Source organism: Tasmannia lanceolata, unplaced genomic scaffold (genome assembly GCF_043159265.1).
Source record: "Tasmannia lanceolata isolate RefF3 unplaced genomic scaffold, GAP_Taslan_0.1 ptg000012l, whole genome shotgun sequence".
In the NCBI taxonomy this organism is placed as follows: Eukaryota; Viridiplantae; Streptophyta; class Magnoliopsida; order Canellales; family Winteraceae; genus Tasmannia; species Tasmannia lanceolata.
Window position 1 is genome coordinate 37,282,680 of NW_027518689.1, and position 123,618 is coordinate 37,406,297.

At 38.7% G+C, this 123,618-nt stretch overlaps 8 protein-coding genes, 2 long non-coding RNA genes and 2 pseudogenes across 16 annotated transcripts; 8 read left to right on the forward strand and 4 right to left on the reverse strand.

Moving 5' to 3' along the window:
• Positions 1-4,278: 4,278 nt before the first annotated feature.
• On the forward strand, positions 4,279-5,182 carry LOC143888771 (uncharacterized). The gene is made up of 2 exons (XM_077393181.1): positions 4,279-4,371; positions 4,461-5,182. Exons 1-2 carry the CDS (start codon positions 4,279-4,281, stop codon positions 4,923-4,925), a joined length of 558 nt encoding a protein of 185 aa, XP_077249296.1. The 3' UTR covers positions 4,926-5,182.
• Positions 5,183-12,183: 7,001 nt separating this feature from the next.
• Positions 12,184-13,114, forward strand: LOC143887292 (NADP-specific glutamate dehydrogenase). The gene has a single exon (XM_077391403.1). The coding sequence runs from the start codon at positions 12,288-12,290 to the stop codon at positions 13,020-13,022; it is 735 nt and encodes a 244-aa protein (XP_077247518.1). The 5' UTR covers positions 12,184-12,287; the 3' UTR covers positions 13,023-13,114.
• Positions 13,115-18,087: 4,973 nt separating this feature from the next.
• Positions 18,088-52,854, forward strand: LOC143888071 (serine/threonine-protein kinase BLUS1-like). Of its 3 annotated transcripts, XM_077392362.1 has the most exons (24): positions 18,089-18,455; positions 21,159-21,302; positions 25,269-25,523; positions 25,638-25,762; positions 25,911-25,955; positions 27,031-27,112; positions 28,938-29,006; positions 29,188-29,358; positions 29,447-29,512; positions 30,494-30,562; positions 30,741-30,812; positions 30,938-30,999; positions 34,000-34,275; positions 37,139-37,272; positions 37,721-37,815; positions 37,886-37,924; positions 38,006-38,065; positions 41,246-41,347; positions 41,674-41,725; positions 41,822-41,877; positions 45,791-45,855; positions 46,052-46,103; positions 52,518-52,636; positions 52,725-52,854. In XM_077392362.1, exons 2-23 carry the CDS (start codon positions 21,261-21,263, stop codon positions 52,590-52,592), a joined length of 2,064 nt encoding a protein of 687 aa, XP_077248477.1. In that variant the 5' UTR covers positions 18,089-18,455; positions 21,159-21,260; the 3' UTR covers positions 52,593-52,636; positions 52,725-52,854. The 3 variants fall into 3 exon arrangements, 2 of the variants coding, with proteins under 2 accessions (XP_077248477.1, XP_077248476.1); XM_077392361.1 differs by lacking the exon at positions 21,159-21,302; XR_013254474.1 differs by lacking the exons at positions 21,159-21,302; positions 52,725-52,854 and having other exon boundaries at positions 18,088-18,455; positions 45,791-45,906; positions 52,518-52,602.
• Positions 39,740-41,237, forward strand: LOC143888072 (cytochrome c oxidase subunit 6b-1 pseudogene; annotated as a pseudogene).
• Positions 52,855-54,253: 1,399 nt separating the features above from the next.
• LOC143888075 (zinc finger matrin-type protein) lies at positions 54,254-60,118 on the forward strand. Its single transcript, XM_077392370.1, has 6 exons — positions 54,254-54,483; positions 54,562-54,786; positions 54,884-54,963; positions 59,401-59,476; positions 59,551-59,679; positions 59,776-60,118. Exons 1-6 carry the CDS (start codon positions 54,367-54,369, stop codon positions 59,920-59,922), a joined length of 774 nt encoding a protein of 257 aa, XP_077248485.1. The 5' UTR covers positions 54,254-54,366; the 3' UTR covers positions 59,923-60,118.
• A 2,036-nt stretch (positions 60,119-62,154) lies between these two features.
• LOC143888074 (P-loop containing nucleoside triphosphate hydrolases superfamily protein) lies at positions 62,155-72,094 on the forward strand. Its single transcript, XM_077392369.1, has 6 exons — positions 62,155-62,502; positions 64,011-64,311; positions 66,939-67,097; positions 70,765-71,060; positions 71,429-71,667; positions 71,786-72,094. The coding sequence occupies exons 1-5, from the start codon at positions 62,308-62,310 to the stop codon at positions 71,639-71,641; spliced, it is 1,164 nt and encodes a 387-aa protein (XP_077248484.1). The 5' UTR covers positions 62,155-62,307; the 3' UTR covers positions 71,642-71,667; positions 71,786-72,094.
• Positions 72,095-74,929: 2,835 nt separating this feature from the next.
• On the reverse strand, positions 74,930-83,338 carry CLPS3 (CLP-similar protein 3). Of its 5 annotated transcripts, XM_077392367.1 has the most exons (3): positions 82,531-83,338; positions 78,526-78,818; positions 74,930-76,444 (listed from the first exon to the last, which is right to left on the reverse strand). In XM_077392367.1, exon 3 carries the CDS (start codon positions 76,426-76,428, stop codon positions 75,139-75,141), a length of 1,290 nt encoding a protein of 429 aa, XP_077248482.1. In that variant the 5' UTR covers positions 76,429-76,444; positions 78,526-78,818; positions 82,531-83,338; the 3' UTR covers positions 74,930-75,138. The 5 variants fall into 5 exon arrangements, with proteins under 5 accessions (XP_077248482.1, XP_077248483.1, XP_077248480.1 ...); XM_077392368.1 differs by lacking the exon at positions 78,526-78,818 and having other exon boundaries at positions 83,102-83,338; XM_077392365.1 differs by lacking the exon at positions 78,526-78,818.
• Positions 83,339-86,259: 2,921 nt separating this feature from the next.
• Positions 86,260-89,351, forward strand: LOC143888076 (uncharacterized). The gene is made up of 2 exons (XM_077392371.1): positions 86,260-86,415; positions 87,180-89,351. The coding sequence occupies exon 2, from the start codon at positions 87,211-87,213 to the stop codon at positions 89,260-89,262; it is 2,052 nt and encodes a 683-aa protein (XP_077248486.1). The 5' UTR covers positions 86,260-86,415; positions 87,180-87,210; the 3' UTR covers positions 89,263-89,351.
• Positions 89,352-90,416: 1,065 nt separating this feature from the next.
• On the reverse strand, positions 90,417-94,996 carry LOC143888077 (homer protein). Its single transcript, XM_077392372.1, has 3 exons — positions 94,481-94,996; positions 90,895-91,267; positions 90,417-90,765 (listed from the first exon to the last, which is right to left on the reverse strand). Exons 1-3 carry the CDS (start codon positions 94,904-94,906, stop codon positions 90,563-90,565), a joined length of 1,002 nt encoding a protein of 333 aa, XP_077248487.1. The 5' UTR covers positions 94,907-94,996; the 3' UTR covers positions 90,417-90,562.
• Positions 94,997-98,049: 3,053 nt separating this feature from the next.
• Positions 98,050-99,624, forward strand: LOC143888079 (uncharacterized). Its single transcript, XR_013254476.1, has 2 exons — positions 98,050-98,342; positions 99,059-99,624. It is a non-coding gene; the product is annotated as an uncharacterized LOC143888079 (long non-coding RNA).
• Positions 99,625-100,386: 762 nt separating this feature from the next.
• Positions 100,387-101,719, reverse strand: LOC143888078 (uncharacterized). Its single transcript, XR_013254475.1, has 2 exons — positions 100,914-101,719; positions 100,387-100,727 (listed from the first exon to the last, which is right to left on the reverse strand). It is a non-coding gene; the product is annotated as an uncharacterized LOC143888078 (long non-coding RNA).
• A 13,792-nt stretch (positions 101,720-115,511) lies between these two features.
• LOC143888080 (AAA-ATPase At2g46620 pseudogene) lies at positions 115,512-117,783 on the reverse strand (annotated as a pseudogene).
• Between the last annotated feature and the right edge of the window lie 5,835 nt (positions 117,784-123,618).

Sequence of the window (123,618 nt, forward strand, 5' to 3'; positions counted from 1 at the left end):
AGGTACTAGGCTAAGGGTGGAATGCTTCTCTAGCACAGAGGCACCAGGTGATGAAATCCCAGTCAACCATGCTAGATAACACTCCGGGTTTCTAAAATAGGACGTGTGTGCATGTGAGATGCAGGGGTTTAGATGAAAGTGATGTAAGTGTGTGCAATAAGTTCGCGCAATCTATGATGCCTTCAGGTTTTGTTAGATTAAGTTTGAGTAAATGTGATGAGAAAATAAAGCATACAAACTAATCTAACAAGCATAAAAGAGATAGAGTTTTCATGAGCCAGTTGAAATAGATTCAAATGAGTAATCCTTTGGAATTGTAATGAAGTTAGGTTATCCCCAGCAGAGTCGCCAGTCTGTGGGACCCGATCCCGCGAGAGGGGTGGTGGGGCGAGCCGCCACGCACTATCTCTTGGTCTCTCGTACCCACGCGATTGGCGTGTGCCTTTCATTATTGATTTTAATTCGTCTTTTATGTGAACTTGGGATCACTAAGGCAATCCGAATTCCACACAAAAGAGACTGACAGAGTCGCCACCTAGATGTGGGATCTAGGACCCATAATTAACCAGAAATCTAGACTCGCTACCTGGTTACAAGAATGGAAGGTATGGGGATTTATCCACCACATGCACCATTCCTGCCCGATAATCGGTCTTCAATTCCAAAAGTTAACTCTTTTAAATTCATTTTAAATGGCTCATTCAACTCTCTGTTAATGTGCGAACTATGTGACATGCATCCTATGATCTAATTTCAATGTGAATCCTAAATGTGTATCTTGATTTCTTAATTGGTTTGGATTCAATCTAAGTGAAAGTTCTCCTAAAATTCTAATTTCATGGAAAATCCTAAGTGATTTGATCGTTTCAACAGTTTTAAAAGTGATTAGCCCGAGTCCTCAGATGGTCTGGTATTCATCCAAAGAAGCCTACGTATCCCCGCCTCCACGAGAATCAAGGCAACGTAGTTCTTCGCGCCTATTCTAAGCTAGGATGCCTAAGACACCTAGACTTCTATCCTAGACTCGATCTAAAAGACCGAACCGGTTATTAAAGTTTCTTGTACGATTATTTAAATTTCAGTGAATTGTGGATTTTATGACACCCTATATGCCCTAACTAAATGCAGATTAGCCCTAAGCTAATGCAGGTGGTTCTTACAACCTATGTGTGACTAGGCTGTATTTCCTACGGAAAACCAAGGGTGGACTAGCGTATCCTACTCTAGTCATCACTCGGCGATATGGATCGCCGACTGACCGGACGGAGGCGCTCCTATAACTCTAGGACAGACCTCTAACTCTAAAACAAGCACACAGCAAACAATCAATCAAACAACCTATCAAAAGAAAAACCCTAACTCTAAAATTCTCTATCGAGGAGAAACTCCTAACTCTAGAGGAAGGTCTTTTGAAAACTATATTTTAAAGGTTTTTGAAGAAGGTTTAAAACGTTTATTTACAAAAAAGGTTTGGCTGGACTTGGGATGTAAATCCCAAGCTGCACTACGTACCTCGGAAGAGGATCAAGCCAACGTAGTTCGAAACGAACTCTCAAACTACGCTTCTAAAAGAAACACTCACACTTCAGATTTTTTAAGGTTTTTAAAGTTTTCAAATGTTTTTGAGTTTTAAATTTCTAATGTTTTTGGATTTTAAAGCTTTTCCAATGCTCAGGACCTTTAGATGAATTCACTCTTACAGAGAACAAACAAGCATAACCATAAACTAGGGCAAAGCCCTAAAGCAAAAAAGGGAAAACCCCAAACAAGCAACTAACGCCTCAAAGAGACGAACCACAACAAGAAAGATAGCGTCCCAAGAAGAGAGAAAACGATCCAAGATCCCAAGCAAGCAAAGCTTTAATAAGACTGAGTTAGCCTCTAATCAAAGCGAAGTAATCAACAACTCTAAAGGAGAAACTCCGAACTAACAACACTAAAGAGAGGAACAAATGAGTCAGAGACTCTCTAATACTACAACTTAGAGGAGGAATGAGTCAAAGACTCCCAAATAACGCCAACAGAAGAACCAATGAGTCAAAGACTTCCTAGTAATACAATAAAAGAACGAATGAGTCAAAGACTCTCTAAAAGAAATGGAAACATGAGTCAAAGACTCCAATAACACCAACTAAAGGATAGATGAGTCAAAGACTCTCTAAGAGAAAAGGAAACACGAATTTGCACATTTGGCAGAGGTAAAACACCCAGCCGGGCCGGACAGCTACCTAGCCCTAGGGTGCAACAAATGTGCAACCCAATACCCATAAGGGTAGGGGTATGGAGCCAAGCCGAGTAGGGCGTTCTTCCAAAACCAAACGGCGCACAAAGAGTACTAACGAGAGAATGAGACCGGGCGGGTCTCCCAAACACACACAAAGATGAAGGTGCTTTAGAGATTTTAAGATGATTTTCAATTAATTCCAATTTTTTAATGGATTTTACCAATTTTTAACCATATGAGTGATTTTACAAGTGAAGCTGTTGCAAACGAACTCGAAATGAGTTGAAACTTCTCCAGCAACAAGATATGATGAGATGTAACTTACTGGAAGATTTTTACAGATTTTTACATTAAACTCATATTTAATATGGATTTAAAAATTAATTGACCAGATTGCAAAAATAACACATAAACTACTAGAAATAGATATCTAAATTCCATGAAATTTCTACAGTAGTAAGAGATAAGTGAAAATAGCATACTGTGAGATTTTCATGAATTTAGAAAACTATTTACTATCAGTTTCGAATTTTTCAAATTTCAAACCAGATTATGAATTAACACTACAGCTCATATGAAACAAGATCCAAATCACTTGAAAATTTTACAGAAGCAAGAAGTATAGAATTTAAGACTACTGTAAAAATTTGGAGAATTTTATCTGTGATTTGACGTCAGTAACAATTCTCCCAAAATCTGCTGATTTTCAAAGAAAGCATAAAATTATATACCAAACAAAATCCAAAAATTCTCACAAATTCATGGTAGAATGTATCATTATCATATTATTTTCCCACGAAATTTCATTATTTTTGGAATCTGTTTAGTATATCGTTTAGTTTTCTTTGTTAAAAATCATGCAAAAATCCGAAAATATACCAAATAATTCTAAAAAAATTCCGAGAACGGTGTACCTACCTGTGATCGAAATCCTCGCCGAATCCGAGAGCCGAAAAACTCGAAAATCCCGCCTCCGCGCTATCGCTTCCGCTTTCTTTCTCTTTTTCGTTCTTTTTTTGTTTCTTTTTCTTCTTTTCTTGTTTCTTTTTCTTCTTTTTTTTTCTTTTCAACCCCACATAGCAACTTTGTTAGAACACATGATAGAAGAGAAATGAGTTCTTCTCTCCCTCTTACTCACCCTCATTGAACCATTTATAGCAAAGGAATGGGAGGGTGGTGGCCACCATTGTGGACTTATTCCATGGTAGGTGGCCACCATTGTGGACATATTCCATGGTAGGTGGCCACCATTGTGGACATTGAATTTTGACATGTGTGTGGCCCCATGCATGTTTTTTTAAAGTTCTTTTGAGTAGGTAAAAGATAACCCAAATGGGTCCCATATGTGACCAAATTCCCAATTGTGCATAAAATCATATGCCCCACTCCAAAGTATGATCGGAACCGTTCATTTGATGGGCGACAATGTGATTTAATTTGTGCTCCGCTAATCAATCCTATGGGCTGATCCAAGCCATCCAATAGATCAAAATGTGAATATGTTACCCCATTTTTAAATCACTCCCATTTGATGATCCGAACCGTCCATTTGATGGGCGACAATTGATGATCTTGACCGTTCAAATGGTGGGTCGCAATGTAAATTGGTTGTGCCCCCTTAAATCATTCCTCTATGACGATCCAGACCATCCAATTGATGGGTCCCCTACCTAAGTAGGTTGTGTCCTCCTAAATCATTTCAATGGGCTGATCCGAGTAACTCAACCTGATGATCGTAACAAAATTGGTTGTTAAAACGACTTCTCTGAGATCTTGACCGTTCTCTTGATGATCATCTTTAGGTGTTGGATCGAAGTAGGTTCAAAACTCATTTTTCACTAAAACAATGCGCGGGCCACCCTGTTTGATCCAAATCTAAACAAATGCTCAAGACGGGCCCATCAATCGGATCCAAATTCTCTCTTGCTCGAATTCTTGGGAATAATCTCTCTCAACACTTAACGGAAAAGTGCGAAACATGGCGGAAATGATTGGATGGGGTTTCGCCCAAGCATAGCGAACTTGGGTCCGATCAAAATGGGGTGTCTACACTTATGAGCAAGTGTTTGCTGCAGAAGGACAAGCAACAGGTCCTTTACGAGCCGCCAGCTACAGGAGAGGAGGCTGTGTTGTCCTCCGCTTACCAGGTAAGGAAGTAGTGCTTCGATTTGCTAACTTTCTGCCCATTTCTTCCTTTCACCATACTGATGCATGTTTCTTTCTGTTCTTTCTTCAGATCTTGCTATACTATAATGACCTCAAGGAGAAGAGTAAGAGCTTCTCCCAAGCCATTACTTCATCTGAAGAGGTGAACGGAAAGTTGGCCGCTGAGGTGCAGGAGCTTCAAACGAGCATCGGGCGAATAGAGGAGGAGAGGAAGTTGTTAAAAGAAGATCTGGCCGCAGAGAAGAGGAAACTGGCCAAGGCTGCTGAAGCCATGGAGGCTCAAAGAGGAAGGGCCACTGACAGGCAGGAGAAGGCAGTAAAAGAGGCCACAGAGGCAAAGGAGGCTGAACTTTTCAGCCTGTCGAGCGAGGCTTACAGTCTTGGATACTACGACTGCCTCCAGGAGCTCCAGGCCTGCAATCCAAATCTATTGATGCAGAACATGACTCTCCCTGCCAGGCCGAAGATTACTGATGAGGAGCCAGATACTCCTGCTGATACTCCTGCTGACCTCACCTCTCTTCCAGATGCTTAGATTTTTATTTTTTTTTTGTTTTGTCTTTGTTTTGACCTCTTTTTGTAATGGTCCTTGAGACCCTACAGCTTTTACCAGCATGTTTAAAGTGAATTTTGTAATGGCCCTCGAGGCCCCACATATTCTGATCAATGAAATTTGTCTGTCTCTGATACTTCTCAGCTGAGTGATTTGCTTGACTTTGTCTTTTTATTTTGATAACCTGTGAGTGAGGCCGTTGATGGTCGAATTGCGACGAACTGGTCTTTTAACAAGTACCCAAGTTTTGTGAACTGGGTTTCCATTGAGTACCCAAGTTTTGTGAACTGGGTTTCCAGTGAGTACCCAAGTTTTGTGAACTGGGTTTCCAGTGCGTACCCAAGTTTAAGAACTGGGTTTCCAATGAGTACCCAAGTTTTGTGAACTGGGTTTCCAGTGCGTACCCAAGTTTAAGAACTGGGTTTCCAGTGCGTACCCAAGTTTAAGAACTGGGTTTCCAGTGCGTACCCAAGTTTAAGAACTGGGTTTCCAGTGAGTACCCAAGTTTTGTGAACTGGGTTTCCAGTGCGTACCCAAGTTTAAGAACTGGGTTTCCAATGAGTACCCAAGTTTTGTGAACTGGGTTTCCAGTGCGTACCCAAGTTTAAGAACTGGGTTTCCAGTGCGTACCCAAGTTTAAGAACTGGGTTTCCAGTGCGTACCCAAGTTTAAGAACTGGGTTTCTAGTGCGTACCCAAGTTTAAGAACTGGGTTTCCAATGAGTACCCAAGTTTTGTGAACTGGGTTTCCAGTGCGTACCCAAGTTTAAGAACTGGGTTTCCAGTGCGTACCCAAGTTTAAGAACTGGGTTTCCAGTGCGTACCCAAGTTTAAGAACTGGGTTTCCAATGAGTACCCAAGTTTTGTGAACTGGGTTTCCAGTGCGTACCCAAGTTTAAGAACTGGGTTTCCAGTGAGTACCCAAGTTTTGTGAACTGGGTTTCCAGATATAAAAATGACACTGAATTTGCAAGAAGATTATTTATTCATAACAACAAATATACAAATTTACAAGATCACCTTTTCACGCCGGATAATTCGACTACTGATAATATTTCCTGAGGTTTTTGGAGTTCCATGCATGAGGTAATAGGTGCTCCTCCAGTGTCTCTAGCCTGTAGCTTCCTGGCCGGATAACTTCCTTCACTCGATAGGGTCCCTCCCAAGTTGGGGAAAGTTTCCCTACTTTCGTCGGCTGGGAGACGGCTGCCTTTCTCAGGACCAGATCCCCTGTCCTGAATTCTCTGGGGCGAACTCCGGACTCCGTGCTAAATTCTTCGATTCACCCCCGAACAACGTCTCCCCATCCAGAAAAACGAGTGATCACATTTTCCCAAGTCCTTCAATGACTTGGAAAACTGGGGGGCAACTGATGGGGTGTGAAAACACCAGCCTCTCACAGGCTGCCACCTGTCCCAGAGTAGGTGAGACTCAGCCTCTCACAGGCTGCCACCTGTTCAGAGTTGGTGAGATCCAGCCTCTCACAGGCTGCCACCTGTCCCAAAGTAGGTGAGACCCAGCCTCTCACAGGCTGCCACCTGTCCCAGAGTAGGTGAGACTCAGCCTCTCACAGGCTGCCACCTGTTCAGAGTAGGTGAGATCCAGCCTCTCACAGGCCGCCACCTGTCCTGGACACCTGTCCAGGACACCTCAACAGATCTTCCCTATAAATAGGGGACTAAAGCTCAGACTAATGGGTAATGTGAAAATCCCTTCTCTCCCTAAACTCTTAAGACATCTCCCCTTCACTCCTGCTCATACTGACTTGAGTGTCGAAGGGCCTGTCCGGAGTAAAACCCGGTCTGGTCTTCTGACCTCGCTTGCCTTGTGCAGGACTAAGCACTCACCGCAGGACTCATACTCAACCTCCCTCGTCGCTCGCTCTCAGCTCTTACGCCACTGCTGTACCTGTTACCGATTTTAGGTCTAACACCATGCAGCCAGGAATTATTTTTCCATGTTAAATCTGTGTCTCCATGTGGTGTGAGCATGGTTTAAAATTTTGGTTTCGGACCCTCCAAAAACCAAAATTTCGACTGAAAATTGGTAATAATTAAAAAAGAATATTTAATTCATTTTGAAATTTCGGCCGAAATTTTGTAACATATATATATATATATTATTATTTTTTTATTTTTAAAATTAAATTTTCTCGAAATTTCGGTTTCGGTCTACACCGAAATTTGAAATTTTAGATTTTTGCCCAAATTTAAAACCATGTGTGTGAGACGGTAGGGGAGATGGGAAAATGAGCGATTAGAGAGGGCAGGAATGAGTTGAGGGTGAGCAAGTGGCTAAAAAATAAGAAAAAAGTCGATCACATTTGGAGTGGAGTTTTTTTGTTTTCTGATTTAAAAATTTTTTTCCTTGCCTTCTCCTCATTGACTCGCTCTCGTATTCTGGAAAACAAATCTCTCTTCCAGCCTCCTTCACCAAGTGAAAAAGCTAATTTATCATGAAAATAACTTCATAGTGCCCTAATTGTTGTTTGTGGCTTTGAGTAGGGTTTTTTTTAATGTTATGAAAATACCCTTTTGAATGTCATAAACGAACAATATGAAGCATATTTTTGTACGTTGACCCTCCATTGGGATGGATTTCAACTTTAAAATGGGTCTAAATTTTGTTTAACACTCAAGATACACCAAAAGGAACAGGTCCATAATTTTTTCCCTAGATCCAAAAAATACTCTTCAAAGGCCATGTTTAGCATAAATGATTTTTTTTAGTGGGATATGATATTTTCACTCCCCCCTGCATTAGATGCACGCTCCCCTTATAACGTGATTTGACATGAAAAGTGGGCAACTTTAACGCTTTTTGACGTCAGATCAAGTTAAAAGGGCGGCGCATACGTAATGCTGGGGGTGAAAATATCATCACCCTTTTTTTTCATGGAATGTTAATTTACCAAGTGGTAACAGAGGGGTCGCGAGGGTAGGAGAAGAGATGGATGCGAATGAGAAGAGAGTGAGAAGTGGCTAAAAACAGGGAAAAATAATTTAGATTGGGATTTTTTTCCTTGCTTTTCATCCTTATCTTGCCCTTTCCTCCCTTAATAGAACCAACCAATTACTTGGAATGAAAGAGTTGGGGTTCCACACAAAAGCAAATAGTGAAATGGATGGGGATGGGTTATAAGGGATTGGGCACACTCTCTCTAACGGCTAGCTTTTAGGGGTGAGCTCTACCCGGTTAAATTCCCTACAGAAAGGATTAGGAAAAAAAAAAATAAGAGTCTTACGATGGCATAGCATTAACGTAAATGGCGAGGTTCAAATGAGAAAAGCGGATACCTCTCGCGATTCTCGCTCTTGGACCCTTCCTTACCATTGGGTAAGCTAATATTCTAGGAGGAATTCATGATTGAGTCAGTTTTTGCAGGGTTTTCCATAGGACAGATCCACCGTGATCCCTAAAGTGGGGCCCTTTAGATAATAGTTTTGGACCTTTTGGTCGTCAAAACCTATCCAGATAGTCGAGCTCTTGGATAAGTTAGGGCTTACATCTTTTCTCACCTTCTTGATTGATTTTGCGGTGACAAGAAATCGTGTGAACCTTTCTTCCATACAGTTTCACATTTGATATTTGACAGCATTTAAAAAAAACTGGAAGTAAAATGCACGCAACTGGTTTCGAAAATGCATTAATGGGCAACACTATAAAAAGGGCCCACCTATTTGATGATCCAACCCATTCATATCTAGACATGAGAAATGCTTCACGCCAAATAGACTTGATTGATCTGAACCGTTCAAGATCAAGCTCGCTTTGGATCTCATGTAGCCCCAAAATCACACCAATTATCTCATCCTAACATAGTATATTGTGCATATTTAATAGATGGAGCGGGAAGGTGACACATCAAATGGAATGTTAGGATTGCATGATTGGTCTGATTGTTGGGCCGTAAGAGGTCAGAAGCAAGACCTATCAGGTGGACGGTTCAGATCAATCGAATATGTGGTCATTATGCCAAGGTAGGCACCTTTCATCGTAAGACAATGAGGTGGCACCCTACTAAAGCATTCCTCTTCTACCCATCCTAGATGGCCCGTGCCACAAAATTCTCTCTTGTTTAGAGGGATTTTGAATTTGATCTAGAGAAAAAAATCTTGGAAAGTAAAGGTTGCTTTCCTAGATGCCAAACGGGTGGAACATAATCGCCTGGACTGATTCCACTCCACTTCAAGAACTCAGCAGTGGACGGAACTAGTTGGATTTGGTGAATGCCATTCTTTGTTTTCGAGAACTCAACAGAATTGCTACCGAGAATGATTAAAGAACACAGCCTAATATTCTAGAAATTAAATACTTTGTACATGCATGAAAATTCCTCTATAATTATTAATTACGTTAGAGTTATAAATTTCATTATAGATATTAAGTATCTTACAAATTTAATATGGTTCTAGGCTTGTCAATGGACCCAGACAGTGACCGATAATTTGGATCCGACTCTGTACATTTGGCCCGTGGGACATAGACTCAACCCATACTTAAATCATAAAAGCACTTATTTTTACTTATATGCGTGCCATTTTTCTTGTTTCAAATAAATGAAGAACTTCACTTCCTTGTGGAGGGGCATCCCCTGGCCATCGTATTGGACAAGAGATGGGATCGATCTATGTCACCTTGAAATGGCCTCACATGTGGAGAAAGACGTTATTTATCTTTTATACTTTAACATTCGCAAACACGTGGCACATGTGGTCCCACTTTGGGCCCACCATCGCATGTGGATTTTTGCTATCCAGGAGGTTTGAACTCGAGACCTTTGACTCTGATACCATGTTAAGTTACCAACTTCTCCAAAAGCTTAAGCTGGTGGAGAAAGGCGTTATTTATCTTTTATACTTTAACAGTTCTATCTGCAAAAGTGGGCCTGAAATGGCATTCCACGAAATTGCCTAGCAAATCCCTTTATAACAACATATTTTAAAATAAATTATATAAGTCAACTCAACAAAGCCTTTGTCCCAAACTAGTTCGGGTCGGCTATATGAATACTTTAGAAAAAATTTACGAAGAAGGTAAAAGGAATCTACTAGGCTCTAATCCTGGTTCTAGTTGGATTCTTCTACGTGAATTATTTTCTTCAATTCTATCATATCCAAGGCCATGTTCTTTGTTATGTTCCTAGCTATCAAGTCTTTCCTCAATATTTCTACCCAAGTTGTTTTCGGTATGCTCCTATCTCTTTTTACTCCATCAATCTGTCACGAGTCGCCTCTTCTTACAGAAGTATCCAAAGGCCTACGTTGGATATATCCAAATCATCTTAAGCGGTGCTCTCTTATCTTCTCCTCAATTGGAGCCAACCTCACCTTTTTACGAATGTCTTCATTTTTAATTCTATCTAGCCTTGTGTGGCTGCACATCTATCTAAGCATTCGCATCTCCGCTACACTCATCTTATGCACATGCTGCTTCTTGGTGGCTCAACATTATGAGCCGTACAGTATAATAAATTATATAAGTAATTATAATAATTTCTCTGAATTTGCTAGGCAATTTTGCGGAAAGCCATTTTGCTGCTAGCTTTTGCATGGCAGAAAAGACACCTTAGATGAACTAATTGAAAAACATATCTCTCCATGGCACCTGTGCTAACTACTCTATGGTTTGGTTTGGGTCTTTAGCAGGTCTATTCTATCAAAAGTCAACGTGTGTAGTTGTTCTTTAGCAGATCTATTATGTTAAAAGTCAACCTGTGTAGTTGTTCTCCATGCAAAAGCCTGCCGCGAAATGGCTTTCCACAAATTGCCTAGCAAATCCCTAACTTCTCATAATGAATATGTATATGCTCACTCAATGCACTAGATAATAATATACGTTGTATAATTTTTATAAGGGAAATGATATCAACACAACCTAGTTTTCATACATGCAGGTCGTACCTTTTCTTTTGCCTGTTTGGTTGCCACATACCATCGCATCTTCGAGGATGTACCAAGCAGAGAAATGCTCTTTTATTAACTTTTTATGGTGTTTGGCAGCCAAGTTAGCATCACAATCCCTAGAGACTCCTAGACAAGATTCAAAGCTAATTATTGTTTGTCTTGTTAAGTGGCACTCATGTTTTCTAGTTATACCTTCCATGCCATCCTCCTCAATAAATGAAGGTTAATTTGTTGAGTAGAATTTTCTCTCTTCCTCTCTCTTCCTCCTCTCTTTCTCTCTCTTCTCTTTCTATATATTGGTAATGACACTCCCTCCCATTACTTTTATGAGATTGGCAACCAAACTCTACTTATAACTATTCTACCCTATAAATCCTAGATAGATCAAACATTACAAATGTTTCTCCTCCCTATTAACTACTTATACCACTAATTTACAAGGTATCCCTATTAACTACTTATACCACTAATTTACAAGGTAACTATCTGCATCCAAATAGACCCAGCAGTTAATGAGCTGTAAAAAGTTTAGTAGGTTCCCAAAAAGCACTTATAAGCCGATTAAAAAAGAAAAGACAAGCTAGGACTGTAACTGTATTAAAACATGGTCGTGCAAACATCATTTCCTTTTTATAATGGTAGCAAAATCCATTGAGTGAGACCGGACCCATTAGACTTAGTTTCAAACATCGAGGATAAGATATATAAGAGTACTCTAATTAGCAGATAGAAGCATATTTGGAGGTGGACATTGGTGGATTTGGATCTGAATCTGGATAGTTAACACCCCTATAAATGAGTCGAACGAAAACTGGATTGTATATTTTCAGGAATGAAAAATCCAAGTTTTAACTTATAAAATCCAGGTATCCAAATGGCCCTTGACCATTGATCTTCTTAGACCTCACAAGGCAACGGTTTAGATGGATTAAGAGGCGATGATCATCCGATCAACTGGGGCCTACAAAATTCCACCTAGGATAAAGGCCTATAAATCTCCAGCTGTGGGTTTAAACTTTAAAGGCCAAAAACAGAGGCCCTCACTTCAGTTGAGTGCATTAAAAAAACAAACAGAACGTAAGCCATTGTCGCCAGACTCGCCACTGATATTAGAAAATCTACAAAACCAGGTGCTGAAGACTGTGGAATTGAGAAGGCAGAATCTGCAGTTGACAAAACAAATCAAAATGTGTCTTCCTATGATTCCCACGTGTCGGTCAGTTCTAGAAAAGACAAACAGAAACGTCAGCCATTGTCGATATTTTTGTTTGTTTATTTATGCGATTAGGAAATCTACAAAACCATGTGCTAAAGAACGTCGAATTGAGAAAGAAGCAGAGGCTCCTCCACTATCCTCTTCTCTCCGCGTCCTTTCTACTCTCTCTCTCTATAAAAATAAAACAAAACAAAGCAATCAAATACCCATTCACAAGATTAAAATGTGTCGTTCGATTGAGAACCATTACGGAAGGTATCAGAAAGAGAGAGAGAGATTAAAGATCCGAGCATTTTACGTTCGTCTCTCAATCGCCAATGCCTTAAACCCCCTACCAGAAACCCTAACCCTACTCTACCTTCCCCGCATAAACGGAAGTCTACTTGAAATCAACGGTGCCAAGATCCAATCAAACTCGGCCGCGTTTGTCGTGCTCCACCGAGTTCACTCTGCAGAGGGAGAGGAGGCAGTTTTTAGAAGCACTGATCGGGTTCGAGGGAGCGAAGGGGTTCGGTTTGAGGTTTATGTGAAGGAGGAGAAGGTGTTGAAGGGGATTTTTAGGAAAGATGAGGAGGAAGGGTGGAAGATGGAGTGCAGATGTGCGGTGGAGAGTGATTTGATGGTTGGATTTGGGGTTTTGGAGTCGGAGGTTTACGTGGCGGGGGAGGGGTGTGGGGTGATGAAAGAGAGGGTGGAGATGGTGGTGAGGAGGAAGAGGAGGAAGTTTTTGGAGTTGGAAGAGATACCTGAGGAGAGGGAGATTGTATTGGACGGTTGTGATTGTGGGGAGTGGGAGGTGGGATCGGACGGTGAGGATTCTGATGAGGAGGAGGTGGTGGAGATTGAAGGGATGAGATGGGCAGTGGATTTGGGGATTTGGGTGATGTGTTTAGGCGTGGGGATTTTGGTTTCAAGAGCTTCGTCGAGGAGTTTGATGAGAAAGAGGAGGCTGATTTGAGGATTTTTGTTTCTAACAAGTTTTTTTTCCTTCTACTTTGTACGTACGATTCTATAATCCTTTCGAAAATGATATTACCACTCCTTTTTGCACTATAGCGCTCTTCATATTTGGCCCAGTTTTTTTTTTTAAAAATCCCATATTTAGAGATTTATCAGTAACTAATTAATTTTTTTAAATTTTTGGAGGAAACGTCGGTGGATAGAACAGAGAAATTGGCTGATAGCTACTCATTGGTAGTTTTTATTGTCATTGATTGGTAGTTTCTGTTGCACCACCTATTTTACAGGTTTTAATTTGGCTACTGTTAACTGCATGAAACGACCATATTTTGATAATGGGAATAACTCTCTGAATTGTAAAAATAAGATTGTTCGTTCCATTATCAAAATATGATACCCTTGTCCTGCTATTTGGCTTGCGGCTCACACTTTTCCCAACGGGCTGACCGTTTCATTTCCCCAAGAAAGCTAAGGGTGCTGCTCGGGTCAGATTGAGGCCAACCCTAGCCCAACATGAGATAGCATTCGCTCAACCCTAAGCCAACCCGAGCCTTGGGTTGAGGATGGTCAACCCTATCCCAACCCGTCTCTAAAGCGAGCTTTAGTATGAGATCTCTCCCATTCCAACAGTTTGTCCGTAAGAGTCGAGATGAGCACTAAGACATATGCCATCTCCCTCGATAGTCGAGAGCGTCACTCCCTGTTTGATTCGATCGAATGAAATTACTCCAACCTCAGATGGCCTTACCACTAACATCCCTTACTGCTAACACACAAAGCCCATACCTCGGGTTCATCATGGGCCAAAACAGAAAACACAATAACACAAAGAAAATCAAGATAAAATTAGACACCAAAGTTCAAGTTCGGGCTGCGTTGCCAAGGTCTCAACCCTAACCCAGCTCGAAATTAAATCGGCTGGGTTGGGTTTTCCTAACCCATCCCGAGGAAATGCCAATCCAACCCGAGCCAAAATCGGGCTAAACCCGTCGGGTATGGGCTGAGCCCGACCCAATTGCACCCGGCCACATGGGATTCAAATATTAACCATTGGAATTGATCCCAACGTGAGTGTTCACTGTCATTAAGTTGTTATTACATTTTGGAGAAAACTAAATCATGGAAGACTATTCAGTTGGATTAACGATATAAAATCACTTGGGATTTACTTTTTTATGAAGAGCATTCTTGGAACGTGTTTATTATAAGTAAACTAAAGAGGGTTTTATCTTTGGGATTTACTTCTCTATGAAGAGCATTCTTGGAATGTGTTTATTATGAGTAAACTAAAGAGAGTTTTATCTCTAGTTGGGCATTTTATTTTAGGGGGAAAAAACGGGCGGCAACCATTTGAGGCACCTCCACTAAAAGACAAAGTGAGGGAGCACATATCCCCGTACAAGCAATAAATACATTTTGAAAATGGTCAAATCAATCAACGGTCATGTCACACCTAATTTTATTTCCTAAACAGGATCCCATTTTCAAAGTGTCACAAGAAAAGGGGTTTTCAAGGGCTTTGATACCATTTATTGGGAATTTAACAGGGTAGAACTCACCCCTAAAAGCTAGCTGTTAGAGGGAGGGTGCTCATTCCCTTATAACCCATACCCCATCCATTTCACTTATCCGATGTGGGACTATTTGCTTTTCCGGTGAACCCCAACATATTCTTTGCAGAAAAAAATCCAGCATATGATAAGGTTGAAAACTTGAAATCTTGCTACTAGCTGGGAATAATCTGAAAACCTCATTTTCAAGAGAAATTTTTTTTCCAAAACGAATTTCCCTGCATCCAGACAGCTCCTTGAATAGTCTTATAAAGGGATATTCGTCAGTCAACTTGGTTGGTAGATTACGCTATTTCGACCAACCTAGTTTGCTTCTCCGGTTTGGAGCGAATCGAAGGTCAGACGAGGGTGAAAATACAGCCAAAGGATGCCGGCAGAAAAGGCACAAACAAAATCTCAACGTAGCACAGTAATGATATGTTCGCCCCTTTTACTTCCTTGGGCTACCCGCCTGTAGTCTAAAAGGGACTACAGTTGGCTGGCCCAGATTAAAGGGGGTGAATATATCACTTCCCTTTGAATATTTCGTTCTTGCAAAATGCTCCAGCTTCACAATGAGAGCCGTAGAAGCAACCCCACATTGGCTTTGTCACGGACTAATTTATTATTTCTTGTTTGTTAATCATTAAGGATTGCCTCTAAAATGCGCAAGGGGAGATACAATTTGCATGGCTTCAATTCATGGGTCCTCAATCAAATCTCTCCTAGTGAAAAAGAAAGAAAGAATAAGAGATTTTACAAAAGAGCACCCATCCAGTTGGATTTCTTAAATAAACACCTCTCCTTACAAAAGACCATCCACTATTTCAACTTTTAGCTCAGAAGACTACGTAGGTACCGCCAAATGGCTAACAAACACCATGCGTGCAGTAGTCTTTGACCAAGAAAAGGTTAATTGATAGGTGTTGTATCTTCTTATTCTTCTATTTTCAGTGGTCCTTAGAAGATATTTTCTTCTTCTTCTTCTTTTTCCAATCAAAGTAAACTATCTATTACTGTAAAGTCTAAGCAAGTCATCAGCCTAAATCGTATATATCAAAGTAAAATATCTAGGGGACTGATAAATCGACTCCCTAATATCTTAAATCGACTCCCCATGTGTCTTTCTCTCTCCACTCTCTCTCTCTAACACAGAGGAGAGAGAAAGACACATGGGGAGTCGATTTATCACTGCCCAATATCTATTGCCCTAAATTTCCTTATAGAGCAAAATATCTACGGATATGTATAATCTAAATTACTCATTGACCTAAATTCTATTGGAGTAAATTATCTAGAAACGTAAATATGACTAACAAAGTAAACTATCTATCAGCTTAAAACCGAAGTTACTCTTCGGCTTAGATCATATTGGAATAAAATGCATATCAGAATAAATATTCCTATTTGAGTAATATATCCTCGTAAAATATGAATTTTTACATCATATCTCTATCGGAATAAAATATCTGCCGATTTAAAATATTAAGTTTTTATCCACATCGAAGTAAAATATCTTACATATTAGACCTTTTTGAAAAAAAGATTTTGTTACTAAGATGTTTTCTTTCATTGTAGGTTGTGTATTTGGGCTTGTGTCAAAACTTTCCAAGGCCCACTTGAAATACAAAGCTCTAAATTCAGGGGTCCCAGCTATAGCTAAACCTTTCAATCGTAAAATTCAGCGGTTCTATCAACGGTCCTGCTGTAATACAATTTCTATAAATTCAAAATTGTAGCTTTTATCCCTATTGACGTAAAATATGTAGTGCCATAAAATCTCTATTGATGCGGTCATGGTTATTCTCATCCGCCTAAATCTTATCGAAGTAAAAGAACTATTGGCTAAATATTGTTACGGAGTAAAATAATTATTGGTCAAAAGATTTAATCTTTTCTTGCAAAAATTCTCTGGAAAGTTTGGAAAGGAAAAATATTTCAAAAATTTCGTACTTTTTACGCATGGAAAAAGCTAGCTTCAATCACTCCTATTTAATTTTGGGATTTGTTGGGGACCATCGCAGAAGGCATTTTGCAGATCGGCTGTTGCATGAGCGAGCAGCCACCTCCAATGAATTAAATAAATAAGACAGAATCTGTTGAAAAGTGGCTGCTTTCTCACACAACAGCCGCTGCGCGAAATGCCTTCTGCGATGGTCCATGGCTAATCCATAAATTTTTACTTAGAAGGGCCTTCAATTTATGATATTGCCTCTGTAAATTAACCACAGTCATATCATTTCCCTCTGAATCATGGAAAGAAAATAAATTCCAAGAAAAAATTCTCTATCATAAATGTTTTTCTTGCAATCCAAACAGGAAACACTCGTAACTAATAGGCCCTATTTGTTTTGGATTTTGTGGTAATATTATAAATCTTCTATTAATTATGGATGAATTACAAAGAGTAGGTCGGTGCTTATATAAAGCATATACAAGATAAATATAGAATGAAATTAAGATTATTATGGAGAGAGATGAGAATCGAACATTCTAATCTAGCGTAATTTCTAATTCAATATAGCTGCTTAATCTAGCTAGGTTACCTCACTTACTCAACCTGCCTAATATACTGCCAAGTTGCTCCAATGGTGAATCTCAATCTAATCCAACAGCGAGGTAACATGCCCCCTCAAATGTTGTGAAACCACAATTACACCAAAAGCTTAAGCGATTAGAGTTGGCGTTATTTAATCATTTATACTCTTCCTCATTCTTATCCTTCTCCTATCTCTATGTCTGTCTTTGGGGTGTGTGTGGTGGTGGTGGCGGCGTGAGTGAGTGTTTGCGCGCGGGGGCGGGAGGGGGTTGTGTTGGGTCGAGGGGGGTTGGGTTGGCCTTACACCGGGACTTTTAAATTCAAGGAGTTGTGAGTTTTGAACCTATAACCTTTAGCTTTAATAGCATGTGAAACAGCCAAGGTCTCATGCTATCAGACCAAAGGTATTGGGTTCAAAGCTCTTTGGTATTAAAATCCACATGAAATGGCCAACCCAAAAGAGGGGTCGCATGTGCCACATGTAGGCCAACCCTAAAAAGAGGGGCTTACAAATGGTTCTCAAAATCCAAATAAACAGGCCCTAGTATCCACGGTCAACAACTTATGGTTTTTTCACATCGACATACAAGCACTGCGTAGTCTGGGTGTATATTTTTTATATCCTGAAATAAGAGGTGTTGATTTAAAAAGACACCATTGGAATCGCATTATTTTAGAAAAAACCCCCAAAATGGAAATGAGCGTGTGGGGTATGGAATAGGCGTTCCCATCCCGGCGCACGTTAGATTCTTACACCGTTACACGACTCTGATCTGTTAAAAGTTAAAACACCTTGACAACTTACCAGTCACAACAAAAGGAAACCAGCTAAGCCAGCGAGAAATTTCTGTTCTGTAATAAGATTCGCGATACGTGGGTCCAGGCCGTCCCTCACAGTACGGTGTCCACGTGTCCACCAATAATGTCACCCTCTTCCGCCACGTCATCAATCGGAATATACGCAAACCCTCCCTCCAAACCTCGACTTCGCTCCATATCTCTCACCGTTTCTCATGGCGGTCAACAGAAGGGTAAAACGTTGATAAGAAACGAATCAAACCACGAACTTCAATTTTATTCAAAAACCCCTCAAAACCCTAAAACTTCGTCTTCTCTCTCCTCCATCTTTTCGCGGTTTTTCCGGCGATTTAAAAGCTGGTTTCCGGCGATGGGAAGGATGGGAAGTGGCCGGAAAAACTACTCGGCGTCTCCGGCCGACTATAAGCTCTTGGAAGAGGTCGGATATGGAGTCAGTGCCACAGTCTATAGGGCGATCTATCTCCCTTTTAATGAAGTTATTGCCATCAAGTGCTTAGATCTTGAGCGATGCAACAGTAATCTGGTTTGTCTCTTTTTCTTCTCCTTTTAGCTGAAATTAATGAGATTTCTCTGCGGAATCCTCGCTTGATTTCATGTTTAATTGGATGCTAGGGTTTGATTGTTTTAGTTCAAATACTGTGTGAAATCCTTCTTTTAGGTTAGTGTTTACTTTTTGGTAAAGCACGAGCTCAGAGTTGTGGACTTTGGGATGGGGGAATTGAGGTTAGGGTTTGTGAGGGGTTTCTTTTGTTACTGAATTTGGAGTTAGGGGCAGAGTATACTCGGCTGATTGATGGATATAGTGCAGAAATAGACTAGAATGCATTGATACTTTGGTTTTATAGTGATTGCAGTTTTGGTTAATGCGATTTTTTTTTTCATGATGAATTTCTTTGTTTGGTTCACTCCTAGAATTGAGCTTTTCAATTTTAATTTTCCATGAAGTCACTGGACTCTGTGTCAGCTTATCAGTAGCTCTGTAGCGGAACAAACAACTAATGTTTAATTCAGCGCTGAAGAACTGAGATCCAAACTCGCCTTGCTATTTCATTTGCCACATCAGCTTGCTCTGTTAGTTAGCTTTTCATTTCATGGACATTTTTTGTTGGATCTTCCAACCATATTAGACATGTGACATGGTATGGCACAATTCTTTTGGATACTTCCACTGTTTAAATTTGCCCACGATTGTGTATATCGACATGTGTCTACATCATCGTCAAGGAACTCTAGTGCTTGGAAAGCGTACTGCTCTTTAAAAAAGAAAAGAAAAAGTGTGCGTAGTTTTACCCACTTGTAGAAGAAAAACACAATTTATGCATATTTCTATTGCTTCAATGATGTATGTTGACATGTGTCTATATCATCGGCAAGCGACCGTTGTGCTTGGTAAGCTTATTGCACTTTTTTTCTTCTCGAATGTGTGTAGTTTTACCCACTTGTAGAAGAAAAACACATTTTAAGCATATTTCTATTCCTTCAACACAACCACATTTTCGTATCCTAGTTTCTGGTTCCATCGCTTAGCGTTCATCTCCCATGCACAAGTCCTAGTAAACCCAAGTTCTTAGGCTTAAAGCCACAAGAATTTTGTGGTGCTTTCTTTATGTGGTTGCTTTTCTTATATGCAAGTTATGCAACATGTAGTAGGCTATGTTGCATGAGTATGGGTACCAAATGTCAAATTCTAAAACCTCAGAAAAAAAGGATTCTTGGATTTGGCAATATATTTTAATCAATTCTAAAAATTTAATACTTTTACATAATAATATAGCTATAACAAGTTATCTATTGAGAATTTAGTAGGTTATGTAATTTATGTAATTTTAACTTTTTATTTTCAAATAAAAAGTGCACTGATAGGATGGATAAATAAAGCTAGAACCTGTGGTGACTGAAATTGGCAAACACCCATTCAGATGAATCCGTGCAACATGGGTTTTTTTTTGAAAGGTACTCACATTCTAATGTTACTTTAAAATTTTATGCTTTTACATGATAATATGTATTTTTGTCGGTAAATATGGATAGATATTTAGGTGTTTGTGGTGTAACTTCCTAACTAGCTTTCAACATTACCTTTATGACCCTTTTATTGCATAAAAATGATTTACTCAATGTTGATAAATGAACATCAACTTAAATGTGATTTACTTTGTCATTGAAGGGAAGTTTGGATTTTATTGTAAGCAACATGTTGATTTTGAGCATTTGGTATTTTTACTACATCTAGAAGAATGTTGTAAGCATTTTGATTATTTGGATAAAATCATATAGGTTCACTAGGCAACCTACCTACTATATATCATTGGTATTTTTACTACTTCTAGAAGAAGGTTGTAAGCATTTTGATCATTTGGGTAAAACCAAATAGGTCCACTGGCAACCTACCTACTATATATCATTGGTATTTTTACTACTTCTAGAAGAAGGTTGTAAGCATTTTGATCATTTGGGTAAAACCAAATAGGTCCACTGGCAACCTATGTCGATAGGTTGACCTATCTATTATGATGAAATCCAAGGGGCCATTTCAAGCTCACTCGTGATGATATTGAAAGGAGATATTTGAGTTTTTAGAAATTATATGTGCAAGAAAAGCTAAAGAAGTTTTTTTTTTTTTTTCGTGTCATTGGGTTATTATGAGTTGAAAACTTGTAAGGGAATGGAAGAAACAATTAGAAAAGACGCGTGATATTATTGTTTTTGGTTTCTAAGGTTTTTATGAAGTGATAAAATCAAAGGAAGAGTAAATATTAAGCATTTGCGTGAAGTGCATTTATAACTTACATATAGTTACGAGGACCTGAGAAAGAAGGGCACACCTTATGGGACGTATCTTTGTTGAAGGCTGCTATGGGATTTTCTGTGAGATTAAAATGAACTTGTGAAGCAAAGAAATGGAGCCCCAAAATCTTGTGTGAGATACATTGTATTGCATTTGAGGTTCAAAATTGTAGAAATATCAGCATCTTCCAATTGCCATCTTCCAATTGCCGAACATTGAATTAAAGGATTCATGAACTAATGTGTTGGTGGTGAAGCAAATAATTTATCATTAGCTTGCTTCTGTACTTTTTGGGTTTTGTGGTAGGCAGTAGTCTGTTCAAACACCATCCATTTCATTTTGTGTTGTGATCAACTAAACTATTTGAAATTTTGAGTGGAGAACATGATTATATCTTGTTGTCAAGATGTTTCTGATAGGTTATGCCTACTGTTTCAGTTTGGGACACTGGGATTACAAGAGAAAAAATTGAAGAAGAGAAGAGGAGAGACACAAAGGAGAAAGAGAGAAATGCGGTGAAACTACATACGGAGTAATTGTATGCCATTTGTTACAAGGACTAAACATAGGTCCCGACACAAGGTTAGAATTCTAGCTCTTCCAGAGTGGTATCCCATTGATTGCTCGGGCCCTCGCGCAAGGAGGCCTTCTTCATCCTCCACCTAAGCTGCGCAGGAAAGGCCACTTTACATTCACACACATTCATAGATGCATACCTAACAACACCCCCTTCAAGCTCGAGCATATAAATTTGACACATGATTTTAAATTTTGTCCGAAACGAAACGAAACGAAATGAATTGGCAAAAACGTTTCAATTTCGGATACCACTGAAACGAAATTCATATTTCGTCAATATTTCGGTCAAAATATGCGAAACATGCAACTTTTCATATAAAAAAGCAAAGTTTCTGTTGAAATGTCGACATTTTGACAGAAAACTTGACAAAAATCAAGTCTACTTGCAGGAAGAGAAGAACAAGGAGATTCCTTTGAGATATTTCTAAAAAAACGACAAAAAAGAAAAAGAAAAAGAAAAACTAGTGGCGAAGAATCTTACCTGGATTTTGGCTGTGATTTTGTATCGAAATGTTTCCATGATTTTACTAGATTTCGACCAAAATTTCATACCAAAACCGAAATGTTTCTGTTTCGCTGATGACCGAAACCGAAATTTAAAACCTTGATTTGACATGCCCAGCTTGGTACATATATCCTAGAGGAGCGTGGGCCCTCTTACCTTAGTAAAGATATCAACAAGTTGATGTGATGAGTGAATATAAGGAAGAGCAAGAGCACCATCATGGATTCCTTGACAAAGTGAACTTCAGCTTTAATGTGTTTGGTCAGCTTATGAACATTGTCAGAGGAAATTTGGATGACATCTTTATTATCGCAATGAAGATGCGTTGGACCTTTGGTAGAATATCCCAACTCAGAGATGAGAGGAAGGAAGCCTCAAAAGCCTGATTAATCCATATTATTTACCCCTTACTCTGCTTCAGCACTAGAGTGAGAGACAACACACTGCTTCTTGCTCTTCAATGTATCTAGATTCCCCCACAAGAATGGACAATATCCATATGTGGAGTGACGATCAATAGTTGACCTTGCCCAGTTAGCATCAGTATAACTGTTGTCCATTGATATCCAGATGACCATGATGATGATACACAAGTCCACACCAGGGTTGGACTTGATATTGCGAAGGATGTGATGAAAAAGAGACAAATGAGGAGATTGAAGAGGATGCATGAACTGATTAGCCATGCTAACTGGAAAGGTAATATTTGCTTGTGTAATAATTAGGTACATAAGACAGCCCCGTAAGCCCTGGTGCTTCTGAGGATCAAGAAGAAGATCACCCTTACTAGCATGGATATAGAGTGCTTTGGATCCATGGGGGAATGAGAGGGTCTGCATCCCAACATTTCAGTATTGTTCAGGAGATCAAGGGCATACTTCCTCTAAAAAAGAAAGATCCAAATTTTTTTGGATCGAGCAATCTCAAGAGCCCAAAAAAGCTTCATGCTGCTCAAGTCTTTAACTTTAAAAATCTAACGAAGCTCCTCTTTCACATGAAGGAGATATCATCTTTAGATGAGGATACTGTCATCAACATATACTAGAAAGATCTTTCCAGATGTGCCAAAGTGAAAGAATACTGTATGATCTGATTGACATTGTTGAAAGCCCACGTTATGTATACTGAAATGATGGAACCATGCTCGTGGTGATTACTTCAGATCATAGATTGACTTTCTAAGGAATTCCACTTTCTCGTCCCCTCCTCCTCATCCCCTTAAAGCAGAAAGCCAGGTGGAGGAGCCATATGCGAGAGGTTCCAATGAAAGAAGACATTCACATCAAGCTGGTGTAGAGGCCAACTCTAGTTAACAACTATAGAAATGAGGACCCAAATTGATGCCAATTTAGCTACAAGAGCAAACATGGCAATGTAATCAAGACCATATGTCCGAGTGAAATCCCGAGCAAAAAGGCACGCCTTATATCGCTCTATACTGCCATCAGAACGATACTTCATAGCAAAGACCCTACTACATCCATCTGCTTACTCTCCAGGAGGGAGAGAGACTAGATCCCAAGTACGAACACGCTGAAGGGTGTCCATCTCCTCATCAATAACCGCCTTCCAGTTCCAGGCAGGATGGCTCAGTGCAACATGAACAGTCTGAGGAATAGAAATAGACTCCACAACAATAAGAAAGGCCTTGTGAGGAGACACAAAGTGATAGGATACGTACTTCGCAAGAGGATGAGCAGTAACACACTTATGCACCCCATGGTTTTAAATTTCCATCTAGACCGACACGAAACTACTGGAAATGGTACCAAAACTGAAATGTATACCAAAAACACATACTAGAAAGATCTGGAATAAGCACATATACTTACTAAAAAAGCATTACATAATCAAGAAAGCCACCCACAATGGCTTAATCACATCAAACACTTAGGCCACGCTTGGATACCTCATGTTTTTGTATTTGGATTTGAGTTTTGGATACAAAAAAATCAATCATCCTCATGCTCATTTTGTACGAGAGAGGGAGGGAGGGATGTCCAGCAAGTCGAGGAGCAGCGAGGGTGAAGGTAATTTTGCCACAAATATGGATTTCCAAATAATGTCTCGCAGACAAGATTTGAAAATCAGTTTTTTCCCACTGTTGTAGCGGATTTGGAAATCGAAGGATCCGATCCAGTTCCAAATCTCAACTGCAAATGTGAGAAACCCAAATCTAAATCTTGTGGTATCCAAACGTAACCTTAGTGGCATGCGTTGTCGCACGTGTCTGGAAATATAAAGTCAATAAAGAAGTACAATGTAATGAAGTATAAGAAAGTACAGTGACCAGTCTCCCTTCCAAGGACCCAAACTCTATGTCAATACCATGTCAATGCTTTATACTATGTAAATCATAACACATTTCTATCTTTGGTCGTTCCAGGAATTTTGATCTAATTTCGGGAATTTCGGTTGAATTTCGGTCGGAAATAATGACGTTGAAGGAATTCATGTAGATTTCGTTTTGGTGAGGATGGAAATAGAAACATTTCGGTCATTTCGGGGAAATTTTAGGGAAATTTAAAACCATGGTCACAATGAATACCCTTAACGAGGGACAAAGAACAAAAATAACAAAACACATGTTCATAATACACTACGTAACACATGTACATAACCTATGATTTGTGGACACGTACACAAGTGTCGTGTGTCGACACAGACACGGAGTGTCGGAGACGGCGAACTCTCAAAATTTAGAAACGGGGACACGCCTAAAATAGAAAGTATATGTAATCATGATTTGTGGACACAGATTCGTGTGCCGAGTTTCGACAAGGATATGAGGTATCTAACATGGCAACCCCTAAAAATCTAAAAATCGTGTCACACTCAAACACATGCATACATATAAAGTTATTGTCACTTCTAACAGTCCACTTAAAAGTGTCTAAAGGAGTGTCGACACGTGTGGACACGTGTGTCGGCAATAAATTCAAAGTGTCGGCCAAATCATAGTACATAACACACATACCACTTTTTTTTTTTTATAGCTTCATTTTTTCAAACATCCCAAACTTGTCTTCTGTTGATCGTTCCTCAAAAAAGAAGAAGAAGTCTTCTGTTCTTTTCCTTTAGGTTTGCATAATTTTATCCCTTTTTCCCATCTTATATAATTAGTAGGTCTCTTGTAGCTTCATGTCTGCTATTACTGGGCTTCCGCAAACCCACTTTGTTGATTGGAAAGAACTGGATGTCACGTTTAGCATGCGAAGATTCATATTGACCATTTAAGTGGATTATAGATTTTGAAAGTGCGCGCGCACACACACACACGCACACAGATATATATATATATATATATATATATATATATATATATATATATATATATATATATAGAGAGAGAGAGAGAGAGAGAGAGAGAGAGAGAGAGAGAGAGAGTAATAAATCCCTTTTTAGTCAATTATGTGTTGTATGCTTTTCTTGACTAAGTCATTCGATGGATGGCGTGTTTGTAGGATGACATACGAAAGGAGGCACAAACGATGAGTTTAATAGATCACCCAAATGTAATTAGGGCTCATTGCTCATTTGCTGTTGACCGGTGTCTTTGGGTGGTCATGCCATTCATGGCCGAGGGTTCTTGCTTGCACCTTATGAAGATAGAATATTCAGATGGATTTGAAGAGTCAGTTATTTCTTCTATTCTTAAAGAGACTCTTAAGGCTCTGGAATACCTCCATCGACATGGGCATATTCATCGTGATGTCAAGGTAAAGTTAAAATTGAAATATTTTTCTTCTTCTTCCTTCTTCTTTTTGGAATAGCTGGGCTTTTATTCTAAGAGATCCCAAACTAGATGCTTTAGCAATATGCGTTTTTTGTAGGCTGGAAATATCCTTCTTGATGGTAATGGAGCGGTGAAACTTGGTGACTTTGGTGTTTCAGCTTGCATGTTTGATAAGGGTGATAGGCAACGTTCAAGAAATACTTTCGTAGGAACTCCATGCTGGTAAGATACTATATAATCTTTCTTAACAATATTTTTCATTTTCTTGTAAGCAGTTTTATTTTTATGTGAGTTATTTATTATTATTATTATTCCAAATCTAATCTATAATATACAAGCCTTGAAAATTCAATTACTTTTCTTTGTACAGGATGGCTCCAGAGGTGTTGCAGCCAGGAAGTGGATATGATTTTAAGTGAGTGTTGTCACACCTATAGAATCTTGAGGCACGCCATCAGTTTCACTTTTTAGAAAAAAATTCAATCACAAAGCATAGTTCTATTTCTCCCAATGATTAGGAGTACTTATTCACTGCAAACCTTTATATGTCCCTATTGTTAAAAGAAAGAAAAAACTTCATATGTCCAATCTATTCTTTTGATCCCGTATTAATATACACACAGAGTGCCCGTTGATTGTAAAATCTGCCAACATTTTTACTTGCACTGTTTTTGTTGATTCTTTTTTTTTTGGGACATGACATTGCACACAATTTTCAATAACCACAAGCCTATCATTATCAGTCTTGTTATTTTCCCATTTATTAATTAGAATCACCAAAATATCCATATTTATTTGTGCATCTCTCCCTCTCCAATGCCAAATACCCTTGTGCAAACCTGAAAATTCAGCGAAACTGTTGAACTTTGCCTCACACGACAAACATGTTTTTGGATCTACTTTCAGTTTATCACAAATGCACTTTTGCAGGGATTTGCAAGGTTTAGTTGGGTGATAAATCCTCATCCATGGACATTCAACCATCACGTAAAGGAAAACTTACCATTTTACCCACCCCCAGAGATCTCGTCTTTACGGTCCGAGAAGGTTGCATGGAAACCCAGGCAGCGGCTTAGATTTTAGGCACCTAGTCCTAACTCACCTAGGTGAGACAATCCCATTCAGACACCTGGTTGACAGCCTTGTAAGAAATGCTGTTTCAATGCTATCTTTGTAGTTTTTATTCCACTTGATGCTACTAAAGCTGTATGTATATCTTTCAATAAAAAAAGAAGTTGTATGCATGTCGCTGATATCCTAATCACAATGAAATTTGCACTTGTTTCTTTTAATTGTTCCCCTTCTTTTCTCTTATTTAGCATACTGTTGATACTTGTATAGATAAGTTGTGATCTTGTATGCAAATACATTTTCCTGAACAGTAAGCATGTCTTTTTCCTGTTGTTAAACATATCTGAAGTGTTGTCTAGTATTTATTCATAGTACTTATGAGTTATGGCCTGGATGTCTATTGCATCATCTTTCTGCAGAGCTGACATCTGGTCATTTGGAATAACCGCACTAGAGTTAGCACACGGTCATGCTCCGTTCTCAAAGTACCCCCCAATGAAGGTGCATACCTTGCTTCTTTTTTCCTTATTTATCCCTTGAACAAGTTATATAACTATGTTTTTGACAACTGAGAATTTAATGTGATGCATGTTAAATGATGTATGAATATAATTATTTTTTCTATTAGTTTTCACTTTCCTATATATTTGAATTTTCTTACACTATTGTTCTTCACAATTATTCTTCTAGATTTTTGAATCTAAGTTACCTAATGTTACAAAAATATGATTTGGTCCTAGCTACATGCCGCATTGAAATGCAGAAATTAATCTGCTATGCCACCTAATTGATGTGGAAAACTCCAGAAAAAAAAAAGAAATATTAATTAGAAAAATCGTCCTAACAATAATCTGTTTGATCTGATTGCAAATCTATTTTTATTCTAAAATCATCAACCAAAGAACAAGAGCTCTTACTAATGTGGTAGGCATCATACCATCAAAAGATGTAGAGACACACCACCAAGATTTTAAATTTTGGTTTTGGTTTCGGTCATTAGTGAAATGGAAACATTTCAGTTTCAGTATGAAATTTCTGCGAAACCTTGTAAATTCACGGAAATATTTCGGTTTAGAACCGAAATTCAGGTAAGATTCTTCACCATTGTTTTTAATGTGTTTTTTTCATTTTTAGAAATATCAACTAAATTTCTTGTCAAAAACTCTTACGAGTCACGAGTTATAAAATTAAGAAATCGAGTCACAAGTCGAGTAACAGGTTGACAAACTATTCTTACGTTTTCCAAGCATTGTGGAGTACTTACTTGGATAACTCAACTGAAGTGTTCATTAACAGTTTGGTTTGACCTATTCTATTACAGGCTGTCGTTTATTGCATTTTCAATTATGATACTACATGCATGGAGATATTTTTTACACATCATCATTTTCTTAGTATTGTTCGGTGTAGGGCCTCAAATCACAGTGGTTTCATAATTTTTAAGAATGCTGGTTTGGAATCTTTGCTCTTCATTGACTTTTGAATGTTAAATAGCAATATTTTCTTGAAATTTTTGTTGATTTGCACCAACAAACTGAAAGGAGTTAAGAGTCAGGAATTTAAAATTCGGCATAAAACTTGTTTTGAATATGCTGAAAAGCATGCTCTACTGCCTAACTGTGATTTTCAACATCAACTATTGAAACAGAGTCCCCATCTAACCAGATAGCCTTATCTTTATTTACCAGTTGACTCATTCTGTATATGATTATCGTTTGTATTTAACTGTGATTTTTAATGTTTTCCTCTTCTTATGGAATGTGTATTTTTAACTACCAAGTCTTGTGCAAAAAGATATAAAAAAAATACTTGTGCGTCATCAGAGTTGTTTAATCCCTAGTTTCCTCTGTAACTTCTTAAATCTATTCAGTTTTCTTTTAATATTTGGGTTTTTATTGGCATAAATCATCCAAAATCTCTTTCTTTTGCGATGAGTTTTTTCTTGAAAGTAGTCTGCTCTTTTAATTATTTTATCACTCTTTTGTCATCATAGTGTGTAGTCAATGATTATGATTTGATCTTATCTTTTTAAAAGATTTTGAGTTGTATGTGTTGGTTTGGACTGCAAAATGTGACCTGGTGTATGAAATCTGGTTGATAATATTTCCATTCAGGAAAAAAAATAAAATCTGGATGGTAATATATTAATACATATCATTCCACTCATTTGTGGCTTGATGTGCTGATGCTTAACAGAGAACCTTTTTAAACTTATCTCCAACTTGACTGTTTAGTACTGTATAGCTAAAGTACGTATACTTGAGAAAACTTCCACGGTATCGATGTATATCACCACTGACTTGTTATTCACGTCTCCTGCCTATAGGTGCTTCTGATGACCATCCAAAATGCCCCTCCTGGACTTGATTATGACCGAGATAAAAAGTTCTCCAAGGTATCAATGGTCTTTTTGACTAGTAAACAATTGGGAAATGGAGTGCATCAGGATGTTAAACATTAAAAATCTACACCATTTTTGTCTATAAATTGGTTGAGATATTTCAAGTATACCTTGCTATGCTATATGGTATTTTTATTGAATAACATTCTAATGAGAGATTTCCAGTTGTGATCAGTCCTTTAAAGAAATGGTTGCCATGTGCTTGGTGAAAGATCAAACAAAGAGGCCAACGGCAGAAAAACTATTAAAACATTCTTTTTTCAAGCATGCAAAGCCTCCAGAGCTTTCTGTGAAAAGTCTTTTTGCTGAATTACCCCCGCTTTGGGATCGTGTAAAGCAACTCCAGGTTAGATACCTTATCGATGTGACATTGATTTCTTTCTTTCATCCTGGTGTTCTGCTTGGAATTTAACAGGCTCCTCACTTCCATGCAGCATAAGGATGCTGCACAACTAGCTCTGAAGCAAATGCCTTCAGCAGAACAAGAAGCAATATCACAGGTTAGGCATTCTTCTTCTTCTTCTTCTTCCTTTTTGAATGATAGGTTAGGCATTCTTTTTCCTCTCTTTTTTTTTCTTTTCCTTTTTGTGACTGTGATTGGTAAGCATGAAAATGAAATGCAGAACAAGAAGCAATATTGCATGTTAGGTTTTCTTTTTTCTCTCCTTTTTTTTTTCGTGACTATGATTGGTAAGCATGAAATTTGAATGATTGGTAAACATGAAGATTGAACCCCTGTCCTCAATGTTACACAATATGCCAGGTTTGAATTATTTCTCAAAATTGTGAATGTTGTTGTTTTGAAATATTTTACTGGATAAGTGATGTTTCTATTTGATTTTGTGTAATTCCTTTTCTGGAGAAAATTTATTCCCATAAGAGACATTTGTACTATCTTACACAAAATCCAACTAGCTATGCAAGAGCCAGTGAGCCTTCCCAACTAGCAACACGATCCATTTGAAGTATCTTACACAAAATCCACAGGAAAGTGGGTTTAAGACAAGAAAAGACACAAAAATGAGTAGAAACTTGTTGGACTTGAGAATGGGGATGACCCGGAGGCCAAAAATAGTAGCAAGGACGTATATATATTAATAGGAAACATGTCCATCTCATATTCATGGAAATTTATAATATATGTAGCTATTTACCATAGCTTTCTTGTGTTAATAATTATTCTGATTATTAGTAGGTAGCTGTATTTTCTTTTTATGGATAATGGAGCTCAACTATTTGAAAATCTATTGGGCAATTGCTGCATTCACTTCTACAATGTCAAATCATGTCTCTCCGGGTCAACAGAATAATGGAGAACTTAGACTATTTGAAAATCTATTGGGCAATTTTTGCATTCATGTCTACAATGTCAAATCATGTCTCTCTGGGCCAACAGGATACTGAAGTGCTATATTATGATCCGAATTGCATATTCTTATTATTCTGTTTTTTGCTATTCTGTAATATGATTCCTCTGCTAGAGTGAGTATAAGCGAGGTGTCAGTGCATGGAACTTCGATGTTGAGGATCTGAAAGCACAAGCAATGCTGGTATGTTATGTCTTTTTCTTTTGATTCAGTTTCACATTCAGAAAATAATCTCGTAGAGAACCATTCAAAAAAAAAAAATCTCATAGAGAACCATTCTGCTTTAACTTTTATACATTGCCAAATTTGAAGCATCTGCACTGGTGAAATTTATTTACTGATTGTCCCGGTTTGCTCACAGGCTCAGGATGATGATGATCTGAACGGAGTGAAGGAAGAAGATGAAACCTTTAAATTATTAGTTGATGATAAGGTTGGCAGATCTTTATCCCATCTTAATATTTTAAATTTCTCAAGGTTTCTTTAAAACTTCATTTGTCTGTCTTTCTTTTGATGATGGCAGATAATCTAATGAAAAAGTTGGTTGACAATTGGCAGGGTCCCTCTGTTTCAAGATCTGGTTTCGGGAAATCAATAAGTACAAATGACATTGATTGCAGGTATCCCATTCTAGGGACCTATGCAAGTTTCTTACCACGTCTTGTCTTATTCATCTGGAGATCATTTGAAATGTGCATCATCTTGTACAATTTATTAACTATTAATGAAGCCTATAAAATTTTGAGATACTGAAACTTGTAATATTTTATAACTGCCATTGCATTCTAGTCTACTGTTGACCCTTCACATTTGCCTGTATTATTTCTTGGGAATGTTGTGCCTGTAACTGTTTATGGTTCATTCATGGAAAAATATACTACATGTCAAGTAGCGACAGCATCTTTATATTCTGGTTTCACCTTATAATATGTGAATTCTTGACCAGTGGCATCTTTATTGAAATCAGACCTGATACTTTCAGATGTTCACCATTCATATAAAAAGGACTTGAGATGATCATGCCAGCATAAAAGAGTTAAGGAGACGTGGAAATTGTTGCTCTTATCCTGATCATTCATGGCGATAAATACTATATTATTCAATCGAACATCAATTGTGAGATGCCCATACACATGACTATTTATTCACTCTTTAACTCTTCCCGATCCTGATCCCGAGAGGGAGGGAGGGAGGCCAACCACAACCAGCTGCAACACCGCCACCCACGTGCATGGAACTCTTACACATCCCACGATGATACATTTTCTATGCTATGCAGATATTCATAGCTAATGTTACTATAGCTAAATCCAAAGAAAAAAACATGCAACCATTTCCATGTGGGGGAATTAGAGAAAAGAAGGAGACCTTTAGAGGATTGAAGGAGTACTTGATGGGATCACAAACATTGAAACTGTCAACTACTATAAATCATTGTACTGAAAAACAAAACCAACTCTCCTCCACAACTTCCTTCTATTTGTTTATTCTCCATGCACCTAGCACAAAGGAAGAAAAGAGAGGAGAGATATGCACAAGGATGGGGTTATAGGATTTGTAGGCGAGCCTATTTGCCATGCGGGCAAAGATCACATTCATGGAGAAAGGCATTGCGGTTGTGGCAAGAGAGAAGGATCTATTGGGGAACAAGAGAGATTTGTTGCTCAAGTCGAATCTGAATTACACGGAGGTTTCTGTCTTAATACATAAAGGAAAGGTTGACTGTGAGTCCCTCAACATCCTCAATTACATCAAGGATGCTTGGTTGCCTTTCTTGCCCATTTTGGACTAGTAATCCACTACTTCATTAACTACCAGCACACTATCCAATATTCACCTTTCCTGAAGGACCTGAACGCTGAGTGATTACTAGAGATAACCTTGAGTAACACCTTATTTAAGACATTCTGCCAAAACGTTTGAACTTTGTATAAGACTATAAGCAAACAACCAGACTTATTGGCTCGAAGTCTGTGATATTCACTGCACCTTTTACTTTGGGGATGAGTGCGATGAAGGTAGCTCCCTTTCCTGTATCTAAATCAAGCCCTTCATTGAACTCATTGAAGAATTTTAGAAAATCGCCTTTTACAAAATCGCAACCGCTCTCAAAGAATGCTAAGCAGAATCCATCCTGCCCAGGGGCTCGATCTCTGCATAGAGCAAACAAGGCCATCCTAATCTCCTCTTCGTTGAATGGTTTTTCTAGGGCCACCCTATCTCCTTCCTCCAACAAGCTAAACTAGACTCCATGTGGAAGAGGGCGGGTCACAGTCTCAGACAAGTACAAGTTCTTAAAGCTCTAATTTTATCCTAGCCATTGACATAAGATCGATTTCAGATTGTAGATCAAACTAAAGAAACCCTAATTTCTGTTTTACAGCAACCCAGAATAAAAGTAGTGTGTCACATGTTGTTGTCCAAGTAAACCTAGGAACCAACTTTTAAAAGTATAGACCTTCTAAACGTAGACTTTTTACTTGCTTACTTAATTAAGGGTGACTTCTGTTACAAGTCAAATGTACCACTTCCTTAACTTGTATACTTCCCAAATTAGAAATACTCCCAGCAAAAAGCACTATTCAGGTCCTCCTTCACAAGGCCTACCAAACCGTACTTAAACTTCACGAAGAATTAAATAAAAGTCACTGAAATTTTCCCTAAGGTCTGCCTATTTTTGTGCCTAATAGATCTCTAGGGCCCACCATTGACATTAGCATGATATTTTGGTCACCTTCAGTCTTACTTTTGGATCTCGGTCGGCCTTCCTTTTCTCCCAAAGAATCGTTGCCAAAGTATGGGTTTGTTCGTAGCCATCTTCAATATATATATTGAAGATATCTAGGCTGGAGGATCAACTTTTTTTCCATGTGTAGTATCTACAACTTTCATAGCCTGGTTTCCTTGATTAAATGATTGATGATGTTTGTACTTATCAAATTATGTAGCCCCATATACAAGTAGATCTTTTATAAGGTTTGTTTCTATGGATCCATCGTTTCATCTTATTAATGGGACCAAACTCAATGTTAATTTGTGAGGAATAAGGGGTCTTCTTCACAAAACTGAACATGATACACACAATATAGATCCTCCATTTGGATTTGGGAAGGGTAAATTCTAATACCCTCTTTATCCATTTTGGATGAGGAATCCACTGACATCCACAAACTTATAGAGTAGTGCTGTTCCATCTGTAATGTAGAGAAATTTCAATAGAGAAAGAAGCCATCCGTCTGTTAAATAAAATAATAGCAGCAATTCAGTTTACAATTGTTTTCAGTTCTTCAAGTTAAACTTTCATTAAAGAATGAAAGCTTGGTACAATGCTTTAGAATGCATTTTCATTTGTTTATGATGATGCCTCTTGTGGGAAAATGCGTGTATTTTCATTTGTAACTGCTTAGTAAAGAAGTGTAACTTTTACTTCCTAATAATTGTGTTTATGTTTCATGATCAACTTGTCTGCATCGGGTGCATCTCAGATCATTTATTAATCAAAATCTTAGTTTATAATGAAATTCTGTTGCTGGACTGCACAATATGTGCGATAATCTTTGGAGGATGGACATCGCACCACTTGCACATATTTAGTTTTTGACATTGAACATTTCTTGCAGAGGAAGTATTCGCCATGTTGAAGGGTCGAATGCTTGGTCCTTGACTGCGAAGGAGGAAATTTCAGAAATTGATTTACCAGATTCTGGCAACCAAGAGAAAAATGACAGATGTGAGAAAGATGGATCAAGCGATGAACCATCAACATCAGGAAAGGAAATGGGGCGTGACAACTGTAGGAGTAAATTAGCCAAACCCCACCGAACTCATAGCAGGCCATTTGTGCCCTCCAGTGTGCTTACTCATTCTTTATCAGAAAGGGAGCACATATCTGGAAGGTTCGCTTTTGTTTCATTTTTTTTGCACCATCATATGGGCTGAGATCAAGTTATACTATACCTTCTAAGATATGCAAATGCCATCCACTGATTCAACTTTCTTGTTCTATTATTGTCCTTCTGCAAGTTTGACAGAGAAATAGGACGATTTCAATTTAGTTGAGATAGTTGGGAAAGGCCAGGAGTTTTGTCATTTTCTTGTAGTTTTAAAAAACAAGAGGGGGCTTTATTTCTTCCCATTTATTAGAGAAGGGGATGGGGGAGTTGTTTTCAACTTTCCTGGCCAATCTCCTGATGTTTTGGGGGTATTTTGTCTTTATGGCTCTGAATTATTGCTTCCTTTACAGACCACCTTGTTTTTACATGTATCGGTGGATTACTTTTTACAGAGTTAATTTAACTTATGGTGTTTTGGGGCACCTCCCAACATCTATTTTCTACTCTAGTGTTCCCCATTAAAAAATTGCAAACAAGGGATGTACTTAAAGCAAGTGATGCTGTTGATTCATTAGCAATACCATGTTTTCAAGATAACGTATATGTTTGTAGACTTGCTAATTTGAACTCTTTATGTGTATAATATCTAGGCAGTACATAATTTTGTCTTTAAAGCCATTTCCACTTTCTGGTATGTCAGCTTGATCAACTTCTGGGCAATCTGCATCGCATATTCACGCAGTGACATTTATTTCTATTTGGTGTGAGATAAAATGCATGCAACTTTTTCGAAGCCCTTCTTGTAGCTTTTGAAAGCACAAGACAGCTTGTGTTCATCACATTTTCTTGTAGTTTTAAACAACACGGGGCCCGGTGGGGCTTGGTTTCTTCATCATTTATTGGAGAAGGGGCTGGGGGGAGTTGTTTTCAACTTTTCTGGTCTCATGATTTTTTGGGGGTTATTTTGTCTTTATGGCTCTGAAATATTGCTACTGTGAAACAACCAATTACTCCAAAGCTTAAGCTGTTGGAGAAGGCGTTATTTAATCTTTTATTCTTTAACACAAGGAAGCAGGAATCTCTACTCAGAATGGGGAATCTCAATTCCCCGAAAATCGATTTGGAAACGGGAATCTTCTCGATTCCCTGGTTTTTGGGAATCCCGTTTCGGAAATGTGGGAAACATGATTCCCACTATATGGGAAATTCGATTCCCACTCTATGGGAAACACGTATCCCACTCAATGGGAAGCGCGTTTCTTATCTACTCTCCTTGTCTGTTGCTAGTCCTCTTCTTAGTATTTACATGTAAAGTCATTTAAGTACTTAATATTTACATGTAAATAAGGGAATAAACCCCATTTGTGTCTATTAAAAATAGTTTCAAGACCCAAATCTAAAAGGATAAAAATTCAACTTTCCAGTTCTAGTACAAAATTCGGAAAAAATGGGTTGGGTCAAAATCTTAACTTCCAAACGATGGGATATTTTTCCAATTTTAAAAATTCATAAATTCTATCATGTCCAAACATTATTAAATCTCAAAAGCCTGGTAAAAAAATCTCATAATTTGGTTTCTAAAATTTTTTCTTCTTGTCAGGCACTGGTCAACACAGGCATTTCAGCTGATAGTGATTTTCCTTTAAGTAAATGTTGGATCTTTTAATAAAAAAGTATTTTTAAATATTTGGTTCATATAATTATTTCTTATATTTTTATAGTAATTTTTTATTTTTTTTAAAATATTTAACTATTAAAAAAATTCTCCGACCCTTCACGCTTTCTGCTTACCACCTTCCTGAGAGCCTTCGCTTCCCGCTCTAGCAACCTTGCTTTAACACTCCCCCTCACGTGTGGCCCCTCTTTCTTTGGGTTGGCCTACACATGGCACAGGTGGCCCCCACTTTGGGGTTTGGCCATTGCATATGGATTTCGCTATCAAGGAGGTTTGAACCCAGGCATTTGCTCAGATACCATGTGAAACAACCAATTACTCCAAAAGCTTAAGCTGTTGGAGAAGGAGTTATTTAATCTTTTATACTTTAACAGCTTCCATTACAGAATTTCTTGTTTTTACATGTATCGGTGGATTATTTTTTAGTTTATACAGAGTTAATTTATTAGTGAGTACATTTACATCAGATGTTCACTCATTGGTGTTGAGTGCACCATATGCTTGCCTACATGGGCATAAACCACATTGTGGATCATGAGACTTGCTAGACTGGCATGTGAACAACAATTTCAGAAACATCTTCTACAATAAATGATGTCAACAATTGAGAGCTGTCAGCTTTATTAGGCCCTCTGTTCTTATCTCTGGACACTTAAGGTTTTTTTTTACAGTGATAGTTTAAATTGTTTTTGTCCTTTGGAATCTGAATTATTGCTCCGTTCTATAGCAGTTCTTTGTGTACATGTAAAGGGGAGCTTTATGGAGCTAATTCGTTATGCAGTTCATTCGAATTCGAAGCATTCCCATATGCTGTGCAGTTCTTTATGCAGTTCATTACTATTAGAAATGTTTATCATCACATGTTGATGCATATAAAACGATGTGCTGAAGCATTTTGATTTTTTTCTGGAAATTATACAAAGTGCAAAATTGTTAGAAAATCTTGTCATGGAGCTGGACTTTCTCAACATGGTAAAGCTGGATGTGGGAAAATTTTCCTTTTCAATCTGTCATCAAAGTGACTTGATTTTTTTGTGTTCTCATTGGACGGACAAGTCAAATAAGTGCACTACCGGTTCAGGTTTTACACAGCTAGATGGTTGTCACATGCATGATCTTTTCTTTGCTCATAAAGGCACTCCAAGCATCATAGCATGTACCTTTAATTATGCCACTTTAAGATGCAAAAGCAACTCTATATTAACTTAAGCTGAGATTTATAGATTTTTATGGGTTTGTTATTGTTATTAGGTGTGAAGGTGAAAATCAATCAGCAACCGAGAAATATAAACGAGATGCACGGAAAGGGCCATGCTTTAGTGGTCCGCTAATGCTTCCAAACCGAGCATCTGCAAACAGTTTATCAGCTCCCATAAGATCTTCAGGTAGGTAATCGGAACTATTAACCATTAAAAAAAAAGGTAATAGGAACTATTAAATTCATATTGCAGCAGCATCCTTCTCACTGACATGGATTTAAATTTCTGTTTCAGCCGAAATCCCGAAATTTGGAGAAAAAAAAATGAATTTCATTTTTAATCTAAAATTATGGCAGAAATTTCTGTAATTTCGGCCAAAATTTGGGATTAAAAGTAATTTAAAAAAAAAAAATCATTTTTCAATTTGGACAAAATCCGAAGTTTTGGGTTTTGTGCATTTCGGTTTCAGTCCCAACCGAAATCCAAATGTCGGCCGAAATTTAAAACCATGCTGGTATTGAAAATTTAACAGCCGGGGCGATAAATCATCTTCTTGCCCTCTTTGCTTTGACAAGGAACACAAGTTCAATGGTTAAGGAATCATGAAATGTTGATCCTCTCTTTTGTTGTACAGGCTTTAGAGACTCTTTGGAGGATAAATCAAGGACTAATGTTGTACAAATAAGAGGCCGATTTTCAGTAACATCTGAAAATGTAGACCTTGTAAAGGTGCACATCCAATCTTATATTTTTTTGTCCAAACTTAGTTATCTTTACTAAAGAGAAATATGTATTGTAGGATATTCCATTATGTTCAGTTTCGCGAAAATCTTCCCAGGTTAGTACCCCAAGTCTAGGAACCAGTTTAAATACAACTCATGATTTATCTTCTTTTCACATTTAATCATTGTAATTTCAGGGTTCTCCTTTAAAAAAATCTGCCAGTGTTGGTGATTGGCTAGTCGATTGTCGACCAGTGGTATGCATATTTACTTTCAGATTTTTAATCTCTCCCACATGATGTATTGGTGCTTTGTCTCAATGTGCATTAAGCGTGTGCTACTTACTTAAGGTAGTTCCTATAGAAAACATTAATCTAAAATGGATCTAACATGGAAACAAAATAATAGAATATTCATAAAACTTCTAAGTAAACAACTTAAAAGTATAAATCTGATTTTAAATAAAAACTATACATTCTTTGAAAGTCCATCTACTTTTGAACGTATCCTTTCATACTATTCATTTTCCAGTTATCTGAAATGAGGATGAGCTGTCCACAATAAAAAATTCTGGACTCCTTGAAGGCCCAGCTCCATTCTCCACACTAGGGACAACTGGGCAAGGCATGCGGTGACAAATAGAAGAGAAAGCACATTCATTGAAGAAGGAAAGCGATTTTCGGGAGGGGAGGGGTATAGGTCTCAAACATGTGTGAGGTATGAATCTCTACTATGATCATAAGGAGGAAATCGGTATGGGTCTCGATCACGACACATAAATGGTCGAATTCTTGGAATCAAATCAGTATGATCCAGGATATGATAAGTGGCAAGCAAACAGTTCAACAATTGTGGCATGATTATTACATTCAATGCAGCCAACCATCAATAAGGGTTTCTAGTTTCTCAAAACAGCAAAAGATATTTGGGATTCGGCTGCATAGCCATACTCCTAGTTAGGTATTGGGGCTTACAAAGAAGGGATGTGGTAGTGTGGGGTTTTGAATGTGGGGCTTTTTGGGGTTAGTGCTTCGGATTGAGGATGTAGTGTTTGGCGTTCGAAGGGATGGGGTTATGGTTTTCGAATGAGAAAGGATGGTGAGTGAGGGTTTCAATGGTCCCAATGATTCCATAAGCGGAAAAGGTAAGATCCTTGATACACGACTCCATAAGCGGAGAAGGCAGGATAGGCGAAGAAGGAAGATAAATATATATATATATATATATATATATATATATATATATATATATATATATATATATATATATATATATATATATATATATATATATATATATAGATAGATAGATAGAGAGTTAAGTGAAGCTACTCATACGTGTAGCTAACTTAGCTACACCGACGGCTTAAAATACAGTGGGTCCACATTGTTTGGGTGATCCGAACCATTCATTTGATAGGCCCTCACATTGATAGGGTGTGCTAAAAAAATCAGCTCCATTGGATGATCCCAACCCTTCAAATTGTGGAGGCAAAAATGGACAGATTTGTGAAGGTTTTTACACGTCCATTTTTGCCTCCACAAATCGTAGGGTTGGGATGATCCTATGGAGCTGATTTTTTGGGCACACCCTATCTATGTGAGGGCCCATCAAATGAATGGTTTGCATCACCCAAACAATGTGGGGCCCACTGTATTTTAAGCCATCGGTGTAGCTAAGTTAGCTACATATATGTGTAGCTACACTTTTCTCATACATATATATATATATATATATGGCGGGGGTGGGAGGGCGAGGATGGATTAGAGATTAGTCTGCTATAGATGAAGGAAAAAATATCCCTTTCTCATGTTCTTAGAAAAGCAAATGCTATAGCAGACTTACTTGCTAAAGAGTTGATCTTAGATATGCATTAATTTTGGGGGAAATATCTGCCTCTTTTGATATTTCTTTAATTCCCAATCAAGTGATTAAACATCGTTCACAAAGGGAAAAAGAATGGTCAAATAGGGCATACGAGACATTTGGTCATTTGGAAATCAATCTGAGATAGCATTTCCATTCAAAAACTGTAGATCAACTTTTATACAATGTGATGCATTGCTATGGGCTCATCAATGCTCATTTTTCTATTGGAGTGGTACCATATCATGAAAAAGAAAACAAATGGATAGGTGTGGTGCCTTGCTAGATAGCAAAGGTGGAATAGTAGGGGTAAATCTCAATATGCTATTTTGGTAACCAGAAAAATGGAGAATATGGACTCAGATTGAATTAGTTAAACAATAATTGGATTGAAAGGTATAATACATCTTACTTAATAGAAAAAGACATAAATAAATAAGCAGTTCCATTTGTAAGGCCTCTTACCTTTTTCTCCTTCCTAAGAATCCTTTCCCTCGTATTTGAAGAAGTCCGTCTCCCTTGATCACGATTGAACGATCTTCAAATGGCCAAGATTGAAATAAAAATGGCCCCTTCTGATTTCCAGTTCCTCTCTACAAATCTAACCAGACATCATTTTACTCGCTATATTGAGTATCACAGATGTCTTGCAGAAAAAAGGGGATGAAAGTGAATGTGATAAATTTGCTAAGTATTATCGTTCTCTCTGCCCAAGCAAATGGGTTGAGAGATGGAATGAGCTGAGAGACAATGGAACTTTTCTAGGTCCTCTCTGACCTGTGGATTCGTTCTCTCTTTACCAGTGTTTAACAACTCTTTGACATGACTCAGAACTCATCCGAGTCGATTCCCTTTTTACCTTGGCCGCGTTCTGCGTTGCACGGCATCCACATTCCGTGTTTTGCCCTACAGAGTCAATAAAAACTCCTTTGACTCTCCCGAGTTATTGCATTCTTGTTTGCGTCCCCGCTGCGTCGACAGGGATTTTTCTTGGCCGCATTCCGCGTCACATCCATGTTTTTAAACACTGCTCTTTACTGCGCCACCATATTCTTAGCTTGAAGAGTAAAATTGGGATGCATTTATCCATGCAGACTCTTGTTAAAGATTGATTTCTGGCAGACTGTGTTGGTGTGGTTTCTGAGCACTATGATTTAATAAGAATTTTCTACATCTCATTGGGCGTAAAAAAGAAGCAGTTCCATTTGTAAACAGTAGAGACTAAATTGCAGTGGTAAATTCACCTGACTACTTCCAAATTTAAATGTGGGAGAACTGACTTAGTGGAATATGCTTTCTTGGAAAAGAAGCAGTTCCATACTGAATTTTATTGTAGCGGAGATGATATAAAAATTATAATTATGAAATACTAGTAGAACACATGGAATATCCTTTCTTGCTTCCTTGTCATCATCTTTTCCAAGTTTTATTTCTATTTTTCTATTAGCAGGAACACACATTGGTATCTTGTTTCAGTAAAAAATATAATATATGCCATTATTTCTTTCTTATAATTATATTCTTCTGACATCTATTATAATTTATACCATTTTATTTCCTTGTTTTCTCAGCCTGTCAGTCAGTCACCCAAGGAAAGTGGAAACAGTGCAATACCTACATCACTTCTCATGCCTCACCTTCAGAATCTTTTTCAGCACACTGCACTCCAACAAGTAAAGCAGAGAGATTTGATTTTCTTCAGTTGGAAAATTCCATGTTAGATTCATGAAGAAAATTCCATATTTGATATCTGACAAAAAGTAAAAACAAAACATGTTACTGCAACCTTTGTGTTGGAAGAAAATAACCCGAAAGTACTCATTTTGAAATCAAGCATTTTTCTTTTGTTAATTTTAGGATTTCATTTTATTTAAAAAAAAAAAAAAAAAAAAAAAAAAAAAAACTTTTAGGATCTCATCATGATTTTTGGTGCGTTGAAGAGCGCAACTAGTAACACTTTCGTCTTTAACTTAAACAATTTTCTTTTGTTAACTTTCAGGATCTCATCATGAATTTGTTGAATAACTTGCAACAAACTGAGATAGTCGATGGTGAGCATAAAATATTAGTTATTGTGATGGTGTATTGCATTTATTCACGGTGAAGGTTTTTCAACTCCTATACAAGTACTTACAATTTTGTTTCAGCATTTCAAGCTGGGAAGTTGCCTTTACAAGCTCGCAATTCAGAGAATGATTCAGTGGTAAGTTTCTTTTCAACCCTGCAGCTATTTTTTTTTCCATCAACAGAACTGAGATGTGGTCAAACTTCTCAAAAGGTTCATATCAGATGTTCTTTCACAGAGAAAAAGGAAACTTCCTTGTGACTGTCTTGAAGGAGCTGGGAAAAAACACTACTTGAAATAAAATATCCTGCCAATAATTTGGTTTTATTCATTGAAGAATATTTACATATGAGAATTGGGTACCTACTCTAAGAAGGTCTAATAATTAAGGCTAGTTGAGAAGTGCAACTGGTTAGTTTTCTGTAGCATGTTATTGATGGGGAAATTTTAGGTAGTGTTAGTTCCATATATAAGTAATATCCTATGCATGAGTATTATTTCATGATTATCATGCTGCTTGGAACTAAAGCTAGCATTAAAAGGAATCATTCTTTATCAAAGCCTTTCATGGTAAATCAATATTTTTCCTTTCATGGTAAATCAAGATTGTTTCTTTACGATCAATATGATGTGACATAATTCATGGAAGGAAAAAATATATGCAACGACAATGTTCCAAGATAAAAACAAGCTGCTGGAAAGAAGTAAAAGACATAGCATCTCCAACAACTCATAGAGCAAGTAATCTCAATACCAAGATTTTCTTGTTAAATCAATTTTTTTTCTTTACAATCAATATAACATGACATACTTGGCTGGAGAAAAATAATATACAATGACAGAGCCAAGGCAAAATTCAAAGAAACTTCCTGTCGATTGATACGTAATTTAGGAAGGTTCATATTATATGTTGGTAGCAGATTTGCTGTCTGCTAACCTAAAAAGTGTGTGCAGCCTAGGAATCAAGGACGGCCCAAAATGCAGTCCTTGCGAGTCGTGGTGGCGACAATTTCACACCAAAGATGATCTTTGGGCCTGCACTATATAGGCCAACTACCTGAAGTATAATGACAACTTGAAATTTGGGGAATGGAAGTTGGGTGGTTCGCATATGTGGAACGCTTGGAAAGAAGAATTTAATACTTTTTCCAGGAATCTATCCTATAATGTCAGAAATGGGGAGGACATTCTCTTTTGGCTTAACATCTAGTGTGGTGATACCAGTGTTTCAAAATGCTGATGCAGGCCCAAATGTGGCCAGAGCAAATCCTAGTCGTCTCGGCGCGTCGCGAGTGTGTACTTAGTTGACACGGCTGAGTACTTGGTTGACGTGGTCATAGCTCAGGAGACTTGGCTTTGTAGGGAAAAACATGAACTCAGACAAGTACCTCTCCAAAGTAAAAGGGAGACAACTCAGATCTCTTTCTACATCCCTACTCATCATGGTATCTGGACGGAAAGGAATAACTGGTTCTTCAATGGAAAAGTGATTTGCTTCGGTCTGAGCATAATCAAAATCTAAAGGGAAGATAATGATTTAGCAGACAAATTAGCAAATTATAGTTCTTTGAAAATTTGGCATAGTTTGCCTCAGTTGTAGCCTTGGCCTAATCGAGCCTGGGTTTTTTTTCTTGGCGGTCACGGTGGTGGGACATCTTTTTTCTTCTTTTTGCCTTTGCGCTGTTGTTTGGCCTTGGCCCTTTGTTTGTTTTAATATAATATATGCACCAAAAAAGACAAACAGCCAAGATAAAAAAAACTTCTAGAAGTAAAATTCATAGCAGATCCAAGAACTCATAGAGCAAGTAATCTCAATACCAAGATTAGCTATAGAGGCAAGCCACTCCTGTAGCTTCTTTATGGAACCGAGGTTTGGACTGTTTAGACAAAGATGAGCAATTGGATGGAGGTTTTAAAGACTCAAATGGAGTTCTTATAAGAAAAAAAAATGTTGTTCACTTACCCCTTTTATTGAAGTAACCGGCAGAAAATGATAGTATTAGCGATGCCTACATAAATATGTGCCAAAACCCATTATTTAAAATATTATGTACATTATTCTCTACAGCCTCCTCAAGTTAGAAAATAGGTATCTATCATTCCCAGCTTGCAAAGAATTTCCTGAGGGTTGAGACTGATGGCCTCAGTAAGAATGTCAACAAGTTGATATTCAATACGACAAATGGCACGGCAATGATCTTGGCTGCTACCTTCTTGCGTACAAAATAGCTGGCCACTTTGATAGGCTCAGTCCTTTCGTGAACTATAGGGTTGGCGGTAATACAAATGCCTGTTTGATTGTCATAATAAAGCCTCGTGGTACTAGTTTCAAACATTCAAGAATAGCAGTCAAGGATATGGAGGGAGTACTTGATTTAACTTCCTTAGTTGAATACTTTACTTCATAGTTGAGTTCATGGTCTGAAGTTATGCACTTTGAAGTGGACTGGAAATTAGCAAGACCGAGCCAAATCTCAAACACCTACATTTTGATGGCTCCATGCATTCATAATTTCAGATTTTTCTGAACCATAGTGATCAAATTCATATTTCATACCATACATGACACCCCAACAACACCCTGCAAATCTGAGCTACGGAAAGTTACTGTAGTGAAGATGTGAATGATGAGAACGATGAGAACTTCAAGGAGCTTTGCCAACACCTTAGGATTCTCAACCACCTATTTATTCACGACACAGCTTTCTCCATATGGACGGCTGTCCTGATGTGCTTTTGGGTGGATTGGTTTTCCCAAAAGCATCTGGCACGAACTTAATGGGAGGATCTTTGAAGGAAAGGAATCCCAGACTGGCCCAGACTGGCTCTCCTATTTTGAATATTAAGTTGAACATTGTGCATTGGGTTTTGAAATCCATCCTCAATGGACATTTACCTTGTCTGACACCTTCAGAAAAAGGAAGGAGATAGTGACAGATAAGCCATTGAGTAAGAAAAAATTCTAGTGTTTTTGTTTTTCTCCTCAGTTCAATTAAAACTGATTTTGACGGAAGTTATAGAGGAAATCCTGGAATATCTGGGGATAGGAGTGCAGCGACAGATGACGGAGATGCTGTTTTCAGATCTTTTTACTGCCCTATTGGCATTACTGACTCGAACAAAGTTGAAATTAAAACTCTCCTTGAAGGACTCAATTTTGTTACCAAATTTCTAGACAAACAGGTTTGGGCTGAAGGTGATTCAGCGCATGTTGTTTCATGGGCTGCTAACAAATCCCTTGGCCCATGGAGATTTTCCAACCTGATTTCACAAATCCATGACTTCAGCTTCGATGGATATGTCCTTCTCCCGTATCTCTCGATCGGCTAATTCTTCACAAATCCATGACTTCATCTTTGATGGATATGTCCTCCCGTATCTCTTGATCGGCTAATTCTATGGCTGATGATCTTGCGAATAAGGGGTCTGCTCGTGAAAGGATCATTGTTTCGAATTCCCGTCCGATTTATTGAGTGTGATGTAATCAGTTTTAATTCTGTTGGTCTGGGGCTAACTAGGCCCTAGTTTCTTTGGTCCATTAATAACTTTTCATTTTTTTTAAAAAAAGAAAAAAAGTGAACATTCTCAACAGCTATATGAGTCTGCCGGAAGTTTGATATGGTTGAGATCAAGGGATGTGTTATCCATTCATAAAGTAAAAATGGACTAAACATCATAATTTATTTTCTCATTGTTTTCTAATGTAAATTTGTAGAATATCCTTTGTCTGCATACGAACTGCTCTTTCCAGATATGAGCTGTATTATATTTAAGTAGAATGTAGTCTTTGACTAGGTATTCTGTGTGTGAAAAGCTGGAACTGTATCAGAATTGAGCAACTCGTCATTTTGGACTTATTCAGTTTTAAAATTTATTACATCCCAGTTATGAATGTGCTGCTTCGTGATTCAGTTGATTACAAGAACTATGTTTCATTTAAAAAAAAATTGATGTCCAGCCGATCATTTACCCCAACACACTTACTATATTATTATATAATATGTTTTATTTATGTCATTTAAAACAGAAATTCTGTTGCCATTTTTGACAGATCGAAACAGCGAGCTCCGAAAGAGAGCGTTTGTTGCTTATAAAGATTTCAGAGTTGCAAGCCAGGTAGGCCATCATCATGTGGATCGAGTTGAATGACTGGACATAACCTAAATGGTTTGACATTCTGATCTCGTGCTTTGATATTGTTGATCCACTTTAATTTTCTGATGCGAAAAGAGAATCGTGAATATAAGATAAATCTGAGGTGATTCTAATTTTTAGTTTTCCTTCTTTTTTTTTTTTTTTTTTTGGGGTGCAGGATGATTAATCTAACAGATGAGCTGACAGCAGCAAAGCTGAAACACATACAGGTGAATCACAACGGGCAGATTTTATCTTGTTATCCTTGTTTTTCATGAAATGATAGACAATCCAATTACACCGGCAAGATGAGCAAAATATTACTGTTTTTTTTAAATGATTTAGTTTCACTCACGAACTTTGAGTTATTGACGTTGATTGTGCGTACATTGAAACATCTAAAAATATATAAAGACGCTGATCTCCCTATCGGAAGACAATATATAAAGACGCTGATCTCCCTATCGGTTTGTCTTCTTTTTCTCACTGCTTCACTTCATATGTCCATACTTTACATTATATTAGAATGGGAGATCTATCAAAGGCAAAAGCTATAGGCCAAGATTTATTATTCCAAAAAGGAACTTCATTCACTTCCAGTTTGTTCTTCTCTTCTCTATTTCATCTCTTCCCTATCTTCAAAATCCTATCTTTCTTCTTTCTTTCTTCCAAAATCATATCCATCCATCCTTCCTTCTTTAAATCCATAGTTTCTCTCTTTTCGTTCCTCCAAAATATCTCTATTTTAAAAAAAAATATTCCAAGTCTCCACATCCAGCCTCATAGCATTTTTTGGGTCTCTTGTTTCTTTCCTCTAATTTTTCTTTCCCTTGCTAATGTGCACCTCACTTAAGGCTCACATAGATGCCACCTCAATTATTTAGGTCTAGTTATAAATTCTGTTTCTTTCGCCGTTTCATTTTTGGTGTTTCGTCCGATTCATTCGGCGTTTCATTCGAAAATTTTCGTTGATTAATTTTTTTTTAATAATTAAAATATGAAAAAATTCCACGTAGAAGAACCCAACTAGAACGAGCTAGGTAGATTCCTTTTACCTTCTTTATGAATATTTTTCTAAAGGATTCATTTAGCCAACCCCAACTAGTTTGGGACAAAGGCTTAGTTGAGTTGAGAAAAAAATCCAAAGAAATAAAAAATTGTTAAAAAAATACAATAAACAATTAAATGAACTAAATAAGTAAAAAAGGCATCTTTATTACTTTTTTTGGCATCTTTATTACTTTTTTTTGAATGCCAGGCATCTTTATTACTTAAGATTAAATTTAGTGCAATTAATGCATAAAAAACAAGAAATTACATCTCAAAATCAGATCTCATCTCTCATAGGCATAGCTCATTCACTCAACTATGTCATCTCCCCAATTCCCTAAGGGCTCTCAATCGTATTGAGGATCATCATACTCAACCGAGTGGTAGGAGCCCTCCCCGTCGTCACCACCAACATATGTAGGAACATCTTCACGAGGTGTGTCGTTGTCGCCCGCAACAACTCCAGTAGGCCCTTCAATATCTTCCCAACCAATATCTTTTGGCTTGAAAATAACATGGTCATCTTCCATAACGCAATCCATCATAACATCCAGGTGATTTATACTAAGTGGGTCGCTAGTGGTAGAAGATTTTGTCGATAAGATCCTGAAAAAAAATTTGCCCAACACAAGTGAGTTTAAGTTTAAAATTAAGAGGTGAGAACATTTATTTCAATTAAGTAGTATACTTTTCTAGAAACTTAAGGTTGTAATCGACAAACACCAGGTCATTCAATCTCTGGTGCTGCAACCTATTTTTCTTTGCAGAGTGGATGTGTTCGAAAGTACTCCAGTTCCTTTTACATCCGGTCCCACGACAGGTTTGACTGAGAATTCTCGATGACGAAGCTCTCTAAGTCCTAGATGTCAGTTCCGAACTGATTCCACGATGCAACTGCAAAGTGACCAATAGTTAAGCATTTATTTGTTGAAAGTTTAAATGAAATATACATAATTAAATGAACGAATCAATATACCTTGTCCCAACTTGTCTCGGTTGCAGATTGCCATCTTCATTCTGAACCATAGATATAAATTCCGTTCCGTTCCGGCCGGAACGGACCGGATTCCGGAACGGAATGGGCAAATTTTCCGTTCCGGCCGGAATTCCGGTCCGTTCCGGTCATTCCGGTCGGAATTCCGGTTTCCGGCGGAATTCCGGCCGGAATGGCCGGAATTCACTGTTCCGGCCGGAAATGCGGAAAAATTCAAAAAAAATAAAATAAAATTCAAAAAATTTACAAAAATGCCATTAAGGCTGTTGGGGAGTGTATTTTACAGATTTGCCCTCGTTTTATGACCGTTTTATAGTTGTTGGGAGGGCATTTTTCGTCTTTTTCCAAAAAAATTCAAAAAAAAATAAAATAAAAATCCAAAAAATTACATAAATTCATTTATGACTGTTGGGGAGTGTATTTTACACATTTGCCCTCATTTTGTGACCGTTTTGTAGTTGTTAGGAGGGCATTTTTCGTCTTTTTGTTATTAAACTTTGGTTTTTAAGTAATAAATATGTCTTTTAGTTCATTTAAGTGTTTCTTATATTTTTCTAACAATTTCTAATTTTTTAGGATTTTTTTCATATTTTTAACTATTTTTTTCAACCGGAACGAAAAGTTTCGACCGGAACGCTGAACGAAACGGCCGGAACACCGGAACGTTCCGTTCCAGTAGCCAAAACGGAACGGCGACCGGAACGGAATTTATAACTAAGTTCTGAACCGACCGGAAGACTCCTGATGCTCTTCAATGTAGATCTTTGGATGAAGTAGAATCTAGCTCTAGAGATTAGTGAGAAGAATGTAGGAGAAGAAAGTATTGAGAAGAATGTAAGAGAGATTAGATTAGTCAGAGAGAAGAATGCTAAGTAGAAGAAAGTAGTAGTAAAACTGTAAAAGAAAGTTTAAAGAGAGGTTGAAGTAGAAGTGAGTGGGAAAATAAGGGTTAGAGGGGTATATATAGAGATGTAAGGGCTTGTAGATGCCAAAAGATGAGAAATACCCTTCTAACGGCTATAAAATGATAAAAAAATGATGGTAAAACTGTAAAAAAACACTTTCCAACGGCTATAATGGCATTCTGGTAATTTTTTTAAAAAAAATGGTATTTTGTCTAGTTCTGGACGAAACGGGAATTTCGTATTCCGGATGAATTTGGTCCGGGCTGGATGAAACCGGACGAAATCCAGGACGAAACAAAATATTACATCATTTCATACCGGATTTCCATCCGTGGCAAATCTTTTCGTCCACAAAACGAAACGCAGTTCGTAACTAGGATTTAGGTGCATTTTAGCCTCTAACTGGATGAAAAGGTGCATGTCAGAACCCTCTCCACAAAAAATAACCAAAACCCTCACGAAAAATAAATCTAATCCTTAACTCTTTCTCCTTTCATCCTCCAAAACCCATTCTTCATCTTCCTTTTGAACCTCAACCAGGGGCAGAGCCAGGAATTTGCTCCAAGGGGGGCAGAGAATGGTTCTTATAGCATGTTGGGACCCGCCATTTTACACTTTATATTTTGCTAGGTGGACCCACCATGTTCCCCTAACCTGTGCATATGGAGCTCACAATTTACAAAACATATTTTGTAGTAGTGGGATCCACTATTTTACCCCATACACAACATGAAAAAAGATCCCCTCTTGCTTTTAAAAACCCAATAATTCCTAAGATTTTATATGTTGTTAGCACGTGACGACTGTGAAGTCTAGTATTTTTCAAAAAATGCTATGGGTCTACTTCCTAGGAAGATCCAAACCGTCATTTGTTGGGCGTAAATGGGCTATACACCACATAATAGGAACAAGATTGCCTGTTATAGAAACCTCTATATTTCAAAATCCTTGGAGGGTTAGGATCAATCCTATGGAGATGATTCACGGGGTACAACTATTTATTTTGTGGCCCAACATAAACAGTTTGGATCAACCTATGAAGTGGGACCCAGAGTACCCCTTTTTAAAATACTAGACGTCACATGCAACCTAATATCCTAATATATAAAATCTCATAGGTGAAAGGGTGTGTCAGAGAGAGAGAGAGAGAGAGAGAGAGAGAGAGAGAGAGAGAGAGAGATGGGGGCAAGGTGTCACATAGAGAGAGGGGGCAAATGTGTCACATAGAGAGAGGGCGAGGGGGCAAATCCACCATGCACACCCCCCCCCCCCCCCCCCCCCCCCTCCCCGATCTGCCATGACCTCAACCCCTCTTCCTTATTAAAATTACACGTCATACCTCTTCCCTTTCTTTCTTCTTATATCCCTTTTATCTCACATCATTTTCTTCTTTTCCTACTCAATTTCTTGTGCATATTCTGTCATGGCCTCGTTTGCCTCCTTTCATTCTTTTTCTTCCACTTATTTTTCTTTTGAAAAGGTTTTCTTCCACTTATATAGCCACCTCTTTCACGATCTCCCCTCATCGTGTGACAATCAAACTCACCAATGATAATTATCTACTTCAGAAAAGCCAAATACTCGTGATTACCCATGCTCAGGGCATTCTATCTCATTGAAGGCCTCCTAATTAAACCTGATGAATATGTGAAGAAAGTTGGAAAAATTCTTTAGAAGAGAAAATTATCGCATATGATGCGTGGCACATGGAAGATTATGTTATTGCTCTGTTGACCTCTACCTTATATCTAGAAGTTCTAGCCTGGGTCTTACGTGTCATATCTGCACAAGAGTTATGGAAGCATCTTGAAGATACCTTTTCACAGCAGTCTCAATCTCGCCTCTTACAACTTCGAGCTGGAGTATAAAACTGTCGGATGGGTAATCCTACTACTCATGAATTTCTTTTGAAGATGAAGAACACTTGGGACCAATTTGCTGTCATTCGACAATCCTTGATGTACGTAAACTTGGATACATTATGAATGGTCTGGGACATAACTCCAATATGTTCACTGCTTTCCACTTTCTCTAGGTTGAGGATTATGTTGTTACAATATGGACTCATGGGATTTTCCTCCACACTGTCTAACTCTCTGAGTACTTCATCACTCTCTTTAGACAGTTTTGAGGTCCTTTATGCAGCAGGAACCTCCTCGTCGTGGGGGTGGTCATGGTCATGGTCTTAGCCAAGACAGAGGTCGTATTGGACCTCACTTCTATCAGCAGGGGCCCTAGGTCTGTTCAGTATCGGCCTATTGCCCATGACAAGTCTATGGCGGCATAATCATACCGTTGTTACATGTTACCATCGATTTGATGCATAGTATTAGCAATTCTTGACAATGACTCTCACTCATCAGATGAGAGATCTACAATCATCTCCATTTGAAGCTTCTTGGCTAATCGACTTAGGTGCCTCCCCCATCTCTCTGGTAATTTATGTAACATGCCTTTTCTGGTTCCCTAGTCTGGTTCTTATCATATTGTTCTCATAAGCGAGTACTCACTACCATCTCGTATATGGGCAATGCTTCCATTTTGTATTCTATACGGTCATTATCTGCTCTATATTATTCCAAATTTGTAGAATAAGATTTTGTCTGTTTCGAAGTTCACTTCACAGTTTTCTTGTTATTTTATGTTTACATTATCTTGTTTTCTAGGATTTGCAATTGAGGAAGCTCCTCACTAGTTGCATCTGTCGTGACAACCTTTACTTTTTTGCAAATCCAATTGTGTGATTGATGTAGGACATTTCTAGGGAAGGGAATTGTCAATGGGCCTGTAACAACGTACTTCCTGTCACCTATTTACTAATTCCGCCCCACTGGCAAGAGCGCCAATGGAAGCATTCCAGCTCAGGAAATAGAAAAAACATGAAACGAAACATTCTGGGCAGAATCCCAATTTGTTCTGGTCATTCGGGCCTGTTCCAATTTTGCTATTTTTTTCACTTTTTTTATTGATTTTTAATTTTTACCTTTTTTTAGTGGCTATTTTTTTTTTATGGGGAACTTTTGTTTTTAGCGGCTATTTTCTAGCTTTTGGAGGGGCATTTGTTGTCTTTCAAAACCCCTTCATTTTCACACTGTTCAGCAGTGACTGGTGGCACAGGTAATAACGTATCAATATCAGAATTCTGGGAGCAAGAACTTCCAATGCACTTTTGTACTTAAAAAGGTTGACCAGTTGACCACACTGACCAAATGAAGGAGCTGAAATGTAACTGCCTACAGAAGCTGATCTATATACTACACAAACATCAGAGTAAATTTTTCGGTGTTCATAGGGGTGATGCTCAGGAAAATACCCTTCCAATCTTTATGTACACATGGGAATCTTCAAAAAGTACAGTAGTCTGTATAGTAGATAGGCTGGTTTTGAGTATATTGTATTATTGGCATTTTTTCTTTGGACGTTTCTGCTTACGCATGTAGCCAGTCGTGTTTCCAATTGTTTCAGCCGACACTCATTTTAGGACTAATACATATAACTTCAAGACAAACCTCTAATTGCGAGGTGGTTTTGCTCGGAATTGAAAAAACTTCCAAGAAGGTTCAGCTTGAATTTATGGAACAAAGATGGCTGAATACATCCTTACATTTTACTTAAACTACAGAAAATCAAATTGTGGAGATTATATATTTAACATTTTGATTGATTTGGTGGGGATCAATTTGTCCTTCTTCCAGTTGCAACAGCAGCTAAATGCTTCGTATGACCGAGAAGAACAAGATAAGAGCAGAAGAGGAGAAAAGGACTGCTAAGAAACAATATATCAGAGATTGTAGAAAGAGCACTGTAGATTCTGGTACAATAACGCCCCTCAATGCTAACTGTTTATTTCCATCTTACTTTTTTATGGCAAATGATCACTACTGTTTTTTTTTTTATATCAGTGCATGTAGAAAGAAGCAGAGGCAGTATCTCAATTCCTCTTGATGGTGCTTCCAAACTATTTATTGAAGGAATTTCCTTTGAGAGATCACAGCCTTCTCCTCCTATGAAAAATAAATGAAATTCCTAAAGATATACATCGGAGTCCAAAGGAAGTGACTGCGTGGTGCTAGCCATTGGAGGTAACAAGTAAACGCCGGCCGTGGTAGTACCTAATCAGTGATTCTTTTTGTAGTACTTAATTTGTGATTTCTTTTTGAGCAAATCGCATATTTGTGAAGTCAATGGCGCTGGTGCTACTGTTGTATACTATATAATATATTGTCTTCTTTTTAAATGTTGGTAGTAGAAGTTTTTGTTTTGTTGTTCCATATTAGAGTGAAAAAAACATTTCATCGCTGGTCAGGTGACCGTGATCCAAACCCAAGGTTGGGCTACATCACAAACATCCAATATCAATTGAGTTGCTAGGTTTATTACATGGAAGAAGATGGTTGGCTTGCCAACTGAGTTGCCCTTCCAATCTGGGTTAATGTTTGCCCTTCATTTCAGGTGATGAAAAACATCTCATTCCTTGTATCTGCCCGCATGATCAACTGGCCCAATCACAACACATTTTCTTGACGGAGGAATGCTAAATCTATTCGCGCATCTAGGCTTAGCATTTCCTCTTGGAACTGTATTTTGTGAGATTAATCTCATTCCTTCACAGAAGAGTGAATGCATAATTCCGGGTGATGGAGGGTTTGGATCTTTGAACTCGGTAGACGCAATGAACTTTCTGATAAATACGCATTATATGTTGTCCGTACATGCGGGCCCCCAATGAACGGTTTGGATCTTTCATTTTGGGAGATGATAAATTTACACCCCCTGTAGGATGATTCGCACCCTTAAGGTGAATTGACGTACCTAAGTCAAAAATCATCTACACAAGATATCTAATTCTAATACGTACACAAACTACACCATTTGGAAATCTCTACCGATAACGATGGAGATGATGGGCTATTTACGATGGAGCCCGGCAACTGAATAATTTAGATCTTCAAACAAGGTGGGCCTAGCACTATTTTTTTTTTTTTTTAAGACCATCGCAGAAGACATTTCGTAGGCCAGCTGTTCCATGAGAGAGCAGCCACACAAGCTCACATTTCAAATGATTTTGTCTTATTCATTATTCATGAGGTGGCTGCTCTCTCATGCAACAGCCGGCCTGCAAAATGCATTCTGCGATGGTCCCTAGCAATTCCCTTAAAAATACGTACACCTAGATATGGATACTATAAAACATGTATTTATTAGAAAACTTATTGGTTTGAAGATCCGAACTCAGACACAGTGTACGGGCTTTACAACTGGGTAATTCAGTAATTCGATGGCTGGACGAGGGCTAATGTAGAGGGCGAATTTATCGGCCCCTTTCGTAAATTGTTGAATGGACGAAGGGTAATAATGTACAAGATTTCAAGTCAGACAGACTACAGTACAGAGGTAGAACAGGTAAGAACTTCGAGGATACTCTTTTCCCCATCTCCTCCTCCTCATGCGCACGTTAGATGCTACCCTTCTAAAAACCATGAAACCCTCTCCTTCCTCTGCAACTCCTCATTCTCCATCCCTTTTCATTCCCTTTTCCGCAATATGATCTCTCTCGTTTCTCCTTCCCCCTTCTCTGTCAATCTCATCCTGCCCCGACCTTGCCTCCGCTCTCGATTCACAAACCCTACTTCACTAGATTGGGCGAAAAAGAAGAGCCACGTAAGTAACCCTAGAAGTTATTCTTCTTTCATTTCTTTTGTTTTATGAATTTCAAAAACCCTAGTTTTGTTTCCACAGGTGAGAAAAGGTAGAAGTAGAAGGAAATGCAGAGCTGAGCTATCTCATGACGCGCCTTTCGCCTTTGCGATCGGTGCTTGCGTTCTCAATTCTCTGATTTTCCCCATCTCTAGTGGTTCTGATGATGACAACGGTGGTAGTAGCGGTGGATCGGCGTTCGATTCTACTGATGCGAGGTTTGCTGTGATGGGAATCATAAGCTTTATCCCTTACTTTAATTGGCTGGTGGGTTTGTTTTCAGAATATTAATACGGTTTTCTGTTATTCGATTACGTTTCAGAAAATTCATGTTCTTTACTTCTTTTTTTTACTTTTTTGGCAGAGTTGGGTTTTTGCGTATCTGGATACTGAAAGACGACGCTATCTGGTGTATTCCATTGTATACTTGGCTCCTTACCTCAGGTTTAAACTTCTTGCTAGCTTCAATTGTTTCTCGTTTGGGTATTTCTTTCTGTATAAATTATAAACCAACATTTTTGCACAAAAACTAGTCAGTAATGCTATCTAAGGTGGACAGAGGAAATACATTTCTTAGTGTTGTGATACTCGGTTGATCACTCACATAGTGAATCCAATAGCACAGTAGTAATTGTAACTGGCAGCTAATTTGTTAATATCACAACTAGAATTTAGCATCTACAAGAGAGGTTAAGAAATTTTTAGCCCTCTGGTCACAAAGTTGCATCAGAGAACTGTGACTTCAATAGAGGTCTATGAAATTCATATGTAACCAAGGCTTTAAATTTCGACCGAAACCAAAATTGCATAAAGTCGAAACGTTACAAAATTTCGATTCAAATTTCGTTTTGCTTGAAATTTCGGTCGGTTGAAATTTAAGGAATATCATGAGAAAATCTGGATTTTACTTATTATTTAATATTATCCCAAAATTTCAGCCGATATTCCGAAATTTCGGGGATTTCGTCGAAATTTGGTAACGGATAAAATATTAGTTCATTTGATTTCGATAGATTTCGTCCAAAATTTTGAAATTTCGGTTACGGTGAGGACCGAAACGCATTCCAAAACCGAAATTTAAAACCTCGTATGTAACTAGGTTACTTTTTTGAGTTTTGATGTTTATGCTAAAGTTACTAAAGGATGAACTTAGTCATAGCCAGCATATCTTACACACAGCACCATGCAGGGGCGATGCCAGAAATTTTGCACAAGGGGGGCAAAAATTATAGTAATTTTTTTATCTTTCTTAAACTTAAGATAGAAAAAATTTCTATCTGAAATTTTGCACGAGGGGGCAAAAATTATAGTAAATTTTGCACAAAAAAGGGAGATAAAAATGGTAAAATTAAAATTTTAAACTTATTTTCTATCTTAGGGAGGATTGGAAAGGGGGGCAAATTTTTTAAAAAAGGGGGTAAAGATAAAAAAATATTAAAACATAAAGGTATATATTTTTTTTCCAAAATACTAAGGGGGGCAATTGTCCCCCTTTCCTCTCATGTGGCATCGCCCCTGGCACCATGGTGTCTTGACTCTCAAGAAAGGTAGTATTACCCTGCTCCACTTGCTTTCAGCTTTCTGCTGCAAATCTGTCATCCTTTCTTTCCGCTCATAGCCTTTGGTATGACAAATTTTCAACCCAAAAGAAAGCATACCATTAATTGCGGTGGTGGAATTTATGTTAGAACTATGAGAAGAGTAGAATGGGAATTACATCAAAATACTTCATAGCCAAACAGTGATCTGACTCCATAGACTTTGTCTTGATGCTTCTGTCTTTATCTTCTGTCTTTTGATGGCCTGGAATTGGATCTTCTTGAAGATTGACCTTAAATGCTCATGATCTCCATGGAGGGGGAGAGTTTGGCAAGGGAATGGTTAAGAAGAGGGTGTCTACAAGCTAAGGAAAAGGGGTGTGCTTTCTAGAACTAGAGGGGTTCTTTTTTGAAGGGGTGAACCAGAGCTCAGTACTCTTGCAAATGAGGATTGATCTTAATTAGTGTGAGTTTGTGCAAAACTGTGGAGCTTTTAAACCTCTTTTATAGAAGAGGAAAGGTATATTTAGGGGTAGAATTGAAAATAGTGAGGTGACAGCCTTTAGTTCATTTATACAAGGGCAATTTAGGATTTTTGGCTAGGGATTCCCTACTCATTAGAATGCCTTCTACGGTGGAGATCCTCTTACACACTATTAACACCTAGCGATGCAGGTCTTGCACTACTTAATAACTAACCTAACTGTATCTTTTTGTTTGTTTCGGTGCACACATTTCCAGTACCACGAATCTGCTAGGACTACATCCAAATGCATGGCTTTGGAGATAAGTCCCTCCCATTCACATGCCCAATCCAATGATAACATAAGAGGGTTATTGATCACCTGCACATAACCAGTGGTTTTGGAGGATTATTGATCACCCGCACATAACCAGTGGTTTTGGAGGGTTATTGATCACCCGCACATAACCAATGAGTCTATGTACTGTAATATAGGATTACGTAGAAATTTCTTTGATTGGGAGATTGATGGTGTGGCTTGTCTTGTATCCAGAATTGATTCGATCTAACATAAAAAGACAAGGAATAGTCAAAAGATCTTAGAAATTTACATCGATTGGTACTTTCATTGTACGCTCTTTCTCCAATCACTCAGTCAATTCTACCTCTCTCACATTCATGGAAAGTTTGGAGGATTAAGGCCCCATTCTTGGTGAATGTTTTTTGCTGTTTAGCTTGCCTCGATAAGATACTCATCGTTGATCACATGCACCATAGAAGTAAAATCACTGTCATCCATTACATGTTATGCCTTGCTGATGCCGAGTCTGTCGACCTCTTGTTGCTCAATACACTCATGATCTTATGTATTTCGTTTTAGGTCTCTCGGGAGTCAGTTCAGTTCTCCTTGGTCACATTGCTGACGGCTGACCATGATAAGTCGTTGGTTTCTGCCCCTTCGCCTCCTAGTGGTATGATTCTTTGGAGCCTTTTCTTTGCTGTCACTTTTTGGATGGTTTTGAATGGAAGAAACTAGAGATTTTTCAATGTTGTCTCTAAGGGCGTGAGCAGTTTGCGTATGGAACTATTCTATGTGGTTTTCAGTAGGCATTGATCCTTCCCTCCCCGAAAGGGATATCAATGGCGTCCTTCCACGTGTCCTATGAGGAAATTAGACTAAGCAGATGCTTTAAGGGGGGATCGCGTCTCATGTGGGAACCACCCTCTCTCAGAAAGTTGAAATTGAACTTTGATGGATCGAGTCTTGGTAACCCTGGCTTGACGGGCATTGAAGGTCTTCCGAGGACTCCAGATAGAGAGATGTTTTGGCCATTTTAGGTTCTGTTTGAGTAAAGGTGGCCTTTTCGGGTCCTATTTGAGTAAAGGATTCTAAAGAGATGCAGGTGGCATTGGGTTGTTGGACCAATCACAGCTGGATCATATTATTATTGAGGGTGATCCTCTCAATGTGGTTAGATTGCTGATAGACGATGTCTGACACCTATGGAAATTCATGGATGCTATTGAGGAGATCCAAATACTCTTAAGGGGCACAACTTTCAACTCATACATGTATGGCAATCCGACAATTCGAATGCAGATTCTCTCGCCTGGTCTGGGGTCACCAGAGATTCGATGCTTTTATTAGATTTGCCCTTTATTATTTGAGGAAGCCTTGTTTTTCATTGTTTTGTTTTGTCGTTGGCTATTGACTTTGCATTTTTCTATTGTATTTTTTTCCCTTGCTCTGCTTGATGTATTTTACCATCTTGGCTCAGTCATTGGGCTATACCCTCTTCTTTAATATAATTTCACCATTCAATGGATAAAACCTAGGAGGGCTATTGATGAGGTGTTGTTGGGCTATCCATGATGTGGTGGCCCAATGGATTTTTTTGTGTGGAAGGGAGCCCATGAGCATCTGTTGGATGCACTTGGCACCATTGATTGCACCATTTGATCAAGTGGGTGGCCAATGAATCCCATCATTGTGCTTCAAAGTGCTTCCTCTCAATTAATGACATCTAGATCTATCAAAATGGTCGAATTGTTGATCTGATGTTTGCATGGGCCAACAATTTTGGCATGCTGTTTGTTCTATGTGCTTGATCGGAGCTCTTCAGGGCCAAATTTTATTGATTTGAAGGACATCAAGGGTGTAAACGATATAATGAACTCTTGGATGTGCCCAATTTGTGTGGTTTGCCGCCAATTGTGCTTCTGGCCCTTTAAAAAATGTGCACGATTCTGTTTCGGTGCCACTTATTTCTCCAATGTCCAACTCTCTTATGCAGATGTCGCATCTTGTACATTCACTTGTATCCGTGTCTGATAGTTCCTGTACATTAACTATGACTTCCATGTCCATACATTTTCAATCATGAACATAGGACTGACTTTGTTTCGACTTGTGCCAATCTTTTAAGTTTTATCTTCTATTTGCACATCTAGTAAACCACCACTCTTTGGCATGGAAAGTTGTGTGTTTCGGCAGCTTTTTAAGTTGTGATTACTATAATTGATACATGCCTATTCTTAAGTCTGGTATGCAAATTCATTACTGATGGTGATTTTGAGAAAAAACCCAACCAAAAACTGATTATTTACAACTTTTTGTGGTGGGTATTTTAATGATACTGATTATATAAAATTTTCACTGAAAACTTGTCAAAAAAACTCTTTGAATTTCAAGGTCTTGTATCTGATTATTCGGGAGTATAGAACTGATGTTCTGTCTTTTTCCGTAACAGTGAAATGTAGTAGTGTTCCACGAGTATGATGTCAATATGCAGTCATGATCCCCTTATTACCCCTGTTAAAATACAATGTCAAAATTTACACTTGGTTTTACTCATTCAATTGTTGGATGTGATTTTACAGGACGAACTTGTCATTGTCGTCAGAGGACAGTTGGTTACCCATTGCAAGCATTGTCATCTGTATCATTCATATTCAGGTACAAGTTTTCTAGTCTTTAATTTAGATTACAGAAGCTACTTATTTGTCTATCTAAATGCCTTACATTTACAGTTGGAGGCAAGTATATGGAATGGGGATCTTAAGACAAACGAACTATTTGGTGAGGCTCTAAAGCTTCTTCCTCTGAAGACAAGAAACAAAGATACTCATTTTCAGGGCCATGAAGGAGTCCCCAAGAAGGTAGTGTTCATTAAAGACCATATTTTTTTTTTTTCGAAACACCTGAGATCGCATTAATTGATTTCCATTTGTAATTATTGAAATATGAATGCTTAGGGGAGAAACAAGGAAGAGGTGGAGCTGCCTTCTGTGCAAGAAGAATCTGAAAACAAGCTTCCAGGATGGGGAGTTTCAAAAAAGCCATCTGATGATTCCCAACATTTGAATGAAGGTGGGCATGCAGATGAAAATAAGAAAAAATAGAGATGACATAGGTGTTCTTTTGAGAATACCAGAAACATGAGAATACAGGAGACATGCTAGCAATGCCCATCCTTTTACTTAAGGAGGCTGCGACTGGTATGGATTTTTAGAGGAAATAGTAGGAGATTCTAGTGTTTCTCATAAATTTTTAGAGCATTTTCTTAACTTATAAATCTGCATCATTTTATGTCTTGTACCTTCTTAGTCTTGTAGATTGGCATGGGGCTAGGAATGACATCTAATGGGACTGTTCTCTGTGGGGATAACAAGCTGAGATTTATTTCATCCTCGAATAGGATTGCAATTCTTTGTTCACATCGAGAACAGACCCAGCGTGCAGGGTATTATATACCAGCATGGCAGCCTATCCCAGGGATTTATTCAAGATAAAATTATACAAGCAAAGTAGCCAATCCCTGGAACAGCTTATCCAAGGATTTGTGCAACGGGTTTGACTATCTTGCTTGGATTATTTTATCTTGAAATTATCATGTCCGGTTTTAACTAATTTTGTCCTGCTAATAGTAATATGTTACCTAAGAACAAGGGCAGTGATAAATCGACCCCCAAATATCTTAAATCGACTCCCTATATCTCATTCTCTTCTCTGGGTTAGAGAGAGAGAGAGAGAGGGTCGATTTATCACTCCCCAAGAACAAAGGTCGGGTGTTCATCAATTTTTGTCTTGGTACTCCTTGTGAGTTGTGATTTTATGGATGGATATCTGAAGCGTAATGACAGGGTGAACTCAGGCTCAATTAGGAGAGTAGTGAGTGGTATCAGCACAATTACAAGTCGCCACACAAGCCTCCGTTCTGAGGCCCGGTGGCAGGACTGTTAGGGGATTGGCTCTGGTATGAGTATGCTAAAATCTACAAAGTCATTCAAATACGTAGGCTCTTTCCTTTAGAAGGTGCTTTCTATGGCCCCTCAGAGCAACCAGTTGGGAGAGTAGTATGAGCCCTCTAACTTCAAGTTGCGTGTTGTATGGCTCCCTGGGAGCAAAAGAATTGAATTCTGAAGGTTGCCAAACCAATTATAACGATGAATTATGTAGTGGTCAAGCTTATAAAAACATATCTAATTTTTGAAAGACACCTTCCAAGCTTAACATAATGGTCATCATTCCTTAAGCAACTGGTCGAGTCTACGAAGCTTTGTGTTTTTGTAGTCTAGTTTTGTAACCTCTTTTCAGCTCACAATGCTTGGACTCCTGCGACTGAATAGATCTTTTATGGCTTGTCTTCATCCTCGAAGTGAAGCTTTTACGACAAAGTTCTTTCTGCCCTTATTCACTCTATCTTGCGGAGGTAACCCTTCGAGCTTCTAGGTGAGCTTACACTAAGGTTCATGTCACAACTTTGGTTAGGCAGACTACTCTACGACAACTATATCTACCTCTACTTCTAGCTCCTATTGTGGCCCCTTCTATTTTGGTGTAGCTGTAGTTAGTATGGGCAGTGCATGTGGTGGACGTAAATGAATATATCAAACACTTAACAGATCTTATAATTCTAAAGCATGTGGTGGATATATTGGAGAGGCACAATTTCGAAGAGATTTCATATGATAGGTAGGTGTGTTCGGTGAGATTTTACGGTGGAGGATACGAGAAAGGGCCAACCTTGATATTTGATCCAACGCAGCAACTTTTAAAGGGCAAGACCCTGATTCTATGAGCAAAAATGGGGGCTTGAGATGACCCCAATTGTGGAGGTATCTATTCCATGCCATTGATTTTATATCTCCATAATTTGTGAAATTAGGATCATATTGGGCCCTTTTTGGGCAAAAAATGAAATGGTTTAGATCATGCATTCATGTGACCCCACTGTACATGGTTTAGATCAATACATGCCTACTTAAAGGCTTTCAAAAGCCAATTAAAGAAAAAAAGACAAGCTGAGTTTCTGCTATTATGAAAACATTCTAGTGCTAATATCACTAGCTTTTAAAATCTCCAATTATTTGGCAGTACCTATCAAAAAATAAAATAAAGAATGGGAAATGTTATCAGCACTACTTTATTATGATGAGGGCACTCCTCATTTATTAAAAGTACGGGCCAGGCCCGCACCCATAAGATGATCCAAACCGTCCATTAGATGGGCCACAGCCTAAATAGGCTGTGCCCCAAAAAATTATGTCCATACGATCAACCCTCTAACATTCAGATCTGATGTTAGAGGGCATTTGCGTAATCATAACCTCCCTTTATAATGAGGAGAGTTGAGAATCGGATGGCTCGTAGAAAGGAGGAGGAGGAGAGACCCTTTGTTTTTTTTCCTTTGTCGGTAGTTTTCTTGCAAGGGAAGGAAAACCCTCTCTCTCTCTCTCTCTCTCTCTCTCTCTCACAGTCCCTTGTGTCTTTGACGGAAAACTGCTATGGGATTATCGGAAACCCGCTTTATCCAGGAACTGGTGTTGTACGCGGCGAGCGCGGCCCTAAGTTGCCTGGTTTTGTTCGCGGGCCTTCGCCATCTGGACCCAAACCGTGAAGCAAGCAAGAAAGCCCAAGAACAGAAGAAGGAGATCGCCAAGCGATTGGGCCGTCCCTTGATTCAAACTAACCCCTACGAGGTTCTTATCTTTTTTTCCTTGCTCTCCCTTTATATCTCTTGCTATCTCAGAATTGAATTTATTGGTTTTCTTGATTGGGTTTGTTTCTTTATATCATTTTTATTCGCCCGTACTGGATTACAATACAAATTGTTGTTTCTCTCATGTGGGTTCTTCCAATTATCCTTTAATTCGGTTGCATCCAATTGCCATTAGGGTTTGTTGTGCTCCTCTCTGTTGCAAATATTTGATGGGTTTTTGTTACTAGTAATGGTTTGCTTCTGTTGTGTGAGCACTGTTGGTTTGATTCTGTCACAGTTTATACTATGGGTAGAAAACCCGCTTGGAAATTAGTTGACTTTAATTGCAAATATAAGGTTAGAGTTGGATTGTGGTTTGGATAATTGGAGATGGGTAGTGTACCATGTGAGCAAATTGATAATATAGCGAAAATAAAGCTTACTACTTCTGTGAATTTTCTGGTTTAAACCTCAAACATGCTCTTTCGAATGTCAAATAAGAATATTTTACTCTATGGAACTGATCTGAAATCAAATAGAATTAAGTAGGATCGTTAGTATGGTTCCCCCTCGACCTCCTTTTAACAAAAAAAAACAGTAACTAACAATATGGGAAAACAGTAACAGGAGCTTACAAGAGAGCCAGAGATTGCCCCTCCTTTAATATGTATCTTTGGACATCCTCTTTGGCAAAGAAATCGCAAGAACATTAGCCTCTGTATGAGCATGAGAAAAATAGATAACTTCTCCTCTATGTATGCATAAAATCTTGCCCATGATGTCCGCCAGAGCCCACGGCCTGGACATCAATATGTCACCCACAAAATAACATTGAATGTGACACCTTTGACCTTATAAACTTCCTTCAAGCTCTTCATAGAACAGCAAACAGTGAGTAAAGCTGAAACCTGAGCTTCCTTTGAGTTTAATCCCAGTCAGACCTGAGAAAGCCTTACCAGAGACTTTTTTTTATCGTCTCTAGACACATTGCTGAACCCCTCCGGCCCTGGTTTCCCTAGAGATAGTTTGTCAAAGTTCAACTGGCTTAAGTTGGATGGTGGAGGTTTCCGTCTAGCTGCTTTTTCCTTCTTTCGATGCCAACTAAACGTAACCTCTATCCAGTTCCTAAAGAGATGTTGAGTAGAGATACCTCAAAATGTTTTAGCGTTTGTTCAACTAAATGCAAGAACTTTGGTTTTCGAACGCAAGTTTGTTTCTGAAGAAGATTTTTCCTCAAAGATCTTACGGTTTCTTTTGTTTTGAATCACCTGATCCACCTTAAAAGGAGTCATGGTTGACAGATTTTTGCTTAATGGTCTATAGAAAAGATAATGCTGATCTCTGACATTTTGTTTGTGCATTCGGATCATCCTTTTATTTGTGAATGATGATTTCATTTTTACTTTCTAGTTCCACTCTAAGGTGGACAGATTATTCTAAAGTTCTTATTATAGTTTTTAAAAATCTGTTCACTTGAGTATACATTTTTTTTTCTTAATTATTTTGCAGGAAGTAATAGCATGTGATGTTATAAATCCTGACCATATTGATGTGGAGTTTGAGTCTATTGGGGGTTTGGAAAAAGTTAAGCAAGCATTATTTGAACTAGTGATCCTTCCACTAAGGAGACCCGAATTATTTGCTCATGGAAAGCTTCTTAGTCCTCAGAAAGGAGTATTGTTGTATGGACCACCTGGAACTGGAAAGACAATGCTGGCCAAGGCAATAGCAAAAGAGTCTGGAGCTGTTTTTATCAATGTGAGGATATCTAATTTGATGAGTAAATGGTTTGGTGATGCACAAAAACTTGGTAAGAATAGGATCCTCTCATTGTTCCACTATCTGCATTTAATCTCTCCAGTTCTTTTATGAACAGCTGATATTCTTTTTTATCTTAATTGTGAGTTTTGAAAATCAATCTTCTCTGTATGACTTATGTTAGCAGTATGGGCTTTTAGTTTATATTATTGCTCCCATGGGCTATGTTTCAGACATATGCATAGCTTGTTTGCTGACAAAAGTATTATTTATGTATTTGAAGCTTCCAAAGCTGTATGAGGCTGTAAATTGCATGTTGAAGGGGCACTGTAAATTGCGTGCTGAAGGAGCACATTATTGCATGCTTTTTCTTGATAGCAGATTTAGATGGGCAAGAAAATAAGTTGGCATGGATGCTAGTATAGCCGCCCCACTATTAATGCATGATGCAAAAATGATGGACCTCATCTTATTGAAACATTTGTTGTAAAATGATGGGCCCCTCCCTTGCTATGCATGAGGTGTAAAAAAATTCACCATAGAAAAATTCCAATAAAAAATTTCCGTGGAAAAAATTTTCCAATAAAAAATTCCATGGAAAGAAAATGAATGACAAAGGAAAGAAACGTGTTTAGTGTGTGTGTGCGTGTGTGTGGTTTCTGCGCTCGAGCTCAAAAACAGGGTGAGGCCACATTTTTTATGGGATCCAAAGCATTCATTTGATGGGCCCTTTCATGGATAGGGTGTCCACCAAAAATCAGCTCCATTAGATCACCTTAGGGTGTCCATTTGTGGGGCAAAAAATGGACAGATTTGTGGACAAACAGTATCTGTCCATTTTTTGCCCCACAAATTTACACCCTATGGTGATCCAATGGAGCTGATTTTTTGGTAGACCCCCCATCCATGATGGGGCCTTCCAAATGAATGGTTTGGATCACCTCCCCTCCCAATGCCCCCCTCCCCCTGTTTCTGTGCTCGAGTGCAGGTAAAGCTTATATATATATACACTAGTAAAAAAAACCCGTGCAATGCACAGGCCGACAAAGAACTGTACGGACCACATCATAGGTTGATCCAAAACCGTCCATGTGATGGAACACAACATCAATAGGTTGTGCCCGTAAAATCATTTCTATACGCTGATCCTAGCCCTCCAATCTATAGAGGTTTCCATAATTTAAAAAGCATAAAGGAGGGGGGTAGGATTGAAATTATGTGGCTTTAATGGGTGCCTTTGTTAAAAAGCATAAAGGAGGGGGTAGGATTGAAAATATGTGGGTTGAATGGGTGCCTTTGTTAAAAACAGTCAAAAAAAAGTGATGTGTAATTCTCATAGAATTTTGGGAGAAATTCAAATAATTCTCTCCTTTTCTCTTCTACTATATATATTTTATATATATATATATATATATATATATATATATATGTGTGTGTGTGTGTGTGTGTGTGTGTGTGTGTGAATTCATTGATCCAGTAGATCAATCACAGTTTTTAATTTTTATTTCATCAAGATTTTTATGTGTTGGAATGGACGTTACAGTATATGTTCATCTTCGAAGTATAGCATGCATAATACTGAGATTCTAGGTTTTAAAAGGCAAGGGAGGTGTGAAGGTATGCTGACCATGGGAGGATGTGATAAAGGTGGAAGCCATTTGCTTTTGGTAACACACAACAATAAATTGGAACTTGAGTTGGATTGAAAAAGTTGAAATGCCTCAATAATTCCAGAAGTATCTCATCTACAGAAATTGTTCTGTTCTATCACATTGCAGTTTATTGTTTCGTGCCGAACAGAGTTTCTTACTCTGGTAAATGACTATGTATGACTGTTTTACCAAATTTCCTCATGTACTTTGCTCATTCTAAAGTAAAGTGGATTTTTATCTCTAACAGGTTTGCATGTATTTGTTCTTTGTGTCTCGCATCAGCAATTATTTGCACAATTTCACCTAAATGTATCTAAAAAATAAAAAAATTGGTCTTTTTTCTAGTCACTAGATGGTCTCTACTTTTTTTTTTGAAATGGTAAGACAAATAAATTAAAAGATGGTCTCTACTTATGATTCTAATCTTATCTTTGTTACTGCTTTCTTTTTTTGTCTATAATCCATGGATTGCATTTTGTAGTGGGAACGTTGCCTTTAAAGTTCCCTGCAAGTCTTATAAACCATTTTTTGGTGTCTAGCATTAAATGCCATGTGCCTCTAGTCTCCAGCTTTGTTTTGGTTGCTTTATTGCTGCCCGATTATTGGCTCATGCTGAACTGTTATACATGTTTCTTTATAATATGATGGATTACTACCTTGGTCATGTCATGCTTCCATTATGTTGGCGTTGTCATATTGTTGGGACTCTTGAGAATATCATCCCTGCTTTGTCTAATAGTATCCACCCATTTTGTTCAAGATCTAGTAAGTTTCTGACTTCTTTGTCAAAACTTAATGTTTAAATATTGTTAGTTGGCCCCCTGTGCCCTAAAACTAGTAGTTTCACATTCGGTTAGCTTCCTTATTTAGGTGAATGGAGAATATAGTTGACTTCTTTTTTTATTTGATTTGTTAGGATATGCCACTGAGTTTAAACAGGGCTTTAATGCTGTTCTGTAATTTAACATCTACTTTTCTCTCTGGTTCGTTATGTTGTATCTTTTTAATATTTTACCGGAACTTTCAGTGGCTGCTGTATTCAGTTTGGCATACAAGCTCCAGCCTGCTATCATTTTTATCGATGAAGTCGATAGTTTTTTGGGACAGCGTCGTAATACGGACCATGAAGCGTTGACTAACATGAAAACTGAATTCATGGCTTTGTGGGATGGTTTTACCACAGACCGTGAGTATTTTAAACTCTTTAAACAGTTCATTGTTATTCTTGCTTCTCTTTTTACTGTTGAATTTCTGGTTGCTTCTTACCATTAAAAAAAATTCTGGTTGCTTCTTTATCTTTTTGTGTTTTCTACTTGACACCAATCTCAAGATAGTAATGTTGTTTATGAATCTGGTATAGGAACTTTAATATTGTGACTGCCTTTTATCAGTAAAATATGATTTTCTATGTTGTTAATTCAAAGCACTATCTATGACATGTAAATCCATTTGTATCTACTCTTTGATCCTCCATGTTTTTCCTTCATCCTCTATCTTGTAAACCCATTTTGCTCAATTTCTTTAATCCTTCTTCACAATCCATTTTTATCTTTCTCTATCATGTCTTTTTCCTCCATGCTTTCCTCTTCCTCTTCTTCACCTTCCATGGGTCTATTCTCTAACCTTGTGGCCATCAAGGTATCCCATGATAGCTTTCTTTTGTGGAAAGGACAAGTCATTTCAGTCTTACAAGCCAAGAACTTCTTGATCACCTTGAAGGGATACTTGTAGTTTATGATGAGTATGTAAATAGAGAAAGTCAAGTAATACTTGGGGAGGATTCCAGTTACTGAACTTGCCAAGTGACTTCCTTCCAACTAGAAGATTGGTATGCCACTTCTGGCATTGATCAATTCTACTCTCTCTCATGAGGTTCTCTCTTAGGTTTTGGATTGTGCCTTTGCGTAAGACCTGTGGAAAGCCATTCATGCTTTCCATTTTGACCAGTTTGAAGACCGCATCATGTAGTTACGGGTTCGTTCGCCTTCAAAATAGCAAGAAAGGTAACCAATCTATTCAAGGGTATCTGGTGAAGATGAAGAACCTATTCGAGCAGCTTGTAGTTATACACCAAGTCATTGCTGATAAGGACAAGGATCGACATATGTTGCAGTGACTTGGAGAAGATTTTATTATTATTTTATTACTTTTTCAACCCGGACTTAAATTTTATTGATAAGAACAAATAGTTACAAGAGGACATAGAAACTTGCCTCTAACGCATGAGATACAAGAAGTGACTTGGAGAAATCTTTCAAAAAAAAAAAAAATGATTATACAGTTTTTACCTCTTCAATGCTCAGCCACAAGGTTCTCCCTTGGCTTGCTGATCTTTGAGTCATCCTCTTACAACATGCCATGCCCCATTCCTCCTCTCTAGTCACCTTTGAGGTGTTTTATTCATCAAATAATCATAGCGGATGTGGTCGAGGCCAAGGCCACAATCAAGGTCGTGGCCGTGGGTCAGTACCAGTAGTTTCAGTAACAGGGACCACGTGGTGGTGTCCCCCATATGCATCCAGGTTAGGCTGAGAAACCTCATGTGCAAGGACGACTTTTTGATTCCAGGACACCTTGGTTAGGCTACTCATGAGTTTTACTAAAGAGGTTTAGGATCCACAACTCCATATCGCCTTGTGTTCTTAGTCCGGGGCCACTTGTAGTGCAATTGCTATTTTTTCATTTCTAAGTTTGTTTACTATCTCATATGTCTATGTAGTTCCCAGTATCCAACACAAATTATTCTTTGTTTCCCAATTTAGTTCCTAGTTTTATTATCTTATCTTTACATCCACCTTTGTTCTTGTAAAAGATCTGGAAACAGGAAGCTCAATGCTAGAAGGTCGATTAGTGTGCCATGCTTGATTCAGAAGATTCTATAGTGGCGCCAGTATCTTTATTATTTCACTTAGCTTGCCTCTCCCATGACTTTCAGCTTGGCAACCTCTACCTCTGACTTGTTGGATTTGCCGCCTTCACTGTCTCCTTTTGCATCAGCTTCATCGTCATCATTGCCTGTGACATCATTGTTTGGCCTACTCAAACTCCAATGTCTTATATTATGTAGTTCTAAGCATGGTTTAAAATTTCAGTTTCGGTAACCGTTTCGGACCTTCGGAAAACTGAAATTTCGGTCGAAATTTGGTATTAATTAAAAAATAATATTTAATTCATTTCAAAATTTCGGCCGAAATTTTGTAACATATATATATATATATATTTTATTTTATTTTATTTTTTTATTTTTTTTTAAATTACAATTAACCAAAATTTTGGCCAAAATTCGGAATTTCGGCAAATTTCGGTTTCGGTCTCCACCGAAATCCGATCAAAATTTAAAACGAATTTCGGCAAATTTCGGTTTCGGTCTCCACCGAAATCCGATCGAAATTTAAAACGAATTTCGGCAAATTTCGGTTTCGGTCTCCACCGAAATCCGATAGAAATTTAAAACCATGGTTCTAAGCATGGTTTAAAATTTCGGTTTTGGTAACCGTTTCGGACCCTCGGAAAACCAAAATTTAATATTTAATTCATTTCGAAATTTTGGACCAATGGCCGAAATTCGGAATTTCGGCAAATTTCGGTTTCGGTCTCCACCAAAATTTCGGATTTCGGTCGAAATTTAAAACCATGGTTCTAAGTCTCATATATTTGCATGTAAAAATCTGTCGAGTCGCAAGTGTCTCAATTGACAAATTAGCAAACATTCATATAATTATATGGACTTACTTTTCCTTTTCAACTTGCACATTCTAATGTATTGTGATCCTGCAGTTGTTGGTTCAAAGTTTAGTTCTCATTATAATATTATATTTGTTGATGATTACTCTCGTTTTGCATGGATTAATTTTTTTCAATATAAATTAGATGTGTTCATTGTTTTTTGTTCCTTCTATGATCTTGTTAACGTACAGCATGGTGCTTGTATTTCACACCTCCAAAGCGATGGCGGGGGTGAGTACACATATCCTAGATATTTCGAAACTTTTTTCCTTGTGCAGGGCATTCCTCGGTAGTTTTTCTGTTCCGTATACTTCGGCTCAAAATGGGGTAGGAGAATGGAAACATTGTCACATCACAGAGGTCACCCTTTCCATATTCTTTCACTCTGGGTCTGTTTGGATGCCACAAAAACCTGAGAAGTAGAAGGAAATATTCATTTTTTCCCAAATCGGACGACTCTGATTCCCAGCCTTCCCTTTCCCTGTCGGCTTTTCCATTTCTGATTCCTATCCTGGCATCCAAATGGACCCTCTAGGGCTCCCAAGCATTTCTGGGCAAATTCCTTTCATACAGTTGTGCATGTCATCGACATGCTTCCTTCTTCTGTGCTCGGATATGCTTCTCCCATACAAATTCTTACTGATATGGACCTTGACTATTTACAGTTACATTCATGGGGTTGTGTTTGTTATGTTCATGTTCCATCGTCCCAAACTCGCAACGAAAAAAATAATCTCCTAAGGAGGTGACAAAAACATCCAAAGGTTGTTACTTTGTGGGATAGTAACAATCATAAAAGGGCGGCCCAGTGCATGAGGCTCCTACCATTGCGGGGTCTGGGATAATAACAATCATATCATTCAAAAATATAGCGATGATTATAGGGGATACATGTGCTATGATCTCTTCATCGTAAGATACTAAACTCTTGTCATGTCTCTATCTCCCTGTTGTTGTACTTTTATTGCAGCAGGAAATTTCCTTGATGTGTTAGTTCACATAATCTGCCCATTTGCTGTATGCATTCTTCTTTTTGCTAATCTTCCTCCTTGTTTTGTATTTTTGGTGATAAACTTGATTCCAATTTTTTATTGTAAGCAAGAGTTTCTTTTCTACTGTTAATATAGAAAATGCACGGGTGATGGTTCTGGCTGCAACCAACCGCCCCTCAGAATTAGATGAGGCAATACTTCGGCGTCTTCCTCAGGCGTTCGAAATCGGTGTTCCTGACCGCAGTGAGAGGGCCAAGATACTCAAGGTGATACTCAAGGGTGAGAAAGTAGAACCCGATATTGACTACGATTACATAGCCAACTTGTGCGAGGGCTATACCGGTTCAGATCTGCTAGAACTTTGCAAGCAAGCAGCTTACTTTCCAGTGAGGGAGCTATTACGTGAAGAGAAGAACGGCCAGGCATCTCTGGTAATCACATATTTCATATTTATCCGTCTCTATTTTGCCCTTGTTAACTTCCACTGGATACAGAATTATTTAAAAATACCTAACTAGTGACCACCACTTTATGAAATGAATCCTTCCAGATTTTCCTCTGATGCTGTAGTTGATTTTTGTTAGGATTGACCCCCAATCTTACTAAAGCTGTGCCTTGTTGAAATTTAAAAGAAATTGAAAAAAAGAAGGAAAAAAAACTCGGAGATGTTTTGTCCGAATGGAAAATGGGGTTTTTGGAATTTTGTTGATCATTACAGCTGTTGAAATTTTTTATTCATTCCACAGAAGTTGAGAATATGATGATTTTCCTTTTTCACCTGTTATTTTACTGCCTGCAGAGACCAAGGGCACTGACACAATCAGATTTGGAGCGTGTTCTAACCTCAAAAAAGGCAAGGACTTCGGCGAGTGAATATAGATACAATCCGTCATCATCTTCCTGGCCAGTGAACAGAGACCAAGATGATGATCAGGTCCAGATTGCTATCTCGGAGCTATCTAAGCTTATGTCCCATATTGTCAACCTTCGGTCAGAACCCCAAGATCCTTAGATCTGTTTTATTCTCCGAATCTGAAGGTAGTCTATATTATTATGGCTTTTCTTTCCAAGAACTTAACATGTGGATATTGTACTGTTGGGAATTGTAATGTTAGTTTTGAAGCAGCTGACTACTTACACCATCACCCATCTGCAGGCGTTCAACTTCATCCAAGAGATAGGAGTGCATCCCATTTTGAAGGTGTGCTGGTTAGAAACGATACCCGGATACAATTTTTGTCTTTTGCCATTAGGGTTCTCATCGTAAATTGAATCTTATTCTCGTGTTCATCCACTGATTTTGCTATTTAGTTTCCAGCCCTAAATGATAATATATGTTTCATAATTTCACAAGATGATCTGATCTGTACGGGGTGTTTATAGGCCCTGGTTTAAAACTGGAAAAAGGCAATGGGGTGTTTCGTACTGTTTCATTTTATACTAGTTTCAGTTCTACTGTTGAGTAGTATTATCTTACCTCTTGTAGAGGGCTTTTCATCTTCTTTTCCTTTTGATTTTGAGTTACCACAGGAATTCTCCAGTTACATAGTGATTACTGAACTTGAAAGATGGTTTATCTGAGTTGTGGAACTCACTCTTGGATTCTCCCAAATTCTTATTTGCATATAAAACAGAACCATATGGGGGAAATCTTAGGTGATTACATGGCTTAATCACTCCTGTGAGAGATGACAATCAAATAACATTACAGCAAATTTTCAGGCCCCATGTCAGATCTGTTTATCCAATCGACAAACTGTATCTCTGGGCCATTGCCATTGGCCATTGGCCATGGACTTCACCTCGACCAGATGTTTCGAGCTTTTTGATCTATCAAAGTATTCAAGCAAAGGCCCTGTTTGTTTTGGATTATGAAAACGGATTGCGAGTCCAAAACTAATTATTGAACTCAAAATTACTCAAATCCAAAACAACTGGATGTAAGGCCTTGATTACAGATACATGTCCCTACCTGGGATTCAAAAATTTTATAATTAGGATTGATCCCCGCAGAGACTTCCCTTGGGACTCTTCAATGAAATAGCTCCATAAAAAAGCTAATCAAGATCTATATTAACCTTCATATTTTCTTGGATATTTTCAATATATAACATCTAACAAAGCAATTCGAATGAATCAAGCAACCCAAAGACCTATTAGTTGGTTGCCATCTCCATTTGTATTATTTCGTCTCCAATTTACTGTTGTATGATTGTTTTTGCCGAATCGGTCCCATCTCCAGTAACCAATCGTCAGCCAACTACTGCCATCTTTGTTCTCTTTGTATGGGACTGAAACACACAATAAATACTAGCTTTGTATGGACTGAAAAACACAATAAATTCTAGCTTTGTGCAATATTTTAAGGGGAATGATATCTGCGCCAAGTGTTTTGATAAACAGGCGCTCCACAGGCGCTCCACTCGTTTGTCGTGTAGTATTTAAAGAGTGTAAAGAGCTTTTTGAGAACCGTAATATCCTCTGATATCCCTTTAAATACTACACGACAAACAAGTATTTAAAGGGTTTAAAGAGCTTTTTGAGAACCGTAATATCCTCTGATATCCCTTTAAATACTACACGACAAACAAGTTGAGCGCATGTTTATCGAAACACTGGCGCATATATCATTTCCTTATTTTAGTTGTGTAAAACAAAATTAGGACCTATGACACCCCAACAGATGCTCTAACTCTTAATGGGACCGTAACACATTACTTTTAAGATGACAACTATTAAATGTGCCCAAATTACATCGAAAAGGTGGCAAGATGTCCCCCAAAAAAGAAACCCAGAATCTTACATGGGTTCCCTGCATATACCCCAAAGGAAAAAAACCTCCCCGAGATCCTTAAAATTACAGAATCCTAGCAAATTGAAAATGACTCTGACCCCACCAGCATCAATTGCAGCACTGCACTTGCAGCTCTGAGAATATAGCATCCGCGTCGGCTGAGAACTTTGATATTGGTTTCCTCAAGCAGTTCTAGCAACCATTGGAGAAAAGCAAAACTGTTCACCCACCATTGCTCATTTTTTCCCGTGTCAAAATATCCCCACCTCGAATCCACCTGAACCCAAGGAACAAGATGCAAAAACAAGGAGAAGAAAGAGCTTCATGCTGTTCCATGCGATCGTAAGACAGCTACCAGGATACAACTTCTCTCCCCTGCTTTTTCCACCTCCTCTTTGGGCAATCTATTTGCTTGATCAAAATAATAATAATAATAAATAATAATAATAATAATAATACTAATAGTAACAATAATACTAACAGTAGTAGTAATAGTTACAGTAACAGTAGTAGTAGTACGGTAGTACTACTACTACTAAGGATAATAATAAATAAAAGAATGAATGAAAGACTGAAAAGGCTCTCCTTGAGGCTCGAGTGCCCACAAATCATTACATTCGAACACACTAGGGATGCAGTAGGTGAAGACAGGAGCTCAAGCAACGAGGACAAACTAGAGATCTCACTATCTTTGGGGGATTGCGTCTCAACCTAATGTCCCACAACAAACTAGAGATCTCACTATCTTTGGGGGATTGCGTCTCAACCTAATGTCCCACACCCTATCCCCTCCCTCCTCCCTCACCAAATAATCACTTAGTCTAGCCTCTCTATTCATCACTAGACGGAATAGGTCCAGGAATGCATGGCACAAACAGGACTCGCCTAACAAAGGATATACCCAAAACCATATTCCATCCCCCTCCCTAGTCTAAATCTAACAAGTGGCTCGTACCAAGGTTTGGACGAACTGATTGACTTCATGCACCTGAAACATCGTCTAAAGACCTAATTCCTACTCTCCCAGTCCCCCCAACCCCGCTTATATTTGATGCCCATGATATTATGTCATAGTGCCTCTTTTTCTTCTCCATGCCTCCACAGCCACTTCCCCAACAGTGCCGAGTTTTGTAGCCTTATTTTAAGGACCGTGACACATGTAAAGAAGTAGGATCTATGGATCTGACTGAAAGATCCAACCGAGCTAGGATTCAAAGGGATAGTGACACATAAATAGGCGGATCCAATCCAAATTAGGTCCGTTGACAACCTTACAGGTGGGTGGGCTCAAGTCAAACTTCTCATAGTACCATTCTTCTATAGAAACACAAACTTATGATCTTTTACAGTAACATATCCTCTCTTTGCTTGCCTTTAGAAATGTGATAAACAATGGAAGAAAGGTGAATATCTACAGTTTAAAAATGGACAAAGCAGGCGTAGTTTTATGGAACAGAGGTGTCCTAATCAGCTCCAAATATAAATTGCAGTGAAATAGAGGTGGTGTGACAGCTAGCAAATATGAGAATTATAAGAAACCTCTTCTTACACATTCCAATGTTCAACCTTTTACATATACCGAGTACAGATGCTTATACGCTAGAGGAACATCTTAGCCAAAATGCTGTTAAATAAAATAAAATAAAAAATAAATCAACAGCAGAATTGTCATTTTAGAAGATGCACCTTAGGACACTGTTGAATTTACCAAAATTTTAGCTTTCCAGCCACGTCAAAGTTCCTACTAGCAAAAATCTGCTTGGAAGTTCACCCGGACAAGGTGCAAGATATGTAATCTTCTTCTTTGGGATGTCGATGTCTGTGACATAAATAAACCCAGCAACATTGCTTGAGATAATCTGATCAGGCTCCTTTGCATATGAAACTGCAAGAACTAAATGAAGCAGGTCACGATTAATGTTCACAGGGACAAGCCGTGTAGGGTCCGCTGCGGGCTCTGCACCAATTGGAAGGGCCGAACGAGGCGCCTGTGGCCCACCACCAATTCGGAAAACAGAAACATCACCAAAGTTTACAACATTCGAGTGCGGAGACAGATCATTCACGAGACCATAAAAGTATTCCCTTATCCTATAGCTTCTGTCCTTCTGGCGGAGCTTTGTGTTTCTCGGCACAACACCTCCTGACTTGTGAAGTTTCACAATATCAACATTTGGTTTGTTCTTTAAAACGTCTTTTAACATGCTGCAGAGTTTCTCCTGACCCAAAACCAAAACTACATTTGCATTGAACGCATCAATCGAATGAAGAAGCAACTCATAGCCAAGGCCTTCTACCCATCCCATGGTGTTGATCACCATGCCTGCAGCTCGAGATTCAGCATTACCAGAAAATTGTCTTTCTAGGGTTCGAGAAAGCTCCTTCACAAGAACTTTGTATAATTCTGCATTCGCAGTTGGGGTTATGTGCCCAAAAAAGTAAACTATCGACATTTCAAGGGGAATCCCTTCCACTGGATCTATTGGCATTTCGATTGGTGTAGCGGCAATACATCCGGGAAGGGTTATAGATCCCTGACCAATATCCAAATCCACAAAAGTAGGTTTCCAACTCTGCTTAGATGCCCAACTAAGAAGCATTCTCGACAAACTACTTTTTCCAGAATCCGTAGGCCCAACAACAATAACCCTGGGGCCCTGAGAAGAATCTATGTCATTAGTGGAGAACCCTTTAGCTCGAGCCCTTCGCCCCTCCAACACAGCATGAACATTAACATAGCTCACCATAGGTGTCTCATCTGCAACATATTCCACCTCACTAGTCCCATTTACTTCAACGGTGGCCCCGTTCCAAGTAAAAATAGCAAATTTGAGCCTTGGGGGGAAGGTGACCCAGTTTTCTGGAGGTAGCTCTGTTCCAAAGATCTCAGCAGAGCCAGAGAGGAGACGCAGGCGGAGACTTGTCTCGGTGCCTACTTCAATTCTGAGTTCGCTTTCCTTGGCCAGCTTAAACTGCCGGCTTGTCCCAGGTGCATTGTAAGCCATGTGTGAGCTGCCTCCACTGACAGCAAATAGGAGGAAACAAAAGTTAAGCTGATAGAAGGGCACGAATTGTCTACTAAAGCAAGAAAATTATCTAGTAAAGCAAGCAACACAAGAAAATAATTACAGATCAATTCAAAGAAACATAGAACCGAGAGTTCAATAGCTGATACCAAGCAGAAATGGTTAAAATGTCAATCTTCAAGCAGCTGCTGCCAGTAATAAACAACTAGATGAATTGTACGCATCATTTTGAAACAATTACCAAACAGCAAACAGATACTAGAGAGAGAGAGACAGAGAGCAAAGGGTGGGCAAACAATGCAACAGCAAGAGCCCACCTTTGCCATTCAATCTTAAAAGTGATCTGCCTCCCAAGAAATGCCATTTGTATTTTCACTGTCATGTCAAAAGACTCAAAACTCAAAACCATGATGAAATCCAAACCAACATGTTACTTGATCTGTAGAAAAAAGCCGGAAAATGAAAAACATCTAATTTGTGGAGTTTTCTATTTGTAGAGCAAAAGCGCCCCTACAAAAAACCCTCTCTGATCCGTGAATGATTCGTGGGAATTATTTGAGCCGAAACCCTAATAACCCTACGAGTCAAAAAGGTTTGGAAGCTGCAATAAAACCCCGGAATCGTTTTTCTTTTATCAGTTTTCATTTCAGGGTTTAAGGCTACACGAGGCCCTTTGACTCATGTGAATTAGGGCTCTAGAAGATCTCATAACTCGTGAGTTTTCTTCCATCAGCCAAAACCCTAATTCCTAGAGTAAAGAAGAAAGAGTCCGGAATAATAATAAAATAAACCTAGATGAGGGCCCCTCACCTATTCCTGGTACAAGTCGCCCCTTGCTTTAAGTTTGTATTCGCAGGTCGTCTTCTCCGGCAGTCCACGTCAGCAACGACTATGGAATAGAGAGAACGACGGGGCATAGATAAGCGAAGAGGAGGAGCGAGCTGAGATGATTAGGGCTTTATGTTTAAATGAAAATCTCATTTTTCTCATAAAACCCTTTTTTTTATTCCCCCCCCCCCCCCCCCCCCCCCGCCCCCTCTTAAACGGATAAAATCCCCCCCTTTCACGGTTTCTGGGAGAGTGGTTCACTGCTTTAGGATAAATTCACCGCTTTGACGTTTTTCTTTTGCCTTTAAAACCTAACGAAAAACGTTATGACGTCAAGTACATTAAGCCCCCCTTTAGTGATTGATATAGTGGCGCTCGGTGTCCCTAATAATCAAAAGGGGCGTAAATATCACTTTCCCTAAATTAAGACTACTGATAGTGATTTTCCCATTACATTGTTGGTATTTGTTAGGGACCAGCACAGAAAGCATTTCCCCTACACTGTTTTGATAACGAGACGAACTAATCTTGTTTTTCATTATTTAAGCGGCTGTCAAAAGCCATTGCAATTGGGCATGTTGGGATGCGCGGCATAGACTAGAGAGTAGTGGCATAATAAGTCTTTCTTTCTTTCTTTTTTTTGGGTTGGTAAGAAGTCAACATGAAGGAGACAGGCATTGGATTTGCCTGAAATTATTAACCTTGACAGTTGTGAATTGTTGGATAGGATCTTACATGGTGACACGTTGGCAAGAAACAAAAGAAGGAGAATTTATATGATGCCCGACCGTCAAAATGACCCTAGGTGGCAAACCACCTAGCCCTTGATTTTTGATCTGGTCAAAACACTCTAGATCAAAAATCAAGGGTTAGGTGGTTTGCCACCTAGCCCTTGTTACATTGACGGTCGGGCATCATATAAAAACTTCAAAAGAAGAGACTTCAAATCTTCAATTAATGCAAAACAAGAAAAAAAACGGTCAAAATGGCCAAATCAGCATTGATTTTCACTTTATGAGGAAGTGTTTTCCTTATAAGTATATTTATACTTAAATAGCTAATTATGAAAGTGTTGGTGCTCAAATCCAACTAAGCAAACGAACGGTCGTGATGTTGTCAGCCCTGCCCGTCATCCGGTACTGACGGCAAGAAGGCACAACCCTACGACATGCGCTCACAGACAACTCCGACGCTCAAGTCAGTTTGAGATAAATAGAATTAGAGCTTAGAATAAGAAGACTGTGTTACCTCAGGTTTGGAGAGGGTTCCCTTTTGTAAGCAAAGGCTCCATATTCCAGGGTGTGATATGATGGGGTGCCTTCTTATTTGTTGTTTTGTGGCGTCAACACCTAGCAATGTATGGCTGTGTGGACCCCGATCCGAGAGAGGCGGGGGACGAGCCCCCAGAAAGTCTCTGGAATCATCCACGTGAAGGAGAGCTCTACCAAGGAACTCTAAAAACGAATGCCTCTCACAGCATGAGTGGCGATGTAAAGTGAGATACCTCTCGATTCGGGGACTAGCCTGGATTCAAGACGTACCTTAAACAAAGAAAAGAGTCGTCATCCAAGGAAGTAGGCCCTGAATCCCATACTATGCTCTGTTGCAATGGATAACCAGAGATATACAAGAAAATTCGTGCCTGGTTACAAATTTGGAAGGCCCAAAGAGCACCTCATCCACCCAAGTGCAAGCACCTGGTCTCTTATGCCATTTATTTATTAATTTTGAAGAGTTTTAGGCGATGAATTAGATCAGTTCTTGAATCTCCATTTGCACGAGTGCTTACCCTAAAATATCATGCACCTTCCCAGCTTGATCGAGCGAAGAGGGCCCCTGGAAGATACAGGAGCGAAACAATCAACCTATTGATATTGGAAGACCAAAAAGATTCTTCCAATGTATCATTTCTGGGTCCAATTGTTGGTTCAGTTTATATATATCTCTGAGAAGACGTCTATCTAATCATGCATGTCTCGGAGATGAATAATAAGCACACGCAAAAGAAATGAAAGAGATGTCACTTAAGAAAAGCTAGGTTATGGGTGTCATGCTTAATTGGTGTCTAAGTTCTGATGAGCAAACACATGCATGTTATAGCTAAAGGTATAAGGCATGTACATAAAAGTAAGAAAACACAACAAAACATACAACATAACTTGACTCCACACACGACTCGACATGACAAATCCTACACTCTAATGTGATACTTGACTCGGACCAGGATGACCATCCATCCCGGCTACTCTACGTATTCCGGCCTCAGGAAGAATCAGAGTCGACGTAGTTCGGTGACCTATTCTAAACCAAGGAAGCATGATTCGTACCCAGAGTTGGGGATTCGTGAATCCCCGAATCGCGAATCCGAATCGTGATTCGATTCGAATCCCCGATTCTGGGAAACCCCGATTCCCAATTTTGGGAAACCCCGATTCCCACTTTATAGGAACCCCGATTCCCTGCGAATCCCCAGCGAATCCCAACTCCCCACGACTCTCAGCGATTCCCCGGCGAATCCCCGATGAATCCCCAACGAATCCCCGACGAATCCCCGGCGAATCCCCGTCGACTCTCTGGCAAACCCACGATTCCCGCTTCCCACCATCCCAGGAGCCTTCGATTCCCGCTTTCGAATCCCGAATCGAATCCCGCTTTCGATTCCCGCCTTGGCAACCTTGTTCTAAACTACAATGCCTAACAATCTAAGACTGATATCGTAAACTCGGTCAACTAGACCTGACTAGTTTTTAAAGCTTCTTGTGCGATTACTTAAGTTCAAGTGAATTGTAATTTTTACCCTAACTAATGCAAGTTGGTTAGCCTTAAACTAATGCAGGTGGTTCCTATATCCTATGTGTAACTAGGCTATGTGTCCTAAGGAAGACCATGGGTTAACTAAGTGTTTCCTAGTCTAGCCATCAGCTCGACTAAGTGTCTAACCGACCACGACTTGAGGCCTCCTAACTCTAGGGACACTCACACGACAAGACATAGCATATCAACACAATTAGGACAGACTCCTAACTCTAGGGGAAGATCTTTTCGAAAAGGTTTTGAAGAATTTTTGTATTTTTAGAAGGTTTGAAATGTTTATTTTTAAAAGTTTGGCTGGACTTGGTATACGGATCCCAAGCTGCACTACGTACCCTGTGGAAAGGGATCAAGCCAACATAGTTCGGAAACATATTCTCAACTACACTCCTAATGACTCAAGATTTTTGAGATTTTTGGATATTTTTTATGTTTTTGACTCAAGAGGACAGAATCCTATCATCATAAGGGAATGACAGACTTCTCATATTCCGCAAAGGTTGGACAGAATCATATGCTTTGCGGGGAGGGCTGGATGGAATCACATCTCTGCAAGGGTTGGACAGCATCCTATACCTTGCAAGATTGGATAAAATCACATTATTTGATGAGAGGTTGGACAGAATCATAACTCCTATGATGATAGGACAGACTCCTGAAAGACGGAAGAACTGACTCCTATGCTAAAGAATGACTCTCTAACTAAGGACCGACTCCTAGTACACAACCCTAAGAGGGGAGTGCTAATGAAACTAGGCTAGTCTCCTAAAAGAAGAGGAGATAAAGAAGTATGTTTGTGAGACTTGGCAAGTCTCCTAGGGGTGCAACTTGTACCGAGACATAGCTTGTCTCTTAAAAGGGGGGCTCTAGATGACTCTTTCATTGCCCTTGCAATGAAAAGACAAAATTCTAAGGGTTTATAAACACTGGACAAGTCTAAAAATAAGAGGAGAGCTCTACTTGGATCGAGCAAGTCCCCTAATGATGGGCTTGGGCTATCGCCTTCAACGCTGTTGCAATGCGGGAAGGATCTAATGACTTGAGACTGTCTCTATAAAGGACCAAAGGAAGAGGGATACTACAAGGACCAAGTAGGTCTCCCTAAAAGATGGGCTTGCGCTAACGTCTTCATCGCCCTTTCACAATAAGAAAAATGGAGGTTAATGTCTAAACAAGTCCAAAAGATTTAGCAAGTCTTCTAAATGATAGAGGGGATTACTACTAGGACTGGGTAAGTCCCCTATAAGATGGGCTTGGGCTAACGCCTTCATCGCCCTACGTTAATTGACTCATAGTCACCCTATACCTTGTCCTTCCACCCAACAGTCCATGTGCATGGTAAATTTACCATGGAATTCTACTAATCACCTCCCATACTAATAATAAACCTAAACCAGTCCCAAAACCTCTATTACAACTAATTTACAGCCCCTTTACAACTTACTATACACATCACCAGTTCATAAAACACAAGCAGCACATTGGATCCTACCTACAGGTAAAATTCCTTTACTCAAGATTTAAAATTTCTCTTTCTCCTCCTTTACAACCACAGATTCAGTTTAATGAAGAAATGGACAACAGACCATGGTGATAATGTTGTTATGCTTCCATCTTATATTATTATTTCATTTGAATGTTCTAATAGGAGTAATAAATTAAAAAAAAATGGGATGAATCATAAAATGCTTCCATTTCAGGCATAATGACAAAGAACTACCACAGTTTTTAGTTCAAATACAATGACAATGACCTACAATAGTTGTCAGTTCAGGTACAAATAAGATGGACAACCATAATTTTCAGTTTAAGCATGATGAAGAGGAACTGTAATAGTTTTCATTTCAGCACAATATAAAAGAACTGCTATGGTTTACATTTCAGCACGATGTTCAGAAGTTTCTAATAAAATGTATTGTAATGATATACCCAAAGTGCTCTGAGTTTAAAAAAAAATAAGAACTATATTTAGAGAACTGACCCAAATTCCTTAAGAAATTTTAGAGGGGCAACCCTCTCTTCTCCCCTTTGCTCAGAATCCAAAGTAAGCCAAGCAGACCCTAAACTCATTCTAAGGGATATATTTTTAAATGGAATAAAGTGAATCCAAGGCATTGTGAGTGCCCAAGACATTGAACAAGCAGTATAGTGAGTGCTCTGTGATGTACAAACCCCCAAAGTCTATGTAATTTATATATACTTACTTAAAAAACAATGACCAAAACAGGCAGCAAGATGGCATCAAAACAAGAAGAAATAAAATCATTCAAGATCAGCACAATCATTGAATCAGTGCTACAGCTATAACATATGAGAAAAATAAAATGAAGTTACCTTTTCTTCTTCTTTCTATTTTGCAAAGTTCCGAACTGCAGATTTTTCCTTTTAATTCTAACCTTTGAAACAGAGGAAATGGCGATCCAAAGCTTGTTTTGTACAAACCTGAGCTTGCTTTGCACAGATTGGAACTTGTTTCATACGAATCAAAGCTCGTTTTACACAGATCAAACAAATGCTCTAAAAAAATGGCCTGAGCTCGAATTCTATGGAGGAAACAACCGGCCGGAGATTGGCCGGAATTTGGCAAATTTGGCCGGGGAAGATGATGAAGAAAACTAAGGTTTCAGTGAAATTTTCCCTTTTCTGTACTCTCTCCTTCCCTCTCTCTATCTCTGTTATGAAAAAATCCTCTTTCTACTCTCAAGAATCCTTAAAAATCAAAGACCTACTCCTCTTCACAGACCTAAAATTAGCAAGGTGCTGATGTGGTTTCACTAGAGCTAGGTAAAGATAAAGTGGAAATGGTAATGGTTGAGATAATAGCTGGCCGAATTTAATGGTGGACGACCGGATTCCGTCGAGTTTCGCCGGAGTTAGGGTTTCAACAATGAAATTTGAACTTTTGGAGAAATTTAGGGCTTCTAGCTAAGGGAAAACAACAAGATGTATTAAAAGAAAAGAGATTTAAAGGATTGTACTGAGAAAACCTTGGACGGAGCTCCGGCAAACTCACCGGAGGAGAAGGAGGACCAAAAGCTAGGGTTTGGAATTTTCTCTTCTCTCCCTCTCTCTGTTTTTTTTTCTTCTGCTCTATCTCCTCGAAAATGAGAGAAGTCCTCTCTATTTATAGATGGAGATGGTGGTGGCTCGGTGGAAAAGATGGGGTGTATCCGGTTGGAAATGGTGGCCGTCGGTGATTTCTCCTCTCCCTCTCTATCAATCTCGAAAAATGAAGAAAAAAAAAATCTCGAAAAATGAAGAAAAAAACCCTATTTAAAACCCTCGTTCGATCCCTAAGACCAAAAGAAAATGATATTTTTGCTCCTTTTGTTCCCAGGACAGCCCCCCTCTATGTGTATTCATGACTCTCCTTTTACACTATGGGGTGGTTCAGGTAGGAAAGAGGGTGGCATTTAGATGTTGTTTTGTTATCCAAAGGGATTGGTATTAGCACACCCATGTCGGATGTTTCACCCTCCTATTACCTTTCACATTACACTCAACTTAAACCCAAGGCATGGGTTGGGGTGCGACTTGGGTTCCACAAAGGTTTCGCTAGTGTCTAGTGATATGCAAATGAGCATCTTTTCGGGTTATTTCACCCTCGGGGCTTGGTTTTGCGGAAATGTCGAGATTGGGCTCCGAAATTTTATTCTATTTCGAGAATTAGGGTCCAGTCAAAATGGGATGTCTACAGGCTGCCAAAGGATGAAGTTGATTGGACGCTCTTGGGGCATGGCACGATTTCTAGGGCAGCATGTACAAGGATTTAAGGCGATTAGAAGGTTCAATTAATGCCCTCCCTTTTGGGCAGTTAGCTAATGTGACATGTTTCTTGTGAGTACCAACTTCTCCAAAAGCTTAAGCTGTTGGAGAAAGGCGTTATTTATCTTTTATACTTTAACACTCCCCCCCGCACGTGTAGCCCACTTGGCAAACACGTGGCATATGTGGTCCCACTTTGGGCTGACCATCGCATGTGGATTTTTGTTATCCAGGAGGTTTGAACTCAAGACCTTTGGCTTTGATACCATGTTAACTTACCAACTTCTCCAACAGCTTAAGCACAGGTGAGGTGGCGGACTAGTATCGTGCAGTATGGTCTTGGGGGAAGGTGGATGTCAGTTGGGTGACAGGTGATGGTGGTCCCTTATGCCTGGAGATGGCCACGTGTTGAGGATCGAACGATTACTCTGGTGGAGGACGGGGATGCGTTTGTAATTGTCCTAAGTTGATGCACCTGGTCGTGGCCTTGGACGCTAGGGCTTATTTTAGGGGCAACAGATTAGGGGTCTTTGGATTTAGGGGACCCAGCTCCTCACAGTTTCTGCTCCGTAGCCTTTGGCTTGCACTTCCTCTTGCTCGGCTCGGTTTCCCATCCTCAGGTTCTCAATACAGCTTCTGAATCATTCAACTCAAATCAACAAAGCCTTTGTCCCTAAATTTATCTTGTCACAATGGCAAGGGAGAGTTTTTAAATCATTATTCATTAAAAACTCTCCCTTGCCACTGTGACAAGATAATTTAGGGTGCATTTGGATTGCCGGAATCGGAATCGGAATCGACATCATATTCTGATCACCTTGGGAATGGAACTAGAAAATTGAAATAGGAAATCAATTATAAATAATTTCATTCCAACCGGGGCGTAATCAGAATACCACCTCTTAGGGCGGGATACAGATTCCAACATCCTTCCCCTTTAATTCTCCAACTACGTCATTTCTGCCCTTTAATTTTGCTTATTATTTTAAAACAAATGCCGGAATCAAAATAGGATACCGATTCTGCCCCTGATAATCCAAACACGTACTTGTTTTGGATTTTGAGAACCGATTGTGAATCAAAAACCGATCATTGGACTCAAAATTAAGAGTAAATTTTAGTCGAATAATCGGTTTTGGACTTACAATCGGTTCTCACAGTCTAAAACGAAGAGGGCCTTAAGGTTTCTCCATCACACTCCATTAAGTAATATAACAACCACTTATCTCTTTAATCATCACCTCTTAGAATGTAATGCACTCCTATCTCCATTTCCTCACAAGCAACATCATACCATCCATGTGTTTGTATAGTATGACATATATATACATTAGACCTAACTCTAATCATCACAATAATGTTGATTAGATTTGGTGGCCCCTAATCACAAGATTTTAGAGAACGTGGACTCAAATCATTAATTTTTTGAAGAGCCCTTTTTTTTTTGGACGTGGTCTTTTTCCTGAAAATAAAGTTATTTTCAAGAAAAGACAACTAAAAGGGGGCGAAAATATAATTTTTCAAATGAGATATGAGATAAGTGTTCCTACACGGCCGTGTAGATAAGCTTATCTACTCCTCCCTTAAAAAGTACAGTGGGCCTACTCATTGTGGATGATCCAAAGCATTCATTTGATAGGTCTTATCATAGATAGGGTGTGCCCAAAAAATCAGCACCAAAGGGTCATCCTAGCCCTTCGTTTTGTTGGGCCTTGTAGAAACAGAATGGACGCACTGTGTAAGATGCGTAAGATGCGTCCATTCTGTTTCTACAAGGCCCAACAAAACGAAGGGCTAGGATGACCCTTTGGTGCTGATTTTTTGGGCACACCCTATCTATGATAAGACCTATCAAATGAATGCTTTGGATCATCCACAATATGTGGGCCCACTGTACTTTTAAAAGGGAGGAGTAGATAAGCTTATCTACACGGCCGTGTAGGAACACTTATCTCATATTTCAAATATATCATTCAAAAGGTGAAGAATGTTAATTGAATATGCCATTAAGTATATTTAGGGGGTGTTTGGTTATGGAGAAAAGAAAAGTATAGAAAATAATATTTTCCATAGAAAAATTATTAGATGTAAAAACAAATTCCAGGGTTTAGTATTTTTGCAGTTTTTATTGAAAAACAAGGAAAATTGTCAATCTTGGAAAAGAATTCCATAAAAAAAAAAAAAGAGTTTACCAAAAACAGGAAAATTTTCAGTAGCCATAATCAAATATGAGAACCGATTTGAGAGAGCAACTAACACTCAATCATGTAACCTCACCCACGCAACAACTGATTTACTAGCTACCAACAAACACTTAATTATTTATTGCTGTGGTTTTTGTCCATTTCAACCTCTTTTTGTCACACCACCCACTATACCACATAACAGCCCCCACCATAATCATCTCACTTTTTGTTTTTCTTATCTAATCAAAAGCTGTTAACCACTTCCATTCACTGCTTCACATGCGTGAATACACGGCACCATTATTACATCCCCCACCTATTTCATCCCATACTCTCCCCTTTCTCATCTCCAGTCAAAGCTTTTGGAGGCAAAAAGGTAAGTGTTCTCTTGTTTACAGCTCAAAGTTACAATTTCTTAATGGTCATGTTTTATATAGGCTTACTAGTTTTGTTCCATTACTGAGCATTTGAGTGGGTTTTCATGGTTTGCTCTTTCTCTTTTGTTTTCTTCTTCTTTTATTTTTAAATCAACTGTTATCACATGCTTCATACTTGTTTGGGTGTTTTAATAGAACTTCAGATGATGTTTTTGTGGTTCTCCAATTGTTCATTTCTGTTCCAACTCTAATTCATTTTTACCTGCCTTGCTTATTTCAGTCTTCAAAAAAAAAAAAAAATTCGTTTGCTACTTCACTCTGCCCATGTCTACAGTTTCTCTAGGTCTATCTCTTAATTAAGCCTTCAGTACCCAAAACCCCCATAGCAAAATTTGGTTTGTGCAACTTCTCGGTGGACTAAATTTTGTTTAAGCAAGGCATGTAGTATCTGTGCAATTTCTGGAGACTGATTCTTTTTTTACCTCACTTGTATTATATCACATGAACAGTTCAATCAGATCCCAAAGCTTTCTCCTGATGCTTTGATTATGCATTATATTATGTCAATTCAAATGATTTCCACATACTGACCAAAACCCATGTAGAATCTGCATCACTGTATTCAGAAAGCTAACATAACTTGAAATATTTTCTTCAAGAGAACAAAGAAGAGCAGAATTCTGCTGACTCAAAGATAAAACAATGGCTAAAGTTTCAGGGTCAGATAATGACAGATTTTGCTGGATTCAATTTGTCTTGACAGAGGCAGAGGAGCAGAATTAGCGACCAGTAACATGGCAGCAACATGTCATGCTCAAGAAGATGATTTGTTCTCCAAGAATTTGCAGAAAAGGTACAATGGACTAGTAACAGTTAGGACAAGGGCCATCAAAGGAAAAGGGGCTTGGTATTGGTCTCATCTTGAGCCCATTCTCTTCCAAAACCAAGACACGGGCACGGCCAAAGCCATTAGACTGCGGTGTGGACTTTGCAGTGCTCTCTTCTCCGCTTCCAATCCTTCCAGAACTGCAACTGAGCATCTTAAACGGGGCACTTGCCCTAACTTCAATACTGGAGCCCTAAACACTGGGGCTGACTCCAATGGTGTCATGTATAAATCCAGAAAGTTCAGCCAACTTGCATTGCCAGCACCAATACCACAACTTGCCATGATTCCTGCCCCTTGTTCCCCAGAGCCGATGGTCCTGAGCCCAACCACGCCACACCTGACACAAACACAGATAAAAACAGCATTTGATCTGCTCTCAGATTGGTTCTATGAGTCATGTGGGTCTGTTTCTTTCTCCTGCCTTGATCACCCAAAATTCAAAGCGTTCCTTCACCATCTAGGCCTCCCACAGGTGAACAAAACATACATGACTGGATCAAAACTAGACACCAAATATGCAAATGCTAAGCGTGAAACCGAAGATAAACTCAAAGATACCATGTTTTTTCAGCTATCCACCAATGGGTGGAAGACGACAAACAAGAGTGAGAATTCTGCGGACATCGATGCTTTTGTGAATGTTATGTTGAACCTTCCCAATGGAAGCAGTCTCTTCCACAAAGTGCTAATCCTCGGTACCCACAATCCTGCCGTTGATTATATCAAAGAAGCACTTTGGTCAATTATCATAGAAATTTCTGGTGATGATGCTCTCCGGTGTGCTGGAATTGTCACAGATATCGGCAATGTTAATTCCCAAGCTCTGCGTGAATTAGAACTCCACCACCACTGGATGGTGAATCTCACATGCCAATCAAACGCACTCAAAAACCTTCTGAAAGACTTCATCAGAAAACTCCCTATGTTTGCCTCTGTTGCCTCTCTGTGCTACAAAATCACCCACTTTTTCAGTACCTACCACTTTCCCATCATAAACACCTGCAACCACCACCAGAACCTCTCCCTCGGGCACATCGCCACCGACATTTCCGTAGTTGAAAACATTGCCCGATCCTCACATGCATTGCGTCAGACAATCACAGATGATATCCTCTCTGGGAACCCAGATAGCAGGGAAATCTTCAATGTTATTCAAGATCCAAAATTTTGGGAACAATTACACAGTGCTGTTACTCTGATAAAGCTAATCAAAGCAACACTGCAGGAGATAGAAGAAGAAAAGCCATGCTTAGGCCGGTGCTTTCCCTTATGGGAAGAAGTGAGGAGTAGAGTCAAAAGCTGGTGCATAAGTTTCTCAATTGCAGAAAAACCAGTAATGGAGTTGGTGAACAGGAGATTCTTGAAGAACTATCATCAAGCGTGGTCAGCAAGTTTTATTCTTGATCCAATGAATCTGGTTGAAGATTGTAGTGGAAGATATCTACCACCTTTCAAATTCTTTACTTCCGAGCAAGAAAAAGACGTCGTAAAAGTAATAACGAGATTGACCCAGAAAGAGGAAGCTGCAATTGCTCTGATGGAGTTGATGAAATGGAGAACTGAGGGATTAGACCCCATCTATGCACGTGCAGTTCAGGCCAAAGAAAGAGACCCAGTTACGGGGAAGCTGAAAGTTGTAAACCCATGTGGCAGTAGATTGGTGTGGGAGACTTATCTGAGGGAATTCAAGGTGTTGAGAAAAGTGGCAGTGAGGTTGATTTTTCTTCAGGTGACAACGAGTGGACTGAGGTGGAACAGGTCATTTTTGAGCTTAGTTTTTTCAAAAAGTCAATCAAGGAACGCAATTGATAGAGCTCACAAGCTATTGTTTGTGTCTTGGCATGGGCGATTGGAGAGGAGGGAGTTTATGAATGATGAGGAGAATGATCTAGAAATATTTGGCTGCCAAGATGATGAGACTTCATGCCAGGCTTTAGTAGCTAGGCCTTCTGACTGAGGCAGCAGAAGGATCAGTAATTTGCTATTTCTAACCTAATTGATGTGTAGGACTATTCCTCATAATTTGCATCAGTGGTTTTCACTCTATCTTTTCCTAAGAGCAAATTTTATATTTCCAAACTGAATTTGAAGACTTTCATAGCAGAAGTGATGAAAGGTTATTGTTCACTGCTAAAGATCCATAGCATCAGGCAATTAATAATCCAAACTAATCAGTTTACCCTTAAGTAGGCATTAATAGAGTCCTAATATGATTCAATCGTTTTTGAGGTCCTTTTATATGGATCAGCAATAACCTTAGATGAGTGTAAATGACTATTTTGTCTGAAAGTTTTCCAAACAATGGCGGGAGCCTCGTGCACTGGGCCGCCCTTTTGAGATCAAGAGGGTTCAAATTTCATACTTACCTGAAAAGAATTGAGAACAAAAAACTAACAAGAAAAAACATGCAACAAACAAGCACTCACAAGCACGAATACAAGATAATATGGGTGCTAATGTGCATTCTCATGCAAGGACAGATGCATACCCGTCCATAGAAGCTATGCTTCTAGAAACATATTTATAAGCTTTTGAAATGCCTAGAGACTTGGCATCTAGTAAGAAAACAAAAGCCCCATCGAAATGGATAAACATTAATTACCAAATTAATGAGAAAAAATTGAAGTACCAAAATATACAAAATTTACCCAAGGACATGATATCATCATACTAAAGCACCTTTTCCATCTTCCATGCCACAATAAACATATTTAAGTTCTTAATGAAAAGATTAATCATGCAGGGATAGCTAGATATTATTAGTGCACTCTAACACACCACTCCAATTGGCCGCAAGCCTCAATCAAACAAATGGTTTTGTTAATTTACATGCAGTACTTTAAATGCATAACCAAACACATTCAAGAACTCTATGCCTCCATGGGACAAAAAAGAACAGGGCACACAGCATAGCACCTAGAACTAATGGAGTATAGACCACTGGTGCTAAAAAATGGAGTAAGTCTGGCATGCACACATTATACCTACCTTGACCTCCCGTTAGAATGTCAAGTACTACTTAAAAGGTTTTCCATGTATTTCCATATGGTTATGCTCTCAATAAAATTAAAAATGTTACCACCCACCGAAGGTAAAAAATGAATATCACAATTAACTGTATAAAGCTCTAGGATACTTTCATTATATCCGAGAATGTTTGCTACTTGAATGTTTATATATGGTAATGTAAAATATGTTTTTTACAAATCAGTCACCACCTTCAAAAAGCATATATGGCCTCCAGACTAAATGATTCCTCACCTTAAATTGGACTGCGAAACTGATTTTCTGATAGGAAAAGGACTCAATAATCCCATCTTAAAGCAGTAATCCAGACCAATAGAAGCAAAAATAAAGATAAAAAAATTCTCAGATACATACACTGCTCCATCAATAGCATGTGATATGAAACTGCCGGTATTGAATTCCAAAGGCTCTCCGGCCTCCAATTCAGCAAGGCCTGCATTTTCAAGCAATGTCTTTTACTTCTCAATTTTAAGATGCCCACATTAAATTTGTTGACCAATCAAGCCTCCTGTAACAAAATATGTATGCTTCTATAATTACAAAAAGAACAATTTAACAATACCTTTAACGAAACTAAAAGCTGCAGACGTTCCAGTTTTAAGCTGAATGTTGTCTAAGTCTCTTCTTATTGTGTAGCGAAAGGTAACTCCAAACAAAGCACAGCTAATGAAGATGACTCCCAAGTGGAGTATTAGCGAGGCAATGCCTGTGGCTTGAGAGAAGGAAATAGGCAGCCCTGCAAGTGTGCCAACTACAGCAGAAACAAATGCTGCTTTTATGGATTCCAACCTCTCTACATCTTTGTCAATCTCCTGGCTTTCATTGTTCTCCAAACTATCACCAGACCTGTTCCAGCCCCTGGTGCTTGATAGAGACAGTTCCGCTTGTTCAACCATAGCTCTTGCTTCTAACAATTCTCTTTGGCTTTCTGCAATCTTGAAGGGGCAACAAAATTGATATCATAAATAAACCCACTATCTTTCTCAAACAATGTACTGATGAACCATGAAATCTTCAAGGATGAGGCAGTTAAAGAGAGGAATGAATGAATGAATGATTACACGAGCAGGCCCTCATTATCCATGAATCCAAAGTCAGAACTAGCAATTGAACAGCTGTATTTCTGTAATTAGTGCAATCACAATATGTTATAACTTCTGATTACTGTCACGTTTTATCAGTCCGTGAGGGTAGACTTTGTAATTTGTGCAATCACAATATATGGTACTCTAACTAAGGTGCAGCTTTCATACAGCCTTATCTTATGTTTTACTTATATGTGGACTGTAGGAGCATGGCACTAGGTTCAGGAATATCCGAATATGACTGCATTTCCCCAAATCCAGAACACAGACTCAGATAGGAGTATCCTATCTGTAGCATGCTATCCATATCTGCTTTATGATTTTGATCATTAGAAATCTTCTCCACTATGAAATTAACTTTAGTTTTGTTAGACTAAAATATCACACCATGAAATTAATTTGTAGTTTTATCAACTGTGTGAGTTTTAGTATTTATTGCATGCTACTACTGCTATTATTATTTTGAATGGTTTAAATGATTCTTGATGTGAGACATGTGGTTGCGGCGAGCATGGATCGAACACGCAACGTTCAGGTCTTCAGGGTGATGCTCTCCCAACACTTAACGACACTATTACAAGTTATGGAATCTTTACAACAATCTACACATACTATTATGATGGGCAAAATATGAAAAGTGCCAGTAACAGACCTGGTACAACAGAATGGGTAACTAATGCAGGTGGCAGAAGGCGGAAGCGACTTAGATCTCTTGAAAATATTTTGCAGATCTGAAACAGAAACTCCGAATTCTTGATTAGTTCAAGCAAGGGAACGCGAGAACTCCGGGAACGTATAGCGAACTGAGAAAATACGGCTTTAGATCTTGCATTCAGCAAGATATTATAGATGAAATCTGGAAAAATAAACTAGAACACTAGTCTAGAATTCCATTCTTTTTTTTCTCAAAGAAAAGATACAATAATGGAGAAGGACCTCCAACACACTCTCCAAACAAGAGCAACTCTCTCTCTCTCTCTCTCTCTCTCTCTCTCTCTCTCTCTCTCTCTCTCTCTCTCTCTCTCTCTCTCTCTCATCTCCAAATCAAAGTCTAAATGAAAATGAAGCGAGATTGGCGCTATATAGACATTCCTTACAAACTAACACAACCGGCATAACTTGCTAAGTGTAAAAAGACTAAAAAGGACATGTCCAAGATACAATAATGGAGAAGGACCTCCAACACACTCTCCAAACAAGAGCAACTCTCTCTCTCTCTCTCTCTCTCTCATCTCAAATCTCAAATCTCAAATCTCCAAATCAAAGTCTAAATGAAAATGAAGCGAGATTGGCGCTATATAGACATTCCTTACAAACTAACACAACCGGCATAACTTGCTAAGTGTAAAAAGACAAAAAAGGACATGTCCAAGTAACAAAAGACTAATAAGGAAGACTCCTAGTATGACAATTATACTAATGCAGTTAATGAATAAGCCAATGCGCCAGGGGATGCACTACACCACTCTCCCCTTCTTGAGTAGAACTCGGTCTTGAGTTCGAATCAGTTTCACTCAGGAATGAGTGCACCTGGATCAAAGATAAAGATGATCCTCTCTCGGTTCATGTCCGCCATCCCATAAAACTCAATCTACCGCCTCTAATGTCCTGGCTTATGTGAACTCTCCCTGCAAGGGTGGCGGTGTGGTGGAGTATCAGTCAATCTCAAATCAACGTATTGTTGAATATGGCATATGTGTAGCAGTCGACTATGCAAACCGGCTGTAAACTCATCATAGAAGTCATCTGTGACTGGTGTATTAACTGTGTGCAGCACCATATCTCTCGCAACAATGGCTGCCATAGGTTCCCTTGCAACTATGGCAAAGTCACCATCAACAACCTATGTACAACAAGTATCCATACTGTATCACCTACCAGTATGAGTATCAAATTCTGTTAGATTTTTTTTTTTTTTTTGGTAGGTAAGCTGGGATCAAACCTCCGACCTCTAGGTTGGAAAGCAAAGCCTTTACCATCGAGCTAGATGCCCAATCCCTAAATTCTGTTAGATTAGACCCTATAGTCTAGGCCATCTCTAAGGTGCACAAAGATGCTTTATGTTTCTAGAGTGTTTCATTAAAATCTAAACTACCCCTTCAAGGCCTACAATGAGAAGAATGCACTTGTTCACCCAATTACCTCCATTTTCAGGGTACAACAAAATGTTCTCAACAATGACCAATCTAATTAAGGCTAGTCAGAAAGGGAGAATATTGACATCTCATTCCTTTCTAGTAGAGCTATTTTATTTGCACGAGCCCAACTTACTTAAAACCAAGTGAATTGATATATTTCTTTTAGGGGGGTGGATGGGTTTATCCACCTTTTGCATTTTGCTCAAATTGCCAAAAGACTAGAGTGCAAGATATGCATTACAATCAACCAACTTAGGCAAGAAACTAGACCATTCAATTATTCAAACGGTTTAACTACATGTTTGAGGAAGCAGATTGTTCCATGAGTTCAGAGAAGTGAAATTCATCTTGTGAATTTTTAGTGCCCAGGCCTCATATACCAGACTTCCTGTCATGTAAAAGTACACACGTGCATAAGTTGCATGTTCTTGACCATAAGTTTCAATTCAAACTCCACTCCAAGCATTAGAAACAAGTTCACAGGAAGTTCCAGAATGGCTAATGTCAATGTCTGTTGTTACTGGTAAGGGTGTATATGTTATGGCTTGGTTGATAGGAAAGTTGCAACAATTTATATAGACGTTTTGTTGAGCGGTGTATGCATGTATGTATAAATATATTCTCCTGAAAACCAGTCATTTTGTAGAGAGAAAAAGAAAGAAAAAACTATATAGACTTGTGGATATTTAAAATTTTCCCTTGATTTCAATCCTTGCTTCTAACAACAGTAAAATCAAACATTATTCTTCACAATCCAAATTGTTGATTTAAGGGCTTAGTGTTTAGCGCTTCTTAACGCTAATAAAGTGCAATAAGAAAACAAATCAGTAGCCCAGATTGCCAATAAATTAAAATATGTAGCAGATACATTATCACTTCACAAGATTTCCTCTTAAGATAAAAAGCGAAAAAAGGGGTGACCGACCTCAGAGGTTCTGTTCTCGAGCTGGCCGACGTAATCTTTCAATTGGGAAGCTTCCTTTTCCTGTCTTTCGATCTCAGCGAGCTCCTTTCTTGCCATTTCCACTCTCTGCGTTGCCTTTTCCAATCCATCAAACAGAACCCTGTTCTCTTCTCTGTTCATCAGATCTTGAACTTGCTTATCAACCAGTCCCGACACAAGATCCCTCATGCCCATTGATTCTCTCTCTTCCGAGCTGCATTTCACAAACAGCTTTCGAGATATTGAAGGCGACATGCCAATGGTTGAAATGGAGAGAGGAGAGAGGAGAAAACCGAAAGATGGGAAGGGATTTGAGGTGTTTGATGAAGAAATGAACTTGGGTTTGTGTTGGAATCTCTTCATAGTGGGAAGAAGGGACTTTGAGAATCGAAGGGATGTTGAATGCATGTTTCTCTGAGTTTTATCACACAAGGGTTTATCCGTCTATCCTTCGTTTTAGAGGAAAATCTATAGCCGTTGCTACTGTCACGAGAGAACTATACACTGAAACTTTGTGTATAACTGATCTCTAGTCTACTCATCAGACTGTGACAACCGATTGTCAGCTCCAAGCCGATTATTGGAGTCAACATTACGTTTAATTTTGAGTCCGATAATTGGTTGGGGGCTCACAATTGGCTGCCACAATCTGAAACGAACAGGCCTCAGAAGGAAATGAATAAATGATATGATTGTGGTTAAGACTACTACTAAGGAAACCAGCTACCAGCTGCATAACCAAGGGGAGAGACGAACAAATCCTTACACGCCACATGGCTTAGAGGAGGGTAGTTTTGCCATTTTAAGAAAATAATAAGAAGAAAGGGACTATGATAAACTCAAGTAGTTGTTAAGTGTGAGGAGGTTAATTGCTAGTTCTAAACAAGGGCACAAGGCGTAAGGATCAAAAGGGCTTTAAATCATTCAAAAAATAAGATGAAGTATTTATCAAGTAGATTGGTGGAGAGAGAAGCATTTCTATTGGTGCATGATCTTCAAGGAAAGGAATATGGATTCCCAGTTCTTTACTTTCCCTTTTCTCTCGATTGAAAGGAAAGTCAAACAGTGCGAAACGGCTTGCAATTGGCAACCAAACACGGTTAGAAAATGGAAAATGTGTCATTTTATTTTAATTTTCTACTTCTTGGTGCATCCAAACAGACCTTAGCAAGTTATAAGAAGGAAAACAGTTTGAAAATGGGATTCTGTTTGGAAAATAAACGGGATCCCGTTTTCCTAGCTAATCTCTTATAATAATATATCCAAAAAAAATCATAAATTATGGGCCCCACCTAATCCTTGGGTTTGAGTAGAATTGGTGCATGGGACTCATCGTATGCATAGATTTGGGTGGAGATAGTGGTCCCACTCGTGTGTAAAATGGTGGGGCCACTAATGCTATTCATTGTATTAAAATGATGAGCCTTAACTTATGTTGTAAAATGATGTGCCTCACCTATGCATGAGGTGTAAAAAATCCACTATAAAAAAATTCTTGTAAAAAGCCAAAAAGGAATGGCAAAGGAAAGAAAGATGCTTATTTTAGTTACTTACTTAGTATATATTATAAATTTCGCTTATTTTATGAGGAAAAAAAAATCTACCACAGGTACTTTGGTCACAAACAGATGGCAACTTGGCATGACTGGATTTGCAAAAGGGTGATGATATTTTCACCAGCCTGCAGTACTTGCACAACCCCCTTATAATGGGGGGTGAAAATATCATCTCCCTTTGCAAAATTCACTCAAATAATGAGTGAAGGGCGATGATATTTTCACCCCCCATTCAGTACCCATCCCTCCCCCCTCCCCCACGCCACCAACGTGATTTGACGTCAAAAAGCGTTAAAGTTGCCCACTGTTCACGTTATAAGTGGGGCGAATGCATAGGTGAAAATATCATCTCCCATTAGGGAAAGTAGAAGAATAAATGGGAAATGTTATCAGCACTACTGTATTTTGATGAAGGCACTCTCACTTTATTAAAAGTACGGTATGGCCCGCACCATAGGATGATCCAAACCGTCCATTAGAAGGGTCACAACCTAAATAGGTTGTGCCCCAAAAATTATTTCTATAGCTTGATCCTAACCCTCCGATCTATAGAGGGTTAGGATCAACCCTCTAAAATTCAAATTGGAGGGTTAGGATCAACCTATGGAAACGTTTTTTAATGCAGAATCTATTTAGGATGTGGCCCATCTAATGGACGGTTTGGATCATCCTATGGTGCTGGTAATACCGTACTTTTAATAAAGTGAGGAGTGCTGATAACATTTCCCTAGAAGAATTCTTTTGCAAAACATCCTTTTGGAAATTGGAAATTGCTCCCTATATTTTTGGCAATATAGGACTAAAAAATCCGCAAAACGGATCTTGCGAACCGGATCATGGAACACGTAGGTTTGGTATTTATGGTGACCCTATTCTAAGGCAGCAAGGCCTATTCTCTTTTACCTAATAGACTAATAGTCCAATACGGACGTCAACGCAGCCAAGCCCAATTCTCACTTGTTTTTCCCTGAATGGCCCAATTCTCACTTTCTTCCAAAGATTAAAAAAAAAAAAAAGGGTAAACGAGGAATGCAACATGAAAAGCTACAAGGCATCACTACCGGAATTCTTAAAATTAATTAGCTTTAACAATACTTAAATTGTTAATCATGTCGAGTCCATTGCACTGTCCCACCTAAAATCGTGATTCAAGAATTGAACCTACCAGCTAAACACTTTTTTAATTGATATCACGGCCTCTTATGTTTGAACTGCATTACACTTCACATTCTTAATTACTTTTCTAACTAGTTGCAGACCCGTGCAACCGACTAAAAATGGAAATGATTCGTACAAAAATTTCCAAACTTGAAAAATCTGACTGTTTGAAGGTAAAAATGAAAACTACTAACTTTGGACATTTTCTTTCAAAGAATTTCTTTTTTTTCCTATATATATATAGAAAACGGTTCCTACACATATGTATAGAGAGTTCTCTACACACTAGCTTAAAATGCAGTCGGGGCCCACATTGTTTGGGTGATCCAAGCCATCCATTTTAAAGGCCCTCACATAGATAGGGTGTCTACAAAAAATCAGATCCATAGGATCATCCCAACCCTACGATTTGTGGAGGTAAAATGGATGTCTTTAAACCTTCACAAATTAGTCCATTTTTTGCCTCCAGGGTTCGAATGGTTAGGATGATCCTATGGATCTAATTTTTTGTGGACATCCTATCTATGAGAGGGCCTAAAAAATGAATGGTTTGGATCACCCAAATAATGTGGCCCCCACTGTATTTTAAGCTAGTGTGTAGATAACTTATCTACACATGTGTGTAGGAACCATTTTCTCATATATATATATATATATATATATATATATATATATATATATATATATAGAGGAAAAGGATTGTACGCTCAACCGTCTGTAACTTTGGTGCGGAAGAGTTTTAAATCGTGTTTTCATTGGTCGAAATTTGGGGCCCACCGTGCGATTGAAAACCCAAAATAACACACCTTCGTATACAGTGGCAGATGGGAGGGGAAAAAAAACCCAAAAAAACCCCATCTTCCACGACAGTAGCTTCTGCGAGGGAAAGGAAACCCAAAAAATCTGCAGATTCTCTCGCTCTCTCTCCGATTCCGGCCGGCCCCAAAAAAACCCACCTTCGCCGACAGTAGCAGATGTGAGGGAAAAAAAACTCATCTTCCACGACAGTAGCAGATGCGAGGGAAAAAAAACCCAAAAAATCTGCAAGGTCTCTCGCCCTCTCTCCGACTCTGGCCGGCTCTCTTCCTCTCTCCGACTCCCGCGAAGTTCTCTCTCCCTCTCTCCAACAGGTATGTCTTTTTTCTTGTTTTTTTTTCTTTGGGTTTAGTTCTATTCTAGGGTTTTTCTTGTTCTCTCTCCCTCTCTCCAACAGGCAAGCCCTCAAGTCCCAAAAAATCTCTGGTCAACCCACCCTTTCCACCACTTACCAAACCTTCACCATTATTTTGATGGTTTTTTGAAAAATTTCCTTCGCTTTGTGAACCCAACAACACTCATTTGAGAAGAGGAGCTGATGATGATGCTGCCTGGTCCATAAAATTTATGTTTGGCTGTTGATACTCGTATCCCCGTCCCAGGAGAGAAGTAAATTTAGAAAAGAAAGATTTATACATGTTCCTAAAAAATTTACATGTTCCTATCTCTTAATGTTGTGAATTTTAATTTGTGGGTTTACTGTTGATCCACCCTATATTTGGAACATCATCATGGGCATCACCTTTAATATTGTGTTGAAGGACATTTCATCATGTTTGAACCAAACATTTATTTTGTTGTGATGGAATGATGATTTTTTTTTTTTTTTTGAAAGATGATGGAATGATGACTTCTGCCACTGGTATTTGATGATTATATGGTCCTTACATTTCTATTTGCTTTCTTTAGCTGTGTATGCTTCCATGTCAAGAATCACCATTATAAGAAAATCTTCCTTCACCACATGATGGACATTTTTGGGTCCATCATTTTGTGTTGGTTTTGCAATTTGAGGAAATGTTTTCTGCAGGGTGGGTTTGTTCAGAGCATGGTGAGAGCTGAAAGGGCTAAACAAAGGATGAAGACTACTCTTGCTCAATTCGTTTACAACGATCACAGGGTGAAGACGTGTCAAAAGCATGCAAGTTCTAACTGGATGTTTCCTTGCCAAGGGTAACAATTTGATCTGTTGATGCTGTCATGTTCTCTTCCCTTTTCCCCTCTGTTGTTGCTATACTGCATTGTTAGCTTAGAATGCATTGGAGCAGAACTGTTCACTTTAATGGAACAGGTATCTGTCAAATGCTGATTCGCCACCAAACTGCGAATCATTGCCAATGAACCAGGTGCGCAACTCAAAGCTGGAAAATAACTGTTTCAAGTCACACCCACATGCATCACATTTGAAGAGCCCGAATTTGGTGAAGGAAGGCTTTATTCTGTAGGATGATATCAAAATGGAATAACTCAGTTATGTTTATGTAGAAAGTTAATTTATGTGTTTATTGTGGCATATGATGGAATTCTAGATTCCTTTGACCTTGTATTCCATTTTACATTCTGTTCAAAAGTGAATTATTTTTAGACATCTTTCTATAGCTGATTTTGTTGATTTTTCTTAGTCGGTTGCATTGACACAATTCCATCGATGGATGCAATTTATGCTATTTTCGGAAGTGTGGTATTGTCCAATAAACCTTTTGACTCCCTTCTAGTGTTTTGTTGGGTAGTTTTATGTAGTTTCTCATGCACTGAAACTGAGTCATGTTGAACCTTCTTGAAACAGCTTATGCTCAACTGTGGGTTCTTTGTGTTCTTGCTCTGACAGCCGAATGGTTTTAGTGTTTGTATTACAAAAATGGGTGCCCTTGGTTCATTACAATGCTACTTTCTTTTTAGTGGTTTGATGAGTAAATACCAAATAACTGAGTACTTACAAAACTACTTTGAGGAGTCCATGTTTAAGAATGGCTGTATTAAGAATAGTCACAAGAAATGCAAAGTAAGGTGGGTGGTTTCCATCAATTTTCCGCTGGTGGAAGAGTAAACGACCGTGAGAAAGAACCAAAAAAAAAAAAAAGAGAGTAGAGAATGTAGGTTGAATCCATCCTGGATGGCAACAAAACAAGCAATCAAGGTGTATTTGACAGAAAAATGCCCACATTTAGGCCCTACTCGTTTTGGGATTGTGGCAACCGATTGTCAGTTAATTTTGAGCCCAAAAATAGGTTGGAGGCTGACAATCGGTTGTCATAATATCAAACGAACAGGGCCTAAGAATTTTAACGGCTAGAGAAATTTACTTAGACCACATGAAGCAAAACATAAATGAGAAATTTACTAGTAAGGCCATCCCCATTACCTTTTCCCCAAAACCACTGGAGCAAATGAATTTCTAGTTGGCCATGATAATAATGTGCAAATTTCCAAACCAACTCATGATGATTGAAACATATGGACGTCAAAATACCAAAACAAGCAAAATACCCTCATAACAGAAAAAAAAAAAAAAAAAAAAAAACATTTAGATGTATTTATATGTCGTTGATTGCTTGTTGAAATGCCCGATAGAGCTCCGCAGAGAACCCAATTCCTCCTTCAAACTCATGGTATTTAGTATTTACAAACAATTTCATACAACCGAGGTCCTCCATACTCTTCACTGAATGTACTGCCTTGTCTCTAACACGGACACTCACCTGCATAAAATCCGATAAATATAGAACACCAGTATCAATATATTTTTTCTTTTGAAACTCACCAGTATTCAATAATTTAGCGTTTAAAAAAAAATGATAGAGACACATGCAGATCTAATGCGACAAAAATAAGAACCCTAGAAAAAAGACATAATCGAAAATAGATCAGAAAATAGCCAGACTTACCTGGGATTAAAGAACAGTAAAGATCGATCCCTTTTGAAGGTCCAAGAAAGGGAAATTGAGATCAGATCTTGTCGCTTTTACGAGAATCCGGTGGCGCCCGCCGGAGAAGGACGAGCAGCGTCGGAGAGAGAGAGAGTAGAGTCGGAGAGAGAGAGAGTAGAGTCCGAGAAGGAGGTTTTGGGTTTTCCTCTTCTCACAGTAGAAAGGGGTTTTGGGTTTTTCTCTTCTCCTCTTGTCTGTAGAAAGGGGTTTTGGGTTTTGTTTTCTTTATACCCAAAAAAATGGAAAACAACATACCTGTGAGTTGAAGCCGGTGGCGCCCGTCGGAGAAGGAGGTGGCGCCCGCCGGAGAAGGACGAGCCGCGTCAGATAGAGAGAGAGTAGAGTCGGAGAAGGAGGTTTTGGGTTTTCCTCTTCTCACAGTAGAAAGGGGTTTTGGGTTTTTCTGTTCTCCTCTTGTCTGTAGAAAGGGGTTTTGGGTTTTGTTTTCTTTATACCCAAACAAATGGAAAACAACATACCTGCGAGTTGAAGCCGGTGGCGCCCGTCGGAGAAGGAGGTGGCGCCCGCCGGAGAAGGACGAGCCGCGTCAGATAGAGAGAGAGTACAGTCGGAGAAGGAGTTTTGGGTTTTCCTCTTCTCACAGTAGAAAGGGGTTTTTGATTTTTCTCTTCTTCTCTTGTCTGTAGAAAGGGGTTTTGGGCTTTGTTTTCTTTATTTCGACGCGCGACGATTTGCGTGGGCCCAATGACATTTTTCACTCTACCGCACGAATTTTACAAACGCTCGACCGTATAATCCTTTTCCTCATATATATATATATATATTTCCACAAGGTCCCTACTCGCTGCTTACTCGAATTTTTTTCTTTATCAAAACCGCAGCGGCGGGGGAGGGGGTGGGGGTGATTCTAAAGCTTGAATGTGGTGCCATTATCAAAAAAGAGACTTGTAGGAGTGTTGTAATCAAAATAGCTGTGCATAATTTTTTTCCAAAATTTAATAACTATCTTTCCATTTAAAATTTTGACCAATAGGAAAAGAGGTTTCCTAACTGAAAAAAAAAAATAAGAGAGAGATTATGTAAAGGGTTGTGAATTTGTGATTAATGACTAAAATGTATAGAAAGTCAAAGTGGGCCGGTGAAAAAGTTTCGTAGGAGACTTTTACGCTTCTTAGGAACCTTTTTTGGAGAATAAGTAGGAGGTGAAGATTATGGGAGATCATGCCCTACTTTTTTGGAAATCTTTTTAGAAGCTTGACGACATGTGAAACTTTTAAGAGGATTCTAAGGGATTATTTTGGGGCAACCAATGGTCTAGATTAGGAGGTTTCCTAGGTGGGCATGCAGGGGCGATGGCACATGAAAGGGAAGGGGGGACAATTGCCTCTCTTAATTTTTTGGGAAAAAAAAATGAGGAGATTATATATGATGACCGGTCATGTATGAGGGTGCAGCCCAGGCCCACATTATTTGGGTGATCTAAACCGTTCATTTGTTGGGCCTTGATGTATATAAGATGTGCCCCAAAATATCTTCTCCATTAGATGATCCTAACCCTCCGAACAGTATAGAAATCTGCACATAATAGAGGGTGAGGGTTCGAATGAACAGCTGGAGAAATTTTTTTGGGATACACCCTGTCTACATCTACGTAAGACTAAAAAATTAATGGTTTGGATCAGCCAAACGATGCGGGGCGGCCGCCATATATAATCTCGTTAGAGAGGGTTTTTTTTGTTGACTCAAATAAACCCCAACAAATTGACACGTGATAACATAGAAATCTCAAGTAACTATATTTACTCCGTCAATACCCGTCAAGAATAACGCTATAACGAGAAAAGCTCATTAAAGAATGGATCATGGCCGATTATTTTGACCGATTTCTTTACCGATGTATCAATCGTAGGTAGAGAAGTTAAACCAGCAAAGCGTATTATGGCCAATAGAATCCCGAGTACAAATAAGTTTAAAATTTTAATTTTACCATTTTTATATCCCTTCTAAAAGATATCTTTTGCTCTTCCCAAGTGAGGGTTTTTCCCTTCCTTCTAAAAAAATATGCCCCCCGTCCTTTTAGGGATATAACAATGAACATATGAGGGGTATTTTTTTGGAACTATAATAGTGCTTTCTTTTGTTTGGAGAAAAAAAATTACTATAATTTTTGCCCCCCTTGTGCAAAATTTCTAGCATCGCCCCTGTGGGCATGGGATAGCATTGAAGAATTGGAGGATATAGTGTATTGTTTCTGATTTAAGCCCATGACTACTTTCAATGAAACGAAGATCGGTATTTTTGCAAAGAGGATAGATCTGAGACCATTTTTTTGGAAAAAATGGATCCGAAAAAATGGGGAAGAAGTGCAACCCGATACCTATCACATTCCGTTCTAAACTCATTTAAAACGATCGGACAGCTAATTACATGGTGAAACATGTGAGAGATAACTGGTAGAGTAAGAACATATTAGATCTTCTTGAGTTCTTCTCTTTCTGAGTTTAATAATTGGTTTTCGACTCACAATCGTTTGGCATAAATTGTTTGGGACCAATGAATCTTATCACAAAGACGGGCACGATTGGAGCACGATTGAATCTTATCGTTTGTTAGGAACGAGCCTAATAGGAATTGTACTTTTAGCATTATAATTTATATAAGAACTCCTATAAGCCATTTAGAAAGGAGTAAAATGAGGAAGAGGGGGGGGGGGGGGGGGGGGGGGGGGGGGGTAATAATTCCACGAATTCATGCGGAAAAGCTGTAGCCTAATGATTTTTCCGGAGAAGAAAGCGAAAAGAGAAAATATCTCAAGAGGGATTGATCTTTGGTGAATACGATTTAGGTGTGAGAAGAGTCGAAACGGTGACCAATCATTCATGTGTGCCACGAGTGGATGGAATGGAGAAGTGGGCCCCACGGAAGGTAGGGGAACCATGAACCGTGGTTGCAGCCAAAAGAGCAACCACCACTGGCTTTGTGTGGATGCAACAGAGTGTAATGAGGCCGATTGCTTAACGGCAACATTATCATAGGTCATGAGCTAATCATATCTTGTCATAGTCAGGGACGGAGCCAGGAATTTGCTCTAAGGAGGGGGCGAGGATGGTGGTTAGTGAAAAAAATATCAAAGGTTGACATAAATTTCAAATCAAATTGCTCTTAATTTTTAAAAAAAAATTTCGTTCTCAACCCCATTTAGTGATGAAAACACTCTTTTTTCTCTTGTTTATTTGTGTATTATAATAATCAACTGGGGCTTCAATTTTATAACATTTTTTTGATAAAAAATTAAATAAAATTGGAATATGGAAATAGGGTTCATAGTTAGAACAAGGGGAGATTTTTTACGGCGTCTGAGGTTAAAGTCCAGTATTTTTCAAAAAGTATAGTGAGCCCACTTCATAAGATGATTCAAACTATTTATCTGTTGGATTTGGCCACAATGTAAATAAGTTGTACCCCGTAAATCATCTCGATAGGATGATCCTAACCCTCGGATTTATAAAATTTTCCATAATGTGCGGTCCCTCTACCAATTAGAGGGCTAGGGTCATCTTATGGAGATGATTTACAGGTACAAGTTATTGAAGTTATGGCCCAACAAATGAACAGTTTGGATCATCCTATGAAGTGGGCCGAACTTACTTTTTGAAAAATTAATGGACTTTACTCCCTCCCACACCATAAAAAATGGACACAGTTATACACTTATTTTTCTCCCTTTAAATATATATCTCCCCTTCCTCCCTACTCCAAATGTATCTTGCTTTTGGACCCTAGAGGCTTAGACATATTAGGTGTTGAAATTTAGAATGAACGGTAGAGATGAAGATCTTAAATGCTTTAAAAATGCCACAAAAATAGCTGTTTTTGGAAACAGGGTGGAATCCCTTAAATACCTAATTAATTTTCTAAGAAATCCAAGGGGGCGGGCAAGATTACGTTTGGAAATTAAGAGAGGCAAACATTTCGGCAAAATCCAAGGGGGCGGACAAGATTACGTTTGGAAATTATAGAGTGGCAAAAAAAATCAGCAAAAATCTCCGTCTCTGGTCATAGTCCTAGGTCCGAACCATGGTAGGGCCCAAAATTGTATCCTGCATTTTATTTTTATTGAAAAAATGCCAAAACATCTATTTTCCAGTATCTTTTCCAATATATAGGCTATTGATATTTGCGATGCCATTGTTTAACAATTGCCCAAACTCGGCTTGTCTTTTCTTTTTTAATTAGCTAGAGCTGTTAGGGGACTGTAATAATCTTTAACAGCTGTTTAAATAATAAAAGACAATGTGTGTTAGTGCAATTATCAAAACATGGTAGTGCCAATATTTTTGGCCTACTACCTTAGTAGTCCCCCCAGCATAGACGTTCATAATCAACATCTCACTTTCTACGATTAAGTTCTTTCATAACTAATGCAGGGACGGATAGCGACACTGGAAGCTTGAAGAAGAACATTGAACAAGTTCTTGGCTTTTGGACAAGAACAAGTTCGAGGGACAAATTGGTAGAAATTTCTATCTAAAGCATAATTTATTTCATAATAAAAAAGGTTGCAACAGTTTACAATGCATGGCCTTTATAGAATTTTCATGGCCCAAATCCTAGCTAATCTAGGAATCCAAAAATAAATGGAAAAAAAATCTTTAAACAAATCTCTAAATGATTACAACTCTAATTTCGTAGTTGTACTAAAACTAAAACTTTGCTATGATTGGCTAAAATAAAGAAGACTCCTAATAAAACTCTAACTCCCTAATTTGTAAAAAACTACGCCTATTTTAAGCCAATAAGAAAATTGCAAAATAAATTTTAAAGAAATCTAATAAGCCTAGGACTTTAAAGCTATATAATCAACACGGGCTTTTTGTTAGAGATTTTCAAAATGATATTGGAAAATTAAATGAATTTTCTTAAGTTATTTTTAAAAGAAAAACAAATTTCAAACACGACCAGTTGACTGCGGGTTCCCCGTTCACTGCGAATTGGTTACTGGAAATGTAAACAATTTCCAGAAAGGTGTGGCCGGTCGCTCGGTCGACCGCGGTCCCTTAGATCTAAAAAGATAAACAATCCAGAAGCCTATCGGTGGGCGACCGCGGCTATTCGAAAATCTATCTGTTGGGACAAAAAAGACATGATTTTTCACTTCCGTTTTTAAACATTTTCATGTCTTTTTTCTTCCCAACAGTCATGGATGATTTTAAACACAAGGGACACTATGTTGATGATCCAAAACGGTTGAGTCGCAAAGAGTTGCGATCAAACGATCATTATTCAAACAAATACAGGGGATGTTTTGAAGGGATGTTTCTCTCAATGAAAAGATATCAAATGATCCATAAAAAGAGCAGAAATTTATCCTTTCAATGACAGTTATTGCTGTATTTTCTTCCCTCTCTTGCAATCTCTTACTCTATTGTTTTTTCAAAGTTGAGTTTTCATAAAATAGTGCACTAAATATGGTTTTCTGCAGAAATAGTTTTAGTGATTTCTCTAAGGCTTGAAGTTCTTAAAAAGGTGTTTTGGGTTTTATTCCACTTATGCGAAGCATGATCAAACATTTGTAGGAAGAAGCATGATCAAACATTTGTAGGATCTTCCTACAAGGCTTCATTGTATATTGGAAGCAATTCGTGGATCTGCTTTGCACAAAGCTGGTGGGGGCAAAATTTGTCTTAAGGAAAGCGATTACGCGCCTTGAAGCAACTCTACAGAATTTTATCTTCTCGACATTCCCACCAACACTTTTGATCTTCACAATCTTGCAAGATCCACCTGCATCAATAACCTTAGCTCAATTGAAAAGGGAGACCTTCACAAGAGTCTTTAGCTTGACTAAAAGGAGCCTTCAGACACTATCTCTATTTGGATAGAAGGATTTATAAACTAAAACTTGGATTTTACAATACTAAAACTGTACAATCCAGGTTTTAGCCTTCTAAATTCCACGTTTTTCCTTCCCAAACTTTTTCAGAAAATTCCAGAAATCCAGAGTAGCCCACAGTTAAGGGTCGTTTGGATTCAACTTTTCTTTTCCTTTCGTGAAAGAATATTCTGCTGAATAGTTATTTGGGATCTGGTACTTATTTTATACTGTTTGAGTAACATATTTTCTTCGGAGACCATATTCCAAAGCTAAGAATAAACGGCAAGAATTGTCGATAATTGTGATTTTAAGAATATGCTCAACTTACGTAGGAGACCACTTGGGAACTACAGAGATCATTAGAAACATTAGTCATGTATGTTTGATATCGAAGATAAAGACAGATGATACGCACCCTCCTTATTTGATATGGGCACTCCGCAAGAATGACTCATTCAACGCGGTTTTAAAAGGGGCAAAGTGGTCGAAAATTTTTCTCGTGAATAAGAAGAAGACAATTCCATGTATCCAATCTCAAGAGAAAATGCCCGTTGACATTCTATTCTCCCTTGGAAAGCTAGAGAAAAATTGAGTGCGTGACGCAATTGGGAAGTATGAAAAATGTAGAATAGACCCACGGGTTGACACGTGGCATCATGTCACATCGACATATTTCATTTATTAAGCATGGTATATTGCTCTTTTATTAATCTGTAATTGGTATCTTGACTAGGTTTGGGTGATTATTCTATTTCATATACATGGTTGAGAGAAGAGTGTTCTTCCCACTATGCTCGGGACCTTTTCTCATCTAACCTTCAGTTTGGCTGTCAGGAGTTAATCTCAGTGGGATTGAACCCACCCATTTGTTTAGTTATATTCGTCTTTCTACATGTGGTTCCCATCACTTCCCTTTGGGATTATTCTAAGATCACAACACGCTCTCGCGTTTATAGTTGGATTATTCTAAGGTTCATTGCAGCTTGCCTTCGATGAAAAAACAATAAGAGAATGGCTCTTTTTGAAATTTTGGAAAAAGAAAAACTATTCCAGAATATTTTGCTTTTCCATTGTTTGAATACACATGAAAAAGAGTAACTTGGACCTCCCTAGTTATGTTTTATTTAGAGAGACCTTCAATTTATAAGGATATCACTTTAAATAACCCATTTTTAAAGGTGAAGTTCTATAAGAAAGAAAAGGCCATGAACAAGATGGACATGGGAGTAATAGAGTGCGAAGAAAAGACAAAAACACTACAGGTACAATAGAACTCAAGGGGGTAAAAAATAGAAAATCTCTAATGCAGATCTAGAGACTCCGGCTCGAGCAAACCGATCCACCCCTCTGTTCGCCGATCTACTGATGTGATGTGTAGTGAACTAAGTGACACACTGAACAGTCGAAGACCTCATCCATGAGTTGAGAGAATCTCCATGGATGAGAAGTCCAAATTCTGGCCATCTAATTACATTAAGGGCCTGCTTGGATCGCGGGAATCAGGAATCGGTGTGTACATCAAATTCCAATCTTAATGGGGAGAGAGAGAGAGAGAGAGAGAGAGAGAGAGAGAGAGAGAGGCATTATTTGCATATAAGACTATATCCAAATAAGAATATATGCATATCTATACTATCTTTAATGGGAAACTTGGTGGCTCATATAAAATTTTAAAACCTTATAAATGTAAAGTTTTCATTAACTATTATATCATATAAATGTAAATTTTATAGCTATTAAATATCTTATCTATATATAATAAGGAGGAACGGAGGTTTATTGTTCACCGGTGACGTGACACCCCTCCCCTTCCCCCCTCAAATATACGTGGCAATTATTTACCAACGTGGTATTGAGAAAATTTTTGTTTCGTGTTCATATATATGCTGACATTAAATTTTAAGCGGAACCGATATTATAACCTAACAAATCGCCACATGCCACATGGCAACAGAGATCGCTGATGTGTTAAAAGGGCCTATTTGTAGGGCTCCCAACTCGTTTAATCACACGTGCCATTTTCTTGTAAGAATATATGCAAAAATAATAATATTTAGTGGTATACTCATGCTTGATGCTTCGTGGTTTTGTAAAGCAAAAGTGCACCCAAAAAAGAAAAATGATTCGAAATAAAATCACAAATGACAGCTGTCAGTTGCGGGACCCAGGGCAAAAGAATGCCGTGTGGGTACCACTTCCGTACATCAAACCCATTGAATATTCTAGAAATTTCTTTGAAGGGCTCGAGGGAGGTTCGATATCTTTCGATTCCTTCCTTATAAATTGGTGGGTCCACGTGAAAAAGGTCAAAAGGTAGAAAATTATGATATGGTTCCTTCTTTTTTTTTTTTATAATATTTTTTCCAAGAATTTAAAGATATGATAGGTGACAACCAAGAAAGGTTGTAGCCGTTAGTTTTAACTTTTAAAGAGGAAACACTAATGATATTGCCACTACCATGTTTTGATAATTAGCCGAACTCATCTTATCTTTTATTATTTAACTAGCTGCCAAAAGCTATTACAATTCCCAAAAAGCACTGAGCGCCCTATTAAAAAAACAAAGAGACGAGTGGAGTTCGGTCGCTTATCAAAACATGATAGAGCCAATAGCCTATAGGGCTATAGATAATAAGTTTTTACAAAAGAAAAGGTTTTTTTGATATTGGCACTGCCATTTTTTGATAATTGCACTAACCCATCTTGTCTTTTATTATTTATATTGCTTTCATATGTTGTTACAATTCTCCAAAAGCTATTAAAAAGGAAAATACAAGCTGGGGTTGTGCAATTATTAAAACATGGTAGTGCCAATATCAATATCCAAAATCTATGTAACATGTGGGTCACGTTACGCCAATGGGGGCGCCCTTTTTGTCACAATTTTGCAAGGGCCCTGATCACAACTCCACTCAAATTGACCGGTGATAATATGAGTCTCATTGGTGCGAGCGGAAGAAATAAAAAATCAATAATCCAAACACAATAGGGAACAAACCCCAAGAAGAAGCTCAATCTTTTCTACACAAAATGTGTGATTTTTTATTCAATCAAAAAAGTCCCCCCACAAAGTAATCTTTTGATAACCAAAATAAAAGTCCTAAAACTACTACTCCTAAAAAATAGAAAACTACTACTTTTGGACTGATGATAAAAGTAAAATTCCTAAAAACTGACTAAAATCTGTTGATGATAATCTTTTTCTAACTAAAGAAAGGAAGTAGCAAGATATGTTTCTTCTCCGTAATATTGTTGCGGAATTCAAGAGATGTGCAATATTGTTGCGGAATTCAAGAGATGTGCACTGCATCACTAACTCTAGTTAATGAGGTACCCTTCTATGATAATTACAAGACTACTCCTTTAAATCTTTTCTGCAACTTAAATGCTTGTAATTCAATTCACGTTTTTGCCACTACAGCTACCTTTCCATGTTATTTTCTTAGAATATAGAAATACCTTACGGTTAGGCCCAAAACTGGTAACAAGTGAGGCAGTGACGAAGGAGCTGATCTGGCATGGCGGGTCCAAACTGTTGAACTGATTGAGAATTCTGTCCTGCACATAAGTACACGAGGCAAGAAGACCAACCCGGAGTCGTAGCTTCGAACGGGCCCTTTGACACTTAAGTCAGTAATGGGCACAAAATTGGGAAAACCAAAGCTAGAGATAGTGGCTTTTTTTAGGGATTCGGTCCCCTTTCTTGGCATTTGTGAAGGCTATTTATAGTGAAGGCCTTGGGTAGTTGGATTACCTGCCCCCAGATAGGTGTCAGCCCATGAGTGGACCAAATTTTACCTGCCTTTGGTAGATTACTTGGTTACCCCCGGGAGTGGTGTTAACCTGTTAGTGGGTCCTCCCTTTTGTGGGCCACGTGTCGGCAATCAATTGGGGGTTACTTTTCATACCCCATCACTTACCATCCCTCTTGCCTTAGACCCTTTGTGGAGCACACTTTTAAGTTCATGCCTCTAAGACTAAGAAAGAGAATGGAGATGAAGATGAAGATGTAGTACAGAGACATTGATAGAAAACATGCATGCTATTAAACAGTATCTAAATACCCAAAATCTGAAGGCAGGTAGGAAGAGCAGAATTAATTTATATGACTATAACTTTTGATCTGATCATTGGATCGGAGCTTATGAGACATTGCTGGAAATCGTCACGGCAGGTACTACAAAGGAAGAAATTGAGGTATTTGAAGATCGCAAAAATGGATATTTTGATGGTTAAATTTTAGTTTTTTAGACAAGTTCAATATTTTTAAGAAATTTATATCTTGGCTGATTTTGAAGCTTGTAAGTCCATTTTAAGAATTTATGTTTAAGGAATTAATTAAGCCCAAACTTGGAGTATTAAGTATTTTAGGATTTTTTAATTTTAATATATCTTTTTATTTAGGACAAGTTGGGCCATATCTTATTAATTCAGTGTGGCAATGGAAGTCCATAAATCGGTTAGCTAGAGTTGTCCTCTTCCTTGCAACCTTGATATCTCCTTTCGCTCCCCATATTCGTAACAACCACCACCCAAAAAATGCTAGAGTTTTTGGAAACACTTAGGGGCCTTTGGATACGCGGATTTTAGAATCCAGGTTTTTAGTTTGAAAACAATGTAAATGAGGGTTATGATCAAGCTGCTACATGCTGTCCTGACAGCGTTTCTTGGATTTTAAGTGAGAAATTCATGTTTTAAAAATCTCTCCTGCATCCTGAGATTTCTAAAACCTGGAAATATAGGAGGATTTGCTACTCTCTTGCTGACGGAAAGAAGGGCGAGAGGTAAAAAACGAGTCAAAAACGACAACGTGTCCCTTCTTCTCTTTTCTCTTAGGTACAATTTTGAAGAAATCTCGGATTCTATGGATACACGGATTTTAGAATCCAGGTTTTTAGTTTGAAAGCAGTGTAAAAGAGGGCTCATGATCAAGCTATTGTATGTTGTCCTGACGTTTCTTTGATTTTAAGTGAGAAATTCAAGTTTTAAAAATCTTTCGTGCATCCTAAGATTTCTAAAACCTAGAAAATAGGGGAGGATCTGCTACTCTCTTGCTGACGAAAAGAAGGGCGAGAAGTCAAAAACAAGTTAAAATCGACAGCTAGTCCGCTTCTTCTCTTGTCTATTAGCTACAATTTTGAAGAAATCCCGGATTCTAAAATCAGGTTATCCAAACGGCCCCTGAAGTTTCAGTTGAAAATTATGATGGAAATTATATAAAATCACAGAAATGTATAGATACGTATGCAAATGATGAATTTTAATGGAACTTCAGGAAATGCTAGAATAAGCGCACACGCATTTAGAAACTATCACATAAGCAAGACAAAACATTCGTAATATATTTAGTATAAAATGGATGGCTAAAAAAGTTTAACTTTTACAACAGAAAAATTTGTGCTAAAATAAACATTGTTAGAAATACTTCCTATTTTATGCCAGATTTTATAGAGCACATAGAAATAGTCACAAAATATGTAGAGTAAAATTTTACCTCATCAAATCTTGTCCAGTGTCCATTTGCGCTAAAAAAGAAATGTAACCAATGGCTTTTGTCTTGCTGCTTAAAACCGCGGCTTTACTAGGTATTTTTCTTGGTTTTGGGGTGCCACGTTAGCTATTATGGATGTTTGGTTGCCAAACATTACCAGGAGACTACTTACCCTTTCGACCCAACTAGCATCTAACTAATGCAGCTTCTTCTAAACCTTGCTTCCCAGAGGTACTTCTTGAACTTGACTTTTACCACATTTATGAGGCTAGAACGCGGATCCGAATGTCATGCATAAGTCCAACCAAATACCGTTGGAAGTTCCTTAATCCATAAAGCCTTGTTTAGTGTCTTCCAAAAAACCTCCATTTGTCAATTTTTAGAGTGTTTTTTCTTATGCAGGTGATGCCGGTCAAGATGGGATGAAGATGATGTAGGTCAATCACCTCATCATGTTGTTTGACATCAATTGTCTTGATTTCACATGGACGCTCCTTTTCCCCTTTTTAATCAAAATTTGCAGGGGATGGATCTAAAATCCAATGTGATTGATGAGACGATCTTAACCGTTGCATTAGGAAAAGTGACGAAGGACTTAGAGATGTATTCAAGAAATGATATCTGCACTCTCTTATTTATTGTTAAAGCCAACTACAATTCTTCAAAATTTTGAGTTTTTACATGGTGAACGAGTTAGGGTCATCCTATGAAAAAGATTAATTGGGCACAAATGAATGGTTAAAATCACCCAAATATGCAAGCCCCGGAACTAAAAAACTGTAATCACTTCCATTCACATTCACAATATGAAAACTCATTTGGAGTTGGGGCTCTAATAATTAATGTTGGTGGAGGACAAGTGATACATCCGCCCCTTTTGATTACTGGGACACCCAAGGCTAGTGTACGTGGCAATCAGCCCCATTGAATCCTTCTGACAGGAAGTACATCAGCCCTTCGCAGTCATTGATACACTGCTACTGGGTATCCCAAGTAACCAAAAGGGGCAAGTATATCACTTCCATAATTGTATATAAGGTATTAGAGGGTAGTTAATTATTAAATGGGTGTTGTCCATCACCACACCCTTACACCTAGAAACATTACCATTCTTTCGTTGAATTCATTGTTCTTACTTTGCCCATGTTTCTGGTGCATCAGGTTTAATACTTATCTGTCTGGCAAGAAAAAACTTACGACCTCCTACACTGACCGCTATTGAGGCACGAGTATAATGCACCCTTAAAAGCTAAGCTCTTAAGGGGAGGGTGTCTAAGTCCTTATAAGCCCTTCCACATCCATCCATTTTTCCTTATGAACGCTTCCCCAACAACTGTTGGGCAAGAGTCTCTCATTATTGCCCTACATGTATTTGTCATTGGTACCACTGCCAAATGTTGCGACCACATCAACAAATTCTACTAAAGTGACTCAATAGCATTTCTTATATATACATGTATATATAGTATGTACTTTGAACAACATTATTGTTAGAAGGTACGTTCTTATATCTTATATAGCCGCATTTTTGTATAAGTACAAAAAAATTAGAGAATATCAATAATACTAGGGGTGCAACTCGGGTCGGGTTGGGTCGGGTTGAGGCCAACCCCATTTTTCCAACCCAACCCGACTGGACTCAACCCGACCCAACCCGATTTCACCATTTGTTTTATTTCTCCATTTTATTCTTGTATTTCCATCTCATCCTAGTCATTAGATGTTCCCCAACAAGAACCACTTAGGGTTTCGGGTCGGGTCGGGTTGCCCGACACCCCAACCCGACCCAACCCGATTTCCAATTCGGGTTGATTTTTCCCAACCCAACCAAACCCGATTTAAAAAAAAAACCCAACCCAAATTCGGGTTGAACCCGACCCAAGTTGCACCCCTAAATAATACTAGTCCGAGCAATAAATATTATAAGTTTATGGACCATTACTTACCAGCGAATATCAATTATCCTAATCCGAGAATATCAACATTATTGTCCGAAGGTATGTGTATAAGTACTAAAAATTAGAGAATATCAATGAGCCTAGTCCGACCAATAAATATTATGAATTTATAAACCATTAATTATCAGAGCCACAACTAAGATCGAAGATTGCTCTTACGAAAACAAGGGAGTGCAAGCTAGTATCATCTCCCCTTGAAAAGTGTCATTAACATTTGATTAAAGCTTGGAGCAAAAGTAAGAAAGGAAAACATCCCATCTCTAAATAATTCAAACTCTATCATCAGCAATGATGAGAGATAAAAAAAGGGTGGGCTCACTTACTGCCTCTGCAAACGACCTTTGCAGAATCCCTCCCTCTCTCTCCTACTTGTTAGCACTACCTTTTCTTTTCTTTTTTGTCTGAGTAAACTGATAAAAGGTGGGTTGGGAATCGGGATTTGTTTGATGTGGGCATCTCTCCTACATTTCCCATAACCCACATGCATCCAAACTCCCATCTTGGAAGTTTCTCCCCGCTATTTTATCCCCCAGCAATGAACGGGAGTCGACCCCTGCTACACTCCAATACCCACAACAAACCTACAAAAATAACTGGTCACTCCAACCCAAGCCAGAGATACCACCCTTGACTCCTGACTCGCGACTCGGGCTAAAAGGCTGAACCAATGACCGTGCCAAATACAATCCTCTCTCTCTCTCGGGAGTTGATAATGACACCCCATTGACAGCCCATCCCCTACAGTTCATCACTTCTCTTTAGCAGTATGTAGTTCGAAATAAAGAGAAGGTGAATGATATCGGCCCTCTCTTTGTTGTGATGATCATTATTTTTAAACGGTGTACTTATCTGGTTGGTTGTTGGTCGCTTGTTGGGAACTGTAACTCTCTTGCGTCATTTTCCATAGAGAAGTGTAAAAATAAAGAGAGGTGTGTCGATATCAAAACATGAGGATGGGGAATCATCTTCCTTTTGTTTTAATGTACAAGAAAAGGTTCGGCCAGACACAAAATTAAGGAATAATTATGGTTGCCAGCTATTTTATATCAAAGAATAAAAAGGGTAGGTGAAAAAACCCCACCGTTTGAACTTTGAAGGCTTTAAACTTTTCAATTAAGGCTATTGATTTACCATGCCTCAGGTGGGCCCACTTGATGAACAGTTCAGATCTTCTTAACCTCATTTTGTAGCATCATTAGTGTCCCCCTAGCACTAACGCTAGACATTAGCTGTAAATGACCAAAGGACTTAGAGAGGCCAAAAGACATAAATAACCCCTGAAACAAAGAAATAAAATTCGAGAAAAAAAGAACTTTCAATGCTTTTTTCTACATAGTTCTAAGGGTAATGTGGCAATTTACAGGGCCGTTATACCAATCAGCGCACTTCATCTTCTAATTCCCAGCCCGCCCAAAAAATATAAGTAGATGATATTTTCGCCCCCCTGTAGAATAATACACCCCCTGTAACGTGAATTGTGGGCAGACTCTAACACTTACGAGGGGGTGTATTATCCTACATGGAGGGCGAAAATATAGTCTCCCAAAATATAGTAAAAAGAAAGGAAAATCATGAATCGTGTCTTGACTGTCACCCAACCATATATCGGTTATATCTCCCACCCGATATCTGCGATAAAACGAAACGAATCGCATCGTATCGTATCGTATCGTATCGCTCAATGACCCTCCTTTTCCAACTCGAACGAAGCCCCCTTCCTACCTCCACTGCTCTTCATCCTCAGCAGGCCGTACAACTTCCGAAACTCGCGTACCGTATGAAAGCTCTCCCGGCACAACACCACGGCCGAGTCGGCCGAATCACCCGAGCGTGACTCGTTCTCCGACTCGTTCAACCTTCGCCCCATCTTTCCCGCCCCCCTTCCTCCGCCATTTGTTTGCAACGCGCTGATCACCGATTTCAGAGCCCGACTCGGTGAGCCCCGGTTCACGATCAGAATCTCACCGATTTCGGCCGGGCTCAAACTCGCTCCGGTCTGAAAAACCTCTTCAACGTTAGGAAAGAGCTTGTGATCTTTAATCCCTAGATAACTGCTCGCAAGCGTTTTAAACGCCGAGAAATCGCAGAGCGGGAAATAGATGTGAACGTCTAATCGCCCTGGCCTTAAAATCGCGGGATCGATATTTTCCTTGCTGTTCATTGTAAACACCATCACTCGTTCTTCTCCACAGCACGAGAAAATCCCGTCCATGAAATTCAAAATCCCCGATAAACTCACCTTCGTATATTTCTCGCCGCTGCAGCCGAGAAATCGGTCGAGATCTTCGATCACGATCACCGATCTACTACTCGTCTGTAAAAGGAGCGATTTTAGATCACAATCGTCGGTGACACGTGGCAAATCGACATCATAGATATCGTAACAGAGGAATCTGGCCATGGCGGCAACAAAGCTTGTTTTTCCGGTTCCGGCCGGACCGTACAGTAAGTAACTCCGTTTCCAGACTCGGCCGAGTCGGTGATAGTACTGTTTCGCTTTGATAAATGATTCGAGATCTGATTTCACCTTGTTCTTGATATCGGAATCCATGGCGACAGTATCGAGAGTCGAAGGATGCGTGAACGGAACGGACCTCCACCGGCCTCCGTTTCGGTTCTCTGCTTCAACGTTCGTGAAGATCCTGATCTCTTTTTTTCTCTGCTCGATCTCGTCTGAAATCGATTGGATGTGTTGGAGATAAGGACGAAGGATCCGCCTCTTGTCCTCCTTACGGATCTTCAACACGAACACTTTGCAGCTGCTTTTATCACTTTTCTGTTCGTTTTTCCATGAGATTTTCGCTCCGAGGAAGGAATCCTCTACAATCTGGTTCGCGTCTAGCTGCAGGAAGAACTCGTTCGGCTTTTTCCCGGAGAAAAGGTTCGCAAAATCGGAATCTTCAATCGATGCTAAGGAACTTACATATAAGGAAACCTTTCTGTAAAGCTGATTTTCCTGAAAGCTTTCGTTGTACTCAGGAATTTTGTAAAATTGATAGACGTGAAACCGATCTCCAATCGATCTCCACCATCTTTTAAGAATCAAGAGCAGGACGTTAGCAGAGAGGATTATTCGGAGAACAAAGAAGCCAACGGCAATAGCCGCGAGCAAAAGCCACATATTCGAGAAGATCATGATTCTAGATGCAAAGAAATCGGTTTAGATCGCCGATTTCAGCAGCGAAATCCTCAAGAAGCTTTATTGAAGATCTTACAGAGAGTGTTTCCTTCTCGAAGTAGAAATCATCTTTCCGAGTGCCGGAACGGGAAAGATTCAATTCTAAAATGCGATGAAGAGAGTGCCGAAGAGAAATTCAAGGCCAGAGCTAGAAGCGGACGTTTCTGTATAACATCCTCGATAGTTTCAATCTGAAAAACTCATTTTCAGAATGAGAAAAACAAAGATGGAAAATTCAGAAACGTGGAATTTAAATCTTCCTCGGCCGTCTCGCTCCTTTTTAACAGAGAATTTTCTATTCAAAAGCGGTGAGAGGAGGAGTTTTTTTTGGAAAGCCGGAGCTTTTCTAGTTAGACTTGGAGTCCAGAATTTATTGGACATTATTTACTTGGAGGATATAATAAAGCCACCACCGATGTTGTAGTTAATTACTAAAATAACATCGACTTTAATAGGACAAAACTACCCTCCGAATTATATATGGTTGGCCGTTTGCCTAACATAAGAAATATCCAACCCCTTGTTTTGGTATTTGACGCCCTCTTCTCTCACACGAAATTTTAAGTTGGTAACAGTCAATGGAAACTTATTATTTAAAGACGAGTTGTTTGATGAAGTGGAAATAAGAGGATGAAATACCAACTTACCAAGAAAATGTCTTTGGTTTGACTATACACGATTGAGAAAATGGAAGGTAAGAAAATAATAAAAGGGCAGTGATAAATCGACTCCCCAGTTGGATAAATCGACTCCCCATCTGTCTATCTCTCTCCTCTCTAAAGAGGAGAGAGATAGACAGATGGGGAGTCGATTTATCCAACTCCCCTAAATCTTTTCATATTTTAAAGTTAAATTTCTTTCTGGGATTGCTTCAAACGCGTGAAAGAGTGTTGTTTAGTTGGGAAAGTTATCTAATGTTACATATACACCGAAACTCAGTATAAAACGTCATCATTTCTTTCCAAATCCAACGGACCACGACAACCTTGAAAGATTGTAAAGATATGAAGATGCTATACACCGTGTTTGGGTGTAAGCATTTACACGTTTTGTTAAGGGCGGTTAGATTTTTGTGTAGTTTATTCCAAAACGTTTAGCATGCGTTCGTGGTCATCTTTAGGTTTTTCTTTTAAAAAAGTTAGAATAAAGAGGGGCGAATTAGCGAGTTTTTGAGTGTTATAAACGGCGACCGGGTGTTTTTTTAAGGTTTAGTCACCAAGCAACAGCGGAGCATATGAAGCTTCCTTGTTCTTGTTTTGAGTGTTAAACATTTGGCATGCGTTTGGACTACCAATGGAGTTTGAACAAAGAGCCAGTGAGTAACGAACTGGTTACATTTTCTCATTCTCAAAATGGATTTTATTTTATCCTTGGATAAGCATGTTATCCTCAGTTCACGTCCGGAAATGCCTTAATTGGTAGGATTTTTTTTTCTATTTACCCCGAAGTTATCTTGGGGACGAAACCCCGGGACCTTAGATTTTTACTGATTAGGTAGAAAATAAAAAAAACAAAAGGGGGCCATCCTAACTTACTTGGAAACCAGAATTACTTGCACATTAGTAGGAAGATCCCTGTGTGAAACAACCAATTACTCCAAAAGCTTAAGCTTCAACAATCCCTCTCATCTGTGGCCCATCTTTGCCCCACACGTGGCACGTTTGACCCTTCTTTTGAGGTTGGCCATTACATGTGGATTTTAATATCAAGGAGTTTTGAACCCCTGGCAATTGCTCCGATTAAACAACCAATTACTCCGACAAGCTTGAGCTGTGGAGATGGCGTTATTTAATCTTTTATACTCTAACACTCACCCTCATGTGTGGCCCCTCTTTTTTCTGGTTGGCCTACACGTGGACTTTTTAATATCAAGGAGTTGGTGTTTTTAATCATTTAGACTGAAACAACCAATTACTCCGGGAGCTTAAGATTTAACACTCCTCCTCACGTGTGGCCCCTTAAGCTTTTGGAGTAATTGGTTGTTTGACAGTTGGAGTTGGAGTTGGTGTTATCTAATCAACCAATTACACCCCCTTGCGAGTGGCCCCTCTTTGGCCTACATGTGGCACATGTGACCCCTTTTTGGGTTGGCTATTTGTTAGCCCAAGGGTTCCCCATGGGTTCATTCAATCACCTTGCTTTGATGATTAACAAACACAAATTGTTTGTGGATTTTAATAACAAGGAGTTTTGAACCAGGGCAATTATGGACTTAATTAATCAACCAATTACTCCAAAAGCTTAAGCTGTTGGATATGACGTTATTTGATCTTTTATACTTTAACACCCAAGGATTTCTATTCCTGTGGAGAACAGTGTTTGTGGGTCTAAGTCCCCATGCCGAGCAAAAATCTCATTCGCAAGATTGAGAAGTGCAAAGAATCAATGGATTAGAAGACATCTTAAAAAGATGCGTGTTTTCTTCATCACCCTTGGTCAAAGCGATTGTGGGATTGAAATCCTTCGATAAGCTGCTCTTGAAATTGGCTATCCTGATTGAATAAGTTTATCTTGAAATTATCTTGTGAGTTTTTCACCAATTTTGGTCATGTAATATTTTATCCAAGAACAAAAGTCAACATGAAAACATATTCACAAGTCTATTATCCAAGGATAAAATAAACCCCGGCGCTATCCCCCAGGGTGACCAGCCTCAAAAGAAGCCCCATTGATCAAAATGTTAGTATCGTTAACCCCTTGTGTGTGCAAGCTAATGGTTTCTCACTAATCAGTATAAAGCATCAGTGCTTGGCTGTGTGCAAGCTAATGGTTTCTCACTAATGAGTATAAAGCATCAGTGCTTGGCCTGGAACATTGGAATTAATCAGTTTGTGAGAATAATTGAATTGAACAGGGCAAAAACTATACACCAAAACTTGGTGTGCAAGCAGTCTTAGCTGTCTAATTAATTGGTGCACATGGTCACCGATTCGTTGCATTAAAAAAGAAGTACAATTGAAGACCGACACCAAAAATTGCCCACAACTTTTACTGATCACCTGCTCATGATCAATCAATTTCGATCCGTCCTCAAATTTGGAACAATTCTCTTGCTCACAAAAATATAAGCCTATGTTTGAAATAGCTGAAGATCATAGGCACATGCTAGTGTTTGAAATAACTGAAGATCATAGGCACATGGAGAAAATCTTTCTCAAATCCCCAATCAATTACACAGAACCTTGACAAAAGGTTTAGTGGGACATAGAGTAGCTGTTGGGGTAATAGATTTCAGCGCTGCAATGTTTTGATAAACATGCGCTCCAATGTTTGTCGTGTAGTATTTAAAGGATGTCAGAGGAATTTACGGTTCTCAAAAAGCTCTTAAAGCCCTTTAAATATTACATGACAAACATGGGAACGCATGTTTATCATAACATTGCAGGGCTTAAATCATTTCCCTATCATGGTTATGTTTTTTGTTTTATTTTTTTGGTTTATGCCCTAGGCTAGCACCAGCCCAACCTGACTCAATCCGACCCCATTTGGAAAGAAAATGCGTTAGACGTGTCAGGAGGGTTGAGAGATTTAGAGGCAGGTTTGGTTAGGATTGACCAGACCTAAGGATCGTATTAAGTCAGGTTAGGGTCGAGGGAATGCATCTCGGGTTGGGCAAAGGTTGGACCCAACCCAGACCGAGTTGCACCCCTTCTTACAATGTTCTTTTGGAGTGAGGCCACAGAGCTGACGTTGGGACAAAGTTGACACTTTTCGGGCAAAAGATTGAAGGATAGCAAAGGCTACAACTTGAATGTCCTGTACATCAAAGTAATTAATGTACATAATAGGGAAGATGTGCATTTTATCAGCAACAAAGACAATTGGTTATAATTCTGTAACCTCAATTACTGACATTGCATTTTAACTGTTGATGCTTTAAGGTATAAACACCCTAATTGTGGGGGCATTGGAGCAAAAGACGATTGAGAATGAGGAGTTTACCATGCTTTCAATGCTGCCAGCTTAGCCTGCTATCCCATGCACATGGCACATTCAAGGAGCATCAAATGAGGCCTTCCATATTCGATGATTTGAAATTGGATCCATTACTTCAACGCTGTGTCCTTCAACATCAATACCACTGGCACAAGGGGCCTTAAGTGCACCTTGGTTCTTGTGTTCATACTTCATACAACAAAATTACCTTGTTGTTTCTCATGGTCAATGCAATTTTAAAGGATGCAATGGCAGTATGGGCATCTTCAACTGAATACTAAGCATGTTATTTATAAGAAAACTTATTCACAACAAAGGCGTATGTAAAAACACGGACATGGGTTAAAATGCGGCCAAGAAAAATCCTTGTCCACTCGGAGCGGACATGGCCAAGAACGCTATTGGTGCAGCTGAGTCTTCAGCTGACGTGGTCATGAGTCACAGGAGTTTTTATTGACTCCGTCGGACAAAAAAGCTGGAAAGGTGGCAAAATGTAGAACACGGACGAGGGAAAAAGACTCGGCGGAGTCCACGATGACACAGGGAGTTTTAAAACTATGCAATAGTGTACCGGAAAAAATTTTGAAAAAAAAAAATGAAATGTCAGAAGCAGAGTTAAAGAGAGAAAATTACACCAATGAGGAGACTGAAAATGAAAATGTTGGATCTTCTCTTTAATCATCAAGACAGCCGAGACGTTATCTAATCATCTATCTAGGTCTCTAAGAAAATGTGCAGTTCCCACAAAGAGAAAATTAAAGCATTGAGGAAACTGGGAATGAAAAAGTCGCACATTTTTTAAAAACATTGACTTTCTAAAGCCCAAAAAACATTTCCAAAAATTTCAAATAGTAATAAATATTTGTTTCTTTACTGTTCATCCTACTCCAATTTCTAGCTTGAAGGACCATAACGATCATCCAAACAATACAATAAATGGGCAATGGCGCTTCCATGGTGGACTTTGTGCTGTAGGCAATGTAATGACATAGGGTAACAGTTGCAATAGAATTGTATGAAATGAACTGTTGGACAATTTCAAATATTTTAAATAGAAAAGTCAAAGATGCTTTTGCTTTGTGTTTAAAATTTGGAGGGAAGATTCAAATTAAAGTTCTCCCCCTCTTTATTTGAAAACTAGAATCAATTGCATGAATGGGGACTTGAACCCAAAATCTTGATGTGTGTGTGAACGTTGTGCTATCTAAACCAAGGCAAAATAAATAGTCCCACATAGGAGCTTGAGAGAAATTTTCTCATCCATATAAGATGGAGAGTTGGAGAAAGGCTTGAGCCTTCGAGGGGCTTTAGAATTTGTTGGGTCTTGGGCTTTTAGAAGAGCACAAGCCCATGTGTAAAAAACACGCGCGCGCCTCGCCGGGCCGAGGTCCGAGTTTGGGTTTGGGTTTGGGTTTAAATGAAAAGGTTATTTTTATTGCAAAAAATCGTTTTGATTTTTACCCTTTGGTTTTGATATGGACACACTACCTTAATTGCAAAGAACCGTTTAAAATCTCAATAGTCACAAAAATGACTGTTGGGAGAAAAAACGTTACTGGCCTTTAAGGGTGTGTTTTAATGGTGCCTCTCCCCAACAGACACTTTCAGGTCTATAAAAAGGGGACGAGACAGATTGTTTTGAAAACAGAAATTACACAGACGTTTTTGCACATCTGAAATTTATAACTTAAGGTTTTCTGTTCTGTTCTTCTTCCTCCTTCGTTCCGTTCATTCTGAGCACAATTCCATTGGTGATTATGGGTGGACCAGTCAGCGAGTGCACGTGGACTGGGGCCAATTTCGGCTGTTTTATCTTTGAGCGTCGATTCGTAAATCCCGGTTGCACCGGTAGAGGGCGGATACGATTCTTAAGGAGAGTGACCAGTGGCACGACTCAGCCTTATTCTTTTCAATCCGATTTCCAAAAGGTTTTCAACAAAACAGATAAGTTCTATTTTATTTCTGATTTTCAAACAGAAAGAGTTTTTTCATTTCAAGTTGCAGATTTTTTGGGTTCGAATAAACCATAGATCAGATCCATTATCTAATTTTCCAACATGAACTGTAAAGAATGAAAGGAGAAGAAGTGACTTATCGAGTTAAGGCACAAATCTTTATTTGATGTCTTAAGGCAAATCCAGCCCTCATTTTAATGAATCAATGGTGTAGATGGGTTGTATGGTGTATGACTCCATGATACAAGCTGGGGTTAGGCAAAGACCCCTACCAGATACAGATACTAGAGAAAAAAGATACAACAACTC

Excerpts from the sequence above, each read along its gene's own strand:
- LOC143888771 (XM_077393181.1), top strand. The coding sequence starts at position 4,279 with ATGAGCAAGTGTTTGCTGCAGAAGGACAAGCAACAGGTCCTTTACGAG. Across the intron at positions 4,372-4,460 it reads TGTTGTCCTCCGCTTACCAG|ATCTTGCTATACTATAATGA; the intron begins GTAAGGAAGTAG and ends TTCTTTCTTCAG.
- LOC143887292 (XM_077391403.1), top strand. The coding sequence starts at position 12,288 with ATGTGTCGTTCGATTGAGAACCATTACGGAAGGTATCAGAAAGAGAGA.
- LOC143888071 (XM_077392361.1), top strand. The coding sequence starts at position 18,282 with ATGGGAAGGATGGGAAGTGGCCGGAAAAACTACTCGGCGTCTCCGGCC. Across the intron at positions 18,456-25,268 it reads AGCGATGCAACAGTAATCTG|GATGACATACGAAAGGAGGC; the intron begins GTTTGTCTCTTT and ends GCGTGTTTGTAG. Across the intron at positions 37,925-38,005 it reads TTTCGCGAAAATCTTCCCAG|GGTTCTCCTTTAAAAAAATC; the intron begins GTTAGTACCCCA and ends TTGTAATTTCAG.
- LOC143888075 (XM_077392370.1), top strand. The coding sequence starts at position 54,367 with ATGATCTCTCTCGTTTCTCCTTCCCCCTTCTCTGTCAATCTCATCCTG. Across the intron at positions 54,787-54,883 it reads TCCCTTACTTTAATTGGCTG|AGTTGGGTTTTTGCGTATCT; the intron begins GTGGGTTTGTTT and ends CTTTTTTGGCAG. Across the intron at positions 54,964-59,400 it reads TACTTGGCTCCTTACCTCAG|GACGAACTTGTCATTGTCGT; the intron begins GTTTAAACTTCT and ends GTGATTTTACAG.
- LOC143888074 (XM_077392369.1), top strand. The coding sequence starts at position 62,308 with ATGGGATTATCGGAAACCCGCTTTATCCAGGAACTGGTGTTGTACGCG. Across the intron at positions 62,503-64,010 it reads TTCAAACTAACCCCTACGAG|GAAGTAATAGCATGTGATGT; the intron begins GTTCTTATCTTT and ends ATTATTTTGCAG. Across the intron at positions 64,312-66,938 it reads TGGTGATGCACAAAAACTTG|TGGCTGCTGTATTCAGTTTG; the intron begins GTAAGAATAGGA and ends CGGAACTTTCAG.
- CLPS3 (XM_077392368.1), bottom strand. The coding sequence starts at position 76,428 with ATGGCTTACAATGCACCTGGGACAAGCCGGCAGTTTAAGCTGGCCAAG.
- LOC143888076 (XM_077392371.1), top strand. The coding sequence starts at position 87,211 with ATGGCAGCAACATGTCATGCTCAAGAAGATGATTTGTTCTCCAAGAAT.
- LOC143888077 (XM_077392372.1), bottom strand. The coding sequence starts at position 94,906 with ATGCATTCAACATCCCTTCGATTCTCAAAGTCCCTTCTTCCCACTATG. Across the intron at positions 91,268-94,480 it reads TCGAGAACAGAACCTCTGAG|ATTGCAGAAAGCCAAAGAGA; the intron begins GTCGGTCACCCC and ends TGCCCCTTCAAG. Across the intron at positions 90,766-90,894 it reads AGCTTTTAGTTTCGTTAAAG|GCCTTGCTGAATTGGAGGCC; the intron begins GTATTGTTAAAT and ends TTGAAAATGCAG.